The sequence below is a fragment of the Diadema setosum genome, chromosome 14, assembly GCF_964275005.1.
Source record: "Diadema setosum chromosome 14, eeDiaSeto1, whole genome shotgun sequence".
NCBI classification, from domain to species: Eukaryota; Metazoa; Echinodermata; class Echinoidea; order Diadematoida; family Diadematidae; genus Diadema; species Diadema setosum.
The window spans coordinates 17,831,794-17,975,972 of NC_092698.1; the positions used below are offsets into that span (position 1 = coordinate 17,831,794).

The following is a 144,179-nucleotide window of genomic DNA, read 5'->3' on the forward strand; positions in this document are numbered from 1 at the left end:
GTTTTCATATCAACGCAGTGTCAACGAGAGAAACAATCATGCACTGAGCAAGAAAGGGGTGCATGATTGTGTATACATTAATTGACTGTTCTGTGTGTGATGGTTACAATTTTTGCTTTTAATTGAACACCATCGTTATTTGCCTTATCGCTAACGTAATTCATCTCTTCATCCCATTTCTGTCTATATCCAGAAAATCCGTTTTTGATTCCCCCTTTTTTTATCCTTCTTCCTGTTACCAATCCTTCTCCTTTTATAATTATCGTCATAAATCGATTTCTCTTTGCATCAGCATCCTTCCAAATTTGAACAAAATTAAACCATATCTTTATTTATTTTTATTTCGTTTTCATTTCTCAATAGCTGCTCCTTTTCTTTTTCACCGACGTCATTTTCTTTGCCCATCTTTCTTCTCCTAATTCTCCTCTTTTTCTTCTTCTTCTTCTACTCCTCCTCCTCCTTCTATTCATTAGAACTATCTTTCCTTCTTTCATTATAAACCTCTCACAATTTCCAGGCCAAGTGTCACCTTTGATTTCATCAGTGCAACCCAATTTGCCAAGGCTAGTGTATTTCACACAAAAATGTAGATCAAAGAGATTTACATTCAAAGGAATTTAATTCGTAAACAGATCAATACGGGACGCTGCGTACTGTGTCAAATTGTTCGAGACGCCAAAACAATAGTTTACGACATTGCACAACGACACATTATTGGTGAGACCTCAATGATGTTAATCCGATTTGGGCAATGAACGTCAATGAAAACTCGCACAGATTATACACATAACACGTACATATTCACACGCACGAACACATGCACAGGTAAATGTTGCATCTATATGAATATTATGTACATAATGTGTATAAATTTGCGTGCGCTTGTGTACTTTAAATGCATAATCGAAAATAAACGTCATGTTCGTTTTCATTCCTCAAGCTAACACTATAAATCAGTCGAACAAATCTATAGGAGACAGTATTGAAGAAAAGGTTAATTGATCGCTATTAAGGTTTGAAAGGTCTTCCTACAGTAATTGGGGTAAACAAAGTCGGTCTGAATTGTTTCATCACCTTTACGGTGTGAGAGGTCAGTGGAGCCTTGAAATACCTTTCTGCGATTCGAGAGAATGGAGCAATGGGGGAATAGAAAAAATAGATAGAGTGAAAGATAGATTGATACACAGACAGACAGACAGACAGACAGACAGACAGACAGACAGACACACGACAGATTCAAAGATTGAAATCTATGCATCAGCACATAAATACATAACGATGCACAACTTTATATACGTAACTACTGTAAGTAGCCTATAGCGAGCTAAATAAACAGATAAATGAATCTAATTATAAATACACACATACGCACATGTATACATACACACATTATATATACATACTAACATGATTATGTGTACATGGTGTAAGTATACTGGGTAGTTACTGTAGGTAGATATATGAGCAGAGTGAAAACCTATGAGAAAAAGATTGACAAAACAAGTGGATAAATGAATGAATTCAATTCGGAAAAAGGTGATTCATCTTGCTGGAAAAATGGCCAGGAAGGTATAAAAAATAAAAGATTGAATAAAACCTGGAAGAAAAGAAAGAAAAAAGATATTATGGATGAATATCACTAAATTCATCATAGAATATCAAAACATGCGAACTTGATTATGTATATCACTTGACAATTCCATAATTGTGACCAGAATCATTTTACAGAGTACAATACTGATTATTTTAGCGTTTGGATGACATGAATATATAACTGCAATGGATAACCGGCACAGATCAGTACATATGCTTGGATTTTGCATTGCTTACATCTTTAAAAGTAGAAACTGTGAAGAGGATATACCGACAAAGAGAGTTAAGATGCAGCATTATGAAGCCACTGCATCACAAGCCACAGAGAATCATGAACTAGAGACAGGCATAACATGAAGATGCTTCTACGAGACAATCAAACCGAAAGAGAAGAAGAAGAAGAGGAAAAAAAAACTTTAAAAGATGAAGAGGAGGCAGATGAAGAGGTATTCTGAGAAATAAGATGGTGATGATGAGGATGAAGAAAAAGAAAGAAGAAAGACTAGGAGAAGAAACAGAAGGAAATAGATGGTTAAAAAGAGAGGTAAATAATCAAAAGATGGCGGCAAAATTGATACCGTCCGGTCGAGTATCGCATGCGTGTCAATCGTCATATCGACATATAAACTTATGCCACTTCATTAAACGGCATAAAAGCTGTCCAGCCTTAAATCCTGTCACCTCCGTGGTTTGTCAAACCACTTTCACTCGATGACATGCGCGCGATATTAGCTTTCTCTCTTTCCCTCGAAATAGGCGCCTAAATCTATCGATCCCCGATTCACTTAATACCGATGACCCCCTCAATATGGCCAGAAAATTTACAATTTATCGATGATGCGTGAAGCGATGATACTTGTTTGGCAACAGAGCGTATTATGCGGAGAGAGATGGACGATTTTACGACATCTGACTAGCAATCAGTGCAACAAGATTTAGTTACCTTGCTCGACACGACAGATAAAGGCAGTTTTGATGTAAATAGCTTCTCCTTTTTTTTACCCTCCTTCCATATTCGCGCAATTAGAATAGCAGATGACATAAAAATAGAATAAAACATTGCTGTTTTTTGTTTATTAAGAAGGATTTTCATATTCATAATCCTATCATTCTTACTCATTTGTCTTTAAGTTTGTGTTGCCGAATGAGAATTTGATCGATTTGACACTCATAATAACATTACTAGGATGATATCATTATTTCAGTTCAGTTCAGTTCAGTTTTATTTATGCATTCTAGTGTCGATCTGGTAAGTGTCTTCATTATTGTATACAGAATTAATATATATTACCATGTTGTGCATGTATGAGAAAGACATTGAAAGCAAAAACATAAATCAATTTTTTAGTATAATATGCAGTAAAGAAATGGGAACACTTAGAGTAAAGTTTAGGGAAAAATGGAGTGCAGTGGACCATGAAAAAAAGCAGTAGTAAAAAAAGAAATGAACATCGTTCATTTTCAGTCTTTTAAGATGACAAAATATGGAATTAAAAGGGCTTGCATAACGGGAGTGAGTGACTGACTTTTCTGGATAGAAGGAATCGAACTTATTTTGGTTGAGCTACAATTTCCCCAAACCATATTGCAGCATGTGTGATATGGCATTATTACAGGAATATGTAAAATAGTGAAAGCATTTTGAGATACAAAGTTTTTAAGTCGGTGTAAGATCCTCAATGTTTTTTGGACAGACTTGTGAATATTGGGAACATTATCGCACTATATCAAATTGTAATCAATTGTAATTCTAAGATTTATATATATATATATATATATATATATATATATATATATAAGCAAGAACGTTTTAATGCAAAGTTTGTTCACTATATATGATTTTGTTAAAAGTTTGTTAAATCATTTCATATAGATTGACGAGCTGATTTAATTATCTGAAATACTTTGTGTTACATAAATATATTGTGTTATGATATATATCTGTAGGTTTATAAAAATTTGCTTTAGACATATTAAGGGACAGTTATTTCATATAAACCACTGCGAAACTTTGTCTCTCTCTATATTTAAGCATTTAGGACTGTTCACAATTTTCATGAGAGTAAAAAAAAATATTAGTTCCATTGCAAACAGCATAGATTTAACGTTTCTGGAGGAATTAAGTACATCAGTGATATTATACGAGAAATCAATTCAATTCAATTTCAATTCAAATGAATTTATTATGAATTTTCTGCATTGAATATATATTACAATTGAAATACAGTCATTTCTTTTTATTTTCAAGACAATAAAACATAGTATGTACATCCGAACATAATTGAGATATACGTGTAAAGAAAGAATAAGAGAACACGTCAATTGGGAACCACCCGGGATATAGTGAATCAAATGATCTGACTGAATTATGGCGCATGTAGTATATCTGTTTTCCGTATAAATCGAGACATCTTGTACTCCAGTATCAAAAGCTTTAGATATCTCTATAAATATCCAAAATAAATGTTTGTTAAGTGCAAAGGTTTGAGTGCTTGTATGTGATAACTGAGTTATGGAATGGAATGTCATTTTCTATTAAATCCAAAGTGCTTCGATATAAGTAGGTAATTTTCATCATTCCACCATGAAGAAATTTATGCAGTGAATTATGAATATTATTCTCTAAATTCTTAGAAATACAGGCAAAATAGATTTAGGTCTGTAATTGCTAATAAAGAGAAGGATTAATCCCTTAAAAAAGGAACTACTTTTGCTATTTCAAATAGAAATAGCAAAAATCCCGGAGGAGAGAGGTTAAAAATTCAATGTGATAAAAATGTGATTATTTGATTTAGTTGATTATTACAATAGTGTAAAATATTTTCTTCAATATCCGGACACTTATTTCATTATAACCAACTGATCTCGATCTCCTTCCCCCCCCCCCTCTCTCTCTCTCTCTCTCTATATATATATATATATATATATATAATATGTGTATTTATTGTATATTGTATACATTCACCGAGATATATTATTTGCTTATTCATTTTTTTTTTCTTATTTTACGGGTTCACGAATTTACTAGAGTAAACGAGGTCTTCTATTCGGCCCTGTTAAGCAGTGCAAACACGTCATACTGTACATGCTTTTAGTGACGATGTACGAAACACAAACACGTGAACACACACACACACACACACACACACACATACTCAAACACTATACACTCATTATATTGTGTATCATTCTACACATTCACTCAGAAAGGGTTTCCCCTTTTTATTTTACGTGGTAACGAATTCACTGGAATTGATGTGGTCACCAACACATGATAATGTTTTAAGTGATGATGTAAGTTTTTAAATCATTTTGAAAAGTAGAAGAACAGAGCAATATATAATAAGGAGGGTAAAGTACAGTCGGTATATATGCACGAGCCTTGTACATACACTTGTCTGCTGCCATAGCACTGTTTAGTCGAGTCCAATATAGAATACAGAAGTGAGTTTTTACATGGATAGTCGTTCATGATATGACAGTTCCTTTATGTGAGATCTAACTTATTCCACGCACATTATGCACATTATAAGAGATACAAGGCGGCTATACCCATAACATTCAGTCTGAAATTATAATAGTATTCCATGAAAAAAAAAAGAAAAAAGAGAAATCTAAATGCGGTTTTGTTGGTTGTGCTGGTTAATATCATCTTTGTAATCTAACCTTTTGAAAGCTACTTAGGCGCAAAACCCTGTATGCTTTCATTCATCATTTTGTCCCGATTAAATTAAAGAGTCCTTGTAGTGGCACCACTATAATGTGCTCTTTATTTGTAGAGTAAACCTGTAAAAAAAAAAAAAAAAAAAAAAAAAAAAACAGCGTTAAAGGCATGATGGCAACAAAAGTAAATGTGTGAATTTTATACTAATACTATAACTATTTACGTTTTCTTTTTCTTTTTAATCACTCAGAAGCCGATCATCTTTTTTTTTTTCTTCTTTAGTAAAGTCCACAGGCACCTGACTAGGCAAATAATGTCGTGCACATATACCGTGGATATTCTGTGAACTAAGCCCGTTCAACTGTACATGTACATCAGAAGTAATGCTATATTATTATCCATTCTGTACTGGTGTTGAGGTTGTCCATGTAACATCTCAAAAGAATGGAGACCATTAAAAAATCAATCACTACAACTTTCAGCTCTGAAAAAGAAAAAAAAAGTACCTTTTGAATCCATTAAACCTGGCATTCTTTTAAACGCCGAATGTCTTATATAGTAGAAGCGCATCATCTAAAGGCCTTGGAGGGATTAAGATTGTCATGTGCCAGAAGGGAACAAGGGACCACTTAAAGCCCGTCCTGTGCCCCTGAGCGTCCCCTACACCTGGTTTCCTGCAAAGAGGAAAAAATGCCAGTATTGTGACCGCTTTAACGAGCGACAAGTGGCTGTATTCTTCGCGCATTACAGCAGGTCCCAAGTTCGTCGCCGCCGCCACCTCCACCGCTGCCGCCGCACCGGCCCCGAGCGATGGCAGCATGGCGGTACGCCCGCGGGATTCGACGAGCGCACCGGGCCAGAGAAATGCGAAAGAAACGCCGTCGAAGATGCATCAGTGGATTAAAAGCATTGCATCGATCTCTTTCATTTTGGAATTGACTTTGACCAAATGACGAAACCACTCGACGTGTCTCCCGCATTCTTCCCCCGTCTCGCCGTGCGTACAGACCTTGTCAACCCTTGAGTTTGGAGAGCTTTGTATGTGTCAGTGATACGTGCTTTGAGAGCAATTGACGATTGTCCTTTGGGATATACTTTTTTTTTCTTCTTCTTCATCCCCTTGTTTCCCGGGTACAGTATCTTTTAATCGTTGCGTGTCCGCGCGACTGATGTGCTGGCACGCACGTGTACGTGTGTCTACGTTGCGTGTGGCTAACAGATATTCCTCGCTGTGTGATTGCGTTTCCCAAAAAACACCGACCTGTTCAAATGGCACTGCAAATACAGGTGCCTACAGCGAGTCGATTTTGAATTAGCGCGGTTCCATCAAAGCTAGTCGCCTCTGCCCAGACATTTTTTTTTTTTTGGGGGGGGGGGGGTAGGAGAGGGATCCCCAACTCCCCTAATTCACGAGATGTCGAATTAACCGAGCTTCTGCAACGTAAAACAAAATGCCAGGGAAGTATCATCGTATATAATAATCATTTGTAAACTTAAATCAAGTTTGTCAAACAATTTTTCAGACATTTTACTTTGTCCCCTAACACAAGACACTTTAACATCCCAGAGACAAAACAGAGAAATTCAAATTGCAGTAGGACAACATAGAAATATCTTAAACTGAGTCAAAGAAAACATCTGGTCGCACGTAAAAAGTAGAACTTACCTGATATTGTTAGATAATTATATGTCAAACTTCTCGCAGGCTAAAACGAGAAACTCGCATGTTCCCAGTGATTTTGTACAAAAGTTAACAGATAAGAAAGCATAGCATTTAACCATCTTGAACAACGCGCCACACTGTATTAACGAAGCTTGATTAACAGCTACGGACATACTTGCAGCAAGATTTGTCACCCCCTCCCCTTCCCACGGATGACGTTCGTCTTCATCAATTTTGTCATACGTCACTCTGCTTCAGCTAGACAGATCCACCCATCTATTGATCTTCTAGGTTGCAACCAAAGATGAACTCTTTATCTATGCTCAATGTAACTTCAATTAAAAAGAAAAAGAAGAAGAAGAACAGCGTGAGGTTCGTTAAAATCGGACACATCCAAGTGTGATATCGGTAACATATTATAAATGCAAACAAAAATGGAAATCGTAGAAGCCATGACGTCATCGTGTCATTTCCATCTCGTTGGTTTGCCGATGAAAAAAAAAAAAAAAAACATTTTTCCAATAACTAAGTCACTCAACCCTGCAAAGGCAATATTAGCTCCATCATTACATGTCTAGAATAAGGTAAATCAAAGGGCTTTTTTTGTGTTTCATTTGAATTCATTAAAAGCAGAAGTAATATCTGTGTTTTACTTTTATATGTATATAATTATTTCAAAAGCCTGCGATCAGCATGAAAGCTGCTTTTTCTGCCAGATCTTGGTACAAGTTTACAAAATTCATATTAAACTGCATAAGTTATAAAAAATAAAGATAGAGTAATCCAAAATCATGGAAGTGAGATAATACATAGATTACAAAGTGAATCATGTTCATTGTGAGAAACATAAAAACAGAGGTACTTGTAAGGTTCAACATGAATATGAGAAAATCATTATTGGTGAAATTGTCAAAGGTGTAAAAGCAGAAAAAATGGTACTTTGAAATTTATAGAAAAGAACCTAATTCATGAGATAACAAATGTAAATGAGTTCAAACTTAACATGTAGATCATACTGTCCGTGTATGAAAAGATTATGCAAACTGAATTTAACATTATTTCAAAGCCTTAAGTTTTGTACTGCAAGTATAAAGTGTGAATAACAAAAATAATATTAGCTTAAAAATGTTGCAGTCAAGTCTGCTATATCGAAATGCTACCAAGATTTGTAAGCAAAGAAAATTGAAGACTCGTGAGCCATTGATAACAATTAGCTATATACTTGAAACGTCAATTCAATTTTCATTTTCATTTTCAATTCATTTATTAGGTTTAAACACAAATTATAAAGTGTTGTAGTTGCAACATCCATCCGTGACAATGTAAATTAACACATAAGTTATAAGTTCAGTGTAAAAAGACTATCATAACATTTACATGACACAAATGAAATAATTGAAATCAAATATTAATAATCATCTGACTTTTAGAAATGGAATTATTAGTTGTCACTTAATTTGATTGGCTTCTTGCTATTTTGTATTTTAATATATTAACATATACTGTATTTGCAACATCCATCCGTGACAATGTAAATTAACACATAAGTTATAAGTTCAGTATACAAAGGCTATGATAACATTTACATGACACAAAATCGAATAATTGAAATCAATCATTAATAATCATCTGACTTTTAAAAATGGAATTATTAATTGTCATTTAATTTGATTGGCTTCTTGTTAATTTGTATTTTGATATATTTATGTATTTATATGATTATATTATATTTGAAACATCCATCCGTGACAATGTAAATTTACACTTAAGTTATAAGTTAAGTATACAAAGACTATAATAACATTTACATGACACAAAATCAAATAATTGAAATCAATCATTAATGATCATCTGACTTTTAAAAATGGAATTATTAATCATCACTTAATTTGAGTGCCACTTTGCTATTTTGTGTTTAAATTTACTGTATCTCTTACAATATTTATGAATAAAAGATTTCACCTCTCTTTGTTCACAACCTGCATTACCAGAAACGATAGATTTGAAGCAATTTCCTTGCTAATGAGAACAATAATACGACTGCCACTACTAATACTACCACTACTACAGGTACTACTACTTCTACTATTGATCCTTGATTTTTTCATTGTCATTGTTATTATTATTATTATTATTATTATTATTATAATTGTCATCATCATTACCAATACAATAACTACTGCAGCTGCTAATATACTTCTGCTACAATTGCTACTTATTATTGTCATTGCCATTGTCATTATTACAATTATTATTATTATTATTGTTGTTATCATTATTATTATTATCATTATCATTATTATCACCATTATTATCATCATCATTTCTAATATTGTAACTACTTATACTGCTGTTGCTGATACTACTACTACTACTACTACTACTACTACTACTACTAATAGTAGTAGTACACTTAAAATTCTTACCATTGTTATATAGAACTTTCAAAGTGGTTTTGTTACCAGAGCGCTTCAGGAGTGGGATATGATCAAAAACCCGTGGTGAAATACCCTCGCCAGACCTCACAAACTAACAACCCCTGGTTCGATTAACCCTTTCTATGCCAAAGAATGTAGACTTTGCATAAGGCACTATATGGAAGTTCCTATGCCAATTGGCACTTGAGGCACACAGGGTTAATGGCAGTAACCATATACCTTCTTATGACGAGAGGAAGATTATTCCCTAACAATGCAGACAGTCTTTGTACCGACATCGCATTAATCAGCGATGCAGATTATTATACTGACAAAAGGCAATAAAGAATAAGATAGAAAAATAAAAAAAGAATGCAAACGCAACAAAGATATGATTAAAAATGCATGATATATAGGATGTTGGACAGGCCCTCTTCAAAATGGTATAAATTTGAAGAAAAAAAATTAAATGATATGTATTGGTATCGGTATCAATAATTGGCATATTTCTTGTGATCGGTAGCTAATTATACAAACTTATACAACAATATTGACTGTTCAATTGAATATAATCAAGGATGGATGGTGGAATCGAAATAAAATATCATTTGAAACAAAAACGAAAACGAGTCATCAGTTAGTACAAAATGAACTGAAATACTGACTTTATATGTCATTATTGTGCCCTTTAAATCATATATGATTCATTTTGACATTCCTCTGAGCTACTAGCAATAATGAGAAGAAGGAGAGATTATTAGCAATGGGATTACATTCTGATATGTTTCGATTTTTTAAGATTTCGATTCCATCATACATTATTAATTACAAATTGAATATTTGATTTAACATGAGGGGAGAGTTTTCTTTTAGATACGAAACTTCAATCAATCAATGGATATTGAAATTCAAGATTAAGTAGAATGAATAAGACTATAAAAGGTTTTGTTAATGACACAGTTTTAGTTGTATAATGATGAATGTGTATCCCCTATAAATGTGATTGAAATCAGTAAAAAACAAAAAGGTATATTGTTTGTGAAAATACTGAAACAAGTTCACACACATGTTTTGAAATAAATCATCAGAATGTAATAACTGTGAATTTAAAGTGCAATTATTGTATATTACTTTGTACAATTTGTTTTCTTTGCTGAAGAATAAAAAATATTCTTTTAAAGAAAGTCAGTAACTATCATTGTGTAAAGAATATGTGACATTCAAAGTGCTGTATAAAGTAGCATATTACAAAATAAATAATCGGCATTAACAAATGATGTACTATGTCAGTGTGTCAAATTTCTAATTTCTGATAGTATACAGTTCGACCTCGATTATCCGGCCATGTCGGGACCGGCGCTCATCAGGATAAGCGAATTGGCCGGATATGGGAGACATAATGTTAATATATATAATAGCTGCCGTCCAAGATGCCGTCCAAGTGCACTGGCAGCTATAGCAGGTAGCGTACCTCGCAACGGTGGTGTAATCTATGCTAGCCTCCGCAAAATTGTAGTCCCTTCTTCACAAAAATAAAGTATATCTTTATGTGAAAATCATACATGTTTTACCTCATTAGATATTGAGAAACCTATCATGCACATCTTATGAAATTAGTGAAATAGATCCATGAAAAGATGTTAAATTCACTTTTTTTCTCAATTTTTGGATGAAAAAAAAAAGTCCTTCACTGCGTGAACGCGTCCGGATAATTGAGATTTCCGGATAAAAGGAGGCCGGATAATCGAGGTCGAACTGTAGTTACAATCGACAGACAATGCTTCCGGACACGGAAGATTATAGATCTGCATTAAAGTAGCCATGAAGCAATTTTGATGATGGACATTTTCCTCTTTATAAATTTGTTTGTCTTCTTATTCATGCCATGAACATCTTTTGCAAACTTTTTTTCATTTCTTATCAAAGGAGGGAACTGAAAAAGCAACAACGTCGCCTCATTTGTATACATGGAGTTCGCATCAACGCCCGTTCTTGTATCCGACATCCTCCTCATCATTTCATTGAATACGATTGCTCCTGTTAATACTCGGTGTATGTGAATTTATAAAACCACCGAATTGTTATGAGCTGATGATGTATGCGTCATGGAAAACTGACTTTCTATTCTTCAAAATGGCAATGTGTTGTATATATACTAGAGGAGGGGGGGGGGGGTAGGATTGTGGATAGCCGAAGTAACGACGAAGCTAGTGTGTAGCATCCGAGCCCTCCCGCCGATGGGCGAGCGATAAAAAGACAGTTACAAAATTGGCGCTGATCGATCGCCTTGTTGGTTCAGCTTCCAGCCAAGGATTATTGGTAATTGAATAGCAATAACGCCGCGTTCGGTCCTTAGCGGCGACACGGGCCACTCCGCACCCGGGTTTTGCTGGCGTGCGCGGGCAAGGCGTGTGGGGGTAAAACCCGCTCGAACTGACCACTTACAATCACCCACTCATCAATTAGGGAAAAATTGTTCCAACTCCCCCTTTATCTCTCCCTTTTTCTTCTTCCTCACAGACTGTCGCGAATTCAGTTTACCTTCAAATTGAAATCTCTACCCCTTTTCTCACTCTCTTCTCTCTCTTTTTTTTTTTTGTCATTGTCTTTTGGTCGTCTTCGTTTTCTTCGGCTCCCCCCTCGTGTAATCCATCTTTAGAATACTTGATCAATTAACGGTGCAATCTTTATTCAGCAGGCTGCGTCGTTTATCCTCCCTGCTTGCCATGTCTTCCTAAACCCATTTCGCATCGATCGCGATCTTAATTCGAGTCATATTGGTAAACATTAACATCCAGCTTCATGAATACCAAGAAGATGAAGAAGAAGAAGAAAAGAACACCTACATCTTAAAAGACACACAAAAAAGAAGTGATGAGAGAAAGCAATAAAGCGATGATGAATCATATAGAGTTTTCATTCACACACACATACACACACACACACACACACACACTCACCCACTCCCTCTCCCCCCCCCCCCCCCCATGAAGACAGACTCATCCTCTTTAGATATGTTCGGGGTTGTGATTGATTGAAGTCGGAAGGGGCTGAAGGTCTCAGCTACCCGTCTTTATAAACGTGTCAAAATAACCCCACGAGGAATATATCACATCTTCGCCACCCCAACACCACACCCCCCCCCCTCCTGCAGAAATGCGAACCATTTTACATTCAAATGACTTACAGCGATGAATGGTAACAATCAATCAATCATTTATATTCCACACGTTCCTGTCCATCAAAAAACTCCTCCAGTATAATAATCCGAAGTCGTCCCGAACGATCGAGTCAGCGCGAACATGCAATTAGCAAGTCTCCCGACCAATTTATTTAACCACGTGTATATACAAATCTATTTCTGCCCGGTGACTCGTCACTAATTAATGCGTTAGGAAGTCATCGTATACGAGGACACTCAGTCAGTAAGACACTCAGCCCAGGAAATCATAAGCAACCATCATTCAAACACTAATCAACCAATCGAGTATATTCACTCAAATTGATAAATTAATCAATCGGACTGTCAATTCATTCAATTCTTGTAATGATCGTTCGATCAACTGTTGACTAGATCGAAAAACTCATTAAGTATTCAAAATTCAACAAACTCATGCAAAACTTGACGAAGTGCAAGTAAGAATTAATTTACAAGAAAATACTACAAGAAATATAGTACATTTATTCAATCTAATACATCACGAAAACATTTGTAAGAGTCGTTTACTGTTGTTACTGTGTTGTCAAGGAACTTTCGTCACATACGTTCGTGATCCTCTTCTTGAAAGAAGAAAAAAGAAGAATGAAAATAAATGAATTGAATTGAATTGAATTATATAGCCTCATTGGGGAGGCGGGTGGGGGGGGGGCTGAGAGGAAGGTCAGTGGTATCATTAACCATGTATTACCCTTTTTTTGCAGGTTTAATGACGCCCAATCAAGTCAAATCAGAATCTACTCCCTGTTATCATGTATCATTATAGATCTGAAACATCTTTGCACCTCCAGGAGGCATAGGACCTATAGCATTGATTGAAAGACATTTGATCCTCTTGGCAGAATTGGTTCCAAATTGGCAATGTTTCTTCAGATGATAATGTACTATTTACTGATTAGAACAACATTGTTTGTACTTTATTATTCGTCTTGTTTTTCTGCTTTTAAGAAATTATAAATCTATGTAACTTTAAACTTAAATCAAACTATCTGATAGCAATATGTTTTCCCCTGATATATATAATATATAATATATATATATATATATATATATATATATATATATATATATATATATATATATATATATATATAATATATATATATATTGTGTATATATTTCAATCATATAGCTCTGGTTGAAGCATATATTTTGATTATACAACGAATTAGATATGCAGGGCCGAAACAATGATTAAACAGTGGAAGTCAGTTTCAATGTATGATGCTAGAGCTACGAAAAATATTATGGAAGGCTCCGAAAGCGGTGTAAAAACGGTAAATAATATCATCCACGATGAATGAGTGAATGAGTAATACCTTTGGAAGATGTGTTTTGTCTGGTGAAAGAAGTGTAGAAATCTCATTCCCACCAAGATAAAAGACGACGGTAAGTATCGTGATGGATCGACTAGTGATCGATCTTTTAGCCTGCGCGCAATCGGCGCATCACGTGACTCGAACGAGGCCTACTCATCCCGCACATTAATTGAGCATAATTGGATAATGGAGGCGAGGATCGAGCGCGCCGGCCGAAGACACTCGGCAAAACAAGGAACGGAGGTGTTGATATACACTTCGACGCGTGCGGGGAAACTTCAGGAGTTAGCTGAGTAAACAGAGTTGTGTTTGCCCACGCGACTGATAGTACTATTAACATGGCTCTTAGCAGAGATGGATATGAATTGTTCTTCACCTACGCGCGCGTGCGCGCGTGCCGTACAAAGCAAGCAGAGTGTACATTCTCGTAACACCTCGAAGCCAAGTGATATTGCAACAAAAGTCGGCTTTTGTTGCGACCATGAATTTTCATGTTCTCAGTTCTGTTTACTTGGTTAGGCGGGCTCGCTTCTCCCCAACTTGTCTGGAACATCATCTGGAAAAGAATTGTATCGCTGCTAATATGAATATTCACTACTCCGTGTAGATGAAGGCGAGAAGTATTAGACGGAAAAAATAATGTGTATGAAATTGCAAAGTTTTGCCTGTTCCTTACAAAAAAACTGATAAACCAAAGAGACCAACCAAAGATAGGAATTATCCATCATATAGTTCTTATAATAATGTACCTCTCTTTACCGCTCTTCTTCTTCTGGTTAAGTCTGCCGAGTTCAGTTAGTTGAAGATTAGCTGACTCTCATTCTAAATTATCGCTACAGCACTGCTGTGTGATAGCAGGCAATACGTAAGTACATGTATGTGTACGCATGAGGGAAAAAAGTAAGAAGTTGAGGGTGTATGTACTCTTCTTTATGTTTTATTTAGTTTATTTAGTCCCCAACAACAACAATTAATATCTACATTTTGATAAGGTACGGGAGTATTCAATTAGAGTGGCCACTAGTGTGTTGTTTCACGGTAACCCCTTCCGTTCTCCCTTTAATAACACTTTTAATGACGTTCCGATGGACCCGTTTTGATCGATAGCAGTAGCACATCCAAGCTGCGAAAGAACGGGCTGAACGCCGCTAACTCGCCTGTACTCTCATAGGTTTCCCTTACACGCGGTGCGTAGCGCGCCCTATGGCGAAACACAAGTCAATGTCCAAATCGCATTAACACTCAAGTAAATGATATTAACCGAGTTTGCAGACGAGTCGATTGTGAACGTCTCGAATATCTTCTATGACTATTGATTTGATATTTCTAATAAATCTTGCTTTCTCTTCCCTCTGCGTGGAAACGCCTTGAGCAACTTTTTATGAGAATTTGTTGATGGGACGAATATGGGTAACTCGAATTTAATAATCCCCCGAACACGGCCAAAATCTTGTTCACTCAACAAAAGTCGATATTTCTGAAAACTAATATGAATTAGCGAGAGAAAGAAGAGGCTTACATGTTTGTTTTTCCCGACGCTCTGCTATCGTTCATTTCGTCGTAGAGGGACATTTTTATCATCACATGAGGACCGAAGACTGAGGCCATCGGGTTTAGAATAATTAACTACCAGGAGGTTATGGCTTATGAAATATTCAATCTTGCGTGATTGGCGAAACCGAAGAAAATAACATAAAAAATTACGTAAGTCAAACAAATGTGTTCTTAACAATTATTACACACACATAGCTATACACACACACACACACACACACACACACACACACACACACACGCACACACACACATATATATACATATATATGTATACATATATATATATATATATATATATATATATATATATATATATGTATGTATTCATATATATATAATCATATCCGCCAGGATAAAGCGTTTTAATGCCATTTTAGGTTTTAATCACATGTATGTATTTACTAATTACTGCTTTATGTGTATAATATGCATTCTATCTATAAATGAAGAAAATAACATAAAAAATTACGTAAGTCAAACAAATGTGTTCTTAACAATTATTACACACACATAGCTATACACACACACACACACACACGCACACACACACATATACATATATATATATATATACATATATATATATATATGTGTGTATGTATTTACTAATTACTGCTTTATGTGTATAATATGCATTCTATCTATAAATGAAGAAAATAACATAAAAGATTACGTAAGTCAAACAAATGTGTTCTTAACTATTATTACACACACATAGCTATACACACACACACACACACACGCACACACACACATACATACATATATATATATATATACATATATATATTATATATATATATATATATATATATATATATATATATATGTATGTATTCATATATATATATATCCGCCAGGATAAAGCGTTTTAATGCCCTTTTAGGTTTTAATCACATATATATGTATGTATTTACTAATTACTGGTTTATGTGTATATGCATTCTATCTATAAATGTATGTACATTTATTTGAAAACTATACGAAGACGCAACAAACGACTGCACAAGAACTTTTCATGTTGGACATCGGTAGTCCCTACGTCGGAAACTTTTTGGAGCCTTCAACAGGGAAACATTGAAGAAGATTCACATCGTTCAGAAAGTTTGTCAGTCCCCCCCCCCCCCCCCCCAAAAAAAAAAAAAAAAAATGCATTCTCCTTCCAAACTGTCTTAATCTAACTAGTCACTTGTCAAGGGGAAAAAAGAAGATATTCTAAACAAGAGAAAGCTGTCATGTGTCTTGGAGAAGGATGTTAATAAACCATTATGAGCTCAATTTCATGTTTGCATTGCTGTTAAAACAAAGGGGGGGGGAGTTTAGTTTGTCAGAAGTACTGTGGCAAACTGGACGCACGTACAGCATGGGGAAAACTCGTTGGCTCGGAGTCTGGCTGCGAACTGCCATACTCCTGTGCCAATACAGCCTAATGGCTTGTTTCAACATCAACTGTCCGCGTTTTGATTGACTAAAGCGGTTTTGAACGAGGCGGTTAGACGCTCGGTCCAACACGACAGCGAGTCGGGCCAGAATGAATGTCAACGCGCAAAAAAAAAAGAAAAAGAAAAAAGAAGTGAATACACAAGTTTACGCGCCGGACAGGCGATCAATACACCACCACTAAATCTGTGTATATCTCTTCCCTCATTCGCGCCAACGAGGGAAGAAAGCTTATAAAGAAGCAGAGGAAAAAGGGGGTAGGAGAAAGATGGAAAATATTGAAACAGGTGGCGGGAGTATGTAGACATAACCTTCGAAATTCTGCCTTGATAAGATTTCTCCGGATTCGTTTAGTCAATCTCGAGTCAGCCGAGCGTGGATTTAAGACAATTGAACTGTCCCCCTCCGATTGAAGAGTTCTTCCGTACATGCACCGTGGAACATACTTCTCGATAAATATGTATTATCTCTCTTTGCCGTAATTTAATGACGTGAGTGAGATCAATCAGGCGAGCTCTGCAAAGATTCTTCAGGCCTCGGATGGCTTCCCCACTCCTTCTTGGCGGGAAGCAGGCGATAGCGACTCGTCATCCCTCTCAGAAATTGACACAGCAGTTGGTTTAATGGTCCGGATGAACTTGCACTGACTCTCCTCTCTTCTTCTTCCCTCCGCCCCCCCCCCCACCTCTCTCTTCCCCCCCCCCCCTCCCCTCTCTCCCTTTCTACCAACTCTCTCTACTTTTTCTCTGCTCTCTCATTATTCTCTCTCTCTTCTCTCCTTCTCTCTTAATCTCCATCTCTTTCGCTGTTCTCTCCAAAAGAGAAGAAATAAAAGCAAGAAGGCTAATTTTGAAACAATCGCCATTAACCGTTGTTAACGTTACGATAGAGGCTCAATCCATTATTATCATCGTATAAACATGCATATATCTTCATGACCCACCAGCACGTTACCGTGATAGAGTCGCAAAATATTGAGTAAAAATGTCAAACAAATTAATGGAAGTTATGTTCATTTAGAAATCAAAAGTAGTACAACTACCTCTTTTAATATATTTCTATTCAATTTTGTAATCTCGAACTTAAGGAATTTAGTCATTATTATTTATTTTGTGAGTGTGCTTGCTATAACAACTCGCGGGTTTCAATGATATTGTCACCACGTCTAATTTGCGTGTGCAATTTTGGCGCATATTACTGCTTACATGAAAGTTAATGTTATATAAAGACTATCATCTCGGTTCGGATTGAACAAAACTTTGAAACAAAATGAGCCAAGCAGTATACCATACGCTCCTTTTCATGAAAACAATGAAGACATGCGATACTCTGAAAGTAAATTTGCATAGAAGTTGTCCTCTCTTTGAATGGCAAACCTGAGCTACATTCCCAATGAGGTCATCAGCCCGATCAAGCCATGCTTATGCTGACAGTCTCCTGCTTTCTTGCTGAATCAAAATGAACTGCCATTTTTTGTATTTATAAGCAACCATAAATGTTTTAAATGATTTTATCATGCATGCAGTGTAGATTGAACTTTTGTATTGTTCTTTGTCTTTTTTTTTGTATTAAATTTATCAATTAATTAATTGTAATTTACTTTGATTTGATTTGAGAAGCAGAATAGATACGAACAAACGAACATGTGCAAAGACACCACCTCTCAGGAGAAGGGGCTAAGTAATTAAAAGGCATCTTCCTTTCCACCTCTATAATTTTGTTCAATATTTGTGTGTTTGATATATGATGACTTTATCAGGCTAGTATAAAAAAACACAACATAACTGACACTTTAAAAAGGGAGAGAAAAATAAGACACCCTTGAGATTACAAGATGTAAACAACTTGAACGTTGCCATGCGAATTCTTCAGATAGTAAAAAAGAAAGAAAGAGAGAGCACGTTAAGGATATGCACTCCTTAGATCTGACACTGCGACCGCCTTTTCGAGCCTTTTCGGTGAAACTGGAAGAAGCCGACAGGTCATTAAACTTGCCCGTGTCCCCCTGCTCACCTGGTCTGAGAAAGGGGATCTCCCGTTTCAATTAGCACCTCCCACGTCACAGTTTATTATCGGCCAATTCGGCTGCCGCAAATGTCACTTCAAAGTAGGAGCGAATAAAAGTAAGGAATCCTAATCCCTTCCATCCCTCCTCCTTAACCCCTCCTCCTCCTACTTCTACTCCTCCTCCCCCTCCCCCTCCTCCTCCTAATCATCATCATCACTGTCATCATACTCCCTTTCAATCCTCATGATCAAAGTCAGAGTCGTTCCTGCACCTATCACCTTAATTTTTTTCATGGATAAATGAATACATAACATAAACATAACATAACGTAATGAATACATAAACATAAATATGCGAATACAAAACAACTTTAATGACTTGGTATAGAAATCCTGCTATATAATTAGTGTAGACACACACACACACACACACACACACACACACACACACACACACACACACACCCACACCTATCTACCCATACACACAAACACGCAAGTCATATATTTACATAATGATAATTAAATATCTTTATGAATAATGTATGCGTGAAGGTATATGTGTGTATGCGCGTAGGGATAAACCATACATCGTTTCCCACGATATCAACGCATATGAAAAGATAATCATTGAATGTTGATAAAATGATTATTATTGAACAACGTACAACAACTCCATTATTTCTGACAATTAAAAAACAACAGAAAACTGAATCGACGTACAGTAATGCAATACCATCAACGTTTGAAATTTGGATTTGGCTGTATATGAGATGACTCTTCTTAATTGATATACTTTCGATAACAATAACGTTTTCTATGAGTGACTTCAGCATTGTAGGGGTTCGCATATTCCCGATACGTATGTCATTTCGTTATGGAATGAACAAATTCGATTCGATGATAGTTTTATTTCAAACCTCTTTTTTATGTCCTTGCCAAACCCAGTCGCATGAATGAACATGAAAACTATTTATGAAATATATTACTGTCTCTCTCTCTCTCTCTCTGTCTATGTATATCATGATATTATATACACATATTATATGAAGAGAAATATAGTGAATATATTATATTTTTGTATATAATATACATCATATATATTCATTATACTACATATTCTGTTTTTGTATGTGTTTGTGCCTCCCTTTCTCTCTCTCCCTGTCTTTCTCTTTATCCTCTCTCCCGCCAACTCGCACATATCAATCAAGAAGTACCTCACACGGGTGAGTGGCCCGCTTCGCTCCAGGGAACCGTCCCCCTTGTATCTCTACCCGCGGTCTCGGGGTCGTGTTTCAGCCCGGTTCGCCCCGTCTCCCTTAGCGGACACTGTATCGGAATGGACGAACGTGTGAAGAGCATCCGGCTCTAGTCTAAATATATGTCGTCACTCGCCGGGGCATCTCTCTCCCTCTCTCCCCCCTCAGATCACCAAACCTTGTCTTGCCCTGGATGAAAGCAGAGGAGAGAATGAATGAACGGAGTAAGACAGAAATCTATAATGGGAAGCATGTTGTAAAAAGGGTTATGATTGCTAATTTAGATCCTTATCTAATGTTCAGTACATAGACAGCAAGGTCATGTCCTCCTTCATTGTTATTATTCTACTTTGATTAGTTTTATATTCATTACCATATATTATTATCACTATTATTATTATCATTATCATTATTATTATTATTATCATCATCATCATCATCATCATTGTTACAGTCATTGCCATTCTTATCATTATCATCGTTACTAATATATCATAATCATTACCATAATTATCATTATTTTGTAGATAGCGCAATTTTAGATTGAGGAATTGATTAAATCATTGTTGTTATTTACAAGGGATTTCCTTTCTTAATCAAACACTGCTTCTTTTTTTTTCTGTTGTTCATAATTATACAGATCGAGCATGCAATTTTATTCACAGAGAGTAACAAAAGAAAACAGAACAAAACAAAAACCTATGCAGAAAATATTTTTATTCACTTTCATTGACGTGAACAACAGCGGATGCGTTTATCAACTCTTTTTCTCGGCAGAAAAAGGTTTTCCAAACGGCTTTTACGGAATTTTACGAGATGATAAACGCAAAGATGTTTTGATTATGGGGTTAAGAAAGCCTTTTTGAAAACCGCAAGTTTGTGCTTTCCGAAACAGGTTTCCGAAACAGGTTTCCAGAAACCTGTTTCTAGAAGCCCATTGAAGCGAGATAAACGCAAAGCTGTTTTGAAACGGCTTTGTACTGCAGTTACAAACCATGCCTACTTCTCCTCGGGTCAAAATGCGCAATGCACCTGCGCAGTGACAAGGCCAGTTTTTGTGTTCGCGATGAGTTGACAAACGCAACTATTTTGGAAGCCGTTTCTAAAGGGCTTTGGAAACGGCATTTGAAAGCCGTTTCAAACAGGGGAAAGATGATAAACGCAGCCAGCGATGGATGTTTGCCTGAGCTCGAGCCTAACATAAAAATGCTGAAAAACAAAGCCATTTAAATGAAATACAATAGTATTGCTGACTAATCAATCCAACTCGTGGAATAGCTAATCATCCACCAAGATGAGAATGAACAAGAGTCATATTCACACTACAAAAAATATAAATAAATAAATAAATAGATGAAAAGATAAATAAATAAATAAACAAATGGATAAATAAATAAATAAATAAATAAATAAATAAGTAAATAAGTAAATAAATAAATAAATAAATAAAACATCTGTCGCTATTACTCGGTACTTTGACAACAAAAAAAAAAAAAAAAGAAAGAAAGAAAAGGTGGATGGTACTGTCTCTCTTGTTCTGTGTAATCATAGCAATGACGCCCTCTCCCGGCGAGCTTCGCTACAAAGATTGTTATTTTGATATGATATTCCTGATACCAACGATCGTTGCTTAAAATGTTGTAATTTCCATTGATTATCAGAATGATAATAACATAATCAAACGACATCGCGGATGTTGATCATGGTGACTAAGAGAAATGATACTTCAATAAGTCTTCATGGTCCTATTGATAATTGTGATATTGGGTTAATATCACCACAGTCACCATCCTCCATTATCACCATAGTCATCATCATCATCATCATCCTCATCATCATCATCATCATCATCGTCATCATCATCATCGTCATCATCGTCATCATCATCATCATCATCATCATCATCATCGTACTCATCACAGTCATCATATCAATCAGGTATTATTTCTACGTGTCTTCAAGAGGTAAAGAAAAAAAAAGTAACTTTGAAGGTTCCGCAATTGGGTTACATTTTGTAAATATCTGATTTGGAATGCACCGTTATATTGTGATTGTCATTTTTGTTATTATCATCAATATTACAGAACGTGCATTTATTCTTTTTATCAGCATTATTATTATGATTATAAACATTACTCTATCACTCTTATTTCAAACATCATTATTATCCTCATAATTATTATCAATATCACTATTACTATCATTATTATTGGTATTACTATTAGAATCACTATGACAGGGCACGACATTTAAGTGCTTGGCCGGTGGCCCGGGGCCACTAAAGATTGGTGTGATGCCACCAAATTTATCTTCTGGTGGCCCGATAGGGAAACTAAGATTCAAAATGGATTATTACTTTGGGTTTTGTTTCGGCCACTATATATCTTTTTCCGTGACACCAAAACGAAAAAAGTAAGTGTCTGTAACAACTATACTTAATACCACTTTTACCACTGTTATCAGCGGTATTAATATCACTTTGCCAAATGTTATGCATTCCGATTAATGGCAACTAATATTGTAATGGAAGGTTTTCTTCAGATTAAAACAGAATCCACCATTGATAATGCGAACGTTGGCTCTATTGCGGCTTGTATCATTGTACATTGTACTTCTACAGGCCTCTCACGGGCCACGCGTAACACTGCCCGAGAACCAGTGACTGTCCCCGACAGTTTCCACACGTTGGTGTTATGTTTTGATGAGTTTAAAAAAAAAATGTAGTACTTTAATTCACCACAAACCCAGGCATGAAATATGTGTAAGTTTGTTGTTGTTGTCGTTGTTTTTGTTGTTAGCCTACCACGTATTTTCATACTTTTTAAATCAATGTGATATACGCTGCATAGTAATTATGTGTTGTGGAATACAAGACACGAAAAGGTCCGCTCGAAAAAAAAAAAAAAGAAAAGACCTTTGCAAATGTCCCACTGTGACGCAAAATTTGGCGTCATTTGTGGTATAAAAGGTAAAGAGGGTGATTGGGTATAAGGTAGCCGCCTTGAGAGGGCGCTACAGTGCCTTTGAAGTCGGGTCAACGGAGGAGAGTGCCACACACGACCGTAGGAACTACCCTCTTTAGCAGTACAGCCCCTTGGTCGCCACACAGCCTTCAGATTCTGGAGCTAAAAATGCGTGACGTACTGCAAGACTGTGGTATGGACATTTTTTTTCATTTACTTAACCTTTCATTCCTCTGTTGTGGAGGGGAAGGGATGGAGCAAAGGGATTTACAGATCCAATGATTCAAGACGATGGTGCTGGACTGACAGTTGCAGGGATTTCTAGATGCGCGACATTATTAAAAAGATTGTGGGACGCGGTATGATTAAAAACAACACTGCAAAAACTGAGTTTGATTGGACTACAAAACTGCCCCAGTGTGAATGTGTGTACTACCACTAGGACCACTAGTGTTATACTACCACTAGGACCACTAGTGTTCTCCAGTTATTTAGGTTTAAAAAACACCCTTTTTATGTAAATAAAATGGAAAAAAAAGAAATGAAATGAATAAATGAAATTAATAACGAAGTCGGGAAAATACGAGCGTGAACATAATTAAGTCATTATAATTTTTTTCAACTTGAATTTCGTTCAATAATATGGATCTTTTTTAAAACTGTATTGATTGTTCTCCATTAATGGGTAGGATATTGCCCTTTCCAGCCATAGCTAGGACAGATTTTCAAAGAGGTCCTGATCAGCATTACAATAAAGCAATTTAAAAAAAATAATACAAAGAAAAACCGCTTCAACTATCGCACAATGCACACATTATACGTACAACAAACTACATCAAAGAATAAAGTGTTTTTCTATCCTGCACGTTTGTCTCACAGGGTTAAAACAGATAATATCCAGGTGAAGGCATTAGGTATATACTCGTCAGCATTTTACATGAACCACATTTCCACATTTTCCACATCCGTGATACGTGTGTGTCGATGGCACAACTCTACGCTTTTGTCATCATTTTTCTCGATTACTAGCTGCCACGTGCGAAAGGAGGAGAAAAGGAAGGGAATGGGTCGACTGAGCATGTGGGTCGTAACAACCACACAACATTTCCGCGTTCAATTCTGCCTCAAGAAATATGATGACTGATATATGTGTGCTAAAGTCAAATACATATTATGTGCTTTAATCATATACATATACATATACATAATGACCTATACAATATAATGTATATATATTTGCATGTGAATTATATTAAATGTGAAAAAAATAAACGCCATTTTCATCATCTTTAATAAATGTCATAATCTAGAAAAAGAAAAAATATTTGTTCCTTTATTTTGAAGATAACAGCAAAATCATCACATCTATTCCTATCATTTTCTTTGTTGTTCAGCTTACTTGAGCTTAAGTAAGTATATGTCTCAAATGGATGAATGGATATGTCAATTTTTGCATTTAGACTCTTCATATAATATAATATTATATATATATATATATATATATATATATATATATATATATATATATATATATATATATATAAGTATATATATATCCATGTGTAAACATAAAATCTTTGATCTGCGTGCATTATATTTCAATGCATACAGTTTATTTATACATTTCCCTGGAAAGCCGATGACCTTTCGTTTTTTGTAATTTGGAGTAAATGAAATAGTTCTCGTTTACCTGCATTTCGAGACGCTCCGAGATAAAGTTATCACCACGCTCGATCAACGGCGGGCGCTCTTGATTACAACCGCGCGAGCGGGAAATAGCTCCTCGTCCCGCGCACCGTCTTCATCTTACGATTTTTGTTTTATTCTATACTTCTTCTTCTTTTTTCGCCATGCGGGTTATTTCTGAGGTGGTCACGCCTGACTTGGCACTGAGTGAAGACTTGTGAATGACGATTGTTCACGGTTTATTTTCACTGCCCTTCGTAATCACCATTTTCCTGTCTGACCTTATTTATTTGTTCCCCCCTGAACGCCCCGAGAACAGGGACAACCAACCAATCCACTCTTTGATCTGCCCCCCAAAATTTTTGTGGCTCGCGGTGTTTCGTCACCTCACCTGAGCGATGCCTGTAATTCATTTTGCGGTTTACCTGCAAAACAAGGGTTCGAATCCCATATCAAAACAGGGATTACCTGACGTTGAGATCGTACATCTTACCTTATAGGATTTTATCTCGAGGCACAGGTATGGAGAAAGCAGAGTTTCTTTTAGGTTAATAAAATAGATGACATAATGAACACCGTTATTTTTACGGATTTAAAGTATAGCTTAATTGCAATGCTGTAATTCTCTGTCACTGTATTTCTGACAGTCTACCTGTGTGTCTTCATGTGCGTCTATATACATTATACACATCCATATACATGCATATATTATGTGTTTATATAGTAATGTATACATTTATTACATACACACGTATAGAATGAAATGAATACATACTAGTATAATAATACCAATGCAATGAATTCAAATTGAGGTAAATTGTTGCTGATCTAACAGAAAATTCTCACACCTTCTCTAATCAAACTAATTGAGCACCGATCCAACCACGATCTCTGACAGATTAAGACTGAAGTTTTCGTCACTTCATAACTATGCATATATTTCTCTTCACTAAGATATATATATATATTTATATATATATATATATACATATACATATTTATATATTTATATATAATATGCACCTGCTAGGATTGCGAGGGGGTACTTTTACATGCACAATGGGGCTAACTCTACACCGAGCTAATACGCGTTCACTTTCTTACCCTGTCACACGTGTACACACCTATCATTCTCAGATACACTCAGTGATACACCTCTTTCATGTCTAATCTACAACCGCATACGCTCACCGGCAGGAAATAATATAAATAAGAAGTTGTTACTTTCGCACAATTTGCCGCCTTTTTCTTTGACATACATGTAAGATGCAGTTATTCAAACTACATGCATTTCAATAAGCCAGTTCGTAATTAGCTCTTGTACACATTGGTACAAATGACCTTTCTTATTTCTCAGTTGGTTAAGCACTTCACTCGTTTTCAAAGCGGCATAATGCATAAGCTTGCCCGACGTAACAATTTATGGAATTCATGTTCAAACAAAGAATGAATTTGTGCTTAGATCAGGGGATCAGAATACTCCATCACTTGACAATTTCGCTGCAGGCATCCATTTCATTGTATCTCATATTGTATTCAGTGCAATAACAGCCTATTTCCTTTTATATTGCGAAATACCATTCTTGCTGTCAGGTGGATGTGCTGACAAGCACCATTTGGATAAGGATCACATGAATAATCATTACATCACAGATGCTTATCTCAGTGAATTAACAAACCAAAATGCCTGTTGGTACAAATGACCCTTTTCTACTCATGCGCAAAGTGGAATTACGAACTGGTCTATTTCTTTATATTTGGCGGAATCATCCAAGTCAAGCTCTGCCTCCTGGTGGCGCTCTCCACTGGTTTGCTTTCTCTCCTTATACATGATTATGTTATGTAAATGCTCTTCTTTGTGTCACATGATCAGTCACAATCATGGTCACCATAAATGTTATTGAATGACCATTCCTATATGTTTATTTTAATTTTTTGTTGTGATTGCTTGCTTTGCATTTTATTTATATACTCTAAATGAAAGAGACTCATCCAAATCAAACCAGGGCAAATAGATATTCATTGTTGATATAAATCACGTCGGCTCTTTCAATAGTTTTCCCGAACCGCACTCCGACACAAGCAAGGCTTTGAGAGGCTTTGCTTATAGATGAAAATGAAAATCGAAGAAGTGCTAGATACACGTGCAAATTACAGTACAAAAATGCATACAATGAATGTATGAATGGATAAACCCCATTGCATGATTTCAATAAGTGAATGTGTGTCTGTTTCAATTAATAATCCTGCATTCTGTATTATTCATTTGCTCATTACTCTATATTATGTGTCTCCATTAAATTTTCCAATCAGGTAAGACCGGCCTCATTTTAATTCCCGTTAAACCCTGAGGTCTGAATGTCATAGGAGTAACTTTCTTTTCTTATTCTATTGAATTCGATCGGAAAATCATCATTCATCATCTTTAGTGTCGATAATACATGAACATAGTAAGTAGGTCTAAGTAATAATATTTGAATAGATACACAATAGAATAAATGTACTGAAAAAAGAAAGGTGATCAAACCGTGACTTCTGTCAACCTATTGTACGTCGTCTGCTCTCCAGGCAGATTTATTCCATCACGTTACCTCCGCCACATTTCTCAACACTCGCCACCTTGGGAATATGTCTGTCGTCTGCTAAGGATGCTTCCTTCGGTCGCCGTGATCGAACTTAACCCCGAGTGAAAGGTAAGTGTCGTGGGTAAGAGGGGGAGGGGGGGGGGGGGGGGCTCGTCAGGTCGGGTTCGGCAGCTTTGTCTTATTATTATTCAGGATGGAGTAAAACGAACACCCAAGCAACATTATAAATGAAAGAGAGGTGTGTGCATGTGTGTGTGTGTGAGAGAGAGAGAGAATATAACTCTGTTCACGCTTGTTTGTTTGTTTTGTTTTGTTTTATTTTGTTTATTTGGGTTTTTTCTGGGGGTGAAGGAGTCATTTAAAGTTCTGTAAAAGTGTCCGCAATGCACTCGGGAAATTATTGAATTATCTAAATTATTGAAATCATTGATGCATGTTTGGTTAATAGCAGAAATATTTGTTCGGAAAAGAATACCTATATTACATAATGATATAAGGCTGTTCTTTCGAGAGAGGTGAAGAGTATAAAGCATACAAAAAGTAAGCAAGTGCCGAGCTGTTGAATTAAACCTCAAAGCCAAAATCACGCTGGAAAATTCTTATCTCCCTTCCATGAAAGAAACTGATAAATCTACAAATTGAACAATTTGGAATTTATATGTTTTTATTGATGTTATGGTCTCTGCCACAATTAAGACATTAAAAGTATGACAATGACTGAGGCAAAGACAAAGCAAAAAAAAAAAAGAAATAATTTATCATAATCTTATACAGAGGTGATATTTTACAAAATCTTGGCATTTCATAGCATTATGGAACAATAATCTATCCAGCACTTTTTATTTTCGTACATTGGCAAAACCACCTAAAAACAGTTAAAATTGATTTGCAAAGCACTTTCACTTCGCACTTCCGTTTATATGCGTACTAGCCCCCCCCCCCCCTTTTTTTTTTTTACATGGAAAGTTAAAATCCGGTAATGTCTTTTAAAAATAAAAATCACACCAGGGAATGTGAAATAGTGCGTTGTGGAAATGAAGGGGTTGAATTATCCCTTCAAACTTTTTCTTCAGACACTGTGAATTCCTCTTTTCCATTTAGAGTTACAAAGTACAATTGTATTGCTTACTTGTTTATTCATCTAAAAACAAAGTTGATATCATTATTATTGTATCCATGTTTTGTTGAAACTTATGTGATTCAAAGTTCTTTAAGATATTATGTGCTCAAGTAAGCGTTATGTATATTGCTTTCTATTACTTTACATGGAAACAAAATCATTTGAATTTGAATTTGAATGTTGTTTGTAAAACAATTCAGTGTTGTTGATATATAAAATGTAGCCTACGTCTTTCAAAATAACAATTCAACCATAACTTCAGTTGCAAAAGCCCAAAAGCACACAAACGTACACTAGTACACACACATACGCACGCACACACGCATAATCATATACGCACATACACACATACATACACACACAGGCCTACATACATACATACATACACACACACACACACACACATTGATATAAATATACATAGTTGATAGATTGATACCTGATAGAAATTGATTCGTATGATAGATGGTTGGATATATGATTTCATGCGTGTATTATAAATTGCACGTATTTATATTATGTAGACGAAAAAAAAATGATAAAAAAGATCATTTTGATAAACCTGTCGGGTAGAGTAGATTTGAATTTAGGTCAATTTTTATTTGAGGCAATTTAAAAGATTAGATAGTAAAATACATGAACGGTATGAATCAATGAACCTCAAGATCAATTACAAACTCAGTTTTTGCTCTATTTTGAAATCCGTTTGAATCCAAAGGGGAATGTAATTGAAAATTTCTTCTTTCAAAATCAAAGAAAAAAGTTAATTTTCTTTTTGTTTCTTTCTTTTCCAGAATGTAGGCTCCCTTTTGGACAAAGGTTGTATATTTTTGTTGACAGGAGAAAAACAAAAAAGAAGAAAACAGGATCGGGGTGCCAGTTCCCAAAAGACGTTTTTTTTTTGTTTGTTTGTTTGTTTGTTTTATTTTTGTTCTTATCCAGAGAGTTAAGCGCCCTCGATTTTATTTCAAAACTTAAGATCTGAAGATAAACACCTGGAATATATCTTAATGCGTCAAGCTACTGTTCTTTTGAAAATTCACGGCTATCACACCCTTCTACGTCAGGTGTGTCTTTTAATGCTTCTAGGATGACCAGTGCTAGTGTGGTATGGGACATGATATCCGAGTCTCTAACGTAAAGAATAAAATATGACGTGTAAAAAGAACAACGTCCTTTTTAAATTTTCTCATCTGCAACCTTTCCCCGAACACTAAAAAAGGAAGCAATTTCCGGAAGTTAATCGACACCTTGGAGATTCAAGACATCTTATTTGAGTTAGAGATAATACCCTGGTCAGAAAAAAAAAAAGTTCATTGCTGCCAAAACAGAGAAAGATAGAGAGAGAAGACGAAGAAAGAGATATATAGAGAGAGAGGTATAGAGGACTTGAGGAGTAGTAGGAACTTAATGTAAGTAAGCTTTGGAGATGAAAGTACAGAGCATCCGTAACAAAACTCACCCTAATTGGCACCATAGAAAGCATATCCCAGGACAGTCCCTATCTTTCACATCTTCTCTTCATCTAAACACCTCCAAACACAGCTTCATCTCCTGATTAAAGCCACACCACCGAGCCGTCTCCGCGGCGTTCCTGCATTTTGTTGTATTTTGGTACCTGATTCAAGAAGGAGTGGTAGGAAGGGACGACGGAGAGAAAGAGTGGGGGGGGGGGGGAAGCGGGGGAGGATGGGGGGGGGAGGGAAGTTGGAATGGGTAAGGATAGAGAAAATGAACACGTGATATCAAGCTTTCATTGTTCTTAAGTTCTGTATAGACATGCAACATGGCGTTCGTCATAAACATTTGACAAATTGGAGGAGAGATGAAGGTTTCGTATTCATAGCAATACGACTATCACCGACTACTAGTATTTTTATATAGAGCAAGTGTTAAAATGCCTGTTCGCGTGACTGTTTCCAAGTATGGTGGTGGTGGTGGTGGTTTGGGTTGGGGGGGCGCTTACATGAGGATGAGACCATTGCTTTGATTTTTGAGAGCAAGAAAGACGTTGGAAGCCATAAGTATGGAAACTTGTCAACCATGCCGAGGATGAATCAAGACCTTTTTAGGGGGTAATCCTGGTCTAGTTTGTTGAAATCCGGGAACACATGTGTGGCACGGTGTACAGGGGTGAGGGAGGAGTCACCCCACGAGCTCGCTAGAAAGCAGATAGCTAGCTAGCAAGCTTGGAGGGCTCCATAAAGCTGGGATTAAAGGTTTTGTTGTATAGGGGGCGCAATCCACATCACAGGATATCAAGCCCAAATGGACTTTGACAAAACTCTCGGAACGGGGAAATCAGTCGAAATTGGCAGGGCAGATCCCCCAGCGATGAAAAGTGGTTATCCGTTTGCGAGCGAGCGCGCTCGTACTTTGGATACACACTGTAGGCCTACGTGCGCGATCGATCGAGTCGCGGCTCAGTATCGCCAGACGAAAGCCCGGTGGACATACCCTGAGACACGTCTCCCAATACAGTACCTGTCTCGACCACATGTTGCGCGCTGTCAAAAGTAAGAGACGTGGATGAGGGGATTAGAAGTGATAAAAATTCACTGCAGCATGATTTCAGCTTGCATCTATTCTTTTTTTTTTGTTTGTTTCATTCCTCTCTTGTTTTTCAATCTTTGTTTATCTCTTTTTAAACATTTTTTTTGTCCGCTCTCCCTGCATTGCCCTGTTTCATAACCACCGATTATTAGGAACTTACCTTTACACAAACTTGATATTATGTATACCCGCCATACATCTATTCATCTATACATCTCTTTGATACAAACCATTTACGAATAATGACTGTACATATTATATTATATGTATACATAATTTGTCTGTTAACAATCAACAAGGTACAATAATTTGTGTTCATATCATTCAAATTGTAACGATTTGTGAGAAATATGAAAAATAAATTGAATTTAATTTTGAAAGAAAATCTAGCATTAAAGGGATGGTACAGTATTGGTGGAGATGAGAATTGGGCTTTTAACTTTTTGTGAGATACCAAGAAAACACTTATGAAATAGTACAGAGCATACCATTTTAAGAGGAATTCAAAGTTTATTTGATGAAAATCAGGTTTGGAATGACTGAAACATCCAAAAACAAAGTAAAACAAAGCGATTGTAATAAATTGTGGGTCCCACACTTTATTACAATTGCTCTGTTTTGGATATCTCAGCCATTTTAAAACCAATTTTCATCAAATAAACGTTGAATTCCTCATGGAATTACGTGCTCTTTCATATTTCATTAGAGGTTTCTCATTATCTCACCCAAAAATGTTAGAAACCTGAAATAAGGTATCAACCAAAACTATTATACGATCCCTTTAATCTATAATTACATCTTACTAGTACTGGCGCTCTTTGGATATTCGATTGTTTTCATATCATTATGTATATGAGATTGGAATAAGGTTGTGAGAATACAAAGCGGACCACTTTTTGATAGTTATTTTTCGAGAAATCATGCAGTGAAGGAATGTATAAAGCAGACCCACACAATAATATTATGTAGAGATGGTGGTAGTTAGAATGAGGGTGAGCAATGACAAAATAAATAAAACCAGAAAAAAAAAAAAGAAGAAATGATGATAAAAGCATTCAGACCAAGTTGACAAAACTATGCAACTTAAATTAAGCAAAATAGAGCCCGGGAACGAATAAGATTTCAAACATCAATTTAGGATTCCGACATACATAAGATTCGTTTCAATTTCTTTGGAATAACGATAAATTATTAAACGATAAGAACATTTTCCGCATAAATTTACAAATATACATCTTGATCGGACATGACAAGGCGACTTATACTCATGCAATAATCTACCTTCAAACATGATTAAAAAAAAATCATTTCATCTGGATTCACATTTCTCTTTGTAATCATGACGATGCAAAAAAAAGTGACAATAATATCGAAATTTATGTGAAAATCTTGGAACCGTATATCAGCATTTTTTTTTTTTTCTTCTGGCTGCGTGCATTCGTCATGCCATTGGTGTTATAATCCCGCCGTTGATCTAATTGAGACGCCGTGTAATGGCCGATGAAAGGAGCGACAAGCCGAATAGGAAGTACCTGATATATATTTAGGTGAACTTATTCGGGGCAAAGCGTGATGGCGTGTATCTTCGCGCGTTCGGAGTGGATGTTTCCGTAACGTGTGTAATAATGAAAGCAATATGAGAGAGATTTACTTGGGTCTTAACTGGCTCCTTGTCGATCGTCGAGTGCAACTTGTGATTGTCGTCCAAAGCCCGGGGTTTTGTTTGTTTGATAGATACTTTATTTTCTGCAAATCAATATACATAAGTTACATAATCATGAACATGTGGGAAATATACAAAGTAATTTTAAGACAGAGTCGTTTGACTTGCATAAACAACGACATAATAGGAAATTAATGATATAATATACAGTATGCATGTCTATGCAGCAGGGATTACAATAACAAAATTGTAGTTAAGAAGCGATTATGCAGAGGGCCGCCATTGTGAGCATTGCTTGAAAAGATGGCCGGCCCGAGGAAAAGGTAGGCACGTACTAAATTCGTAACAATACAAATTCTGCTGCGAAGATAGCAGGGGAAAATAAACTCTGACGTGTGATAGTGGTGAATGTGCGTGCAAGTGCTTGAAAGTGCACAAGGGCAGATAGGCTGGAATTTAGAATAATAGAATCGGTTTGAATTTAGAATAATAGAATTGGTTTGCTGGAAGAGGTCATGTGTAATCCCACGTCATATCATATAGGACAAGTTGACTGAAATGAATATAAGAGCAAAATGCTAGAAGCTTCATATTGAGACATGAAAAAAAAAAATCATGTAATTTTCAACGTTTCACACATTTTCAGAGAAATGCGAAGAAATCACAGGTAAACATGCACGACATATAGGTAAGACGTACAATACCACCTTTCCTTACTGTACCTGACAAAGCTCAGGAGTGGCGAGTGAAACGTCGTACACCTCACCTACGATTTCTTAGAGAGACAACTTAACGATTATCTTTACCTTAGCCTCATGCATTTTCCAGTCTGTTGCAATGGTGTTCATGTTCCTTCGAGGTCATTGATTACCTGTAAAATTCTAGAAAAATCTTCATTCATTTTAATAGACAACTTCACTTTGATTGACTTAAAGTCACATGCACAATATAAATTCGCAGTAGTTCGTGTTTATTTTGCTGTTATTGTTGTATCACATTTTATGAAAGGATATAAGACCTTTAATCTAATTAAATGAAACTACATACATTCTTTGGTTCTTCTTAAACTTTGTATGTGTGTGTATGTGTGAGTATGTATGTGTGCAAGTGCGTGCGAAGATGTGTATGAGAGAGAAACTTGGAGAAATACGTTGTCTCGGACGACTTTTTTTTTAAAGGAAAAACAATGATTTGATATTCTAAAAGTGGCGATTGTTAAAGTTACATTTAGCCTTTACTTTTCATATGTAATATGGCATAAACTGAATATAGTATTCAAATTTGGAACATATCAGGAATGTAGATGTTCCCCGTGTGATACCAAACTCGCAATACCAAAAGCGTATATAGTTTTAGCTGAATACAATCTGATTTCAAATTGTTTTTAGAAAAAGAGTTGAAAATATGAACGTGTTGTTTAACAAGAAAGTCATACCATCAAATCTTCAATAAGGAGATATGTGTTTTTTATCAAAAAATAAAATCATTCTTGCACTTTCAATAACTTGCAATTACCATGTCGAAGGATGATGTAGGCCCCTACTTTTGAATAGCTTGAATATAGCTTGTTGTTATGGCTACAAAGTTTACTCTTCTTAAATCGCAATTTCTTTTTGATGTGATGAAAGCGAATGAGTTCAAACGAAATCGCTTTACCCTTAGTAAGCTGCTTTATACTTTACATTTTCCATGCACAAATTAAATATGTGCCCTTGACGTAACGACGGTATCACCTCATCTTATTCTGGATTGGGATTGATTTTGATTTGATTTGATTTGTTTTTACGTGACCGCTGAGGAAGCATTGAGTGAGCAACGTTCCAACCACTTCACGTCCTCTCTCTCAGAAGGACTATATGCAGTGATGATGAAGTGCCGTGCCTCCTCGGGGCACAACCGCTGCGATACACCCGGGGAACTTGAACCAAGAGATAATGCACTTGATAGTCCATGAACTTATCCATTGAATTACACCTGTTCCTGACCGTAACCACTGTTTTCATGAAGATGTGCGGAACTATATAAAGTTGATTCACTTTTGAAGCATGACTGATCTGAAAACGTATTTTTGATTTTCTTCTCCTTCTTTTTACTTGATGAACATTCATTTTTGTAAAAGTCAACATTAACGTGCAGTTCTGCCTGTAATATCTAGACATCACCATGCCACTTCTTTAGTAATCATTATATATGTATATGTATATGTATGTGTATATATATATATATATATATATATGTATACGTACGTATATGTATATGTATATGTATATGTATATGTATATGTATATGTATATGTATATGTATATGTACATGTATATGTATATGTATATGTATATGTATACATATATGTATATGTATATGTATATGTATATGTATATGTATATGTATATGTATATAGTGTATAGTGGCGGATCCAGGGGGCAGCGCACCGGGCGCGCGCCCATTTTTATTTTTTGTTAAAACAAAAGAAATAAAATGAGAAAATATTGGGGGAGGGGAGCGTGCGCCCCCTTTAAATTTGTAAAGGCGCCTCTCTTTACGGAATTCGAGGATGCGCCGATTATATATTCATGTCTTTTTTGACGACGTGAGCGGATCCCGAAGGTATTACTGCCATTATGATTGCATATCGAAATGGTGTTCGGCATTGAATTTAAGGGAATTGGGCACGTTTTGACATAAAATGCCTGGTTCGGTAGTGAGACACGAAAGTAAGCGTGTGTGAGTTTTGTTGTCGTTGTTGTTGTTGTTGGTTGTTTTTTTTTAATGGGGATGCTATATTGGTTAAAGGTTAAAAATCTTCCGGTCACCGTCAGGATGGACACGAATGTATTTCTGCATACTCCATTCTGAGAAGTGTAGAGCAGAATATTGATCTTTAGGAAAAAGTTTGAATTATATGCCAGACGTTTGCAATCATTTACAAATTCAGCTAGCAGACAGATTTTCTTTTACTCGGGTCAAACAAATCATAACAGATGTTATTTGATACCACAATCATCCAATGTACTTTGGACTTACTTTTCCGTTTCCGTCGACTGTGCTACCTACGGTATGATGATAATCATTCCATGAAATTCTGTGAATAGCGCCATCTCTGATTTGTTTTGTCTATGCATACTCCGCGAGTCCAAAAAAGCAGAATAAGATAAATATAACAGCAACAAAATGTGACAACAATATTTTACAGGGTATGATGGTAATAACAATGGGTAGAATAGGCACTTCAGTGCTGCTACTGTTCTACCAGAGGGCCCTGCCACCAAATTATCAGAATTCAAGCGTCGAACACAGATTTTTAACCTTTTCACATCTGAAGCTATTAAGCTTAAACATTTTAGCAAAGTACAAAAAGAGTGAAGGTTAGTTGACATGTGGTTGGCATTGCGAGAATGACACGTGTGTAAAGAGACACAAATATATTACTCGAGCTGATATTTAATACACTGTATGTTGCCGTTGCCATACTCTTTATACCACAACTCTATCCTCTCTTTACCACCTCCAGATTACCCCCCACCCCCATCTCCCAATCACACTGACTCCTCCCCTCCTCTAAAACACACACCAGATAATAAACGGACTACTACTTCTGCTTCACGCCGCCCGCCTGACAGGGAAGGAGGCGGAAGGTGGGATGATTAAAGCATTGTGGGCCAATACTGCTGACACGGAGGGGACTCCCGGAATACAATCATAAATTTCTTTCATCTTTATTCCCTCTTGTGCGATCCCTCTCATTGTTTTGTCTTGTGTTGTTTTGTTTTGTTAGAAGGGAAGTTTGCCCTCTTTCTGTTTTCGGATGAACTGTTGCAATGTTGAAAGAAAAGAAGGAAATGGTGTCATAACGAAATTGCTCCCTCTGTCGTCGTTGCAGTGTGAATGTACCTGAATGAGGCACCCGAGCCCTAGCGGAGATGCGGTCAATTGACTGATCTAGTTCGACCGATTTATTGCCTCTCAGCATCCTTTGTTTCTTGGCCCAGAGACAAATAATCCTCATTAAGTTCTCTTCCGATCTTATTTTCCTCGAGAGTGTTGTCCATTCATCTTATCGAAGTGTGCGTGGAATACGCCTAAATTGTCTTTTCTGTTGTCTTTTTTACTTTCTGTGGAGTTGCCGAAGGATACAGTTAAGCAATGGGCGCCTGTACTTGGAATGAGAGTAGGAAAAATTGTTTTACCTTCATGGATAGCATGAAATGAAACGCTGATCGAAAATGAAATTATTAGTTGCTTTTGCATGCGTCATTACTTGTTGAAGTCTTTGGCTTTCTTTTCGTTGTTTTTTGAAAAAAAAAATCTTTATGAAGGGCAATGATCTTTATAAACTCACTACTGTTATCTCGCAGTACGTCATGGAACAGGTATAAATCATTCAAGAGATTTGATAATACATAACCTACAACACGCAATGTTAAAAAAGATATAATTGTTTTAATAAGTTACCGGTCACTTTTTTTTTCACGAGATAGATGTAGATTCTCATCATCATCATCATCATTATCATCATCATCACTCATCATCATCATCATCAATCATCAACATCAGCATCATCATCATCAATCATCATCATCATCATCATCATCAATCATCATCATCGTCATCGTCATCATCATCATCATCAATCATCATCATCATCATCATCATCATCATCATCATCATCATCATCATTATCATTATCATCATCATCATCATCATCATCATCATCGTCATCGTCATTATCATCATCATCATCATCATCGTTATAATCATCATCATCATCATTATTATAATCATCATCATTATAATAATAATAATCATCATCATCATCATCATCGTCATCGTCATCATCATCATTTTAGGTCTGCTTTGTCATCCTCGACATCATTATCAACACAGATGAACTCTTCATGTAAGCCGCAACAATGGCATTTATGTTGTTGACTGTAATATGACTCTTAGAATAAGAATGAGCCGGTATCCTTAGTTTTATCACCATGGATTCTATTAGGTTGGATTATTACAATTGATGTGAGATGGCATGACTGTATTTTAAGTCAAATGTCTTGTGTGTCTTTTGTTTTAGCCTTTGGCACAATCATTCTTTCGATTATTCTTTTGAAAAGAAAGAGAAGGGCTGAAAGAAATTTCTTTAAATACTCAATAGCTTAACCTTATTCTAATTATATTTGACAGTTGAACAAGAGCCAAAATGAGGGAGAGAGAAAGAGAAGGAAAGACAAGGAAAGGGATGGAGATAGAGAGGGAGAGAGAGAGAGGGGGGGGGGAGGAAGGGTGAGAGGGAGAGAAAAGATTATTAGGCAATATATACACCAATAAAAGCAGGTGAACTAGAAACAGATTTTGGCGGTTTTGCTGGCCCGGGCTAGCCCGAAGGGGCGGACGGACGTACCCCCCGAAGAGAGCGGCTCACATTCGGTTCGCATTAATTCTCACACACCTTGTGAGAGTGGCTGACGCCGAGGCGTGTCGAAAGTAGCGTTCCTCTTGTCAACTAGTCAACGGAACATGTCAGACATGCACATCACTTGGAAAAATCTTCCTCCACCCCCCTCTCTTTCTATATTTCACAATCTCTCTCTCCCCCTCTCTATCTGGTGGTTGATCTATATATCCATCTATCGATCTCCATCTCCATATATCTATATATATATATATCTATATCTATCTATCTATATATATATATATATATATATATATATATATATATATATATATATATATATACATATATATATATATACACGAATATATCATATGTAAGGAGAGAGAGAGAGAGAGAGAAGAGAAAGGAGACAAAGAGAAATGACACACACGCCATCTTAGGTAATTTCGGAAAAGAAAAATGATAATCACGCCCTTTACTCACACTGACAAATTATTCACGGCTATATGTGGGGCCATTCCAAATAATTCTCAACATTTAGGGGAATACACTTAATTATTGTAGTCCGACTTTGAAAACTATACCGTTATTAGTGTTGAGAGGAAGACAAAAATAAATTATTACTGATTGTTACAAATACAGAGGGGAGTTTTCTGAATTAAAAAAAGAAGATCGCAACAAGTAATAGATGAGATGATCTGAACGATAAAAAAAAAGTTGTCATAAATATAAGCTGGCACATGATCGTTTCACCTCTGTTTACCAGGAAATATCACTCACGAGGGCCTAAGAACGCAGCACATGACGCTTGTGCCGGTATAATGCTTAAATCCTCAATTTCAAGGAAGAGCCAAAAAAAAAAAAATCAAACGAAAGTACAACAAAACAGAACCGCACGAGGATATAGCGATGTAGGGTGATCTCGCGTTTTTCGTCACTCGTTTATTGTACCCGTCCATCTCCCAAAATGACCGCTTTCGGAAGATGGCATTTATGCATCATGGATTATCAAATGTTTTGTTCAGAGGTAGATCTTGATCAAAATATCCGGTCTGGTGATGCGACATTTTGATGGATTCTTTTCAGTGTTGGCACATGTCAACAAGGATACACTTTTTTTTCTTTTTTTTTTAATCCATCAATTTTAACCACCAGAAATATTTGACCGGGTCAGCTCATTATGAAACAGGAAATGGGCGGTATGATTCAAATAGGAACCACTTTCATTCATTTCATTTTTCAGAGAACTTTTTTAATCACCTGTAATGTTAGATACTTTCCAATTAGCGACTATTAACACATCTATTTTTGCAATGTATGCTTGTTTAATTAGCTACTCCATTGTCCTCAATTTCGTTATGCCGTAAGTTTATTCTTTAGGCACTGTTAGGGGTCATAAGTTTAGAAGCAATACTTTCAGTAAGTTTCTTTATCTTCCCAGTGCACTGTAAGTTCATCATTAAATATATAATATATATTCTCAAAGTGATTTATGTCATCCATGTTGTTCTGACCGCATAATCAAGTACGATGTGCGTATTGTCAGTTGTTTGGCAAGAAACTACAGCGTGAAAATTGAATTGAATAGAGCGTAATCATAAATTCCAAGCAACAAGTATAGTATGTATATGTATGTGTATGTATAGTAATGTGTTTGTCCGGACACAATACTATACGCAGACGTAGGCCCTACAGGTGTTTACGTTATTCCACAACTATAGTGTGAAAGGAAAGATGCTTCAAATGAAGCACCTAGTGGGACCATTGTAAACTTTGCATTGCCATCTCTATCAATTTATGGAATCAATGGCATCAATGGCATCAATCGTGTCAATGGCAATGGCATGATTGTTCAATATCCTGTACAACGCTTCGTCATTCAGTGTTATGGGGGGGGGGGGGGGGCTATACCAGCTCTTTTTCCTCCAAAAACGAGAGTTAATCAAACAACAGATAACTAGAAGGAAGAGCCTATACGCCACCCCTGCCCGCAGCATTTACGACGTACCATCATATACATTTTTAATATCATCAGTTTCCATGGCAGCAAGCCATTATCTTCCAGGACATCTTCCTAGTGGCTATATAAATGGTACTTGTTATCATTGAAAGTTACTGGTATATATATATCATTTACCCCTACTTTATGTAATGGGGCCAACTTGGAGAATGATGATTCATCTCATCTCAAATATTCATGTTGTTGATTTTTCCTTCCCATGTGTATGCTTGCTATAAGGCAATCAGTTCGGCAATGGAGAGAGAAACTCGGAGGAACTGTTGAACAATGTTCCCCGTTGTGTAAGTATTTTGCAGACATGAAGCTATGAAAATTTAAGATCGGACACGGAGGCTGGATACTTTCAAAAAGTGATAAATTAAAAATGAATGGATTTACCATATTCATTTTTTCTAAAAGAGAATACCATTAGAATCTGTTTCTTCATTAAGCATTAGCCAGTATAATTAAATAAAAATATGCTCATAGATTTCTAGATACTGACAGCATGATTCTCAAAACTTTGTATAGCTGTAGTGGGCTTTTTTCTTGCATTTAAATACACGTGTATTATCGCACAATTTAGTCAACGTATTCTCGATAACTGCTGGAATTGAATCATCACAATGTTTAAAGGCATAGCACAGTTTCAGTTGACATGGGGCTTCAGGTTTCCAATTTTTTTAATGATGATTTGTTTGAGATAATGAGAAAAAAAATCTTATGAAATATGTAAGAGCATATAATTCTAAGAGGAATTCAAATTTCATTTGGTGAAATTTGGTTTTGTAATGGCTGAGGTATGAGGTATGAGTGTGACTGGGACCCAGCTTTTATTAGGATCGCTTTTTGTTACTTTGATTTTGGATATATCAGCCATTTCAAAACCGATTTTCATCAAATAAACTTTGAATTCCTCTAGAATTATATGCTTTTTAACATTTTTTGTAGGCCCTAGTACTTTCTAAGTATCACATGAAGTTAAAAGCTGAATCTTCACCTTAACCAATACTATATACCCTCCCTTTAAAGGTAGGGGATACCATTTACAGACCTCCCAAAATGCAGCAAAACATTAAATATGAACCTCAGGGGACTTGTTTAGGCCACTGCTGAGAAATTTGAAAGTCAACAGTTATCTACAATTTGAATAATGCACAAAACTCAACTACTCAGTAGTTCTGTGTGTCAGCCACACTTAAGCCTTTTTGTTGCAGTCTTCTGTATTTTTTATCTATAAACACAAATCTAAAAGTATAAGAGCTGATGTAATAACATATAGAGTGTGTGGCAAGAATGTATATAGAAATGTTTGTAAGTTTTGATGAACTTTATTCACAAAATATACATGATGGACATACATGCAGTGCATGGGTCTGCAAAGGTAGCCTAGTAATGTACTGGAATTTACGGTGAGCCCCGAAAAAAATTCAATTCAAAATCTAACGGTCAATCAAAATGTACTAAATGTTACCTTCCACTTTCAATACTTGATGGGAGTTTCTAAAATGATACTCTCTTCAACATACCACTGTGTTTATACAACTCTTCATTTAAGGCATGCAAATGGGATTCCCTACCTTTAACATTATTCAAAAGACAAAGCACAGAGAGAGAGAGAGAGAGAGAGATTCAAGTACAAATGTATGATGCTTGTGCTTTAGATGCGTCATCCCGATATCACAGGGACGAATTATTGCAAACTTTTGTCTATCACTTTCACAATTCGCCTTCTCCCGAGTTGTACAAATTTGCCAACTGTCTTGACGTTGCTTCCTCTCTTTAACTCCACCCCCGCAAATACGTTCCTATATATAATGATGTGATACAAAACTCAAAACAAAACAAAAAACTATGATGCGTAGTATTAGAGTCGAAAGTATCAGGAGCGATCGGAGATAAGAAAAACTTGTGGCGTTTTGGTGACAGCCCCGCACCAAAGATTCGCTACGTTTAAGTTCGGTTTCTTGGCGGAATCGGGAGTCACACTGTGTTCCTGCCAGCCGCCCCGGGCCGAGCCCCTCGACATGTGAAAAGGATATGAATAGGATTGCAAACAAATCGGCCTTTTTCCATTGAATGCATAAGATATGATAACAATTTTGACATCTTGAAATGAATCTCCTCTTTCTCTCTCTCTCTCTCTTAATCTCTCTCTATCTTTCTCTGAACAGTTTGTTTTTTTCGTCTGACGCGCATGTGCGTGCGTGTCAGTGGACTAGAACAAACTACACTGAAAACTGAAAGGCTATATTAGAGGATTAAACTAAACTTAGGTTCGTGACGAATTTGTCAAGAGGACGAGGTTACCACGACGAGGTTATCACGAAATCATGAGTACCATGAAAGTTGTGACAAAATCCATTCAACTTCGATTGCATTGACATTTAGCAATGACAACATGTCATTACAATAGACGCATCGATGAAGATGATACCGACTAAGAGCGATGCTGTTGATAGTGATGAAAGTGAGCGCATAGGGACATTATCACTTTGTGTTATGCGCTATATAAGAACTGTCAATTATTATCATTATCATTATTAAGTGTTATGATATGTTCCCTGCTGGAAAGAACACAGTGTCCCACAGTGTGTTCACAGTGTGTTCACATAGTCGACTATGTGAAAACACTCGAATTTAACAGCGTGAAGAGGATTTCACACTGTGGTGTGGTTTTCACAGAGTGTTCACATAATTATAGTAATGCTTTGTTTCACACTGTGAATTGATGACTCAAGTTGTGTTCACACTGTTAAAACGCTCGAATTTAACAATATGAAGAGTTCACATTGTGTTCACACTGTGTTCACAGCGCGGACACTGTGTTCTTTCCAGCATGATGGTAATAATGAAAAAATATGATTTTCATATGCATCCTACATTCTTTCCTTCATTTAACTTATTAGCTTGCAGTGTTTGTTTTCAAAAGAATGTCAGTTTTCATTTAAGGTGAGTGAAAAACAATGACTAATAAAGGAATTACTGAAACTTTGATATTAAAAATCACAGTTATATAAGATATATCTTTTAAATCCCAATTTGTATCGAAAGGAAGTGTATAAATAAAATGCTGGGATTATGTAACCATGAAAATACGACGAGCTACAAGAGATTATCTTAATAAGAAATTTGATAAAGTTAAAGGTAATATGAAATGTATTGGAAAATAAATCAATAGTATTTTGCATAGGAAAATGACAATACAGTTCTTTATTTCAGAAATGAAAATGTAACTGACAATGAAGATGATGTAATTTCATTTAATGATTATTTTGTTAATAATTGGTACTAAATTGCAAGACTTTAGTAATGGTGTAGATGAAAATAAATCTTTTCAAGATTATCCGAAAATGCCAAATATTGATATTCTGTTTTTAAAGCCAATAACGTTGATGAAATAATAACCATAGTTGAAAATATGAAACAGCTCCAGTATTGGTGATATTGATATCAAGGTGGTAGAATATGTTATTTGTTGATTTGTGTTCCGTTACGTACTGTTTTCAACGAATGCTTACATACTGGTACTTTCCCTGAAAAAAAGGAAGCTGCACGATATACAAATATACGTAAAGAAGGAAGATTATCTGATATGAATAATTATCCTCCAATATCAGTATTGCCTACATTTTCGAAAATATTAGAAAATGTATTTATAACAGGCTAATCGATTTTTTTTTTTTTAATACAAACATACTTATCAAAGACCAACCTGGTTGACAGCAGAGATATTCAACAGAAACCGCGATATTACAACTTATTAATAAGCTAAATCGGGCAACAGATGATAAAGAATATGCGTTATTGTTTTTATTAATTTAACCAAAGCATCTGACGTTTACTTTATTTTTATGTTTTTTTGTTTATATTATGTTTTATTTCATTTTGTTAAAAAAATAATATCATTATGAGGTAAGGGTGTAAGAGGCACCCCATTAAAATTACCGACATGTTATCTCTCAAATCGTAAATAATTAAAATGTATAAATGGTGTCCCATTTTAACTTGAAGAAATAAAGTGTGGAGTACCACTTGAGGGTCTATTCTTGGGCCTCTTCTTTTTTAATGAATATTAATGATTTAACGTATTCAACACATGATTTTGATTATTGGCTTACTTAGTATTTGCAGATGACACAAGTATATTTTTATAAGGGCAGAGATCCTAAGACATTTTTGATGATATGAATGTTCTGTTCAGCTTGGCTTTGTAAGCAATTGGATGTCAGTAAACAAATTGAATTTGAATGTTGATAAACCAATTATACATTATTTGGAACAAACACTAAAATTTATAGTAATTTGAATTTGATTTATAGAGACAATGAAATTAAACGAGTTTATGACATTAAATTTTGGATGTTTTCATAGATAATGAATTTTCTTGGAATCCCCACGTTAATCATTATGTTCAACGATGTCTAAATGTATCGGTGTTCTTTAAAAATTACAATTTCTTCCACAAAATAAAAGATGTTATATTATTCTCACATAAAATTTTGTAGTATTGACAATAAAGACAAGGTGTTAATGTATAGTGATAATCATTGCAACTCAGTTATGTTGTTTCTCTTTCTGTGAATACTAAGTAAAAATAAATTCAATTCAAATCAAATCAATCAAATATATTATGTACATGCAAATTAAAAGGAAAAAAGAAGTGCGTGGTCACCAAATCCAATACATATTGCTTAATCAATTGAAGAAAAAAAAAACCAAACACATAATTATATTCTTAAATTTTGTATTGTTTTAGGGGGCTGATAAAACTAAATAGGTGTATAAATCTTGCAGGGATGAGACTAAGAGACAAACAAGACACAAGACAGGCGCTTTGACACACCGAAGTACGAACAAAAACTTTTCAAACGCAACAATGCAAAACGAAAATAGGGACGGGCGTCGAGAAAAGAGAAAAGGAAGAAGAATGGGAGGGAGGGAGGACGTGTGGTATAGAATCATCCAAATGCACGGAACAGGCAATGGTTGAATGATATGAGAACATACTAAATATCTGCTTATACTTATTCATGAAATTACTCATCTTTGTTTTTATTTATGCAATATTGCAAAAATATGCAGTTCAGCTTTCTTTCAAATATATCTATTGACGGGCATTCTTGATAATTATCTTGGCCTGACATATGTAAACGTAGTATTTTGTGTCAACATAGACCTCAACAAAGGTAAATAATATTCTCCGGATCGTCTGGTGGGGTATTTATTAATGGATAGGTTTTCATGAAACATATTAGTAAATAAGGCAGGTAAAGTCCCGTTTTGAAGTTGAAATCAGGAAGGAATAAAGCATATAAAGTAACGGAGTAATTCAGAGGTGAAACTTAATTCTCTTTATAGCACCAATATTTCTACATTCAATTTTACAGATATTATTAACATAACATTTTCAAGAAGAGTTTATCAACAATATAATATCCCTAGAATTTTGTATCAAGAACATTTTCAACGTGAATCTTATCGATTTTTTTTTTTTTTGTAAAGGAAGATAAAATTTCCCTAAACAACGTTAGACTCCTGAAAAATTAATTGAACATTATTTGTTGGCTCTTATCCATTGCTCAATACCCAAACAAATTTCATATTCTATTATTCCCGCAAGCATGTGAGGATTATGGTGAGAAAAGCATAAAGCTAGTATCATCAGCAAAATGTATAATAGAGGGCATCATGTCCGAAGATTACTAATGAATTACTGGAATCGTTTATGCATGATATGAATAAAATCGGGCCTAACATGCCCACTTTGATAGGAACGATTTCAATTCAATTTCAACTTTATTTTCATTTCCATTGAATAAACAGGGAAGCTTACATACAATGCATAAACAAAACAGAAAATATTTGTAATAATTTCAAAAACGTACATTAACAAAATACATGTGATCATGAGTAACAACATAATTGCATTTTAAGGTACATATACATATAATGATTTTTAAGGTATATATACATATATGTATATATATATACATATATAACGATGACAATTGGGCGCACAGGGAAAGATGGAAAAGAACGTGTTTGCTATGGGTTAACACTTTCTGTGCCAGGGAATTTGGAAAGTGTGCACACTGTTTTGCATTTGTGTTTTTTTTTTTCCTGCCGATTGGTACCCAAAGGGTTAGCTGATGGTCACGCGTTGATTCGAATTCAGGTTTTCCTAGTCCAGCGTTTGGAGTTTTGCCCTCTATAGCGCATGCAGTACTAACCTCGCACGAACAAACCATGGAGCTGTCCGATCAGCCAGTCATGATCAGCTTTTGGTATGTTTGCTGCTTATTTCTTCTTTATTCTATTTCCTTGTTATTGTTATTATTTCCTTCACAGTTTAATTGTACTCTAAATCAATCTTATCTAATACTTAAATTATTTGTAAATGTTTTATGATTATGGATGGTCCAATAGAACAAACATATGAATAAATATGTAAATAAATAAATAAATAAACAAATGAATAAATAAATAAATAAATACATAAAACCATAGAGCTACGTACGATACAAACTGATCGCTTTTTTCCCCTGTCTTTTTTTTTTCTTTGATCTGGTTAGGTTTAGATTGGTTGTTGGTTGGGATACTTGTTATATTTTGTTCGTTTGTCTGTTGTTGTCGAAGATGGGATAGGGGTCGGGTGTCTAGCTCATCACGTTCATGGAACTAAAAAGAACAGTAATATTATTGGAAAATATAATGCAATATACATGTATAATAGCTACATGCTAAATAATATACATACACACACACACACACACACACATATATATAATATATATATATATATATATATATATATATATATATATATATATATACATAATATTTCCTATTCCGTATCTGTTTACATTTTTTTTTAATGTCAGACATCGTATTTGAAATTCAAAATCTTCTTTTTCTTCTTCTTTTAAAATAATCCTTACATCCGTACAGAACAACTCAGATAGAACAACCTTGGCCTCTTTAAAATAGGTTTATCGTATCATCATAACATATAATTGGATAAGTTTGTTATTGTGTGAATAAACAATCGACGAGTGTAGTTTAATTTGTTAATCTGCTATTACCTAGTCTGCGTGGAAACTATTACAAAAGCACATTAGACAATGGTGTGTGTGTGTGTGTGTGTGTGTGTGTGTGTGTGTGTCCGTATGTGCGTATGTGTGCATGTTCATATGTAATTTTTTTTTGAGGGGATTGATATCTAGTTATTTCTGTGACATCACTTTCCTCATCCAAAAATACATAGCAGCAACATCGATACATGCGCCGAAATAATATGTCCTTGGCAGCCTAGTTTTAAGTATGACTTCTTCGTCAATGGAACTCTTGAACTCTAGGTGTTAAACTACAAATCGAAAGCGATGATAGTTCAACATCGTTATGAAATTATCGTTGCAAATTTTGACGATGACACCGCAGCTTCGTTTATGATGATATCATTACCCTGTAAGCGATTTTCTTTTTCATTTCGTCAAACAGTTTCATCGTGAAGTATGATCAAACATTGGTTTGGTTGGTTCTGCATGACAGTTACTTTTTGTCCTCGATTTGAAAGAAAAAAAAAAGGTCAACCGAAGTTCTCTGACAAGAAAGAATACGAACAAATTTCTACGATGTGAAAATATGGATAATTCCTCATATCAAACTGAGGTAAAAATATCCCATTCTAAAGAGAGAAATAATAACATTGAAGTCGCCTTGCAATCAGCTGGGCAGACTTTGAAATCTTGACTGTAAATTTAGCCATTCTAGACACTTCATTTCCGCGAAAGATTACAGAGATGATATCGGTAATTGGCCGCATCACAGATAGATGCTGACTTTGCACTTTCCGCGAGTCGAAATCCACCACGTGTCATGGTTTGAGCGACTTTGTAGTGAAGAAAGTGTTTTTTCCTACACCTCCGATTCATGTCTGACGTTTCCCCTTTGTATGTATCGTATACGATCTGGACGGCAAGCTGTGTGATGCATGCACGGCACAGGTGCATGAAATACGCAGCAAGGTATACAAGGTTATACTCTGAATGAAACTCTGGTATACTAGTACCCCTGAAGACGGACCACGTATACAGAGCCTTCTTTCAAATTCAAGTTATATAAAAAACAATGAATTGCAAGTATGACATCAGCATTTGTGTGGAATGTTGAAAGAAGAGAATCTTAATGGAAGAAGAGGAAGACAAAGAGGAAGAAAGGACAGACACGGGAAAAAAAAAGAGTAAGGTAGAATGGGGAAATCACTCCACGTCAACAAGCAAGAATTTAAGAAACACACAAACACATACTCACACACAGCCTTATATAGATACGTTTATGTGCGTGTGCGTGTATATATATATATATATACACACACACACAAACACATATTTATGTATATAAAGGTATATACATATGTATATATATATATATATATATATATATATATAGTTATATCATATATAGTTATATAATATAATATATATTATATATAGAATGTATATATAATATATGTATATGTAGTATTTATGATATATATGTATTTATATATATATATATATATATATATATATATATATATATATATATATAAGCGTTAAAATTCTAAGATGTTTGTCGCTCAGAAATGAAGAAAGTCATTGACGCCATCTTCTTTTTCTTGCGATATATATTCATGTAAACGATTTATTACACCACCAATGCCATAATCATACACACACGCACACACGGACAAGCACATACACACACAAAGTCACTAAAAGTGTCATTTTTTTCTAAGGACAAGTCATAACACGGTCTCCCAAAATGTTGGTGGCAGGGTTTGTATAGCATATTATATTCTTTTTCTGACCAAACAGAAACCAAGAGATTTCTCTTCAACTATTCAATTGCACAATTTGTAAATCGGGGAAACGGTACTCTGAAGTCCCCTTGGTTAAAAGTATATCTGTACACACAATCCTAGTCATATTTCAGCACTAAAAAATTACACTTGACAAACATTCAAACTGGTGCGGGGGATGCAATAGCTGGCAGTGCATTTTCTTCCTGAAACTTGTGTGACATTTTGTTTACCGTGAACACAGAGACAACAATACAGTACTTTAATACATAATGTTTGTCCTCCATTTAACGCGATGCTGTCGAATGAAAACAATAGTAAGGAAAATGATAATCACAATAATGATAATAACAACTGCAAACAAAGTGATTTGGAAGGATTAAATTTGTATAGTCATTTAGTCATTAATATAAGAGTTAGATCTGAGGTGTACATCATGTATAAGAGTATCTTAGTCAATAGTCGTATCTTGTCTTTTGTTGGGGTTCTGTCAAGTATTACACAAATTCATAGCGAGAATGAGTCACATGTGACTAATTTATACTTTCTGTATTATATTTGACTTGTTTTATGAGTTTGACCAATGAATATTTCCTGGTGAATACTTTTTAGCATTGTTTTCATTTATTTTTAACTTTTAGTATTGGTGATAGACCAAATTCATGTGTCCTTCATGTGTCTTTAAACTATGATCCCAATTTTTTCTTATATGATATATTAAATTGTAACTTTGATATCTATTGTCGCTTTAACATGATAATGCCCATAGCAATCTTCATGAGTTCACACTCATGTCCATTCATCCTGTCAAATTTATTCATGGTAGTACATGACTCTTATTAGGGAGAACAAGACGAAAAGAAAGTAAAACTGCGTTTAAATAGCCAAAGCGTCGAAACTCCTTTTGCAAGTCTAATGAAGAGAACATGTTGTACGATACGTTTCTTATGACTGATGTATTTCGGTTTGATATATCACCTATGTACATTTTATGAAAATATTTACACATTGTACAGAATAAACTATACCGCTGTCCCAAGTTCGCAAATCACTGAAATTACACTGTACAGAAGAGTACATCATATTGCCAAGATCGCACATCACATTCTGCACTAAAAAAAAAAAAAAAAAAAAAATGTATGTTTTTGTTCGTCGCTTTTACAAAAAGACCCGAACAAAAAAAAAATGAAAAAGAAAGGAAAAGAAACATAAATTGTGTCGTTTATACACACAATTGTGTCTGCAAAGTACCATAGTGGTTGTTCTGAGAAATACATTTTTCTATCTTACAAAGCTATATCTGTCAGGAGATTCATTGAATTACCATATGTGAATGAGAAATCCGGCGAACTTGAACTTTTTGGATATGAACTGATACAAGATTTACGAGAAATATAGGGACCCAATATAATCTATATTTGGGAGAATCAATGCATATGGAATATCGTAAGAACTTCATGAAAATTCAGGCAGCCGAATATCTGCATTTTTTTTTTTTCAATGTTCGATGTCTTCTCTACCTACTCTTATACACAGTATGCGATTTTAGCAGCTGATTTCTTGGGTGTATGATAGAGTTCTTCCAACAAACTGCTACAGTGGTTACAAGCTTATCACGCTCCATCTTGTTAACATTCTTATTGCCAAAAAACATAATATACTGAAATTGATATAAACTATGGCCTCAACGTAACGTTTAGAGCGTTCAACGTTCACTGGATTAAATGGTCTTGTCAACCCCATTGAATTAGTGATGACTATCGACCGATAATCGATCTTTATTGAGTGATGAGCAGTGTCTATCGTCTGATAAACCACCGTTTTATGACTGATAACCATTCTTTTTTTATACTAATAACCAATATCTTTTGACTACTGACCCCTGCGTTCTGAATACAACGAATATTTATTGAGTGATAACCAATATCTATTTACTGATGAACACTGTCTTTTGACTGATAGCCAATGTCTATTGACTGATGACAAACTCTTTGACTATGAACTGTGTTCCGACATATAACCAATGCTAATTGACTAATATGCAATGCCTATGTCTATTGACCAAATACCAATTTCTTGTTAACTTAAGACCAATGTCCACTGGCTTATAACGAAATATCTATTTACTAATAACCAATGTCTATTAACTGATGACCCAAGTCTACTGACTGATAACCATGATAATATGTCTGCTGACCGATAATCAATGTATATTGACTGAGGACCAATGCCATTATGGCTGCTAAATGAAATGATTATTGACTGATGGCCGATATTATATTGACTGATGACTATTGATACGATGTTAAACATGACAGCTACAAGGGAGGCTGGAGCCAAGACAAGCGACAGACGGCATTCCAAACCATCCGGGCAACTTTCATACAACACCATATCTTCGCCGCGTGCATTACAATTCAGTTTGAATATCATATGACTTTACGATCCGATCTATAGCATTGATAAAGAGGAAGGAGAAGTTGCACTTCCGGGTCTCTTGAACCATGTTGACAGTTTTAAGCACCTAGAGACCTTAGGATTACCTCTAACACGTATCCTGATGAAAGGTATGGAGGATGGCGATGAATTTCCAGTTATTCCATTTAATTTTGATTTACAAAGGTTGAGTATTATAGAAGGATAAAGTTACCACAAATCTTTGTTTCATGATGATGGTACATTACGACAATAGGCTACCCTATTTTCATTGTTATATCACGTAACCAAGTCTTTGTACATCTTATCACCAGTCATTTTTAGCACGTTTGTGAAAGTCTGCTCACTAGTGCAACAGGAAAAAAAAAAACATGCAAAAAAAAAAAAAACCAAAGAGAATGAAATCAATAGTTGTACCATCATTGGTATTTCGAAGTGTTTAAAAGTAGTATTTTCTTGACTCTGAACCAACGTGACATGTTTGTGTAGGCCTACTTTGAGTTGCAAACAAGTTCCATGACACAGAAATGGTTAAATCGTGTACCGTAGGTGTCCAAAATGTATTCGATTTACATGATTCAGTACTTAATGACATTAACAATTGGTTCTTATCCACAATCTATTAAAAAGTGTGAGATCATTAAACTATATCGTAGGGCAGATACATATCATGAGAAAAATTGGGGAATGGATAGAAAGAGAAATACTGTTGATAGACAAGTGAAAGACATCCAGATAGAGAGAGGGAGAAAGAGAGAGAGAGAGCTCGGTGAAGAAAATAGACCTTGCGCCTGCTGAAAGAGTTGCAATTGATCTTACGCTCGATTTTATTGAACGTAACTCAGCGAATCGAGCGTAACATCAATCTTGAGGTACTTTCCCTGGATTAAAAGCACAGATTTGATAGCAGATCGAGCTGAAGTTTTTTTTTTTTTTTTTGATTGTAAGATCAATATTGCGATCAATCTCTATGAAGCAGGCCCCTATAGATAGATTATGACTGTGTCTAGATGATAGTTAGATGAATAGATAGATATCAAGAAAGATAGATGGATTAACAGACAGACATAATTATGGATAAGGGGTTGGGATGAGGTGGGAGAGAGAGGGAGAGAGCAATCCAGTATTATCAACGCATCTCTGCACTAAGAGAGAGGGGGAGAGAGGGGGTGTGTATCTAGGGAAACGCGCGCCATGTTTACATCTGGTCCATATACAGTGCTATTCCTCCAGGCTTTGGATCAATTAAAGCGCCGGAATAATAAATTTGTAACGGAAAGGCATTCACATTTCCTGCTAATTACATCGCCTGAGATGGCAGAGATCGGGCAGCCACACGTGGGAATAATATACCATAGAGCCCTGATTACCCTCGGCTCACCTTGGATGTTGCAAAAAAAAAAGGGGGGGAAAAAAAGAAATATGAATGTGTCGGCAGTTATTAAGTGCGTTTACATCAAAACTAAATTAAAGGACTGAAAGAAAAGAAACTAGAATTGAGAGAATGGGAAGCAACATTTCTTCTCTCTCTTTCTTTTTTTTTTTCTTTTTTTTTTTTGTCAGAACCGCCCTGACCTAGATGAAGGTTTCACTGGAAATCATAACTATTTTGAGCAGCGTGAAGGAATCGTTGAAGGAAGGCATGAAAAAAGTTCATACTCCGGCTACTTGTAAGTTCAATCCAACCTGAGTTATGTTTGCGTCAGTCTTATACCATGATGGCTAGTATGAACGCTTACAATATGTGCGAAAGGTACAGACATACACATATATCATGATACATTGTATATATATATAAGACAAGATTAACCTGAACCTTGAAATAAAAGCCATTTAATGATACTCATTTGTCGACGTCGGAGAGGGGGAAAAAAGAGGGCGTGGGGGAATGTGTGTCTCTTTTTCCATCGTGATTAGCTGATCTTGGGCGCGCATACTTTCTGTCAGTGCCTCTGTATGTATCGTAAGTGTTTTTTGTAGCAAGCAACGGGAGATATATCAAAAGATCCAAAATCCTCTCGTCAATGCGTTAGCGACTCTCCGTCCGAGTCGCTCGTGTAGTCCGACCTACTGCAATCGCCGTTAGCGAGCTGATCCTTCGAAAGCTTATTGCACCCTTCGAGTGCCACCGTGGAGTGGTTGTAGAGTCCCTGCGCCATGAGCTTGAGCGCCAGCTCGTTTTTCACTCCGCTCGCCTTCTTGATCTTCGCGCGCTTGTTCTGAAACCAGATCTTGATCTGGGACTCGCTCAGGCTTAGTTCTTTGGCCAGATGGCGGCGGCGCTGCTCCGTCAGGTAGTTGCTCTGCTGAAATTCCTGCTTGAGCCTCTGCAGCTGCGAGGCGCTGAACGCCGTGCGAGGGCGCTTCTCGTCTTTCTTCTCCTGCCGCTTGACCTTCCTCGTCCGAGGACCTGCAACGAGGGGAGACAAGATTTAAAGAGATGGATGAAAGAGATGACGAAAGATCAAAGTTCAAAGTTCAAATTGATTTTCATTTAAATCAAATAAACAGAGAAATTACATACAATGTATAAGCAGAACATATTTGTAATAATTGCCAAAATGTAAATTAACAAGATACATGTGAAAATGAGTAACAAAACGAAGAAAACATAATTTTTTTTTGTCAAAATATATACATATGCATATAGTACAAGTTAATTAAGGATGGGAATGGAAATGGAGGGTCTCACTAAAAAGCAAAGCTTGTACGATATGGGGCCCTCAGAAAATACATAAGAATACGAATAATGAATATTATATTATATTCTTGTTGTTGTTCTCTCTGCGTCAAAATATGGAAAGGATATATATATATATATATATATACAGCTGAGAGAGGGGTCAGAAAAAAAAAAACACAAGAGAAGACCACTGTGAACATTGATTGCGTAGAAATAATGTCAGGATTCTGAAATGTAAAATGCAAACAAGCAAACAAGCAAACAAAACCAGCAATAACAAGCCACAAGACAACGCATTTTGCTTTTTTGGTGTATTTGGGTTTTTAAACACAGTAACCCGAAACTAAAGGTTCAGAACGAATACGACTCAGGTTAAGTATAAAAAAGAGTAACGTGTTTTCATTCATAAATGAATAATTGATGTAAATGTTATGCATGTATCAGTAATCAGATGATATATGCTGATCATAAATCGCATTTAGATCTCATCTCGTTCTATTTTGGAAGATGTGCAGAGTCATATCGGCCCGTAAACTTCTCATCTTCCCGCCAAAACATTGAGTTTGGAGTGACCCTAATAATTGCGCTGGGTGTTTTTTTTTTTCTTTTTTAAAGTGACGTCTCTGAACGATGATTATACAAAATTCCCACATTTAAACTGACGAAAAAGAAGATTAAGAAGATGAAGAAGATGATGATGATGATGAAGACGAAGACGAAGACGAAGAAGAAGAAGAAGAAGAAGAAGAAGAAGAAGAAGAAGAAGAAGACAAAGGAAAAGAAGAAAGGCAAGACAAAAGACTTCTTTGGACGGTTCCATACAACTGCATGCTTTCACCGTCCCTTCTAAGTCACTTGTGAAGCAGCTAGTCTCAAATGCCTCTCATTTATGTCATTTTAAGAGCATATATAAAAAAAAAATGCAACAACTTTTCTGTTACAAGTAAGAAACACGATGACTAGGCATTTGCATTGTGTATTAATATAATACGTACATATATAATATATATATATATATATATATATATATATATATATATATATATATACTCCTAGATGGGTAATTGGGAAGACATTTCCATTTGTTTCATATGCAAATTTATTATTACATGTTCAATGGCAGTTTACGCAATGGAGACACGAAAATTGTCTCCTTAATGACCAGTTGTCTCCCTAATGAAGACACTTCCCCCCAATATGTCTCCTTAAGGTGCCAACTAGGGATATATATATATATATATATATATATATATATATATATATATATATATATATATATATATATATATATATATATATATATATAATATGTACAGGTGTATGAATGTATGTATATTATTATATAGAGAGGCCTACACAATTGTGTGCGTGTGTGTGTATGTGTGTGAGTGTGTCTGTCTGTCTGCCTGTCTGTCTGTCTGTTGACATTTAGGATTTCCATCCTCCTACAGACTGGTCTGGCGTTAGTTAATCTCAGTGTATTCTCATTTATGAACACGACAAAGCAATCAGACCGATATTCTCTCCAAAGACACCCCACCCAAATCAAAAGAGAAACAATGAATAAAGGCTTAGATTAGAATATTCCCACTACCCACAAGTACTTGATTGGACATATATCGTGACGGTATCAGAATCTGGTAGCCGACGGGCTAAATCTCTGGTAATACATAGGCCATTAGTGGGGGTTTCATGTTTTCCCCATGCTGTGTTTTTAACACGATTCACCCATCCATCTTATTTAACCCCTTCATCCCCCCCCCCCCCTCCGTCGGCAATACAAATTATATTACCATAATATTGTTATGCGTACATGTCGGATCAATATCTTTTATTTAGCCAAATTTCTTGTCAGTGCCCCCACACAACAAACATTAGCAAGGATACACTCCGTGTCACTTCTGTTTTGATATACTGCTTGATCGCATTCTTTCTTTCTCTTCTTCGTTGTTTTTTTTTTATTATTATCATTCAGTCGTGTCAGGTTTGAATTGATACCAATTGATGTTTGGAGCAGTTCTTGTGCCACATTTCTTTTGAGAGGAGGCACATGATCCCGTATTCAAGCCACACGATGATGATGCAACGCTCTGTCAGAGATTCGCAAATGCATTCGCATTTCCAATCACGATCCCGGCTTGTCTCGTTTACTTGATGACTTCTATTTCACTAAGTCGGCCCCAGTAATGTAATAATCAACCCTTTGAGGTTATTTGCGAATTATGACAAATGGACCTTGAGTTACCAGTCTCTTGAGAGCTAGGACTGTCGTTGTTGTTTTTTCTGCTCCTGACGTGCAACAAACACCCCCATACTCACTCGCGCTCTCGAAAGGGTTCATTATGCTAAACATCCTGAACATTAATCCTTCTCGCTTGATGCGCGCAGTGTTTAAACTTTTCATTATTCATGTGGCACGCGTGTGTGACGAGAAAGGGTAAACCGGAATATAAGATGTCGTCAAGCCCGACTGACCAAGTCGCGGATGGCGAGGATAATGACGAGGGTGAGAAATGCATGTTCCCCAAGCTCGAGAGAGGCTGCGGTGATTTTCTCCAAGTCCCATGGCGTCGGAAGCGAGAAGGCGGCGCTGGGAAGGCCATCCTTCCGCTATTCTTAGTGCGGCCGCGCATCCGAAATGGAGCTCGGGGATGGTTTAATGAGGCGAAGCGGCGCGCGCGCTCCCCAACTTCACACCTCCGCACGACTACAGATTGGCCACTTTACTGTCGTCGTTAGGGCCCGCCTAGGCTCGCCCGGCCAGGCACGTGCTGCAGATCATCGGATCCCGGCCCGGTGCTTTAGCACGGCAGCTCTCGGTCACGATCCAAGTCCAATGACGGGGGAGTGAGTCTATAATTACGCCGAGCGCCAATCTCGACACGTAAATGATATCTTTGTGATTGCGATATTGAGACGTCGTTGCCAATACGAAAATCATTTGAAAGTCATTACAAGAGCTTATCCGTGTGTCTGAGCGGCAATCACCTTTCGCTGCAGCCCGATTCCCCCGGGGGAGTTATTCATCTGATAGATAATGACCGAGAGGAGACATCATCCTCAGAAATGAATTCAATTCTCAGCCTTTGCCTAGTTAACCCCCCCCCCCCCCCATCACCACCACTGGAGACAGTTAATGCATTAGCCAAACTTTCCTCTCTCTCTCCTTCATGTTGTTGTTGTTTTTTTTTTCTTTCCATGCTTGATTGTGTGACCCGCCTGTGTTCTTTCTCTTTCTTGCCCTCCTCTCTCTTCTCTTTCTTTCGCTCTCACTGTTCAGTACATGCACCTACATCAATGCACACACAGGTAGATATTACACATTTACAGGCACAGAAAGGCATAGGCCCTATTCTAAACACACACGCGCGCGCACACACACACACACACACACATCAGTATGCTATTATAATAGATGATTGTTTACTACATTAAAAAAAAAGTATCACAAAAATACATATGCATTTTTTCATCAGAACTGTCCTTTCCACCCTTTTTCACTTTGCTGCTATCGGTAATTAGTGTCTGAATATGAACGAAAAAAAAAATAATCAGAATAAATATGCAAGTACGAATTATCAACTACAGCAGTAGAAGAATGATTATGGAAACATAAATATAGCAAATATAGCAAAAGTCATTTATTGAAAAAGAAATATGTAGCAAATGTTTCTCCAAAGAAAGATAATTTATGCTAAATAGGGCTGAAATGCATTACCAGCTATCCTGCCACAGTTTATTTTGAGAGATCACTACCAGTGATCTAACTCTTTGGGGGGTCATTAAGTAGCCCGCGTCTGGAAAGATATGCAGCAACGAAAGGGTAATTACAATTTTCAATCCACTGGGTGGCTCAGACGTACTTGCTAGCAAAGTCATTATCATAAAGAATGCCTTTTTTAATGTCCAGCTGTAAGTGCCATTTCCTTTCATAAAAACAAAACAAAACAAGAATCACAAAATTTTTGATAGAGATCGGTAAACCCCTCGCATTTCAACGTCTTTTTCTTTTAGTCACTTTAGAATTGTAGAATCCACCTTGATTTCTTTTTTTTCTGCACGTTCCACTCTGATCGGTTAGTGTCCCATTTCGATTTTTAAATTTGTCAACGATGTGACATTATTCTATTATTTAGATCATTGATAGAGAAGATTGTCTCACTTTCACACACCTTTGACAAAAAAAAAAAGAAAAAGAAAATGAATGTTTCCAATGACAGCGCTTAAACAGCAGGAGGGGGTGGGGTGAGAACCTTCCTACCCCCTCGTACAAATATACACGCAAACCGCGGAATATGATGGGACACTTTGCGTAATCACAGCTCGGCCATTAGAAATAAATCATACCCACCACATCGAGCTAGCGAAAAATCTAATAATTCATTATCTCTACTCCCTTATTGGAACCCCTCTCCTTTCCGCATCATATCGCCCCGAGGGGCATTCCATAATTTTTCGATCATTTACAGCTATATTCTGGATTGCAGATGTCACGATATTGGAAAAAACAAACAAACACACAAACAGACAAACAAGCGGAGTAAGACGGTAAGTTCGTATCATTTTGAGTGTACCTCACATTGATTTGAAGTATTTTCCATTTCTTTGTCCTTATTCTTTTAGCGTCAGGAATCAGGAAAATGTTTTCACTATAAGGAAATATTTCCGCAAGTCGTTAGATAATTTTCCCCCTCCCTTGCCCTCTTATATGCATTATGTATACGTTCGCACTGTGTAAATAGACAGCATAGGATAATTATGGCCAGAACTCTTTGTTCCGTTCAAACAGAGCTGAGCAAGCATGATAACCCTACTGTGCTGGCATATAATGATATGGAAGGTGTCATAATTAAGAGTTGAGAAATGAGACGTCTTCTTAAGACACTTATCATCGACTGAAACGGTGGAAAGGCAGAACAATACGGTAGTTTCGTATCAATGTCTGACTTTCTTTTGCCGTGAACTATAATTATCTCCCATGGGTTCAATCCCCCCCCCCCCCTTAAAAAAAAAATCGTCTTGGCTCACTGTTCTGAGAGGAGAATGTATATGGAAATGACCATTGAGGAGTGTCATTTGTTTACTTGTCGCTATATTTCAAGTAAACACGGCTATCATCGTCACCTAAGCATGATGCGTCCCATCTCGACGGGGGAAAAATACCCACAAATAAATCAGAGAGCCACCGCATTAACGCATTTCTGGGGAACGGGATCGTCGACAGGGAAGAGCGGCGATGCGTATCCGTTGCGCATCTAGTTTCATCCGCGCGCGTGCGTGCAGGCCACACGCTATCTCGTCGGACGTTGTCGTCGCGCGCCCAGACACGAGGCACCGCCGGCTATTACCAAACGGACCGAGAGTTCGCGCGAACAAAGACCGTCGGTTCGTTGTTTACCAGGCTGCCACGACAAAGAAAATGCCAAAAATTAAGGGAGCAGACGTTTGTGGTATTTTTACATGCATTAACGATTGGAGAGCCAATGAGTTAAGCAGATTAAAGCTCCTCTTTCCAGTTTCCAGCGTGTCAGATGACAGGCATAAACACCAATAATAATTTGAATGTTGCTTCCTTATCTATATACCGCTCGTTAGCCAATATGATTGCGGGCCCACTGAGTACAATCATTCCTTGTTTCATTTTTATTATTTTGTGTTCATTTATTTCCTTCGTATATGCGTTCATCTATTTCTGTCTTTTTTTTTTTTTTTTTAAATTGCAATGATTAATACACATAGCTGGAAGGTCCTATCCGGCTTTGCCCGTCACTTATATGGGGCAAAACCAGATCATTCGCGGGGTTCGGAATGCTTATCATCATCATTATATTTACCTTCACAATATTGGCTCTTGAGAGTAAGGGAAGGAAGGAAATACATTAGGGGGGGGGGGCAGGCAAACAGACAGAAAGATTTGAAAAAAAGATATGAATGAAATTGGATGAAACTTTGAAATAGAAGAACAAAACTTTTGGAAAATGAAATTGTTTCCAAGATGGTGTCATTCATTGAAATAAAGTATATATAACAAATAATATATATATATGTGTGAAGAGCTTGCTTCCAAAAGGCTCTAAATCCATCATTTTCAATGGATTTAGCGCCTTTTGGAAGCAAGCTCTTATATATATATATATATATATATATATATATATATATATATTTACATACATACATACATATATATATATATATATATATATATATATATATATATATATATATATATATATATATATATATATATATATATATATATTATGTCAGAGAGTCGGGTAAATTTGTTTGTACAAAGGTTGAAAACAGAATAGTGAAAATTTTCTTTTCACTCAAAATTAAAAATGATTCGAAAGCTTCATTGACGATGTGAGTAATAGATAGAGACTCGGAACTAGCGACTCGATTATGTCAAGAAACCTACAACTCTCCACATTGCCAGGTCAATGTGATATCAAAGGAGAGTTAAATAATAAATAAGGAAATAGAGGATTGAAAAAATGCAAAGTATCACTCATCGTCACCATCATTAATATGTACTTATTCAATAGTGATTCAAGGTAACAAAAAAGAGAAATCGTGCTCCCTTTCTATGAGAAATATAGTCATTTGATATCAAAACAACAAGAACAAAACGTAACCCTTTCGTAAACGAGATATCAATACGAAATTCGTTTTGTTCGTACCACATGGAAGGCAAAATTTGTGGGATCGGTTTTCGTAATGTTAAACTCCCTTATAATTCTCGACTTAAGTGCTGCTACGGTCCTAAATCAGAAACTCTGCTTGCGGCGGTGAATCAGTGAGAGATTTTGATTTGTTTCGACACGTTTTCGTCTCATTTTTCTCCCCCTGTCTGCTTGAGGACATGTATTCATTTTTCTCTGTGTGTGTGTTTGTGTGTGTGTGTGTGTTTGTTTGTATGTGTGCTTGTCCGTGGTCCGTGCAACAAGGCAGATAGATCAAGAGCGAGAGAGCGAACGGGCCGTCGACGCGCGCTCAGCGGAGTGTATCGGGGAGGACAGGCGAAGATAGCACGCCCGCACTCAGCGTTCGGCGCGTTTTTAGACATTTCGCAAGAATAAACGTCCATCTGTCTGCAAGGTTGTTTCCATCCATAGTAATGCTCATTTTTTTGCCCATGGATACGATACGCAACAACGCTGGCGTAGGATAAAAAGAAAAACAAAACAACTTGAAAGCGTACCTTTAATTTGGCAGTTTTCTTTTTCCCCAGAGAAACCACCATGGAGAGAAACTCAGTAGGAATTAGTTGACGACTCCCCTGTCAGAAAGAAAATTATGTGATAATGCGAAAATCTAGACTCCAAGAGAATTCTGAATTAAAAAAGTGTCAATTCTATTTCTGTCGCTTGAATTATTTCTACAGTGATTCTGTGTAAGAAGATAATGCCTATATGAATTTCAAGAACAAACTGCCCCCTTGTTAGTGGTGCTCGTCTTAACATCCTCCCATTTGTGAATACAGTGCATCATCGTGCATTTGGTCTGAATAAACGTGATACAACATGAGTGTTGAGGACTTGGTACAAGCGGGCTCTCTTGATTTGAATATTCAAAGGGGTTCTGCGTACACTGTTGTCGAATTGAACATATATATTTTGTGATCGCTTGTAACGGTCAAGCAAGTGTGAGTACTTGATAAATGATTCTCATATAACTAGATGTGGGATGGTTTTGGTCATCTCACGATTTATATAGATATTATGTAGGCCTATGTGTGTTTATGTTTACAAGCGTGTGTGTGCGTGTGTGTGTGTGTGTGTGCGTGTGTGTGTGTGTGTGTGTGCGTGTGTGTGTGTGTGTGTGTGTGTGTGTGTGTGTGTGTGTGTGTGTGTGTTGTGTGTGTGTGTATGATTTGTGTGTGCGTTTCGTTAAACAGAAGTTGCCGAGAGCTACGACATCTTATTTCTGCTCTTGGTTTCACCATTTTGTCATTTCGGTCGGTCGATTTTAAACGTTCATTACCAGTAGCTTAAAAAAAAAAAAAAATCTTAATGAAACCTCGAGGATTAGCTTATCCCCATCTCCCGTTTTTATTCGGTTTCTCGCTTTTCATGCTGTCATTTTTTGTTTGTTATTTTGCCTTTATTTAGTCATTTCTTTGTCATCAAAGTCATTAGATCCAAATTTAAAAGCAAGCAAGCAAAGTCAGAAATAACCTGGTACTTTAGAGAAGTCCTATTGCAAACCTGGTATCAATATAGTATGTTGTAAACGTGTTTAACCGTCTTGATTGTTGACGTGTGAATTTTTCTTCAATTTGTCTCCCTCTACAGATGGAATTTGTAAGATCGTGTAACTGCCGGCAACCAGGGATAGCCTGGTGGTAGTGTCGCTGCCCGGAAAGCAGTAGATGAAAGGTTTGAATGCCGTGGTTCCTTTTTCCCGACATGTTTGTTAAATTACAGAGCAGCAGTGGCGATCCTACAAATTTCATTTGTAAGAGGGAGACAAATTGAAGAAAATTCACTCCTCAACCTTCACCCCTCTGATTAGTATTCTCTTGCTTTCGGCTTGATATTTTTCTTCAAAACAGCAAAACGCTCATTTCACTTGAAGCTTACGGCGTTATACGTGCATCTGATAGGTGAATAACTTACTTCTGCTATTTCTAAATATTATGCAGAGAAAATCACGAAATCACCTTTTTTCTGTAGGTGATATTTCACAGATGTTGGAGGGAATATAAACCTAAGTTCTCGCTTCTTTATTTTGCTCTCCAAATTCGCTTTTTAGTACATCAGACACATTATTTACGTACATCTGTACATAAACGCGTACATACACACATACATACATACTGTACATACACGCACACATACATACACACATACATACATCCTAGCTTTGACAAAATTGTCTTGTTAATCCGATTGCGCATATCTAATAAGACATTCACACCTCAGTCATGTCTACAAAGCGTTATCCAGTTTCCCCTTATATGTATATAATACGCGTTTTCTCTCCGCGCGGAAGCGAAATAATGACTGTATACTAGTACTGGGAAACTTCGTAATAGCGGAGTGCAGAAAACAGTGTACGGCTCGCTTTGCTTTCCACCACCATCACCACCACCAACACCGTGGTAACGGGATGCCCTCCGACGAAAAAATATAAGGCCTAAATCCAATGGAGACTGGATCTTTTTTGATTGGGAATATTAAGAGAAAATAAACAGCGAGAACGATGACTGTTTGGATACGGATCGTGGCGATGGTGGAGCGTTGGAAAACAGCGTAGTCCGAAGCGGACGTAAGAGCGTCTGGATCGCTCGGGGTTACGAAGAGGAAGAGAGAGGGAGAGAGGTGGAGGGGGAAAGAAAAAGAAAAACAGAAGAAGAAGAGGATAAAATAAATGGCCGGCTGGCAGAATGTAGAGTGTGAACAGACAAACCTATTTTCTCCGACTTTCATCCGATCGTTTCCACCTCGCACCTCCGAGGAGGAGGAAAAGAAAGGACGGAGAACAGGGAGGGTGTGATGATGCCAAGCAAACAAACCCGAGGACTGCATGAGAAGAGCAGACATCCAGGCCGACTTCAGACCATCACAGGAATAATGGTGTCAATGGTAGTTACGATATGGCACGCGATAGCGACAGCGATGCCCATGATGATTATCGTTGCTGGCATCGTCACCCACGGTCGGAGAAGTTTGATTTGATTCGATCTGACTTTATGTGATTTGTGCTTATATCGACATAAAAAAGATACAAATACATAATTAACATACCTTAATCAATCATAAACAATCACTGAAACATGATCAAACAAAGTGTATGATTTATGAGCCGCCAACGAGTAACAATCACAAATTATTATGATGATAACATCTCTTTTATTTCAAACAATAACGTACTCTTTTGTGGCCAATTTGTAACCAATCGATGGACTACAATATGCGATTGATATCCTGTCAATCCTATATACATTTCTATTCAGGCATCCCCTTCTATGATACGCCACTTCATACAGTATTCGTCTCTTTCTAATCTTATTCCCTTTTGTGTTCTCCTCCTCTGCTTACTATGCAATTGAACGAATTTGTGGTTCAAGTTACTTAATTATTTATTTGAGTGTGTTTTCTTCCTTCAGTAAAATAAAAAAAGAATTACAAGATATCATATTATCTCCCAGAAGGTATTATCCAAGTCAAGCAAACTGCTTTTTGGTAACAGTATCTTCCACCTGTTCGTTAACATGGTTAAGATACGATGAATTAATGATGTATGTTCCTGTATTTATTATATCTATTTCCTCTAAGTACTCTTTAAGCACTCTTATCTATATTTTGATAAGAACGTGGTTGATCTGTCTTAATGATTCATTTGTGCAAGTGGAGAAACAAAACACAAAAAAAACCCCTGAAACTGACTCTCAAACTGATATGGATATGAAATTCAAAAATGTTATTAACTTCTCTATGATGATAAAGAAGCTGATTCCATGGTAATTTGGAAACGATTTTTTTTTCCTTGATGAATTGTATCGCAATATCATTGATTGATTATGTGAAAAACAAAAAGATATAGAATGTCCTATTCATTTCATTTTACATTCTATATTCTTCCTTAACTCAAGCATGATAAGTACTATCCATACCACCATTTGATTGTTTTAACAATTATCATAATTAATTGAAATGCACAATAAAAACGTACGCAAATGATTGCATCCCTGCGGTGTTATTGAGAGCAAAGGTGAGGGCTTGTCTACTGTTTCAAACCCTTATCAAACTGATATTATTTTGTTGCTTATGTAGTTCAAATTTCAAGTACATCTTATTTTATGTTTCTCCATCTCAACAAAATAAATATATCACATATCCGCACAATGCACATGAAAGTAAAGAAATATCAACATAATCAATCAATAAAAAGGAGGGCAGGTCTACATTATACTTTTGATGAGGATTGCAGTAATAGGCATTTTGGTGATAAATAAATGGGAGGATGGAGATTGGGATCAACTTAAAAAGCAAAGCTCTGTAGATTGTGGGTCCTACCAGCATTTTATCTATTATGTTAATTGTTTTTCTTGAGATTTCTTGAGATCTTGACATTGCTATCGTATCATGACTTTGATATATGTACGGTGCTATATACACACAATTTTGAAAATGGTATAGCATAATGATAGTATAATATAATTAATAGATTACATAAAAATAGTCACGTGACCACCTGCGTCCTTGCCCCCTTATTCGATACGGGTGTAATGAAATTATACTGAGCTATCGACAATTTATGTATCCCCTTTATGTCTCTAGTAAACATCTTATGAAGTTATGTTTTTGCATTTTGGGGCGACGTTATGGTGCGATCGTTTTTCACTGGGGTCCTTGTGAGGACTATAAACCCGCTTTTAAACTATTCCAAGACGTCTTTTGTCAGGTTTACGATCTTATCTCCTCTTATGCACTATACCATGGAAAGTTTAATAGACTAGACATGCTAGAAGGATTATCAATCGAAATTGGAAATGGTAAGAATGCCTACAAGATGTAACTTTACTTTCATCTAGTTTTGATAATTCGATCTTTGTACTTGTGCGCATACGACCGTCTCATAAAGGGTAATCTCAATTTAAAGGCATTGTTTACCATTTGCAAAAGAAACAAAAACCTAGATTTAATGCTTCATAGTGCTTAATAGTTCTAGATGTGAGTTAGGGATAGAAACAACCAATGTAAAAATGTGAATCAGTATAATTAATGTTAAGTATTTTTAAATATACAAAATGTAAACAATAAATATAATAAAAATGTTTCTAGACTAAACCGTCCACAGTTATGGTTTAGTGAGAAAAATAGTGATATCTCCTTATATTTGAGGCTTTATTGCAAAATGTTTACATGGTAGGATGTTGTGACACAACTCACTATACACATATGCATCAAATGTGATATCTTGAATATTTTTAAATCACTATTTCCAATGGTAAATAGTACCTTTATATACGATCTCGTCGCTTTTTGATAACTGTTGGTTCTTGCTAAAGAAAAAAGAAAACACACACACAAAAAAAAACCCTGTTAATTTCACTTCTATCACCGATTTCAACCCAAAATGGATTTTCATGTCGGCATGGACTATACATGCTATAATAGGTAAGTGGTTCAATACGTCAGATGTGCATTTCGTGAAGGGGTTTGCAATGACTCATTGTTGCTATAATCGCAGTTAATATGGCTCAAATACTCACATCTTATTGGTGCTGCAATTACATGGCCTTTGCCACAGAAACCGCAATAATTGCAACACACAATGCAGTTGTAATAAGATTTATGAAATGGTGCCATCGTCAAAAAAGGGTGGTATTGCAGAAAGTCTTCCACGACAAAATAGAGTCGTGCAAATGTAATATAGAAATAGCCGCACGTTGTGTATACCACGCTCACACAGCAACCACTTTCGACGCCTCGTGACCTCTAAGTGTCTTTCAACACACAGTGGAAAAATCATTTGCGCAAAATTCATTTTTTTTTTTTCTTCCCGTGAATCTTTCACTTTTAGTATTTAGCTTAAAGGAATATTTTTTTTCTCACTCTCGTTCTCATGCCAAACTTACACACCTCGTTGGCTCGCTGACGGGCGCGCAGCCAGACTCCACAACCATATCAGATCAGCGCCTCTCTCGACAACCAGCAAAACGCTGTCCGTGAAATAAAGAATAAAGAACAAAAAACACAGAAGGAAGCCCGTCGAGCTCCATCTAGCAAGAAGAGTTGAGGAGGAGGATTTGCCACAGACGAAAAAACAAAAAACAAACGAATCAATTCTCTCCAACATTCGAATACACATACATACAAAGCAAGAGAATATTTCATATGCACAATGACAAATACGCACGCGTGATACAAACACAGGCTTGTTGACGTGAATAAGAGGAAGGTTTCTATTGTCTGTTGTGTGTGAATGTCAGTGTGTGTAAGTGTTGAACTTTTTTTTTATCTGTCTTTCATTTTATAGATGTAATTTTTATTACTTCAATTGCGAAATGAAGGATTTTCGATACTTTGTCTCCAATCAATGACAGAATATCATATATAAAAGCAAAATGCGGCGTAGAATGTCGTTTAAGATGTTTCACCCATCAATGGGTAGAAAAGCTTGCAGAGAAGTATAAGTGTATCAAGGTAGAGTTCAAGTTGGAGCAGAATTTTACTACAGCAAAGGAAATATCAATAGCGAACACTGAATTACGTATTTCACAAGCGCCTTTATTAAGGTGACAGTAAAAGAAAAAAAAAACTAGAATGAAATGTCTTTTAATCCTTTCGAGAGCACATTATCAATCTGGCCTTCACGATTATTTGGCAAATAATGATACTTTTATCCCCGTTCTGACGAAACCCCGCGACATTTTCGAATATGACTGGTCGATTACATTTGATTTAGCAGGTGTTTCACGGACCCAGACAGTTGATGCATGAAAGTGAGATTCGCGTTCACCCGATACCATAGGTGCGCTAAAACGGATGTGTCCCCCGTCCCTCCGTCGTTCTCGCGGGATTGGCAACCCCCTCTGGGACGCAGTCGATCATTCCGAATTGATTTGATCATGTATAGGCGTTGATGTAGATTGACAACACACGTGTTGAATTATGATTTGTTTTGATTCATAGTTTTCCCCTTTCTCTCTCAATTTTCCTTCCGCGGTTTGCAGAGATTGATGTTTTGGCGAACTGGGATTTCAGTTCCATACACACATCTCATAACAGAAAATAAATGAAGAGAAAATGAAAAGCAATTTGGCAGCGGGGTAGCAACCTCTGAATTTTTGAACCTTGGTAATTTTCAACAGGTTAGTCAACTTTTACTTTCACATCCCTAAATAACCTCGGCGGCGGAATATGTGAGCTACAATCGATTTCACCCCATTTGTCCATAACATCACTAACATATTATCAAATTCGCCGCTTTGTAGGAGTTATATTTGGCAAGACTTAATGCTTCTCGTGAGGTTTTCATGCATTTTCTTGTACGATTCTTCAGTCGGGATCCACGATGATGGAGTGCGTTTCAATGGCAAACATGGCCACATATAAACACACTCACACGATGCGAATACAAGAATGCACAAACAAGAATGCACACAAACACACAAATGCATAACATGTACTCACATACACACTCACACATTACGTTTGATGGCGAACTTTCGTTTAAAAATTGCACCAAGGTATGACAGTATGTTACGAAGGCTGCCTCGCTTCTCTCATGTGGTATTTACGGATTCGCGCTCTGAATAAAAAGACGGGCCTTGAACTTAAAGTGGGTGGATAGGATTTTTTACACAAAGGGAGGGCGTGATAAGTAGCGTACCCCGGACCCTCAAAGGCAACGAACCAAACGAAGCTAGTACCCGCGAGAATTCTGTTTGGCCCAAAATTTAAGCGCGCCCGGTGTAATGGAACCCAAAGTCGGATATACTGAAATAAGATGATGACATAATTTCTTTCCGTCCATCGCTCGAGATTATCTCTGTGAGTCCCAAGTTTCTATCCAAACTCGCTGCTCCGGAGAATGTTTTTCCACAACGTCCCGGGGGGACTCGCGGGCGAGTTTAGCCGGCACAGAGGTAGAAAATTTAGGCCGAGGATTCGTAATAGTTTGCGAGGTGACGACGTGCGGGCGTAATGAAAATGTCATCTCTTAAAGAACGCCATGGAAGCGTTTCTGCCAAGTCTCTCTATTTCTTCTCGTCGCCTCTTTTCCTTTTTACTGAAGAGAATAAGTGGCGAGGGGTGGGGGAAAGAGGAACTGAATCTGTGACAAGAATGGTGTCATGTTTTCGGTTTTTGTAATAATATCGAGAAAAAGGAGAGTGTCGGCGAGATAGAGAGGACCGATTCCTCGAGGGGACGAGCCCCGTTGACGGATGTCCAAATGGACCGTACGAGAGGCGAATGACCAGTATCGGCCCTAGCGGATGCGGCCAGATCCTGCTTTTCCGATTCGCCGTCGGAGGTCGGTCTTTGTCGTCCATCTTTCATATCATCATTTGTATGATTGTCTCTATTCTAGTTGTGTTCTTTTCGTTCTTTTTTTTTTTCTCCTGGCGCGAGAGGAAAGATCAAGTGTGTTGAGGTAGATGATTGCCCTCGGACGTGTCGTCTGCGTTATAGGAAGTGTGAGGTCAGTATGTCCTCGTTTGAGGTCAACGAATCCGGTGCAGGAATGGTCAGGAAGATCAACATCATGTAATGCACTGTTTAATACCTAATCAGTGTACTTTCTCTCACTTTTCCATTCGATTTTTTTTTCCATTCATGTAGATTGCCCAATATTCTAACATAACTTTAACACTCCCCCATTTAAATGGTTTTATTTTCCAGTTTAAGTGTTCTAATCAATCTTAAAATCAACATTTTGGGGCCTTTGTTCTCTTCCCTACTGTATGCGTTTTCCTTCAATCTAAACAAGTGTGCTCAAATATTCTTTCACGACTCTACAAGATAGTGATTCATGGGACCACAGTGATTCATCTACTATTCAATTCAAGTCGAATAATTTTTATTTACCTATACTAAAGGACTAACACTTTCAAGGTTAATTCACTAATTGCATCCAAAGGCGACATCTCCATAAATGTCACGACGTCTGGTCATTAGAGTTTGCAAGAGTGCAATGGAGGTGCAGAATTCCTCATGCACCTTCGGTAGCAAAGATCCTTATAATAGTGGTGAAAAATCATCTTCATTAAAAAATGAAACAAAAGGAATTCTATCTACCCATGAAAGTAGTTTGAGCATGGATAAGCCATTGACTATTAAGTGAAATTCGGCTCAATGTTCAAATCTAAATCAATGAATAAAGTAAAATCAAACAAACAGGAAGGTAAGAGAGTGCATTAAAAAGAAACAAAAATAGAAGAGTTCGGGATTTTAAAGATTCCCATGTCTTACTAATTAGGGATGCACATAATCAAATTGGCAAAACGGTGATGAGCACGAATTTCCTTTGAACTTTGCAGAAAATCTTTAAGAGTTCTCCCTTGTGTACGTGAAGTAAATGAAATAAGGTGTGTCTTTTGAATCAAAGTACTGATTTCTTCTAATAACAAAGCGACAACTAAATTTAGGGACTATGTGGTATATTATCTATTAATTTTTGTGCATAATATCAAGATGCGATTGTCATGTACCAGGGATTTTTGCCAGTCCTTGAAAGTGGTATACTCTGTCTGACATATTGTCATGGTCTTTTCAGCAGCATTTCTTTTTCGTCTTGATTTGCAGTCGCACATTTAGTCGTGGTCGTGGGAAATTGTGTCATAGTTCAAGACAGCTCCTCAGACATACATCCGTATTCATGAGGTAGGAAAGAAGAAAGGAAAACAAAAAATAAAACCAAAAAGAAATGGAAGATGGAAATGGAAATGGAAATGGAAGATGGAAGTGGAAGAAGGAAATCAGTAACTGATGTAGACACTTATCTAAGCTAACAGATATGAACAAAATCGAAGATAGCCTTATTACTGTATGAGCACTATAGTTTGGGGTCATACGCGGTGATTTTGTCCTTTCCAGCGCAAAACAATGAATAAGAGAGCGGCTCGACACTGCCTAACCTACACGTTACAGGCATTTCGATGGCCCGCCGCCAGTAGTCACAAGTTGATACGCCCATAATTCTGTTTCGATCCCGCTCGGTCTATAACCAAGCCTCCCTTAAACTCTCCGTCTTTCACTCTTCCCCCGACGTAATTTCGACACTGCTAGGTGTCGGTGTGTAATGGGAACCCGTAGGCCACAAATCACCCAATTTCACAGCCAAATGATGACTTCATTGATTGACCGACTTATTTCATATTTTCCCCCCGCTTGCCGCGCGCTAAGTGAAAGATTAATGTTGGGCGATGGCGGTCAAAATTTTCGGCACCCCGCAGTAAACAAAATCTTTCTCTTTCTTCCTTTCTCTTCCTCTCTTTATCTTTTCTCTCTCTCTCTTTCTTTCTCTCTATGCCAAAGTCGCGATGCTGATTGGAAGAAAGAAAAACGTATCTCTCTCTATGTCCCTGTTTCTCTCCCCCCCCCCCCTTTCATTCTGTCTTTAGAAATGTTAAAAGAGCGGGCGAAGAAATTGATCAAAAATATGCATTCCTTGGGATTAAAGTAAATTGAGATTTGTTGAACCTTATCGACACTTTTCCCTCAGCCTCTAGTTTCCCCCGCTTTTTTTGGTCTTCATTGTTTTTTATCATGTATGAGAGATTGTGACCACGCGGCTCAAAGTGCAAGAGCCGAAGCACAAGTTCACGACGGGTCATTGAGACGGGACACTGGCCCAGATGGATGAGAAGTCACTCCTGTTGCCTGGCAACCAGCTTGTCTCCACCAGGTCTTCTCAATCCTTTTTGACATTGAGTTGACAAAAAAGAATACCCAAAATAAAATGATACAAGACAAAAGCAAAACTAAAAGTAGACGGTATATTGTTGTTATTTCTGTTTCACTATTATGGGACTCTGATGAAGAATGTCCTCAAAAGTAGAATTGACCCTGCTCGCGTCTCGTCACCAATGATGGTATGCACTTTCGGGAGAGAGAGACGTTAAACCGAAGATGATTGTAAAGATAGTGCGAGACCGCCAAATCGAGATGTTGTCCCCCTTATGCCCTAATTACAACTGATAGGAGTGTCGCGATTTTTCTCACTTCGTGGCCGGGGGAACTTCTGGTAGGGGTTTGATTCTCGGGACCGCCAGCCGACAAACGGGTCAATTTGTAAGCCGAAGTGTAATGTCAATTTGGTGCGAGCGATCCCGACACCCGTACGTGTCGCCGATACTATGTAACAAGAACAAATAGAAGGGCCACTATAAGCGCGCGGGGGGAGCCCCCCAGTGGGCCGTCCCCATGACGTGCCCGAGGTTAACTGGGCTCATTGCGAAGCCGTACCTCAGGGCGCTGACCCCATGGCTGAATTCTTCCCGTGGAGGTAAGAACCCGAATCGGCGAGGCTTTGTGCAAGATTCGACAACACTTCGCTTCAGGAGGAGAATAATTGCCTAGAACTTAAAAAGGAGAAAAGAATGGGAAAGAGAAAAGCAGAGAGGGAGGGGGAGAGAGGAGGATGTCTTTTTTGTTTTTCTGTCGGGGCTTGTTGATCCTCAATTGTCAGTACCGATAAGGGGACGGAAACGATTACGAGCCCGAACAGAGCCGAGTTCTCTGCCTTGCCCGCCCCGAGAGCCGGCCGGGTAGTTAGCCGATCCGGAAATCATTTACGGCGATGATAGCAATAGTCGGAAGTCATGTCGGGAGGTGAGAGGAGATCCCATCGTTGGGACTCGACCATTCTCATAACGCCACGATCGAGTGCACCGGTAGACACAGAAGAATGTGCATTTATGTTATAAACATGTGTACGATGTAAATGTGTGTACATGTGTATGTATGTGGGTGCCGTGTGCGCCTGTACGTGTGTGTTCTTATGTTAAAAAACAGGAATATGTTACGGGAGAAAAAACATGCAGAATCTCTCTTTTGACAAAAAGAAAACACTCGTGTTCCAGCATGCACCGTTCTTCGGTCATAACAAATCTAGCAAGCACCTCTTCCCTGTATGTCCCATTCAATATTTTGTATACATTAGTAAAGAAATTATTCAGTGTGCCATGAACATGACACATGAATAAAACTGAGTAAGAAAAAATATACTTCTTTAATTCTAAAATGCTACTAAACGCACAGAAATGAGCATCAGCCTTTTTTTTCATTTTAATCCGAAAGATTCAACATTCAAGAGCTCAACCTGGAGAAAAAAATCATGCACAAAATAAATGTGGGAAAGATCGTTAAACTTTTTTTTTAACTTTTACGAGATACTGATATTATATTTCTCTTCAGTCCTGGGACATTAATAACAACGGTATTTTGAAGAAAACTTACAATATTATCACCAAAATTCCATAATTCAATTCCATTCCGCGACACCTTTCTGATAAGAGTTTGCGTATTGTACTTTAAAGGTGAAATTAGGGCAAACACGTTCATGCTGGCTTAAAAAAAAGTTAAAATCAACACATATTTCATATCCCAAGAGAACTATATAGAATTTCAAAGAGCCGCTAAATTTTGACTGCATGTCGCAACAATATAATGTAAATAGGAGAGGTCATTGGACAAATAATGTTGGAGTCATCACCACATACTTCTGCCATTGATCTGTATAGACTAGATAGATAATTCTTCGACAAACTCTGTTTCGCTTTTTTCACATGAAATCAATAATGAATAACCAATGGCAATCGTGGCAAACTTTTGTAGTCGTTTGACAATCTGGCAATGATGCCTTTTGGGGGAATGGAGTTGTAGTTACTGAAATAATTGACCAAAATACTATTTTCATGGCATATTTGTGAACAAAAGGAAGACGTGCGGGGATGAAACATCAGAGGAAAGTTCTGTTATAATTCATTACGAATGTATCATCTCCATATTAGAAGCAGCAATGTCATTACGAAGTCTTAATGTAGTGAACTTCCGTCATCAGCCATTTAAAACAAGTGTTTGTATGTTTGTTATTATTTTTTGACGCAAGCCAAATCGGGACGAAGATGACATATTTACAGTTGGCCTATTTTCTCGTGAAAATATCTCTGTTCTCCACTTTTTTTTTTTTTTTTTTTACTTTCCAAGCGCAACAAGTTTCGTTCTTCCCCTCTGACGTCACACGCGATGGCCTGGATTCGAGTACTTGTATTGGTCAGATGATAACTTTTCTAATGAGTGAATGGAAATTAAGCGCCTGTGTCAAATTATGGAGCTACAATTAGCTTCATAGTGAAATCATGTCGACAGATTCACCCGTGTACAAACATATCAATGCCGGAGATAAGGTCTTATCTAACTTTAAAAAATGAATAAAAAACAACAAATTTCGCTGCTCAAGGACAGACTGTTATCACATATTACTGTCACAACGAACATTGACTGAGTGCGCAATTATCAGAACACTTGTTAGAAAAGACATGGAAATATTAGCCACCCATCCCGCCCTCCCCCCCCCCCCCAAAAAAAAGAAGAGGTTTAGGGCGTCGCTTGAATAGTGTTGACAGCCCAGTGCAATCAAGTGTTCCGTCGCATTGTTCTCCATTTCTTGTAATCGCCATTATCGTTTTAGCTTGAATCCCCTTGCCTTTGTCTATCTTAGGGTCATTGAACTTTGCATGGCGGCTACATATTCGGCAAGTTCTTCAAAATTCGCTTTAATTGTCTGGAACATAATCACATATAATTGTCTATGTGTATGTGTAAGTATGTGTGTGTGTAGGGATTATTTGATTTTTGTGGATGCGTGTGTGTTTTGCTTTGGATATTCTATCATCGGCAGCTTACGTACTGTTGCTATTCATACACATTTTGTTGACCCCAAAGCAAGAGCTGTAAGTTGGGGGCAGCATGTACAAGTGTAATGGTTCTGACACGCTTGGTCAATTCGCAAACAAAAATTCAAAACAAAGCAATACAGATAGAAAACAAAAACATTAAATAAGAGAGAAAGAGCATTACTAAACAAAGTAATGCCAAATAGAAATATACACCGCCCTGTCACTCAAAATCAATCGAAACTTTGCATCCCCTCCTTCTACTCATAACCCCCCCCCCCCCAAAAAAAAAAAAAAAAAAAAAAAAATCAACGCAACAGAACAATTAGTTTCTAGTCTCGAAGAAAACGTGGGAGGGGGAAAACGCGTATCTTCCTGCAATTTAATGGGCAGATAATCGTTAGGCTCCCACGAAATTTTCTGAAGACAAAATAGAAGAAAGAAAACCTACACCAATTTTTTGTCAATGACTCCGTTAATGAGGGTAATTCAATGCTTCCAAAACGAATCAGCAATGGGCAATCGTCACGGATATGAAATACATGTGAAATGTTTTCATTTATGGCTGCTAATGGAGCAATAATTACCTTTGAGTCAAGACATTGTCCACACTGCTGATTTACTTCCACGGGAAACGGTCGTTATTATTACCGTGATGAAGTAATCTTTTAAAAGGGGGGGGGGTGCTGATAATTTGACAAGTGTCCATCAAAACGTCAACCAAACTATTGGACCTTGCCACTTCTTGCGTTCTCAAATACGCTCTTTTGGCACATTCCGCAAGTTCTCTTTAATTTTTGTCCTACGCAGCCTCCCTTTCAGTGTTTAGCGAGAGGGTAGGGTACACAAGATGAAAGTTATTTTGCAATCACTTTGCTGTATGCGTGTTAGATATTTGGGTATTTAAAGTATGATTACTGCCTTACGATGCTTTGAATGCTATGACCTTGTGTACATGCTACTTTAGACATTGTATCGGCTTTCATTCTGTTTTGTTTTTGTTTTTGTGTTTTGTTTTCTTGCTGTTAGTGTTGTTGTTATTGCTGCTTTAATTGCTTAAAAAAAGAGGGGGAAATCTGATGATCAGCCACTAGGACGTAAAGTATGATGTTTTTTGCTCCCCGGCAAGCTGTTGTTTGGAAATGTGATTGTATGCCCACTGGCATGATTCTCGTCACCTTTATAACCTGTAAAGCATAACTCACCAACCCAAATCCGAAGTCGTCTTTACAAATCGTCGTAATAATAAGAACGGCGCCCGAAGTGCATTTACGCCCGTTGTCCGTACATAAATATTGTACCTAGCTCAGATCGTCGGGGTAGCCATATTTCAGACGTTTTATTCTTGCGCGTATTTCACTCGTGCCCCGTGCGAATCGAATAGCACCAAGCACCTGTCTTTCACGACCTTTGACCTGACATCAAAGTTTAGGCTCGTCCGGAGTGAGACATTAAGTTCAAGTGTATTGCCTGACATGAGAAAATATGTTACTGAGCAATGAAGTGCGACTCCATGAGATCTTCTTCTGCGAGGTACCGCAGACGACCAGCGCTCGCCTGGGGAATCCGGGATTCTGATTGGGCGAGATACTATTTCGGCGCCGAGGGATGCATTATGGGAATTTCAGTTTTATGATGGCACTGCGCTCGCCAAGAAAATAAAAAGACTTAACCTTGATTCTTGCTTTCCATAGAGAGGGACAATTCATTGCATTTCACATATCAATTATGACCCTATGCGAGGATAATCGAGTTGATATTGTTCAGGTTCTTTATGAAAGAAAGAAAGCAATAGAAATTATTCCCAATCACCTGGCGAGCCTCGACTAGTTTACAATTTTCGAGAATTTGGGCCAAATTTATGACTTTTTCTGCAAGTGAATTATTTTCGCCCCTCTTTTATCTGTATTTGGTCAAAACAATCAAAGCGCATCGCGGCCACCGAGTTTGTCGAAGAATTAAAGCATCATATTGCGTAGTTGTCGATTTAAATAACATAAATTTCAACTTGTCGTATGTTGTAAGACAGCTGCATCTTTTAAGGGGTAACGTTATCAGATAAGAATTACTCCTTAGAAAGAGCACAATGTTTAACTGGAAAACTAAGATCAGAACGCGCCCTTGTTTAAATGCAATATCACCATGTTTCCGAAGAGTCAGATTAAACGAACTTCAAGTGCTATTGTACATCATTTCAAGTGAGGTTAATAAATAAAGTACAGTCAGACGAACAGCATAGCAAAAGTTTCATCAAAACCGGACCGAGAGTAAGAAGATTAGGAAGTTGCTAAAGTTCCCCGTGTTTTTACGAATCCGTGACACAATCCCATTTAAATTAGCAGAGGTGATAATAAGGGGCACAAATCCTCCCCTTTCTTCGAAAGGAAATCACTCCAAAATAAAAATATATCCTTCGTTATATTAAGTTATGTAGTCTATAATAATAACCTATATAGCAACGATGACTTTTAGAACAAAAGGAGAGGCAGTTGCTAAATCATCGACCAAACGCATGACTTAATTATGATAATTGTGTTTGCCATCCAGTGGGAGAATGATGTATACATGACATCATCATGATCGTCGCTTCTTCCAATTAACGTACTTTCGGTGAAAACCTGTGAAACTTTAATGATTCCATCGCTTTCCTAATTCTCGTCCGTTTTCCATGAAACTGTTCAACATTATTGCACTTTGGATTGTCCTTTTGTCGTCACATGGCAAAACTACATCTTTCATATTATATGTTTCTTTTTTTTTATCCAACAGCAACATAAAAATATGCACTGACATGCGTTCATAACTTTAAATCTTGACATTGACATTCACAGTATTTATAAGAAACAATCGCAAATACCCACATATCTATATATTATACTATGTTATAGATGGTTATATGCATACATACAAACACACCTAAACACACACACATACACACATACATGTACACACACACTTACATACATACATATGCATACATCTGTACATCCGCAGTGCCAATATAGGGTGTGCGTATAATTTGTCTCACATAACCAGCTGAAATATCATATCGGACTTTGATTCATAACAAACTACAGAAGAGGAAAATGCATGGAATGGAGATCAGCCATGCCACCAAATTGTATCACCAGCAGAATAAAACTTGAACGCCCACGGTACAAACTGGGGAAGAACCGGCGTGCCCGTATATTTTTGCTATCGCTAAAACGGCCTGCCTCAGGACTCAATGAACAATATCGTAAATTGCACGAGATCGTAGTTAATTTCCCTAGAATCGTATCATGTTATCCCCGATACTGCACATGTAACGTCTGATTTAAACAGCATAATTAAAAAGAAAGACAAGGTCAGCGAATATCTGATGATCAAGGCAAAAGTATATGGATCGAAGGGTAGACGCAAACCAATTCATTTTAGGTCGCATAAAACTGTGAAACGTAATTCCTCTGATATGTCTCTTTTCGTATTCCCTTTCTCTCCCTTTCTCTCTTCTTCTCACTCATCCATAGACCCCCCCCCCCCAATAGGAGAAGAAGTGAAGCACGCTGGCTATTAACCTTCACTTCATTTCCTCACATACGCCCCATGTCCAGTAGCCTTTTGTCAAGGCCCTCTCACTGTAATGGGCGAGCGAAGCGAGCCCAGCCGAGCGCGCAACCCCACTCAGCTGGGCTCTCTTCACCATACAGCGAGAGGGCCTTGACAAAAGGCTACACGTCCAGTAGCCCCCATCTTGATTAAAGACCACGGAAAAACCAAATTAAAGGTAGGGAATCCCATTTGCATGCCTTAAATGAAGAGTTGTATAAACACAGTGGTATGTTGAAGAGAGTATCATTTTAGAAACTCCCATAAAGTATTGAAAGTGGAAGGTAACATTTAGTATATTTTTATTGACCGTTAGATTTTGAATTGAATTCTTTTCGGGGCTCACCGTAAATTCCAGTACATTACTAGGCTACCTTTGCAGACCCATGCACTGCATGTGTGTCCATCATGTATATTTGTGAATAAAGTTCATCAAAACTTACAAACATTTCTATATACATTCTTGCCACACACTCTATATGTGATTACATCAGCTCTTATACTTTTAGATTTGTGTTTATAGATAAAAAATACAGAAGACTGCAACAAAAAGGCTTAAGTGTGGCTGACACACAGAACTACTGAGTAGTTGAGTTTTGTGCATTATTCAAATTGTAGATAACTGTTGACTTCCAAATTTCTAAGCAGTGGCCTAAACAAGTCCCCTGAGGTTCATATTTAATGTTTTGCTGCATTTTGGGAGTTCTGTAAAAGGTATCCCCTACCTTTAAGACTCTCCTTGCCTTTATTGTTGTCTTGGAGTGGGAATAATGATATCAAGTATTAGTCGCCTGTGAAGTGTTGCGCTTAAATACTACCAAACAGCAGTGGAGAAGGCGTGACTTTTAATTGTACCTGGTGACCTGGGTGCAAGTCTAACAGTGTGTTTGAGATAATATCATGAGTAAGATATTACCTAGTGAATAAGTACAGGTATATGTGTAATGACCTCCCCCCCCCCCCCACACACACACACACAAACTTTTATTAAAGCACTATACAGAGCGGACCGGTGTACATCGGGCAACCTACCCTGAGGTGATTTACAAAGAATAACCCTGATATCATTCAAAAAAATAAACAAACAAACAAACAAACAAAAAACATGCGATTGTTTGATATGCAAAACAATATACGTTCTCTTTGGTTATTATACAGCAGTTAATAGTATTTATTTTTACTCCCAAAGAAAATCATTTGAAACGAAAGTGATTCCTCCCTCCCTTCCTTACTCCTATAGCATTACCCCCCCCCCCACCCCCTCCGTTTCTCTCTCCCTCTCTCGCTGTGGAGAATCTCCCTGTAATGCGATTAGCAACCAAAACGGAACTATTCGGGGCATAAAAGTTGATGCCGAGGAAATTCGATGAATAATATTTCACCGCCTCCATATCCCGCCGAGAGGGTCGAAGAAAGAACAGTCAAGTTCATTACATTAAAAAAAAATGTTCGATTTCACTAATGTAAGCCAGCTTGGTAAATGCCATTAACTCATTTCAAGCACATAATTACTGACAGTTTAGTAGGCCTACAGAGGTTTTTTTTTTCCAAGTCCTCTCCATCTCTTCGAAGCGAAGAGATTTGTACAATAAAAGAGTGTTCATTTGTGCAGCAATTTCGACCTATTTTACTGGTGTGGTAAACTAGCATTATTTCTTGTACTAAAAAATCCCCCACAAATTAAAAGCTATTTATCAAATTAACTCGCGTACGCACATACATTCACAAGGTCTTTTGTAAAGCTGCACATATATCTATATAATAATAGAGAATATCATTCTTCGTTCATTAAACTGTTTCGTAGATTTCATGAAGTCAATACTATAACTATGATATGAAGTGGTATAGTATGATATGATCATATTATCATTTTATATCACATCATACAATGATATACCATATTGTAACATAATATAATATGATATAATATAATGTAATATACGAATATAATATAATATGATATAATATAATATGATATAATATAATATACTATGATATAATATAATATAATAATATATCATATCATATCATACATTATAATATGATATAGTATGATACAATATAACATGATACGGTGATATAACATAGTATAATCCGACATAATAGACTATAATATCCTATAAACAATTGCGTCCATGTAAAACCGTGAATTACCCATGTTGCTTACGTCACGTCCAGGGCAATGCTATACTCCTCCCACAGATACCATTACACTTGACTAGCAAGAAAAAAAAAATGCACCTGCTCAATTTCTGCCAGAAGAAAAGCATAGTCGTCAAACAAAGACGAATTAAAACCTCGAGTTATAAGTCGGTTTCCACATGATATCATTTCGATGCAGTGTCAGATACCATGATGGGAGCTTCTTTTTTTTTTTTTAGTCTCATGAAATTAAAAAGGGAGAAGCAATTTAAAACGATATGCGAGACGTAAGCAGTCGGTACACGAAGATATCGGATAACATCCGAAGAAAGCGATGCGGGCTATCATAAAACGCGATACCCATTTTGAAAATACTCTCCACAGTGGAAAGCGGCGTCAAAGCCAGTACACTAAGTCACGAAATGTGAAATGATACAGATCACCGTTACTATCTTTTTATATATTTTTTCTTTAAAAAAACCACACACATGAGTTCAAAGTACAAATAAGAAAATAATTTAATAATATGGAATGCTCGTAAAAGTTTCCATTCCTGGCCCGTACCAGACGAGCTGGTAGTTGGAAATTCAAAAAAGGCGTCCAAAAAACATTTTTACAGCTGTAAACTGTCTCCGGTAACATATATATTTTTGTGTGAATGGGCCATAAGTTGTCCCCTCTCTTGAGGCTTGATGCGTTTTCCAGGATGTAGTCTGATCATGTTAATGTCTGACACCATCTAAAGATCTCAAATCAATTGTTGAATAACACCGAATTTTTAGAGTATGCTTCTCTTCTGTCGAAATTTGATATGAATTGAATAGCATGACGGGACCGCCGATCATTTTACATTATGTATACACAAGCACTCTCATTTTTTTTTTTTTAATTTTGTATGTTTACATGTTGTTATGTATATATGCATGTATGTATGTATGTATGTATGTATGTATGTATGTATGTATGTATGCATGTATGTATGCTTGTATGTATGTATAGATAGATAGATAGATAGATAGATAGATAGATAGATAGATAGATAAATAGATAGATAGATAGATAGATAGATAGATAGATAGATAGATAGATAGATAGATAGATAGTCAAGAGAAAAACGGGTAATGCGTTTTAGTCAGTGAGTTATTTTTTTTCGGGGCCTCCCCCTTCTTCAAGGCTTTGGTTGACTATCCATGTGTAATTGCCAATACGTGGAGAAATTAACATATGTAGATACTTCCAAAGCCATAGAGACAAATAACCTCAAAAGACACTGCCCCTTACTACAATATGTAACACTTCGACTACATTTTGAATGCGTGTGTGTAGTGTGTGAGTGTGGGAATGTGTGTGAGTGTGTGCAAGTGTGTCTGTGTGTGTGTCTGTGTGTGTGTGTGTGCGTGTGTATGTGTCGTGTAAGAGATGAAGTGAATCTATTGATAGAGAGAGAGAGAGAGAGAAGAGAAAGGGATAAAGTGATGGGAAGGAGTACTTGAATACTCGAGTTATGTCCTTAACAAGAATTTCTAATACTCCAAAAACTTCTACGCGTGCATTTTTCATTAGGATTGGTCTGAGTGGTTTTTCTAGCCTTAGTATTAGATCATCCAAATATATACAACAATATACATATATATATATATATATATATATATATATATATGTGTGTGTGTGTGTGTGTGTGTGTGTGTGTGTGTGTGTGTGTGTATTTTAGTCTGTCTGTGTGTGTATATTATACGCAAGTGCGCGTCATGATGTTCTGATTATTGGACGAGTTCCCCTCTCCAGTTCCCTCTTCTATCCGGACCGCAATTGACATATCCCACTTGATATTTTTACTCTGAATGTTGAAGTGAATATCCGGGCTCCTTTGCTTTATATTCTCATGTGATAGAACCTGTCTTTATAACTTACAGAGATCTTTAAATATCATACGCACCAACAAGACATGGTAAACAAGTTGATGTAACAAATTGAAAATAGTCTTTCTACATTGAAATTGAATAGACAATAACAGTCTTACCATGGAGCTACATTTTTGGTAGCTCCGTGGTCTTACTGTGCTATACAGTATGCACTGAGATAGTTACACTTTGTTTCAAGGTGAAATACGTTCGTCTTATCTATGTCGTAAAGGTGGGAAGCCAATGGCTGCTACACGTATTGACCTCGTCTGTCATAAAAGCTAATGAAAATGTACCAGTAAATAATCGTGGTACTATAAAACGGGAAAAGGAAATGATGATGACGAATGAAATGCGGTAGACGATTATAGACAGGCAAGGGACAAATGTATTCCGACGAGTTGCGCAATGGTTTTGTAATGAGCAAGATATGTCTCAATAACACTATTCTCTTTCGCCCATATCTGCTGAGTTTCCAATCTCTTTCTTATCTTTTTATATCCATGGTGTTTGACGTTTCTTTTAATCTCACGTGAAAGTAATCTATCAACTTCAACACAAACCCGAGAGAAGCAAGCCCCGTGCATGTCGTATATTGTCCTGCACTAGTACTTGAGACTACCCCTAATGGCCCTACAGAGGAGAGACTATGGAACGCCTAGAAATCCCATCACATAAGACATCCCTGCAGCCATATGCTATGCTAATAAGAAACTGAATCCGTTCTAAAAAACTAAATCCTAACTAGTTCTGTGAAACCAATATGAAAGTCACGAAGGCCAATATCCAGGATGCACTACTTCGAAAGTTATACGTATAAAATGTCAGATCAACATAAAACAAAATCGAAAAAAATGCAAGAACTGAAATATATTCGTACTCGTGGGTGTTTTAGAGTGCTGTGAATTTATTTTGTCATTCACAGAGTGAGCCCTCGATAGCACCGGACGACTCCCTTTTTCGAGGGTGACCCAGCCGTGTATTGATAAAGCTGATGGGCTTGTGTTACCGATATTTGCATCACAAACGCCCCTTTGCACTTCAGTCTGTCATGATATGTTTGCTTGGATTTCAATTTAGTTTCGATCGCTCTTTCCACACGATATTTGCCTCTTCAGAGAACATCGTCGCCAAAAAACGGGTTCGAGTTTCCTCGCTTTCGAGCGCTTTTTCCTGTTTCGCACCTACCATTAAGCACTTCTTCCCTCACCCCAATTCGGGCGGAGGAATAGAACGTTTGAAGCAGGGCAAACTTTGGTTTCCGTATGTGCATTTTAACTTTCCTCGGGGAAAATCAATATTTCGTGAGGGAACCAAACAAAAACAAACCTGTATCAATCTTTCTCTGCAAACCCGAAGTTTTTATAGGAATAACAAGAAATGGTAATAAAAAGAGATGATACAATCATTGCATCCTCGACTCCCAAGTACCTTCCACATACGTATCCTTTGCCGAAGTTACGGCTCCGTTGGGTGAAATTTTGACATAGTATTTCATTATCAAAATTGATACTAACTACTATTCTCTGAATGCGAATGTTTCTCGTCGTCATGATAGTAATGGTTTTGTTTTAATGGAACCAAGGCCAATTAATATAGCTTTGTGTCGACTACAAGTAAAACATTCATTTGTGTGTTTCAGCATTCCGTTGAATCATATTTTTTTTTTTACAAGCTTCATGTAACATTCAATATCGCAAACAGATGCAAAAACGGAAAAAAAAGACCGCCTTGTTGTATACCATTTTAACTCACAAGAGAATCTCAAGAATGCCATAATACTTAAAAACAAGCATTCCATTCCAAAAGACATGGTGCTGCCAAATTATATCATTTGTGTTCTAGTATTGTGTTGTAGAATGACAAACATTATTTATAACATGATGGATCTTCGTCAAGTGGTGGCTAGCCAAGTGCTGAATTTGAAATAAACTTTTAAAATTGTTTCTGCTTTCCCTTTATTGGATGTGTGTTATCGAAGTAATATAGTCGTTGTGTGGATTTGTTCGTATATTTTGTTCTGAATGTCAACCCACAGTTGCAGGCTATTATCTATTTGTATGAACCAGACTGAAAGTGAAGTAAGTGTTGATAGTTGACGTGTTCAGCTTCTTGTCTTCCCAAATATCCCAGTGCAATCTAAAAACTGTATGTCCCCACTATAGGTAATCAAAAAAAAAACACATTTGTACAGTTAAAAAAAACAGCAACAAACAAACAAACAAACAAAACAAAACATATGCACTTACTATCAGAATTACGTTGTTCATTTTATTCATCACGCTATAATACAGAAAGTCAAGAATCTATACAGTAATTATAGGAGAAGGCAGAGTTTATAGGTATGCCGCTCTAACCTCCACCTACCTGCGCGCGCTTATACCAGGGTTCAAATCACGACTAAGGTGTGCGAAGCTGGTTTCAAGAAATGTCAGCTTGTTTGACCCCCAAAGGAATCCGAATCGCGTCTACGACACCAACACCAGTGAAGACTAAACACCCATCACTGACGCAAGAAGCAACACTTGGATGCCTGCCCCATGATGAATGCAGAGTAGTTATTTTTTTTTCTTGTATACACTTGTCATCTGTATGTGTGTGTGCGTTTGTGTATGTGTGTGCATGTTTCAATAAACCATTGATTCCCTAGAAATGTAGTCGATAGTAAAAAGTTATAGTTTTGCATAGTTTTGTGAGTTCTTTTTTTTTCTGACATCCACATTGCCTGTTGAGCGTATAAGCTTATGCTTGCTAAGAATACAATAGCTCCATGATACGATAGTTCGTTTTGTACAGGCGGTCTGTTTGTGCTTGAACAAAAATGATGACATAATCACATCGAATACAACATACTCTGATTACTGGAACTAGAGTGACTTGTAACATTGATCTCCGGCATTATGCTGCGACGACAGATCGATGAATGCCCTCCCTTGTAAAAATCACACCCATGAATGTAAAAAGAAGATTGATGAATGCTTTCCCGTGTAAAAATCACACCCATGAATGTAAAAAGCAGATCGATGAATGCTTTCCCTTGTGAAAATCACACCCATGAATGTAAAAAGCAGATCGATGAATGCATTCCCTTGTAAAAAGCAGACCCATGAATGTAAAAGGCAGATCGATGAATGCATTCCCTTGTAAAAATCACACCCATGACTGTAAAAAGCAGATCAATGAATGCATTCCCTTGTAAAAATCACACCCATGGATGTAAAAAGCAGATTGATGAATGCATTCCCTTGTAAAAAGAAGATCTATTTTATTAGAAACAAAAGATGACGAAGAGAAAACATTCAAACTTGTTCGGTGGACGTCTTATTTCTATATAAATCAGGAACTTGCTACTTTCGCTGACATTTCTGCTTTTGCCAAATGGTAATTCTGTATTGATGAGAGGTATGCAAAAATGACTTTTTACGAAGTACCTGCAGATCGTCATACGTTGTCTACGGTCAATTCAATTCAATTCAATTCAATTCAATTCAATTCACTTCAGTTCAATTCAATTCAATTCAATACAATTCAATTCAATTGTCATTTATTTCCATGCACCAGAAGAGTGAAACAAAATACAAAGCATACATTTCACAAATCGCATATATTGTTTTATCTACCAATTTGTAAGAATTACATACAATAATTCAGGGTGGATTACTTTAATAGTGCAAGGGTAGAAATTTGTGACTGATAATGTAATTCTATAATCTCTCCATTTTTTCTCACACATGTCTATAAAGCAAGTAGAAGGGGGGGGAAGAAATATGAAAATGAGATAGATAGATAGATAGATAGATAGATAGATAGATAGATGGATAGATAGATAGACAGATACTCCAGTAGATAGATAGATAGACAGATAGATGGATAGATAGAGAGATACATACATACATACATACATACATACATACATACATGTATACATACATACATATACACATATGCGGTCGTGGAATGGTACATATGGATTGATAAATGGGGGATCCGAGACATAGATAAGTGTGGTGGGAAGGAAGGGAGGAAGAGAGAAGAATAAGATTACAAAGAGAACAAGAGATAGAGAAGAGGAAGAACAAAGAGAAATAGATAAATAGAGAAAGAGAGAGAGGGAGAGATAAAGTGAAACAGTAAGTAAGTGAGTGAGAATGAGAAGTGGCTGCATGGGAGTAAATGCAGACATCATTTTACAGAATTCGCGGCGCTCTCAGATAGGGGATCGGGTCTTGTAGCTTTAGCCCAGATAGTTAGCGGTCCGCATTTCTACGTGGCAGTATTAAAGTATCCGTTGCATTCTGTAAACACGGCCCCCGTTACGAATACATATCTCTTCGTGCCCTAGCTGTCCGTCCAGCCGCTTAAAAGAGTATCCAGTCCGTCCTTAGCAAAAGAAAGAGAGATGGGGATGTGGGGGGGGGGGGGGGGGAGGGGGAGAAGAGAAGACGAACACTCAAGATTGACATCTGTGAAGGCCTTGTTTAAGCTTCGCCTTTCAAAGGGAGTTCATCAGCAACCATCGATTGCCCGAACTGGACAGAATGAAATATTTGTATCGAATAAGATTCGGCAAGTCACGTTAAGGAGATGGTATCGTTTTGTTTGAGATGAGCTTTTAGGTTTCCAACTTTTGTGTGTGTGTGTGTGTGTGTGTGTGTGTGTGTGTGTGTGTGTTTGTGTGTGTGTGTGTGTGTGTGATAATGAGAAACGTATTATAAGATATGAAGAGCATACAATTCCATGAGGATATCTAAAGTTTATTTGATGAAAATTTGGTTTGAAAAGGCTGAGATATCCAGAAACAAAGAGGTCCTAATAAAAGGTGGGACCCACTTTCATTAGGACAACTTTGTTTTACTTTGGGTTTTTTTTTTTTTTTGTATCCTAGCCATTTCAAAATCGATTTTCATTAAATAAACTTTGAATTCCTCTTAGAAGTGTATGATCTTTAACATTTCATAAAGGGGTTTCTAAAGTACAAATGCTGTATCTCGCTAAAAGCTGAATCCTCACCTCAATCTACCATATACCATCCCTTAAAGTATTTGAGGGCAACAAAGTACACTATGATTCACGGATGCATAGTGAGAGAGAGAGAGAGAGAGAGAGAGAGAGAAGAAAGAAGAGGAAGAGGAAGAAGAGACCATTTGGATTTATCTCTTAATGATCTCTTGCTGTCAGAAACAACTTTTGGCAGTTCAGAACTCGCGCGGCTTAAACATTAGCGCAGTGTAGTCAGCGAAAGAAAGACAGCGCGTGCGTTAAAACACATTCTTAACTTTATTGGAGAATTCAATATCATAAGATGATAATTTCGCCATGTTCTATGCCAGCATTTTTCCACATTTATTCATCTTTATCATGACTCATAAATGAAATCATCACTTAAAGGTGGCTACAAATTCGATCGACGTAAGCTTCAGTTTGATTATTTCACTACTATTTGATGAAATGGAGTACAGAAAAGGTTTTTCTAAATAAAATCATAATTTTTCAATCTCTTTGGCACTTCCGCTATTTCCAACCATGCTGCACTAGCTGTCATGTTTTGTTTGTTGGTTTTTTCCATTTTTCTCAGAACGACTCTAATTAGTAAAATATCTTTCAACACGTACGGTCCTTGGTAAATGTAGGCCCCTACATATTTCTATAGGGGCATCAAGAGCCTTATCATCTTGATTTAATTAATGGCTAAAACATAGTTTCACCTCAACGTTACCCCTCTGTGTATGAATGTATGTATGCGTGGGCGTGTGTGCGTGTATGTGTGCATTCGAATACGTACGAATATGTGTATGTACATATGTATGTGTGTATGTATACGTCTGTATGTGTGTAGGCATATGTGTGTGTTCAAATACGTACGAATGTGTATGTGTATGTGTGAATGTATGCATGTATGTAATATGTATAAGACTACTTCTTCAAATCTTCTATTGACTACATTTGAAGTGAATACAATGTACTACTTGAGACAATAATGCAAGAGATTACTAGTTTTTTTACTCCTTGTTTGACTACTTTGTCCTATATTTTGTCGTCTTGTTGTTTCGACTTCTGAACTACTCACAGGGAGTAAATTGGATGTAAGGATTATAAATGTGATGTGAATGTTCACTGGACCTTCCATGACGAGGTGCATCGAAGCAGACTTGCTCCCTTTAAAGCTATCTGAACTTTGCTTCCATCCACTGTTGAGCTTGCAGGCCCGGAATTGACAACTTAACTATCCCGGAGTCGCGCTGTATTTTCCTTTCGGATACTGTTTCAAGACGTCTCAGCGAGAAAGCAAGCCAACACAGCGCTGTTGTTTTCATACAGGCCCGGCTCTATGGCATTTCCATCTGGGGTCGGAGGCTACGGCTCTGTTTACAGAGACCACGGTTCGCTTAGCTTGTCGATTACGCTTCCATCCTGACGTCGCGGAGCGGGAGGCGCAGCCGACCCCCATTTTACCTCAGCCTCGACGGTAATCTGCACGAGGCAAGAAAGAGAGCGCGCGTTGAGAAATAGGAGAGAAAAAGAAGAGACAACCTCCCGCCCGGGCTGTGCGCAGGGCGGGATCTCGGAAAGTCAATAAGTCAATTTTGCTAGCTTATTACTCAAAGCCAAGACTTAGGTAAATTGCTAGTGTTGGCTTACCCGCCCTAGAAAAATCGACATGTTGAGGGGAGACCGTTAAGGCATTAACATTCCTTCTATCTTGAGACGGTTATGGAGGGGGAAAAAGGGGAAGGCTTTTGATAAAAGACAGCATAAATGGACCATCTGGGACAGAAATTCCAGAAGAAGAAAATGTCCAACTGTCGTGCCACGGAATGAAAAACAACATAGAGAAAACGCGATCTCTTAATCTGCGTGCCTCAGTAAATTTGCATCGCATTTAAATCCTATCAGTTGCGTGTTTTTATTTTGCCAGGAGTAATTCCCGTTTAGCTATGGCTCCTTCTTGGACAGCAAGCGCACTTGTGCCAGAGTACGAAAACACCGCGACAACAAGAACGTTTGAGTTTCGCTGAGAAGTTTGAAATTTGATGTCAACCATCACATGGTTATGAATACCCCTTTTGTTGCTTTATTTCTTCCCTTCTGCGGAGGTTTAAAAAAGATACCATTTTTTTTTGGTGGAATTCACCATGACGTACTGTGACCTTCATCTACACAAAGTACCCACAAAGATTCATGATCCAAAATATGATATTCAATTCTTTATCCCAACTCATATTTTGTTGTGTGTTCATACAGGTTGACGTTTCGAATGGTTAGAAATAAATATAGCTCATTCAATCATTTTATATCTCTTTATATCTAAATACATATCTGCATGTATTTCCAACTTGTCGTTCTGACATAATTCACGGAGTCGGTACGCTTGTTGATTTAACATTGTCTCCTTGTTATGAAAAAGAATGGGTGTTTATTACGTAATTTACAGTAGCAACTGGCAAATGGCGTCAGGGCTTGATTGAACAAGAGGCGAACCTTGCATAGAAGCCTAATCAATAAAAGGGAAAGGAACAGAAATATGACTTGTAAAGCAGATTCATACAATTTTCCAGTATAAAGGATGTTGTCTGAAACAATTACATAACAGGCGTGACAATCAGACATCGTATGCATTCCAACCTGTACCATTGCCTTTGTACCATTTGCCATTGCATTGAAAATTGATCGATGTGAGAGCTATTCGGGAAACATCTTCACAAGGTAATAAAATGGAGTCGCGGGTACTCTCAGTCATGAAGAAAAGTTGACCTTGAACGAGCGATTGTTGACGAATTCAAAATTACATCATTTCTTGAAACCAATCACTCACGATGTATGATGCGTCGGCCTACTTTAATTTCCGTGACAAGGTAATGTTGTGCAGTCCTTCTCACAAACTTGACCCGCATCAATAGGAACAAGCACCTTGAAAATTCCACTGTGCAAACTAATTTCAGCAGAACGATGTCACTATCAAGGGAAATTCAGCGTACAACGAATGTATTAATGAAAAGATATTATACCAGCGTTTTCAAAAACAAACCTTAACCGGTAAGCCGGTGTGCCTTCATTATTCTCGAGCAATTTCTAGCCCAGCACTGCTCCTAAATGGAGTTTTCTGCATGGTAGAACTTCAAGTGCACGCCTAATGGCAAAAGGTAAACTGCTTCCATAAGATATGCACGCGCGCACACACACACACACACACACATAATAGACAAAAGCCCATCGCTTCTTACAGCACCATGATAACACGAGACGTAATTTGTAGATAGAACGCACTTCTATAGTTAATGGAAAGAGTGTGACAGCCGCGTTATTACAGAATATGTATGGTCCTCCATTATCACTTAGGCCCTGAGAATTGGAATAGGGCTATGAACCTCGACATTTTGAGGTTTTGAACAGGAGGGTACCCCCACTACGCCCCACTCGACCCCCACACACGCGCACAACTTGCAAACCACCATTATGTATGTCCAACGTTTTCCATCGCTCCCGGAAAAGAAAATCAACAAAAGAGAGTTAACAAACTGAAACGGACAGCACAGATGATCACGGTTACATCAATAATTAATCCTCGAATAAACAAACAGTCCCCTGATTAGTATCACTTTCGAAACGCGGCGACAGTGTGGTTTACGCATCATCCCTCCCGCGCAGACAACGGCTTGAGACCCGGATGACTACGCGCGAACAAAGCGCGTCTCATTTCTACGCCGTTCGAGCTCGCCATCTTCACACGAGAAGGGAGAGAGAAAGAAGAGAGGGACTGAGGCGGACAGATAGAGAGAAAGGAGATGAAAGAGAGAGAGAGAGAGAGAGAGAGAACAAATCAATGTGAAACAAAGAAACACAAACACATCCAAATAGTACATTATGCGGCCGTACATGAAAACCTGCAATATTGTCCGTCTGTCGTGAACGGCTGCCCATTAAGCCCCTTTTACACTTTCACGGATCGCATCACGGATGACCACGGATCGTCAATCCGGGATCATCCGTACTGTTTCCGGCATGACCGTGTTGACACCTTGAAGTCATTCGGCATTATCCTTGATCATCCGGCATGTCCGCGGAAAAAATTAAGTTTGCTTAATTTTTCATCCCGGACATCACGGATGAAAATCAATACGAACTCTTCCTTGTTGGCGCCGTCTACTCCGTGTTGCCTCCGTATTCCTTCCTTGTAGGCACCGGCTATTCCGTGTTGCCTCCGTACACAGTCCGGGACAATTCGTGAAGACACCGGGATGTCCGTATTAGCATTGGCTCCATCTGGGATGAGAAATTCGTGTGTTTTGCCAATACAAGCTCATAAAGTCCACGAAATTTGCTCACATCTTCCCCCATCAGTACAGCCAGCAACCCCTCATACTCTTCGAACAATTGTAGCCTGAGAAGCTTCAGTGACCCACACACATTTCCTTGATGGTTTTGTGTGAGTGTGTGTGTGTGTGTGTGCGTGTGTGTTTTGATTTGTTTTGTTTTGTTTTGTTTTGCTTTGTTTATGTCATGATGTTCCCGCAAAATCAGAGTTTGCAAGTACAGATTTGCCTGATGTCTACAAGCCCAGGCGTATGTAGGCTGCTGTAGATTTTCTCACGGTGTGCTTGTTATTAGCTCTGGAGGCATGTTGCCCGAGAATGATAAAGTATCAAAAGCAAAAGTAAATGTAATCTGTCAACATTATAGAGAATTTCGTGTAAAGACCGCGAATTGACCCAGTTGCATCCGTGTTCTTCCTTGATATCCGTGTTAGCTCCGCATCGTTTCCGCTTTGGTCCACGTTCGTTCCTTGCCTGTCCGTTGTAGGCACCGTACTTGTCCGTGTAGCCTCCGTACTTGTCCGTGTAGACACCTAGTTGGGATCGTATTCACACCGGCATTGAGAGGAAAATTGATATTTTGCATGCCGGAACACCACGGATGACGATCCGTGGTCATCCGTGAAGCAATCCGTGAAAGTGTAAAAGGGGCTTTAGTACGCATGACCGTACTGCACCCCCTTTGGCACACATAACGACAACAACGGACTACCGCACCTAAAATCCATTGTTCACGAGAGTAATGCATGTCACGACAAACAACATCATAATAATCATGGAATTGCAATTTGAGCCCCATGAATTCAACTCGCTACATAAATCCTCAACCCCTCCGAACCTTTATAAGCAATTACCTTCGTATAAATCTATGCATACGTCGTCTAATTACGAGGGGATTATTGTCATAATCGTTGTCTGTTTGGGAAAATACACCCATGCAGTCTTAATTGGCTGATCATGACTTTGGCGCTCTACAGTCATGAGCGGAAATGTGAAATCCGATGTCATTATTGTATGTCAAATGGCAGACTCGCGACACTTGTTATCATAAATTATACTGTTGTAACTTTCGGGTGAGATTATCATGTTCTAAGCTTTGGAAGATGCCTTTATAGTCCGATTGTGATTTAGTCCGCTTTCATATTTTACGGCCTTGTAACAGCTGTGGGCTGTTGGGTGTGCATAAAGAAGGGAACAATAATTCAATGCTTTTCCATAACTTCTGAACCTATATTTTCTTTCTTAATTCAAATTGAGCATTAAAGCCCAAAAATCTATACAGATTCGGGGATTTTTCATGGAATAGTTGAAATAGCAATACCAATAATACCAATACTAAAAGCGACTTTGCTCGTAACATGGGATTTTTTTGTTGTTATACATTGTACTAACGATAATGAAATAGGCCCTACTATCTAAATGAAAAGCATGATAATGTCATATGGCGTTTTTTATTGCCTAGAATCATTACCCAGAATCATATTTGGTTATGGGTAATGTCGCCAATATCTACTTAAAGAGCGGATTATGAAAATCGGAAGGATAGTAATACTGGCAGTGAAAAAAAAAACACCCATTAAAAAAATACGTTTTCGCCAACACAATGACGAAAAACAAAACAAAACCAAACATAATTATGCTTTCGCCCACCATAACAGCGTCGATATTAACTTTTCGTCATCGCCATCATTTTCATTAGCAATCTCAGAATTCATTTAACGTAATATGAAAGCCACATTTCACGTCTGACTGCATTTTCACAGATGGCTGCCACGAGAAGCGTCATGTTGAAATTATGTTTGATTAAAAAGTGGAGCAAAAAAAAAGAGAGGAAAAAAAAAACATTAATGTGACGTCAGGGAACCACATAATTACGTCATGTAATTGACAACGAGCCAAACTATAGTCGGCTATACTATGACGTAGGGTCACGCTGTCCGCATCTCCCGGAGATAGCGGGTGAATGGATTACGTAACACACCCCATGCGGCGCCTCTTAGGTCTGTCTCTATATAGCTATAGACACTCTCCTACATCCGTACTCCCACTATCTCAGCTTTGATAATACATGGACATTGTTGTTGGTTTTGTTTTGTGTTATGTGTTTTTGCTTTTTCTGTACTTTTTCAAAATCTAAAATGGTCTTGCTCGATGTCGTATAAAAGTACACTTTGTATTATAGAAACTACCGTGAGTATTCTAACAAAACTCTATATTATGTCCATTGTCGGATGTCGTAAACTAATGGTCATACCTGCCCAGTCAAGCCATGTTTATGCTGACGGTCTCCTGCTTCTTTATTGAATTTAATGTACTGCTTTTTTGTATTATATGCCACTGTAAATGTTTTACAAAGATTTTTGCTGTGTATGTAGTATAAACTGCATGTACTTTTGTATTGCTCCTTTGTCATATTTGGTTATATTTTTGTTTAAAATTGTCACATCCATGTAATTCATTTTGATTTGATTTGATTTTGAGAAGAAAAATAAAAACCGAACGAACGAACGAATGAACATTTCAACGTACCACATGGCAGCATGCAGTTATTCTTGCGAGTCAACCTGGTCAATAGTCGCCTCGTTCATAGCTCTTTACGGATAGATGAAAAATTGCATAAACTTTGGAGATGGTAGTGAGGGGAGTAAACAGACAGGATATGATGAAAGAAGTATCGTAATGGCGACATGATAGGATTATATATATATATATATATATTTTTTTTTTTTTTTTACTCATACTGACCCAGTAGACATACGATCTGAAATAAAATTTGATTACTTTAAGAGACCTGTAAGGGATAGCGGGCATTTTTTTTTTCACGAACAATGGAAACAAAGATCATAACCATCAAATAGTATGTCGTGAAAGATACATTCTGTAGGTACATCGTGTAGTAACGAGGATCGGAATCATATCTAAAATGGGTATTGAACGTGGTCTTAACAATGCATTTGCCAAGAGGACGAATAATTTTTCTCTGCTGACAAATTGTCACAAGTCCTATTTTTCAAATGATTATTCTGTCCTGATGACTCAAGTGAAAACTCGAAATATCTGTTTGATTGTGTATATAAAATGTTATATGTATATAATTATGTATATATATATATATATGAAATGTCTATCGTGTATGCGAAATACTGCGAGGTGTTAAATTTATACTCGCAGTGCAAAAGCTTATTCATAACCTCTCGCCGGTCGGGAGCTAATGTACCAGCGTTATTCGGTGTTTGTCTTCAAACAGGCATCATCATCCCAGTGCACTTGGTGCTCCTTGATAACGCAATCAAAGAACGAAGTACCTCCCATGGGTATGTGCTGCAAAGATCCATCTCTAATGAGTCAATTTAGATTTATGACGGGTGTGCATAGCGCAAACATATTAAGACAACTCCAATCACTCAAATAAACACACTAAAAAGAAAAAGAGAAGTGAGCGCTTTTGAAAACGCGAGAACTAGCTATACCGAAATGGCGAGAATATTAAAAAGAAAAACGAAGAAAAAGGACAGGAAAAGAAGGTTAACATGGTTAAGATGGGGCACCGCAGAAGTGGTCTAGCTCATTTCAGCTGATGAAAGGTTGTTTTATTTTGCTGTCAAGAGAGGGGAAACGGTATCGCCCTCTCCTTCCATCTTGGAATACGGGTCGTATATACAGCGCGGCACATGGAATTTGCATCATCTCTAAGCGGGGCGCTATCGGATTGCACGCCGTTGCTCGCGGGCCGAGGTAAGCACGGCAGGCCGGTCTGGCGACTCGCGCGCTCATGTGTGACCACTCCTCTGAGGGAAAAATCCACATCTCGCTTAAACAGGAAGCCGACAATTTAAGCGCTGCGTTCAGCGAACTAATCATCTTAAAGGGGGGTAGTACTCTTTTCATGTAGATATAGATATAATCATTACAGATATACACATACTGACAAACATACATTTAATGTGAAGACAATTTAGATAAAGCAGAACTTAACACCCGATATAAAAGATAAACGCTGCATCATTCATCTTAAGAGCTGGCAGCGATCGAATCACTGCATTAAACGTAGTTGATGTTCTGCCATGGATCCTCTCAAAACATAGACCCCTTTTGTTTGTTTGTTTGTTTGTTTGTTTGTTTGTTTGTTTGTTTGTTTGTATGTTTTCTCTTTTTATCTCTCTCTACTGACTCACTGCATGACTGCTCTATTATAAAGACAAATTGAACAAGCAAGAGGGTAAGAGTGTAAAATATAGGCATAACTATGAAAATGACAATTTTCTTGTTTGCCGTTTGTATTAAGCTTTAATTATTGATAGCATTGATAATGATAATTATCGATATTACCATTCATCATAATTTGATGCCTAAATGAAGGTTTCTACTGTTTTCTGTAGTTCAGAAAGGAAGACGGTTAATAGTAAGTAAAACGTGAATCAATTCAGCGTTGACTCTTCTTTTTCTGTCCAACAATATGTAATAAGTACCAGCACAGAGTAAAAAGATAGGAGATATTTATTTCATTATTGAAAGAAAGTAAAAAGACAGCATTATCATTTCTGGGAAATTTATCAAGAGAGAATAGGGCATTGTTTATCTGTGCTTTCATGTACGCACGATAGAATGTCGGCTTGTTTTTTATCGACATCTCACAAAATGTGCATGAAAATGGATTACCAAGTGGACTATCTAAAGAAGAGCATCGAAGCCAATTTTACTTGAATGTTAAATCAGAAGATGAGTTATAAAATAAGCGCAATCCTAAAAAAAAAAAAATAGATGAAGGTTAACGTATGTAAACAATCAATACTGTTAGCATGTTAGCCGTGGTTGTATGGAATTAAGTTTGTGAGGTTTGGCACCATTGTGGTTGGCATATCGCAGTCCCTATATTCATAATCATATACAATTCGTTAATATTTCTGAAGAAAAAAAATATATAACTCTGATAATTTGGCTCACACAAGCAGCGTATACCAACTGTTTACCGAAGAGCCCATACAGGGGAAAATAAGGTTTTTTGTTAATATTATATGGCGGTTTGTGGCTTGTAGTCAAGTCTTTCGGAATTTCAGAATGGCATGGAATAGGGAAATGATCTTTGGCGAACATGGTAATAAAATGACAAGTAAGGGATCAATAATCCAAGGAAAAGTTATAACACCATGCAGCCCAAACAATCAATCTTTTCCCATTAAACTCTATTTCTTTTTTTGCCTGTCAGTCACCTTTCCACTTATACGCGTAGCTAAATGTCAAGTAACTAAAAGAAAACAGACATGAGTCGATGCAGCACTCAATTTATCATCGTAATTTCAGCTGAAATGGATTTAGACGCCATTCTTCTGCCCTGTCTTCTTTACTTCTTCATTCTTCTCCCTTTCATCGTTTTTCTCTGAATTATTCATCTTCTTTCTCTTGATCTTCTTCAAATTTCCTATCGTGTTTTACCGCTACATCGAAGGTGTGTACCCGTCACAGTCTGACGTTGACCGTTTTGGGATGTTTTTTTTTTTTTTGCTGTCTTCGACTCTTCCATGTGGAAACGTTGGTTGGTTCCACTCGAGCTATCCACGCTTAACCAGGCGTCGCGCGGCGTCCAACGCATGGGTAGGCTGGGGCGCCGACAGACTCGGCCGGGGGACCAATAAGTCTTTCCCCCCTCCGCTTACCAATTTCAGCCGCCTCGCCTCTGCACACTAACAAAAGGTTTTTTTTCCCGTGTTTAATTTTCTTTCCGTAAAATTTACGGCGAAAGTTTCTCGACATACACAATGTATTTCACGCGTTTTGGACATCCTGTCTTCTTTATTTACGGTCGGTAATGCACTATACTTTTATGAATGTATCAATTCGCTTATCTTTTGCTGCATTCATTAGCTATTGTCCATCATTAGCTCTCCTGATCTTGCTCAAGTCATGTAAATGATCCGTCCTTTTGAGTGGCTATGCTAGTCGTAGAATAGTTGTTCTTAAACAAACTCTTCATTCATGAAATCATGAATCCTGAATCACTCAGTATTGTTTATCACTTCATTTCCTCCTGTTTAAAGGAGATCACATCGCACATTGTCTTTACCGCTCCATACCTACGAGGACTATAATTAAGTATTCTTTTGTGTTCCCGTATAAACGATTTTACAAGTAAAATGTGAATATGCGTATCCTCTTCACATTTTGTATGTTTATATTTCACCTTTCACCTTTATACCTACATTTTCTCTATTTCAACATCCCAATAACTTTTGTGTACACTATGGATCTACAGTCTGTTGCTTTGTTTTGCTTTGTACCCTGTCTCCTTCCCCGCAAGCATCATTTCTTTAAAGGGGAAAACTAGTCCAAATATAAGTTGGTCTGATAAGAAAGGGTAAAATATTACGAGTTCAACGGTAGATTTATCGAAATCGGATGAAAAAATCAAGGAAGTTATGACATTCTGAAGTTTCGCTATTTTTTTTTTCGGAAAACAAGTTTTTGAACGGTCAATATGAATTTGCAAATGGTAAAGTGAGCATGCCATCCCCTCACAACTTGCCATATAGTTTGTAGATTTAAAGTTTGAAATTTCCAGTCTTTCATTCAAACGCAATTATGGCCGAGGCTTAAATCCTCGTATATCTAACTGATCACTATTCTGAAGTTATTCAACCCTCCAGGAATAAGATAATGTATCAGACTTCAAGGGAAGAAACATTGATTTTTTCCATTTTTTTTTTTGTACACGATCATTGAAACATTGTGAAGTTATGACGTGGTTAGCTCACTCATTTGCATATTTTTATTCACTGTACAAGAACTGTTTTGCAGAAATTAGCAAAACTTCAATGTGTCATAACTTATTTATTTTTTCATCCGATTTCAGTCAAATTTTTACCTTGGAACTCGTAAGATTTTACTTCTCTCTTTAAAAAAAAAAAAGAATAACTTATATTTGGACTGGATTCTCCCCTTTAAACCTTTCCTTCCATATGAGGCATTTCCGTCTTTTTCTTCTTTTTATTTTGTTCTGTTACTGGGGGGAGGGGGAGGTCATGATCCCACAAGTGTCTAAAGTTTGATCTCTAATAAGTTTACACAACCACATCGACCATATAAGGAATCATAGATCAACCCATCTCATTTTTTTTTGTAGGGGGGTAAATTACTGAAGTGTTGAGATGAATTGGAAGGGAATGGAGTTATGAATATGCCGTTATTATGAAGCTTATTTTGTGCATGAATGTGTGAAATCAAGGAGTTGAGCTCGAGATACAGCCACAACACAGTCTGCAGTAAGGGATACTGACACTGTATGTGCAATATTAGGGAAAAAAACGGCGTGATGGCGAAGACGTTAATTAAGTCGTTGCATCTAGGAACAACCTTTCGTTTTTCGTTTCTCTCTTTTTTTTTTGTTCACCTTGTTTCACGCGCCGATTCAGAAGGAACTGATCCAAACGGTTGTGTTTATGATTATCCTCGATCATGCTTCATTTTCTGTCAAATGAAGACGTCTTACTAGCTGCCATGCCAAAATGCTCGAGAAAAAACACACACACATCGTTCCTGCTATGTACATGGCCACCCTGTCGTAAAATGACAGTAGCAGCCCTCTCTTCAGAGCCAATGATACGGAAACACACACATTCTCCCCTTCGTCCCACTCCCCCCCCCCCTCCCAATCATTTCACCTTCGTTGAAGATATCTTGTAAGATATATGCATCGTATTATAACACAGAGTAAAACTGCGTGTTAGTTTTAGTACTGATCGGATTTTAAACTTTTAAGGACTCGTTAAGCCAAAGGATGTACCTTATTGGACAAAATGAGCAGCGAGTGAGTAAAATGTTTAATGTCCCTCTCGACCAAGTTTTACCGAGAGATGATGAAGCAAGGGCAATGCTTTGATTATGATAATACCCACGCCCTCTTTGATGACAACGCTGGCAATAAAGGATCTTTCTTGGACAAAGATCTTTCTTGGATAAATAATACATTATTATCATCAGTATTATCATGATTATTATGATTATCATATTATTATTGTTATTATTATTATTATTATTATTATTATTATTATTATTATTATTATTATTATTATTATCACCATCATCATCATTATTATCATCATCATCATCGTTACAATTAATATTATCTTCATCATCGTCATTATCATCACTATCATTATCAATGTCATTGGAGTTGAATCTAAAATCCCCTTCAGGTAGAGACATAATTCCTTTTCGTCCTCTCATTTCCCTTCAAGTAACATTTCAATTCCCTTCAGATAGAACGTCTTTCCCCGTTGGAGGTAAACTGAAACTACCTTCAAAACGAACTTCGACAACCTCAAAGCGTATACAAACCCGTTCTGTTCCCTTTGGATAGCAGTGCATTTTGTATGTGAAGGGTTTGTTTGCAAAAACCGATAAGTCCATTTTTGAAGATTTTGAAGTACGAACTCTGTCATAAAGTACAAAATAATACCTTTTAAATGATACATTGGTCACTACATAAAAAGGTATATTTTTTAAGTTATGGTCAAAAGAAGCAAAATTTTTTTTATTATTCTCTTTATTTTTCTTGACCTTTAATCGCAAATATCTCCATTTGGCAAATATGGACTTATCGGTTTTTGCAAACAAACTCTTCATGTATTTTTGAGAGATGCGCTGCATCAGCATGAAAGGTCCAGTTTACCTTTGGGAGCAGTGATTTTAAAAATGTTCAAGATATCACTTTAGATGCATATGTGTAGGTGTATTGTATCACAGAACATCCTACCATATAAAATTTTCGCAAAAAAAACCTAAAATATAAGAGAATATCAGTATTTTTCTCAATAAACCGTAACTGTAGACGGTTTAATCTGGAAGCATTCTTATTATAACTATTGTTCGCATTTTGAGTATTTAACGATACTTAACATCGATTATGCGGATTCATTTTTTCGCTGTGGTTGTTTCTATCCCTAACTCAAAATTTAGAACAATTTTAAAGCGCTAATGCTGGGTTGTTGTTTCATCTGCAAATGGTAAATTATGCCTTCAAAGTTGTTATAATATCGTTGCTTATAAGGAACTGACTGAATCGTATCGTATCATTAGTAAAGACGTAAATTATATAGTACACAAATGGCTGTGTGTGTTTCTGAGAACTGTTCTGCTGCAATATTCACCTTCGTAATATGCTGAGAAAGGAGACGCATCGAAGGAAACAAGTGCAAGGGCAAACTTTAAAGAAAAAAAACCTGAGAAGTAAAAACAGCCGCCATGCAAAAGCTGTTCATTCGATGTGTACGGGCATGCAAAGTAGAAATATAATCGTAAGTATATAGTGGTATGAAATTTTAACACATGACTTTAAAAAAATGGTGTCAAGTTGCACTGTGGCATGAGAACACACAACCGGCTATAAACACAAATATTTAAGAGCTTATGCTTTACTTTTGCTTTTCATTTCTCCGTCTCGTCCCTCCTCTCTCCTTAGACAAGAAATTGAGACTACAATGGGCAACAGAATGGCACCACGGGGTTGGTCGCACTTTTCTGCTGGCATCTTGATTCCCGTTTCAACGTGCCATTTCCTCTCCCGGCCCTGCCGACTCGGGGAGAGTGTCAACGAACAAAAAATGTAAAGCGACAAATTGGATAATCGTTCGCGCAGACGGCCGTACAAACGCGACGAATTAACGCGCGAGTTGTAACATTTTATTCAAGTCGACGGGCGAAAAACGGCACGCTCGGATTCGATTAAGCGGTAGTGTACGGGAGACAAAAGTTAGCAGCCAGTATAGTGGTTAAGTTGCCTACATCGCCTGGCACTGATGATTTAGGGAAAAATAAAGAACGCTTGTGATTATATCGGGCGGGTAGGTTATGGGATAGGGTAGGGGGGGGGGGTAAGGGGAGAAGGATAGTTACCGACATGAGCGTTGTTAACTTGTCGTGTCATTCCCCAATTTTGGTGGTTGTAAATGTATTTCGTCGCGAAGAGAACGTCCAGTAATTACCCAATCAGTAGGAATCATTGTCGAGAATTGAGTCCTAGCATCGTTAAGCGCTCCCCATCCAGGCCGTTGGTCGTCTCTCATGTCAATCACCAAGTTCACAGTCAACGAAATGCGAGTCATGTTTGTTCACATGCACCACCCTGTGTATACCCAGACTAACGCTTGGTTCCGGTTAGGTATTTCGTACGATAATAATGAAGACCAACTCAAAACAAACGATATATTGCCGTCGTGTTTCCTCCTTTCGCGGTCGTTAAATCTTAAGTTCTTTCAGTCTCCATCAAATGCGTTAATTGCATTGAATAAGAGTTGAACAAGACTCGTTAATATTTGAAGTGGCTAGCACTGGGTCGTGCTCTGGTTACGATGGCAAGTAATATATTGTGACGTATGTAACATTTATGCTTGTGATGACTTTAACATTCTGCATACACACGTTAATTCTCATGTTGCTGTAGCTTCGCTCATTCATTCATTCATTCATTCATTCATTCATTCATTCATTCATTCATTCATTCATTCAACAGAAGTCCATCGGTCGTAAAATCCATTTGCAGCTAATTGATCAGTTGTTACTGCCCCTGTTACTAGATTTGCTACTCAATCATCGCTTAAAAGAAAAGGAATGACCTTATTTCTCATTCATTCACTTTTTCACTCTCTCTCTCTCTCTCTCCCTCTCTCTTTTCTCTCTTAATGAGGCAGAGTGATGGCTAAATGTGTGATAACTGCTACATCCAAGCCGCATTCTCAGCATTGCGCTTGACCTAGCTCCCGGGAGCGGAGCCCGTCCAACTATGTCTTCATATGGACAGCGAGCCGAGGAGAACTTGGTATGCACCGGTCTCGAACAATCAGCGCTAATCATCGTGTACAGGTCTACCAGAGGCAAACTGCTTACCTCATTACGGATCTCCAGAAAAGCACCTTTCTCTGTCTCTCTTTCTTTCTCGTAACCCCCCCCCCCCTCCTCCTCACCCCGTCTCTCTCTCTCTCTTCAAGCAAATTACTCCAATCTCTCGATACGACAATTCTCTCTGCTCCAAAATGTCATTTAGTCAGTATGAACGTTAGTTACGATAGTTTTTTCCGTCATTGCCAATTCCAGCTGTGGCCCTGTCGAAGTTGACAGTGTGCCGACAACCCGATTTACCGGAAGACATTATTGCCTGACCGTGCCAGGTCCAAGAACACATAATATCTATTCCACGTCCGTGTTTTGTTTTGTTTTGTTTTGTTTTGTTTTGGGGATTTGTTTGTGAGCTTTATACTTTTTTTTCTTTTGGTCCGACCACACCCTTCCCCCCTGACATCATCACTTCCACACCGCTTCACGAACTTTTTCCCATTATCTATACCCCCACTGTGACAGAAATCACCTAGTTATCGTCGTCCGGAATGGCGTTGTGTCCCAAATCGCCCAACTGCGATACAAGACTCAATATGCTTACAGAGAGAGAGAGAGAGAGAGAGAGAGAGAGAGAGAGAGAGAGAGAGCACATTTGAATGAAAACAATAAAGGGGGAAAAAACGGCTCTATACATTTTACAGCAAGTGGAGCGAACCGAAGCGAACAGTAACAACTTCGAATACAAAATACATCAATATTGGAAATCATGCAAGCAACACAACATAAAAAGGCGCCACCACCGTTACGAGTTCGTCGAGTATATAAGCAACTCAAATGCTTAAATCTCAAGGACGTAGTCTTCGACTCCCTTCCGATGAATTATTTTCCCCACGTTTCTACTCAAGACACATCCGTTCAATCTGTCCTAATGTATGTTTAGGGACGGAGAATGTCACTGACTTAATGCAGACATTAAGTCAATAGAGATTATTTTGTAGTCTACTTCATTCCCTTCTGTTCCCTTTTTTTTTTTACACAAACAAACACCGAATACTACAGAGGAGACGCCGTAATCACGTGACCAAACCGACCCTAACACACTGATGTTATGACATTAAAACTTCTCGGTTGTTACCCTTCTGTCTAATCTTGCATCTCTCTTGTAATTGCCCAAATCTGTTGTTTGTCTGTACATACATCATAATTATATCATGCACTTTGGTGTCTTTTATGCATGTACTCATTATAATGTAGCTGTAGCAGCACTTTCTGCAGTCACTACATTAGTGACGACAGAAAGATTTTGTACATAATGTTTTCCAAAATTATAATGTTAACGATCAGCAATACCAACATTTTCAAGTTCCTCCCCTTTTACCTTCTTCTTCTCTTTTTTTTTTTCTCGCTTCTTCGTCTTCTTCATTGTCAAGCTGTTCAAGCTTAAATCACCACGCACATGATTATTAACATCTTGTATGCAACATAATAAGAATTATAACAAAATATTTGGAACAAATCCAATTTTCCTGAAGACTAAAATGCTATGTGGAGTAGACAATTCAATGAATAATGGCAATAATATTACTAATAACGCTACTAGCAATACTGATGACAACGAAGATAATCATGAAAATAATGTTTGTATCAGTGATAATGATACTAACAATGACAAGGTTGATAGTAATAACGATAACATTTACTATGCTACGGTAACACTTTTCCCCTTAGTACTATACCCGAACAATAATATTTACTATGTTATGGTGACGTATTTCCCGTTAGTATATACTATACTCCATCAGAGGGACCTGTCCTCACTATTACCCCCAACAGCGCCATATACACATTCATAAACCTGGGTCGAATATACAATGTTGATAATACAAACAAGAGCCTCCTCCACATCGCCATAATGGTCGCATGTTGACCAATATTCTGCCAAGGTTACGTTGAAGATTTTGCTATTGTTTCTTGCCTGTTTGAGAAGAATGTTTAAGATTGCGATATAAAGAATCGATTACTTTCAAACTGCAGCGACACCTATACACATTTATACAACTGGGTCGAGACTTACTGTTTATAAAAAATCTACGATAAAAAGCTCTTCAACATTGTAATAGTTTTTCCATAGTTTACCGACATTTGTTCCTAGAAATCTGCTTGATCCATTGTTTTGCTATCGTTCTAAAATTATGCTGTCACTTTTCATATTTAGTCGTGTCCTTAAAATATGCTATAGACAATTTTCCACTTTGGGACCTATAAACTACAAGTTTATTTTTTTTTTTAATTAGAATCCTTCCTTCACATTATTTTTCACTTAGTTTAATATGTCGTCAATATAAAGAACAAAAAAGAACAAACGTGATTTATGCTTGTTATCCATTACGTTTAATTACATCAGTTTGATTAATGTGCATGCAAATAGATGCACTGTGTACTACTTTAGTTGTTTATCACGGTATTATCAACTTAGATCATATTTTTGCGTCACTGATTGACTGGTTGACTTGTTGAAATTTTCATTGTTATTCATTGCTTTTATATTGTGTACTTTGTATTGTTTTATGTTCTTTATGTGAACACATGGAAACAAACTGAAATTGAATTGAAATTGAAATATTCCCCTTCTGTTTGTGTGTGTATGTGTGTGTGTGTGTGTGTGTGTGTGTGTGTGTGTGTGTGCTGGAGGAAAACATTTGTCATGTTTGTGATTGCTAAGAAAATGATATAACTTAAATACAGCTTAGTTGGCGACGAGAGTTTCACCGTAACAGATCAAACTTCAATCATCTCTTGTACTTTATGGAAATTCTTCCAAATACAACGAAAATTAGAAGGGGGAAAATTCGTTTTCAACCTTCTTCAGAGAGATAATAACACATGACGTGATGATTAGCAATCAGACACGAAAGAAGCTTGTCCCGTTGGGAATGTCGAACTCAAATCAGAAAAAGAAATATGAAAAATACTCTATTAACTATGCCATTTTTCAAGTGTGTGATTCATGTTGCCATACACGCAAATTTCCGTGGGAATAAAAGCGCGCGGGAGGGATGGGGGTGGGGGGAGAAAGAGATTAATAATTCTCGCCCCATTTACCGCGTCTTCTAGACGGATGTGGAAACATAGCTACAGGCCATATCTTGCGAATACAAGTGTACGAGGCTACAATGGTGTATCAAGTAAGGCGGACTCGCGCAGCGGCGCGCTCGTCGCCATAATGGTGTCCTCAGGGTTTGTCGTGCCTTTCGCTTCGTTAGAAAGTCGTCAAATTTCAATAAATGCTATAACGATCATTTTGCTCACGTTTCCTCATATCCCCCCCCCCCTCCTTCCCCCATTCCACTTCCCTAACATGGTATGATGTGACTAATTGTATAGGTTAATGCGTCGATAATTAGCCTCAAAATGAAATCAAATAGTTTTTGGACAGAGGGTGAGAACACGGAATAAGTAATGCTGTCGCTGCCACGGCCCGCCAGAAGAATTACGTGGACTGCATGATGAATATTATACACTATGCGCCTAAGGCCAACAATTCTTGTATCCGCCATTTCATATACAACTGAAGTTTTCTCTCCTTTTTTATTTTTATTTCTTTATGGGGGGGGGGGATTGGGGGATTTCTGTTCCTACCATATGTTGTACTGTTTTTTCGGCTGTCTTAACGCCCCGTGCATTTCTTCCACACTGCAATTTTACTGTGATATCATTGATCGGCGTTCGGAAGAATAATAAAAAAAGCAAACATGAAATAGCATCATAGCCCAGTAATGGTGGCTTTGACGCACACACGTACACACGCACACACGTGTACACTTGAATTAAATATTCGAAGACTAAGGAAAAGAAAAGATAGAAGAAATTAGGGCTACATCCTGGTTTATCAATCGAAAGATTACATCACAAATATCATGTATGAGTCTACGCATCAAATCATGACATTACGTAAATCAACAAAACACTGCATCAAACTGAATTCCAATCTTTCTGAGACTTGTGATCCCCTCCCCCAAAAATGTTAAAAACCTATAGTCCTATATTTTATAGTACTCTGCTAACGCATGGAACTTTTTGCCTATAGGAGTTTGTTTGGTTGCATTTTTGTTAGGTTGGGTGTGTGTTTGTGTGTGTGTGTGTGTGTATGTGTGTGTATGTGTGTGTGTGTGAGTGTGTGTGCGTCTGTGTGTGCGTGTTATTTTTATTTTTGAATGAGACATTTCGATCAAAAGTGACATTTTCCGCAGAAAGAAAAACACCTGTACACGGGAACTTCTTGATCCAAGCTTCTTCGAGGTCTTCTCCGTGGCATGGACGTCTCGCAGTGAAAAGAAAAAGACAGAAAGAAAGAGAGAAAAAAAAAACCTGAAGCAGGGGGGTCTTGCGTTTTAGCTTTCTGTCAGAACGAGTGACAACCCAAAGCGATACTACACGAAAAGGGAAACGGGAGAAGAGGAAAGTGAAAGGGAAAAGCGCGCGCTATGAGGTCCAGTAAGACCCTTAAATCCAACCAGATTTGCCCGCAGATACACTCGCGATGAAAAGAATATAACAATTGTGGCAAGATACCATCACGGCGGTGGCGGATGGCTCTTAACCCTTCTCAGACTACTGCGTAAACACACTACCGGTACTGTGTGTACTTCAGCTATCTGTGGTAGTCAATGGTCTGTTTGTCAATGGTCAGAATGTTTCTCATTTTTTTCTTTCTTTCATGCCTAGAACATCAAAATGAAAGAGGACACGTAACAGCGAGAAATAGAGCATAAAATGTCTGCTAGTTGGTACGATAGACGTAAGCGTACGTGTAAGAGAATGAATTGAGAGGAAGAATAGACACGCATAAGGACAAAGCAAGGCAAACAAGAAGATTCCTGTCAATAAAAAACAAAACCTTCTTTAATGTTTTATTCTCATTGAAATGTCTACTCGACGGGCTCAGTTCTGAGACATAATGGTTTTGTTATAGTGTCTGTTTATTTGTTCGTGTGTCTGTGTGAGTGTGTGGATGTGGGTGGATGTGCGTTTGCGTGTGTGTGTATTTGTTTCTAGTTGTTGAAATTGTTTATTGATAAGGCCAAATTGTGACATTTCACATCAAATGAATAAACACAATATACATAAAAATAGCCCCAAAACAATAAAGAACACCCCCCCCCCAAAGTAGCCCCCCCCCCCCTCCTGCACATAAATATTCATAATGAAACATAGTAAAATGTATGGATTGCTCTGTGAAATGTGAAATATCATACTGAGAGAGGTAATCCCGGCAGGAATATTGCACGTGATATATATTGTACATAAAAAACAAAGTAAGCTACCAGCTTAAAATTATAGGGCCTGCTACCATGATAAGTTGGCATCACTATCCATATCAAGTTAAAATTACCCCAAATAATAATCACTCTAATGCTTGCATATCCATCACAAAAAAGCATATTTTCTGTATATATATATATATATATATATATATATATATATATATATTATCATAGATATCACATTCTTTAAAATACAAATAACATCAAATTTTAAAACGCTATATCTACAAAAACCCGTGATGATAACACGAAAATATGTAACTTCAGAACCCCATAATACCATATGACAAAATGAGATCGTAACCCGTTTATCAAAATTCATCCGTTATGCAAAGAGATTGTAATAACCATGCACAAAAACAAAATGATGTGGGCATTATCTCCTTTAAAATAAGATGCTATCTTGAGCACAGAAAAGGTATAAGGTCAAATTTGGATTAAACTGAAATTCATGTAGAATTCAACATTCTTTGAAATATGATAAGAAAAAGAGATTGAACACTGAATGAACCTGATAGGCCTACTAAGAAAAATGATGAATAAAATTCGTTACAACCTTGCATAGAAACTACATATAGTAATCAGATAAAAGAAAAGAAAGAGAAGCGACTGATTAAATAACGTTATGGTATGATATACTATCAATTACGTTAAAATCATTACAAGACCATAAAAACAAATGTTGTTGGCACGGGTAACCCTATTTTGCTGCGAAACCCATAGAATAACATATGATAATTATGATCTTATATGTTGTTTCTTATGTTTGTGAGTGTAGAATAAACAATAATGTTTGTTGATATATATTTTTTATATATCCACTCTCTAATCACGATAAAGATTAAGTCCAAAATACGTCCACATACACACACATACATGCGTGTTTATATATATAATATATATATATATATATATATATATATATATATATAAAGGGTTACAATGAACAGTATCTTATAATTGATTATATATACGTCATCATCTAATACAATAATTTAGTATGAAACTTATGCAAATATTTTTAGCTATTTCTTATCGAAATAAGCTGATTTGAAGTTTAAAAGATATTTGTATATTTGTTCTATTCATTCTTTTAACACTTTCCATGCGATTGTGCAAATTTTTGAATGTGTATATTACATGGAATCAGAACGAAACATAAAAAAAAATGTGGATGACCTAACAAAATAATTTTTCAAGGACATTCCCATGTAGGGACATAATCATCGACAAAAAAAAAAAATTATTTATGTTAGTCATTTACGTCTATACGTCTAAAAATTATATTTCAACAGTAGTCTTAGTACACAGCATGTCCCTGTAAACAATGAAACTTGGGATACTTGGGATATTCGGGAACTTTCTCAATCTTGGGTTTTGGGATTTGATTCCAAACTTTTTGTGCTATCAAGAAATTCACTTAAAAGATTCCATTCATTCATTCAACAGATTTACGAAGCAACACTAATGTTTCAGCAACACTGCCTGCATATGTTTTTTTTTTTTAACAAATGTATCTGCAAATATATTATATTACTATTGTTACTGCTAAGTTTGTTTGCATTTTCCCTCATTCTTTCTGTTAAGTGCAAGGTAAAATCTTAAACGAGTTTACTAAATGACTAGGTTGAGTTTCTAATATAAGAGGTGTATGCTATATAATTCCGCATGTGTTACTGTCAAGACCCTGATATGTGTCCAAAAAAGTGGAGACATTGGAGTAATCCAGGGCTTAGAGATTCTGGACCACAGAAGAGACTTGGTGTAAGAAAACTGATCTTAAGTCAGATGGAACTCATTTCCAATAATATTGAATTCGAGGGATTTATCGAGGCGAGATTTTCTCGTTTTGTAGAAATAAATAAGAAGAACATGTTACCGCTACATTGTTTTTGCCACCAACTCTCCATGGTGTGCGCGTATTTTCTTGTGTGGGCCCCCGTGGCACGTACCCTGCCAGGGAGTTAATAGTCCAATTTAGCAAAATAAACAGGTGTTGAGCTCGCCGGGATCAGCTGGTTTAGACAACGGGAAGAACCGGGGGAATTCGGCCTCGTTCCAGAACGAGTAGAGCGGAGAGGGTCGGGTCTTCGGCGATTCGCCGCTCCGACTCGCCGACTGGCTGGCGGCTCGTAGCCACCGGGGAACTATAACCATGGGAGCGCGGGTGAAAATGGGGGTGGCGTACGTATGAAATATAGTAATTGCTTCCTTTTCCCGATGATAATTGGCGGCAATCTTATCGATCTCCACATGGAACGTGAGTGTTTATCTGCAGGCTACAACGGAGACAAAGACACGCCCTTTCATTCAAGTATAATGGCTACAAAGTTGAAGGTGAAGGTGCCTCCCAATGTTTGGTTCTTCAGAATGTTTGCCCTCCATATTTTGTGTAAACTTCACAAATCTTTGTTTCTAAAAATCCCTATAAATTCGTCAAGGATGTAAGGTACAGAATGATGAAGGGTTAGGAAATGTTTATGGTGTCCTTTACGCTTTATTCATTTCCAGGTTGAAGCATACATTCTGAAAATCTTAAAAACTGTAGACATTTAACATATTTGCGAAGTTTCATGTGTTTTGAGAAGATTTAAAACACGGACTACGATTAAATTCATTGCACATCTCAGTTCTAACGCAGGCAACATTTTGTTTGCTGTTGTTGGGTGCTGGGCCAATTAGCAATCAACATCATATTGATATTTCGCAGGTCTTCAGATTAACTTGTGGAAATCAGTTTGTTATAGGTTAGTGTACAGTACTAGTACTTTACTTAGCATTGATTATGCCCACAATATGATTACTTGTTAAACTTGCTCCGCTAAAGCCACTTTTTACCATTTGCAGATGAAAAAAAAAACACCTTTATTGCATCGAAATAGTTCTAAAATGTGATTTGCAGAAAGAAACAACTAATGTAAAATAGTTAATCAGTTTAATGAATGTTAAGTATTGTTAAATATACAAAATGTCAACAATTTTTTTATAAAAATCGTTTCTATAGAATAAACAGTTATGGTTTATTGAGAAAATTAGTAATATCTTCTTATATTGTGGCTTTATTGCGAATTTTTTATATGGTAGAATGTTTTGTCATACCTCGATAACTCTAACATTTTTTTTTAAATCACTGCTCCCAATGGTAAACGATGGCTTCAATAATAAGACCATCACAGGTACCATTCATGTTCACTATTTCTTCCGTTAAACAGGAAAACACGCGAACTTTTTGTGGAGAAAATGAGCACTTTCATCGTGTTTTTAATCCTGATATCTACCATCCGTCATGTTCGATGGATCGTGACATATTTTATCTATGACGACAAGGCAGGATCACATGATTAAGGCTATCAAATGATTAGGGGCGCAGTTGTCTCTGATAAATGTTATGTATTATCAGATTAAAAAAAAACAAACACCAATACCAATACTTTGTGATCTGTGTGATTGTTTTGATACTTTCATTTAAACGTCAACCAGGTGTTGAAAGAGAATATAGTCAGACAAAAAGTCTAATTATCATAATCACAAGCAAATTATGACACATTTTTATATCCTTTTGGAAAAAGCAATGTTAACGGGGGGGGGATAAACAAAATAAATGATGGTTAGTGAATGAATGCATGAGTAGTTAAATGATTGCACCATAGCATGTCACTATTTCACTTAACATGTTCAGTTTCCGCCTAAATGTTTATAACAACGGGCGTATTACATTTATATATTTTTATTTATGTTATATAATTATATTTTTTCATATCATATGTATGTGGGTGTGTGCGTGTGAGTATGTGAGTTTGCTTGTAACAAACATACTTTTATCAATAAACTGCAGATGTTTTTGTTAATGTTTGGTGTTTTAGTGGCTAATTTGCTTTCTCCGTATTTCTTGAATCTTTTAATTCTGCCTCGCTCTCTTATTACATTGTATGGGCTATAGAAGGATACCTAACAATGGAAAGAAAATGAAAAGGAGTAAGAAGTGGCCTTAGACAAAATAACAATAATAATAATAATAATAATAATAATAATAATAATAATAATAATAATAATAATAATAATAATAATAATAATAATAATAATTTCTGCTAATGTTGTAACTAATACCATGAAAAGGACTGGCAATGACTGGAAGCATTCTTGAACATGAATCCATTACAATTGCTGCCTATAGTTCTGTCATTAACAGTATCCCAACTGTCAATACTACTAACATCACAACCTCTAATTATCTTAACTGCCACTACAACAACAATAACAACAACATCTACTACTACTACTACTACTACTACTACTACTACTACTACTACTACTACTACTACTACTACTACTAACATCACAACCTCTAATTATCATATCTTAACTGCCACTACAACAACAATAACAACAACATCTACTACTACTACTACTACTACTACTACTACTACTACTACTACTACTACTGCTACTACTGCTATATTACTATTACTACTGCCACTACTACTATCGCTTTTCTGTTACAGTTGCTGCTAAGTCTTTCATCGGTGATTGCACCAATACGACTTATATCTATCACTACATGCTACTACTTCTGCTACTATAAACACTACTACTAGTACTTCTACTACTTCTACTGCTACTACTAAACTACTAATGGTAGTACGACCCTTTCTGTTACAACTGCTTTTACTGCGATACATAATCTACTGCCTTTAATGTTTTACTCATAAAGTTCACCTGATTTAAGCCATAATGTGCTTCTATGAAAAGATGTAACACTTTCGACAGAATCTGTCTATCCACTGGAACATACAAAGAGTTATGGTAAAACGAAGAGTGTATCGTAGTGTTAGATAATCATAACAAACGCTATTTATTAATTTCATGAAGATTTCCTACAGTCGAAGAACGATTTCACATGTGATACTTGACATTTGATCCTATATCAGCTGTAATGATCAGAATAATTGACATGTTTTGTTTGCCTCGTCAATGAACAAATATTTTTTCAAAGTTCTACCCACAAAAGGAACACAAATAACATGGGGTCATGGGGCGAAGACATGATAATATGAATATCCAACCAGCAAATTTTGACGAAACTGTGAGAAAGACTCAACCGACACAAGATGCTATGTTTAACATTGTCTAGAAATGAATCGTCCTCATTTTGCTACGTGTAACAAAACTTGTGTTGTGCATTCATAACGCGACATACCAGCAGTTAGTTGACATTTAGTTGCCACAAATTTCTAGTTGGCTCTTTTTGTCTGTTATTGACATACGAAATGGTTTTCGGTCTTATTCTGTGCTATACATGGAAATCGACAATGTTCTGTTGGACATTTAAGTATTTTCCTGTTAATCTATTCAGTTATTTTTCAGTGTGTTTAGTGCACACTGTACGACTTTACTACCACAGCACATGGTGATACGTTGACATTATTCGTGTGTGTGTGTGTGTGTGTGAGTGTGTGCGTGTGTGTGTTTGTTTGAGTGTGTGTGCATTCTGCTGGGAAAATAATATATCACCAGAAAAAATTGATCAGGTAAAACTGAGTTGTTCAAATCTTAAAAGTGGTCCAAAAATACTATAGGATGACGTACGCAGATTCAGATGTGTGTGTGTTGTTGTTTTGTTTTGTTTTGTTTTGTTTTTCTTTTATATTGAGTGAACGTGCAATAGAAAGAAATGACAAGAATTACTTTCCTACGAAGAATGATAATGAAGTTGATAAGGACGAACATATAACTGTTCGATCGAATTTCTACACAACTGTTGTCAAGTTACTTTTCTTATTTCTTGCAATAATAGTAATTCGGCAATAGACATTTGATATGCAAAATAATGGGTTTTGGATGAATGCGAATTATGTTGGGCACGAAAGAAAACAATAATTGGACATATAAAGATCGAAGATTCGATTGATTTCTTCTGCTATCGAATTGAGGTTTCGCGTCTAACTGGGGGATATCGTACCGTTACTATGACGATTAGATATGTGATATGATATTAACGACCTTCTAGATATTGATATTGCTTCATAATCACGCGAAGAAACTGCATATCACACACATCAGAGTAAATTTGGTGACTATTTGCGAGTAAGAGGTTGGTATTTGAGGTCTTTAATTTCGTCGTTATGAATGCGTTGATAATGTTTTGCCTTCGGGGCATTTTATACACATGAAAGTGACAATATGTATGTATCATATTAATCATAATTATTATATGTTTTCCGAATAATCTGGAAATTAACTGCATCTTGTGAATCAAAAGGTTTTTAGGAGGAAAGTTTGAGTGTGAAATGGCTGGGTATAATTTTTCATCAGTTATGCATTCAAACAGAAAAAAGAACATCTAATATTCAGACATACACGTGTATACCTATATGCACAGAGTCATAGATAAAGGCCTACCCAGTTTTTTTCATAGGTAACAAAGCACGCCATAATCAAAACTGTATGTAGATGAACACAAATCACTTTGTTATTAACCTTGTCACTTACGGTTGCCACCACCATCCCCCCCCCTCCCCTCCACCTTCATAATGTGTATTATAATAGCTAAATTTTCTTTTCTCAGTCGAACAAAGAATATGAAGAATCCTCCCCCTCCCACCCCGACCCCCAGCAAGCGACGCATACGGCATATTGGTTACCAAAGATATCAAAATTTAATCAATGTTGCCATTTATAATTGTCTCATTCTTCATGGTCTTGCATGCGCTGTAACGAAGCATCTCGAAGACGAAACTCGTAATTTCGTTAGACATCTGTACGTGACAAAACTATTCCCACGAAGCCGCGGTGGTCTGTGCTACATAGTATTGTGTCGAGTGTCCACTCGCTAACAATTTTTTTTTGGGTAAAAAAAATCATAACTATCAAGTATTAGTTTTCTTGAAAGTTCTTTAAAGATGCACCCCCATAAAATGTTATAACCGTTCTCAATTGTTATAGCCCCCTTGACGAAGTTTTTGAATCATCCAATTATGACTTCATTACCCGCTCATTATCGCATCTTGATGTTGGGACCTATGTCTATGGTAGTGTTTGCACACCACCCCGCACAGCTCAGAGCATCGTATTAATGTGAGGTCATCGTAGATCAGCACGTCATCTATTCATAGAAGCAGAGAGCTAGATCAGGAGAAGTAGACTAAATAGTAAGAAAAAAAAAGTTCTTATATCAAATATCCTCTCATTATCACTGAAGAGTGCTTGATACAAGAGAGAGAGAGGTAGATTGAAAGAGAGAGAAGAGGGTAGAGAGAATGGGTAGGCAATAATTAAATTATGGGACAACTTTTTAGAATTTGAAACAAATTGAGCAATAACGCTCGCCGAACAATGGATACATTGCTGTGGATTTTGTTATTTCATTTTATTCATTTTTTTTTTTTTTTTTTTTTTTTTTACATAAGGTCAGCTGACGCGTTGTACAACGATGCCTGCATATGAGCATGGCTATCCCCCCGACGACATCCAATACGTTGACTAGAATCGACAGTTTGATTGCTTCGCGTCTGTTCTCCTTTATTGGCAGCACTTTGCGCTGTTAGCGCTTCGGCTTCCGATGAGTGAGTTTGTGAGTAACCCCTTCTGAGAGCTAAAGCTAACCGCGTGAGTCGGGGGCGTGTGAGTCTTGCCATGCATGCCCTGCCACTGTCCGGCCGAGCGCCACAATTAAAATTGGGACTTTTCATCACCCATTTTTTGAACCTATATACCTGCGACTTCGCGGACATTTTGTGAATTTGACCATCTCGGTGACGAATGATCAAACCACATACACACACGCACACACATAGTAAATGACGTAGGGCTTTGTCTGACAGGGGCAAACACAGAGGGTTTGTCATCGCTGGGAGCGAGAGAGGCTCAAGCTAAGTCCTCATCACCGGGATCTTCTACCGGGGTAGCCCGCTGACAAGGGGACGAAATCCCGCCTGATACAGACCACTTAAAGCCCTCTACTCTACACGATTGGTACGCGTACATCAAACCTCAGAGTCTGCTCGCTCGCTATCCTGCATCTCAAAACAGAGAGAAATTGACACAAATCTACACACCTTCGTGCTCTGTCATTCTGTGAAAAAATAACAAAGTCAAGGGCTGAGGAGGGGAAAGCGGGGTGGGGGTGGGGGAGTGGGGATGTAGAAAGGAGAGAACGGGAAACGCGGAAAGGATTTCTTGGCGGGTATAATCCCACGTCTTTTGCCCTTCACGTAGCCGGCAGCAGATGCGTCAATAGTCATTTACACCGCGTGATTGTCGCAGCTAATCATGCTCAGCCGCTGGGCCAGGCCCCTTTCCTCGACGCTGAAGGCAGGAGACTCAAGCTTCCACCGCAAGCAGTCAGTCGAGAGAAAAAGACAGAGAAATTGAGGGAGTGAGAAATAAGAATCGAGAGGGAGAGAGAGAGCAAGGTGGAGAGGGGTGAGACGACCATGGGCCCCCCGTGACTGACAGGCAGGGAAGATCACGCGCTTGGCGATCTCCGCTTTGATTTCTCCACGTACCTGTTGTGGGATCTAGAACAAATACAATCTCATTTGCGAGATTTTCTATCATGCTACCATGCTACTGCTGATCGATCACACATGACAAACCCCCCCCCCTCCCTTCCATGTTCTTTTCCCCCCCGTATTTGGATCTATCTCTGTGTGTAAAAGTTCACGGTGGAGTGTCCAAAAGAAAAAAAAAGTAAAAAAGGAGAGGATGAGGAGATCGACACAGGTGACGGCGTGACGGTAAAGCGATGAAAGGGCCGCACGAACGACAGCGCACATTGCCTGGGATATCACAAGCAGAGGGTTGCCGAGCTTGTACGGGATGCAGTGAAATTTGATTATTTCGGCCATTGTCGCCTTGCCCTCCTCGGGCATCGCGAAATGTGTTAAAGTTCAAAAATATCCGTAATCAAGTTCACTACAAGAGGTGACTTACTGTATCATTCTAAATGCCGACAATATATGAATTGATGTAATTCATACTTCAAGAAACCGGCATAGCAAACAAATACAAACAAAACGGAAATACAATAAACAAACATATCTAAAACAAAGAAATAATAGAATGAGAAGAGAAACGTGTTGTTAGCACTGATATTGGATATAAACATAATCTGAGAGAATATCAGTGATAAGATACTACTAATAAAGGCATACACACACACACACACGCACATAAATATAAATAATATTAATGATATTATACATATATTATATATAGGACTAGGCCTAAATGCATATGTACACACACTCTCTCTACGTATGAGTGTATACACAATATTATGAATATATATATTTAATTATATATATATATATATATATACACACATATATATAAGTAACAAAGCTGCAACAATGTTCATGCTGTATTCACCAACGGTTTATTTCTTCACACAAATTTTCGAGCGTCTCGCCGCCCTTTCTCAAATACAGCATGAATATTGTTGCAGCTTTGTTACTTATCTTTTTATCTTGCCAACACGTGGACTACCTTATCAACATACATGTATATATATATATATATATATATATATATATATATATTCATATATTTATACGAAATATTTATACGACATACATATATTCATATGTATGTTAAATAATATGCTGCATAAGCTATTACACCTATCTAAACATCCTCCCATGCCGTCCCCTTTTGATATATTCTTCCTCCTTTGTTCGGGTTGCGGAAAACAGTCAAAGCACTTCCGGGTAAGGAATGTCAAAAATGCTTTCGGCTTACATCATATTTTGGCTCGATATTCAGTTGAATGGTTAAAAGCTCATTGACCTTTTCGTCAATATATTTGACCCTTTCAACCTGGGCAGAACTGGTTTCCGGTATGACAGTCTTCAATTAAGCATGCAGAGACGAGTGTATATCGGTTATCATTATTTTTGAGGCCAAACAGATTCATCATAAGGCAGTGCACCTGTTCCAGACATGAATACTTGTAGCATGTGTGTTCATATAGAGCGTTTCGGGTCAGGAATGTCCGGTCATTTCTGTTCGCATTTTCATATTTTGTTTGTGGCATACCTTAAGCATATAGGCCTATTAAAGACATGGGATATCATCAAAATCAAAATCAGGTTTTTCACACTTGGGTAAGGTTGACAGCATTATTATAAACACGAAAGAAATGCATAGATTGGGATAGCATTATTATTATGAACACCGTTACCATTTTCAAATTGATCGCATGTTACCATTGGTTACTTGCTCTTGTACGTATATCTATATTTGCTGGAAAAATATGTCATTGAACCTGAACCTGAGCCTATCTGCTGCTCATTTACCCATGTCTGCATTGTCGGAAGTTGTTGCAATTAAAGCTTTTTTTTTTTTAAAGATTTCCCCTGTCAACAATAAACAAGTGCGCACGCTTTCCATGATTCGTTTTTATGATCACAAAAGACTTCAAAGCTTGCAGCGAGCCAAATTGTTTAACCTTTGACCGCATTGTGTCCTTGGACGCTTTTGTTTTGAATCGCACGTACAGAAATTACCCTACAATCGACGATCATTTCTAAAGATTATACACAGACACAAGAGTGAAGAAGTGGAAATAAAACTTGCAGATAGAAAGACAAATGAAAAATGAAGCGTGAGAATAAATATATCAAATACGCCCACACAAAGTCATAGTTTTCAGCAGGTGAACTCGCTAGAAGGTCAGGAGTTCACCCCGAAACGTAAAATACTCCTTTATAGACAAATTAATAGAAAACAAACCAACCAATCACCAATGAAATGAAAGGATATACACGCTAAAAGTGGCAAAGGAAAATTCGAAAATGATGGCCACATTTTAAGGAAGTTATGCGGTGAGAATGGATTATTGAATTAGGTCTTCGGTCGCTGGGAGAAAGGGGGAAAAAAATCACCCGCCATTTTTCCCCTCCGCCATCGCGAAGAGCAAAAAGAAAAAAAAATACATATCGAAATGATAGACACAAACTACAGGAAGATCGTGTCTCGCTACTCTTCGCGGCTGATTCGACACGTGTTTCTCATCTGCCACTCACAATGCAAGTATATTCGGCCGTATAGCGGCATATCACACGGGAACTTTCGAGGGAAAAGACGGAAATATTGCCTCGGAACGTTTGCTGATTTGTGTCGCACAGAGTCAGGTAAAACAAATGCGATTGCGGCTATACACCTTGCCAACGTACTGTTGTTGCTATCATGTCATTATTACCACAAAAAGAGAATTTGAAGCTTCCATCGGTCCACTTCCGTTCAGGCAGATGTGTGCTCATAACACATGATACATTGTGCATGTTGCACAGGAAGGTAAAATAAACGATTTTAAATAAGGGGGGGGGGTTCAAATTTAGGCACACCAGTAATAATTTCTCACCTGTGCCTGATATCTACAGCTCATTCAGATAATCCTATAAGAAGTGCATGGGGCTGGAACATTCTTCACCTTACATCCATTGCCCAAAGTATTTCCCCACTCTCCTTTAAAGCATACGTAATTATACAGACAGTGAAGTAAAATCAACTGCGGTACTTCACGGCAAAACATTGCAACAAACTCTTTTTCTTTTCTTTTTTTTTTTTTTGGAGACGTTAATTTATATCTAGCAATGTTAATTAATATTTCATGTTAACAATGTTAACATAATGCATTCACGAATTAACAAGAAATCGGCCCACTCCCTTCACTAACCTCTAATTTAAACAATGAAAGTTTGACAAGTTCTTTTGACAATGATTATTTAACAAGATTGCTTCCAAAGACTGTAGAAACTAAGAAAAGGCTTACTAGATGGATAGTCTCGTAAGTTCAAATATTTTGGCAAAATTAAACACTCCGGTGATATATCAGCCTTTCACCATGTTCACTGACGAAAATAGCTTCGGCTTGTCATAAATTCCTTGATTTGAAAATAACCCATAATTCTGCAGTTCATTGCAACGTTTTATCAAAATTTTGTGTGGAAGCGCACATATATGTTTATGTATATATATATATATATATATATATATATATATATACATTTATATGTATATATATATATATATATATATATATATATATATATATATATATGTATATATTTTCCGCTGGTCAGATGGATGAGATATTTTGCTAAACAGAGATATGCTCTTTGGGCCAAAGGTTTAACAATTAGTATCGAAACAATCAGAGAAAAAGAAATTGAAGACGTCAACGGAATTCGAATCCATCATTTGCTTGGATGTTAAGACAATCAAAAGGAGATTTGGCAGTTGATTACTCCTTAAGAATTACACGCCTTAACAATTAATGATATATATGTAAATGCGTCTGACTGACAGTCATGTTCGCATCAATATTGACATACAACGATGGTGCGTGAACCACAGTTTCGCGGTTCAGGCACCATCACTTAACTTGTTCTGATGGAAAAGTACAATGTAACTACAGTTGACTTTTGTAAATGTTGGTTGAGTAACAGTATGTGCCATGATAAGTATTGAGAAAATAGTGAATTATCTCTGTAACGGAAAAAAAAAGGACAAGAAAAACTGTAAACACAACGTGCAAGAAATACAACTGCTTCTCCAGCATTGATGCAACGCGGTACTGGTTCTTGGAATGACACCCACTGTCAGACTTTATGCGTGGGTCCAACAGCCGAAACATGACTGTTACAGAACGATGTCTTGTTGAGCATTTCACAACACATGTGACACATTAGAGAAACACATAATTGTGATACAAAATTTGTTTACATTGATAAACTCACGTGATTAATCTGGTAATAAGTAGAAAAGACAGCATTCATTGTAAGATATGGAAAAGTGCCACCATACAAATGTATGTAGTTTACCTGAAGACGGTCTGTCCGAGTAGCGTGTGCAGTACACCCACGCGGGCCACTGGGTCGCTGCAATCTTGGGAGACGCGTTCTCCCCGCCGCCCAGCGGGTGTGCTTCGGCTGCGATCTTGGCGCCGTGCCCCCTGTCGGGTGGACCGACGTCTGAATCATCGTCCTGCCGATGGCTCTTGCTCGTCTTCTTCGAGCCTCCGAATTCCGGTCCGAGGATCGTCTCGATAAAGAAGTCCGTGAATCGCGTCTTGACGGCGAGCTCATTGCCGGGATGCGATCGTGGTACGTGGGGAATGCCCAGCGGGGTCGGTGATCGCTGCTCGCGGCCGCCGAGAGATAAGGCTGACATGATGGCAACCACCCGCCTGTTCCTCTGGACGAGATGGTTACCTTTCCAAAACTCCTCTAGTTGGAGTTTCTTCGTCGCCGATTCGAAGGAAACTTGCAGCGATGAAAATTGCAACTTCACGCCAAATTTTGATGTGATACTATAGTATAGAGATAATGTGGTGGTTGAGTTATCGATGTCGGCAAATCTTGATAGTTTGAAATATTCCGCACTGAATTAAAGACGACAGAGTCACGCCAGAAAGGGTGAGTAGGCGTTGAAGAAGACTAAGTGATAAGTTGTGTGACACCAGGACTACACACACATACACACACACCAATCACCGTCTTAAGAATAGAGTCCGCTCTGTGCGGTCCGTGCCAAAATACTCGAAATTAGACTTGAGCTGTATTTGTTTTAAATGTCGGTCCAACCTTACCTAAGGTGCATGGCGGAGGGGGAGAGAGAGGGATAGAGAAAGTGAGAAAAATGGACGGGGAGTGGGGTGACGGTAAGAGATAGAGACACAGGACAAAAAAGTAATAAACGCGAAAGTTTGTATGGATCGCAGCGCCGATGGAAATGGACAAATCACCTCCCTCGTTAGAAACCAAGATCCCAACACCCTACCCCTCCATCTGGCGTAGACAACGTTGGGCCGGAGTCGATGAACGCGCCGTCCAATGGGAACTAGAATAGACCGTGACGTCATGCGTATTTCCGCGGTATCTGAAAATCTGATTTTTGAAACACCTGACAGGAAAAGTCTCGGCAGAAGTCACAATCGTCCCGCGGGGGGAGAGTGGGAATCTCCGAGCCACATCACATCTATAAACTATTGGCATTCAACTGAATACATTTCCATCTTCATTTCGCACAAATAGGACAGTTCTGTTTCATTGCCATCTCCCTCTCACTCTTTCTCTCTCTCTCTCTCTCTCCCCCGATCTCTCTTTCACCGCCAGTCAGCGCCCGACATGAGGGAATTGCACGGTGAAAAACTAGTGGATGACAACCTCTTGAAGCGTGTCGAAACAACAATGGTACTTCTCTCCCAAACACATTTCTCGCTTTGCAGATACACGACATGGCTGTAAAATACCTGTCCTCATCTCTAGACATCCTTTGCAATTATCTTATTTTTCAAGATAGGTTATCCACTTTATTATTAATGATGGTTTCATATTTTGATAAGGAGTAACAGAATCTCTGATGAGGACAGACAGTTCACTAACATGTTGGCATTGAAAATAAGTAGGCCTACTACTTAAGAGTTTATCGCTTTCCTTTATGATAATCACACGACCTCCATGAACTGCTTTCGTTTTAGTAGAGACAAACAGTCTAATGTGAAACATGACACGAAAGCCATAATATTTTTCTGCAGCCAGAACAACCAAATTAGAAGAAACATCGCCGTTTCATTGCTGTCATCAAATAGTTGGTGATCTGGAATTCTATGGCAAAGAGGAATTTGCAACAGATCATGCTCTTTGTGAAGAAAAAAAAAAAGAAGTACGGTTTAAAGAGATGCTGCATGAAAACGGACTTCTGCTGCACAGAACATCGATACATTGGAGCTGAGCAAACAGTGTCAAATGGTAGGATAACCAACAGCAAGTTTTTTGCTATCTATTAGGCCAAGTTTCTTACTATCTGTTAGGCCAAGCAAGTTTCTTATTGTCTATTAGGCCAAGAAGGTTTCTTGTATCTATTAAGCCAAGTAAGTTTCGTTTAACGTTGTGAACTTTCGACATAAATTGGGAAGTAAAACCTACAGCTTGTACATAGAGACACGTTTCAGGAATTATCAAGCAGGTGTGTAAAAAGCTCACGCATTAACTTTCTCGAACACTTTCGGATACAATACGGAGAAACTTCGTTGTCTTGCATTTTATTCCACAAATCTATTCATTGCATTTCTGCTCTTCACATAAGATAACTGATCCATCGTTATACCTAATTAGTAATATGTAAATACAAAACATAGGAATACAATATATAATATGGCATGTAGAGAAAATGAATTTATGCCATGATGCAAATTATGGTAATAATTAAGTTACCAGTTGTGTGCATAAACAGATATTCCCGACAGGCCTTAAATGTAAAACTACATCGTGGAAGAAGATTCATCGTGTTCATAGTCAATCACGAGTTTTAAATTGCACCACGTTCCTCATCTACTAAAATTAAAAACGCTCTATAAAAAGTAAAAAGAAATACAGTCGAGCAGAAATAACTTTTGATAGCAGTAATATTTATAATGATATGATTGTTGTCAGCTGAAACTTAAAACAATAATGGTTTTGAATTGAATAAAGAAGAAAGGGGTTGATTATGGAATTATGGTGAAAGTCAGAATATTTAGCCTAGAGCTTGAAAATAGATATAAATAAGGAAACCAAGTAAAGTAAAGAAAAAAATGATTGCATTATTTTAAGGGTACTCGATGCAAAGAAGAATTGAAAAAAAAAAATCCTAAACTAAAAAATGACACCAAAAGTCATAAAAGAATATGTCCTTGATGACTTACAATAGTATGTTTACAATGGTATGTACTTTGTCCGAGTTCATCATCGATGTAAAGTCATGGGGGATCATGATGTAGAAAATAATTGTTAGCTCTTTAAAATACCTCTGAACCATAAATGAAATTCACTGGAGCATATTTGGCTTGGCAGCAGTTTGTAACAACTTGGAGTCAATCGTGTGATCAGCTATCCTACAAAATGCTTGAGAAAAGAGTCCCTAAGTATTTATTTTTTTTATGGAAGGTTAATATTGAATGCAATTTAAACATATAGCTTTTGACCAAAAAAAAAAAAAGAATCAATTCCTTGTTTGCACGTTAACCACTTTTCACTACATTTTCTCAGTTCACTGGTCCACGATATATTATATATTATATATATATATATATATATATATATATATATATATATATATACATATATAATTATACATATGTATATATTTCAGGAATTACAAAGTATTCACGTACTGTGCACTTGAATTCCCTAAAAAGTCAAACACGTTTATTGAATTTTAATCTGGCTCTTCATGTTGTCCACAAGAACGTAGGCTATTTACCTTACTTAAATTGAAAATAAATATCAACTAGGCAATTCAGTGACTTCTGGGCATAACGCGTTCTGTTAAAGAATTATATTGAAATACCTCTAACCTATCTTATGCCCTTAAAGCATTTGAAGGACCTACATGCAATGCAAATGCATGTTGACTTGTGTAGCTTTGTATAATCACCACTTATATTGCTAATATAATTAACAAAAGATATTGCATGGAAACATGCATGTTATGCACATTCTAAGAGAAGGTGTATTCCTGTGTTGTTGTTGTTGTTTTTTTTTTTTGTTAATCACATCAGTAGTTTAACGGTCAATGGCATATGATGTCATTAACAGTATCTTGGTTAGGACAATTTTCATCGGCGTTTCCAAAAAGAATGAAGAAAAATAACAGTAAAAATAACAAAATATATAACAAGTACTAAGATATTCAATTGGCCTTGTGAGTGGTGATTATGGTAATAAGAATAAATATACACAAGTCAACATGCATTTGTATATATATGGCATACAGGTTCGTTGCATCGTCTTTTGAAACTCGATTATTTCAATAATGATTAATTTCTTAATCAATCTTAATTCATGTTCTTTTGACAGTCATTGGATGACACTGAATCACCTTAGGTTTTTTTTTTTAGTATTAATTGTGTTTGAAAGTACTGAAACTGAAAGGAATTGAATATCATACGTATTAATCTGTGTTCAAAAATTCGGTCTTAGTCCTGTCTAATCCCTTCTTTCACACAAAAGTCATGTAATCCTTTTTTTTTCAGGTGATTGTGAAATAGTTACAAAGTTAGAAAAAAAACGACCCAAACAAACAAACACATACTAAAAAAACACTATGTATATGTAATAAAAGTATGCTGGTAAACACTACACGATCACACTGTCGACTGATTAAACCGCAAATTTAAAAAAAAAAAAAAACACCCTAAAACACTCAATTCTTACATGTCTTATGATGAAACCTTAAACCATTTGACACCGAGAAGGAATTATCCGTGGATGTACTTATTTCTTTGCAATCACGCAGTCAGATATGTATATGAATGAAAAGAAAAAAAAAACAACTCTAAGAATCAATTTAACCTACCTTTTCCAGGCATGTCGGCCAATCGCGCCCCCATATGGTGACTTTTGCTCAGTGGAAAAATATGATTGAATAGAACACGACCATACTCCTCGTAGCTAGTGCGTACATAAGCAAAAAGCTTGACTCCAGATATTCAAACGAGGACTTAAAGAAATGAACCAAATCAGACCACAGAATGAAAAATAAGCATCAACAGACAATTGATTATCTAATCCTGTAAGAGCTCTCAAACCTAAGTACTTGTATAGTGGTTATGCTGCGTTATACATACATGTATCTCCCCCATTATAGTATTACTGTCTCCCCATTATGGTAGTACTGTAAATGTTTACAGACCAATAGACCGAAGAGATTCCTAGTTTGTGTGTGTGTGTGTGTGTGTGTGTGTGTGTGTGTGTGTGTGTGTGATGGTGTCTGTGTGTGTGTATTAAAACTATGTGTGTCTGTGTCTTTAGACTGTAGTGTTGATTAAAGGCATTTATATCATTTGCAGATGAAACAAAAACCCAGCTTTAGTGCTTCAAAATGGTTCTAAAATTGAGTTAGGGATAGAAACAACCAATGTAAAAATGATAATCCGTATAATCAATGTCAAGTGTTGTTAAATATAGAAAATGTGAACAATAGTTCACATTTTGTATATTTAATACAACTGACCTACACATGTGTATCAAATGTGATAACTCGGACATTTTTAAAACCACTGCTCCCAAAAGTAAACATTACCTTTAAGACAACGTGTTTGGGTATTTTTCTTCAATTGACATTTAGATTTCAGACTTGGTTTTATAGGTCGCAGGCATTTCAAACGTAACTCGCGAGAACAATTTAAAGGACAAGTCCACCTTCATGAACATGTGGATTGAATGCAACAATATTAGTAGAACACATCAGTGAATGTTTGGGGAAAATCAGACAGTCCGTTCAAATGTTAAGAATTTTTAAAGTATCTGCGCAATCACTGCTGGATGAGAAGACTACTACAGTGTATGATGTAACATGCGTAGAATGTTATAAGGAAAATAAGAAGAGAATTTTACAAAACTTTACTTTTTGAATGAAGTGCACATTTCTTCAACTTGTTACAGACGTATGTTAAGGGTAATATTATTCCCCTTGCGTTCTGAAGAGAGAAGTCGAGTGTTCTTTTGGTATGCGAGAAAAGTGAAAATATGTTGAAATTTCTTTATACTTTCTTTATATCGTGGTACACATGTGACATCACAAGCTATAGTACTAGCAGTCTTCTCATCCAGTCGTGACAGGGCAGAAACTTCAAAAATTCATAACTTTTGTTCGATTTTCCTCAAACACTCTCTGATGTGTTCTACTAATATTGCTGCATTCACTCAACCCACATGTCTATGAAGGTGAATTTGCCCTGTAAGTCATGTAGGCCTACTAGTTTTCATGAGCGTTTAGGGTGAATAGTCACGATCAACCGGGGAAGAAAGTCCATCGAAATTAGCGAAAAGCAGTGGCTTTTAAAACTCTGTTTCTTTTATACACAACTTACATGAAAAAGTTGGAGAGGGTGGGGCATGGAGGCAGGTGAGAGAGAGAGAGGGGTGGGGAAGAAAATTTGTGGCAACATTACAAATATTTTCTTCAACTTCAACCCACACCCCTAAGCGGGTCTCGTACGGCACCCTTACCATTCGAAACAAAAAACTTTGCATTCCTAAATTTATTTCCCCTATATAAATGTGACTTTGCAGCAAAAAAAAAAAAAAAAGAAAAAAAGAAAAAAAAAAGAGTATCTAAATTTGAATGCAAATATCAAAGCGAAAGAAAGAAAAATAGTTATAACATATTCATATGATTGTTGTAACCAAAATAAAAAAAAAGCATGGGAGCAGAGACGCAGCTTAGTAGATAAGACATGGAACTCTAACAAGAGGGTTTCTGACCTTCAATCCCATCCTGTCTGAACGTCTTATGAACAGGTTGATGTTTTATCCAGAGTGATATGATATTGTAACTTCGATTATTAAAATGAATTGCACGTTGTTTGCCTCATTACTTACATCTCCGGCTTTAATATTGTCTGCGGCATTATCGGGGTAACATGGTCATAGGTTGCGTTAATTGTCCTGATAAAATATCAGCTGGTACACGTTTTAAACATACAACATATACGTTAAAACAAATGACAAGGACTTTTTTCGAAGGCAACCACAATGTATGTGAAAACTGGGTTAAAGACATGAATTATCATTCTACATCATAAACGCATACTTGCTAGATATTTTCAGTTAGTTTAGCAGATCATAGGCATGGACAATGACCTGTTATCCTCCAGAAGGTGCAGTTTTATTCGCACATTCAAGTTGGCTTTGAAAATTACAACATACCCAGACAAACAAGATGGTAGAATTCTAATAGAAACCATAAAAAAACTGAAACTGAAAGCTATTGATTAAACTTGTGTTCACATAACAGTGATCTCGCATGAATCTTCACAAAATTTGTCTTTCTGAATTTCAATCAGAAAGAATCCTTCTCATCAGCATTGTTATTGTTGTTGTTGTGGCTGTTGCGTTGCAGTAACCTGGCAACGGTGACTATATAGTGACGTCATAATCCCCATAATTTCCTCTCCTGTTCTTTTTGTACAAACAGTTGGAAGGTGATGGCGAGACTTCAGCTTAGAGTGATATGAATATTGGTTGCAACCAATAACACGTTTTGTGAAATCATATGGAACGTTAAAATCCATTAATATTCATCTGTTGAGTCCGATGTTGATAGAAATCTTTAAGACTGTGTATCGATTTTCCATCAATTTGAAATATTCCAGATTTAATCTCATAAAAATGGTAATTATGATAATATCATATGTGATAATTTTGATAAAGCTGCATCTTTAAAGATATTCATATAACGTGTGCTGTGTGGTAAGCTAAACTTCTTTTTTCTCTGAGATGACCTTATGTTAAGACTAAAATGAAAATGACGTTTATCTGTTTTTGCATTCAAACTCTTAACTTCTTCCATTTTATTCATTTTTCACTATATCACTTATATCAATTCAAAATGGCGTGGAATTACACTTTAAGCTTTCGTAACATCGAGTCGATTACTTCTCCTATCACCACCATCATTTCTTATCTTGATATCTAACATGAACAGTTTAATAACAGAGCCTGACACTACCCGCACTTTTCCACAGAGTACACGTTCGTAAAACTGTGCGGAATACAAAATTTTATTATGACATCACTGCAGACTCTCTCTCTCTCACTAACACAACAACAAAAAAGTACACCGCACACCGGAAGATAGGCAAGAAATTGGTTACAATTTTATTACTCTCTTTTTTTTTTATTTCATAAAGACCATCACTGCGTCGATTGCAGCAACAACAAGACTAACTATACATAAAATTGCTATCAAAGGTATTGAATCAGACAAAAGAATAACCAAGTGAGTTTTTATTTAAGATTTGTGTACGCATTCGAAAATGCGCCTACTCAAATTTACTCTAGTTTTTGGTAGCTTTATTATGCAGGTACATGTACACGCTTAAACCACGCAGATGTCTGGAAAACAGTATGATATTATAGTCAAAACATTCGCACGGTAGGTCGCGCGAATAGGTGTTATGAAATGGTCAATGAACTTTCGCAGGTTTCTAAAAACGATCGTTCCGTTTCCTCGCGCAACGCGCGTGAAGGAGGATTTGGTTTCCATCTCAACTTCACTTGGCATGCTAATTCAGCGTTCTGCCTTCTTTCTATCTTGCTCCACGCCAGAATTCTCAGCCAGCCCATGATCTACAGCGTGGTCTGTCGTCAACCCAAACGATCTGCGCTTCCCGCGATGACTTGTCCGCGAGTTCCACTTTGATTGCTGCGGAGTTCGGTTACAGTTTATCGACGCTTGCAGTTGTTGGTGTAGGGCGAGTTGGAACGGCAGTCCGTAAACACGCCGCGGACGCACTTGCTGCACGCGGCGGCTGAAAGTGACGCTGTTCTTTCAAACCGCACGAAGATCTCTGGGCGCGGTGGTTGCGCGCGTGCAATGCCAGAGGTCGTCTCTGATAGAGGGAAAGGCAAACGAAGAAGAGAGAAATATCAGAAGAAATCAACTCAGCGTCCTATCTACGGCAGTGAGGTAAGAATCCCAGCTCCCAGTGGATGTAGCGCTTGGCAACTTCTGTGAGACATTATTCTCGTCTTCTTTTCTTTTTAGGGAGAGGAAGCACGACTTAAGCGGTCTCGAGAAGGAAAATGCCGCCCCTGACGACTTTCGCTAGAGGCCAAAAGCGATCAGCCACGGTCGGTTGAGCTTCATTACGGCTAAGCAGGAGAGCGGTGAATTGGAAACGTCCCAGGGCTCGATGGTTTCCGCCGGGCCGTGCCATACGATACACCGCTTCGGTCCCTTCTCACTCACCGGGACGTGCGGGGTTGGAGTGCGGGCAACGCTACGCAAAGATGCGTACGCAAGACGTCGAGGTGCGGACGTTCCGCGCTTAAAGCCTTCTACATTCTCTGTAGCTGCAGCTTCTGCCTTAAGGTGCTTTGGCGCTTAGCGTCTGCTTCTCCAATCACTTCCCACTTCAACCCTTTACAGACACGGGATCGCTGGAAACCTGACTTCACAACAATGGGATATCTTTGAAAATGGTCGGTCAACTCGGCTTGGGGGTGGGGGGGGGGGGTTGATGTTACACACGGAGAGAAAGGATGAAACAATAACAAAAACGCATAGTCAGGATATTTTAAATTCTATCTCAGTACATGTCCTTCTTTGCACACACACACACACACACACACTATATATATATATATATATATATATATATATATATATATATATATATATATTATATGCACTAGGCCTATATGTAAACCTAGTAATAATAATGATAATAATAATAAAGGGTACTTATAATGCGCCAATTCCACATGACTAATGTGCTCAAGGCGCAGTAGGAAAAGTGAATTATGAAATATAAAAATCATTACACACTCATATACATGAAAATTAATGAAACAATAATGGTGGGGAAAAAAAAAACTGTAATGTACAATTCTACCGGAAAGCGGTTACGAACAAACGAGTCTTGAGGGCAACTTTAAAGGAGTCAACATTCGAAATGTAACGGATAGCATGAGGCAACTGATTCCACAGGTAAGGTCCAGCATGTGCAAAGGACCGATCCACCCATGATTTCTTCGTTTTTGGAACAACAAGCAATCTACAGTCGGTCTGGGAGGATTATAAAATGTCAGCAAATGAACATTGTACTCTGGGGCAGATTCGTGTATGCAATGAAAAACAAGCAATAATAATTTTAAAACAATGCGAGATTCAACGGGTAGCCAATGCTATGAGGATAAAACAGGGGTAATATTATGAGTATTTCTTCTGGTAAGGGTAAAAATACGGGCTGCCGAATTTTGCAATTTTTATAACCGTGAAGGTTGAGATTGTGGTAGCTGAACCAGAAGTGAATTACCAAAGTCATGTCGGGATGATATAGGGGCATGGACTATTTTTTTCTGTGGCTGAACAATTTAAATAGCGAATAATGCCTAAATTGCGTAACTGATACCTCACGAATTTACAAACAGCATAGATCTGAGCAGATATGGACATTGTAGATTCAAATAATACTCCAAGATTTCTACACGATTTAGATGAAATAATAACCACATCATTGTCAACCGTATAAGCATGGTAAGAGAAGGAAGACTGACCTTGTCAAGGAGAAGTCTAGAGCCAATACATTCTGACTTTTCTCGATTTAACTTCAATAAATGAGAGCTCATCCACTTTTTGACATCATGGATACAAGCCTCAAGTTTGTGAACACTGTCAGTGACATTGGTTTGGGTAGGTAGAAATGATGTATATGATATCTGGATCTATGAATTATCTCATATACTATTCTCTCAATTTCTCTCTTCTTGTTTAACTTCATGTTAGTTTTCTTTTTATAAATTTGTTGAGACTATCTATATACCCACTCATTTCATTTCCCAGTCCATTTTCTCTGGGGCCCTGCATCGTAAACTTTTTATTAACATGGTGGATTTTTTTTTTATTTCCTTTACAACATGCATTGGGTCAAGCGAACATGTAGGCTACTGAAATACAAGCCCTGTCTCTCAACATCAAATCATATGCGTTTGACATAAAAGCGGTAGAGAGAAAGGAGGAAAAACATCTACTGGGAAAAGTCTGTTTAAACGATAGGCCTAAACTGTGAGTACCAGCAAAAGCTGATTCGTTTATGATGCATGTATAACTTAATATGATAATATAAAGATAAAATGCCGAAGTATAGGAATGAACTTTATATGGTACTGGGCACAGCGAGTTTGAATATTAACTATCAGAACAGGCGTGAATTATTTAAAACCACAAGACAATGCACGAAAGTGGTAATTGGAAACTTGAGGAGTTTCCAATTAGTCAACGAGTGAGAGACACGGGTACATCTTTTTTTAAAGTACAGGAAGATACTAATGAATATTTCTTTCTATTTGGATTTGCTGACAACAATTATGATGATGATGATGATGATGATGATGGTGATGATTATAATAATGATCATAATGATGGTAAGATTCATTACACAATATTCATACAGAGATTTAATTTCGTATAACCAGGTAGTAGCAACTATCATGCCGTACTCAGACATTGTTGGAAGTGGAATAAATGAAATGAAAGGAAAGGAAAGGAAAGGAAAGCATTCATGGGGTGCAATTTGTAGAAAAATACAAATAAAGTAGCATACAATTATATAACAAGCACATTCAATTCAATTCAGGCTTTATTTTCACTTTATTATAATGTCTAATGAAATACATTTATTTATGAGCTATTACAAAAGTGTAGATATAAAACAGTGAAAACATTGAAAGATTGAAAGATTGATTGAGATAAAAAGCCGGTACATAAAAACAGGTACATGAAAACCATAAGCTCATTATCAAAGTTCTGTGTGCGTAAATGATAGGAGAGTGATGTGTGCGTAGAAATCCCACAAAGGCTTGTTATGTAGCACATACTCCTCCCCCCCCCCCCAAAAAAAAAAGTCATTATTAACAACTCATGAAACTGATTAGTACCACATTATTTCTGATGAATAGGAAAACAACAAGAACAAAAATTAGAGTGAAAAGCCTATGTATTTATATAACAGAGAAGAACCACTTATCAGTGCTTACTAATTAACATCCGTCTATATTGCCTTTTGGAAATATTATTAAGGTGGGCATTATATTTACTTGTGAAACTAAAATATTCCAAAAAGCAAGACCAGTGTGACGTAGTGAATATTCATTTACTTATCAGTTGAACAGGTCCATTTCTATTTCCATAGAAATACTGTGACGATCTAATATAAAGGCTATGCACATTAGAATTTACAGAATATGTTCAATAGATGTGTCAAAAGTGTCCAAGTTTTAGCATGAATATTGTTTCATGAACAAAAAACAATAAAAAAAGATCGCATATTTACAAGTCTTGTACTTTTAGGGCGCTTCATGATTTAAACGGTTTAGATGATGGTGCTCTACGGACTGATTTTGTACATACTAAATTTTGAATTGCTTTCTTCTGCAGTGAGAAGAGTTTTTGAAGTAATTTGGCAAGAATAGGTATGTCCCCTCATGGAATTACAGTAAGGTAATATAACAGATGAAATATGACCTTTATAAAGAGCAAACAAAATTCAGGATTTCAATTAAACGGGAGATTCTTCTACAAGCAGAATCAGTACGATCATCGCAACTCAATTTACTATTCAAAGCAACGCCTTGAAATTAACAGATTTATGAAATTTCAAATGTATCTTATCAATTTTCACGGTAATACCATATTGCACACCTTCCCTTTCTAAAAAATAAACATTTTGTTTTACTTATATTCAAAAAAGAGTTTATTTCACCTAAACCAATTATATGCTTCAGCAAAATTTCCATCTACAGATTGAAATATTGAAATATATATATATATATATATATACATATATATATATATACATATATATATATATATATATATATATATATATATATATATATAACATCATTACGAGAGGTAAGAAGCGAGGTATCATCTGCATATGAAATAAAATGAGATTCGTAATAAAAACATATATGACACAGTGAACAGCGAGAGATAAGAAGATGGAAGTGTTGATTGCTAATTGTTGCATCAAGTCGACAAACACACGTTTTTCAATCGTTTCTCTGCTAATAACCCGTCAGGTTCAAGCTTCCTCCTTTGTGTAGCTTAATAGTGTTTCTATATTTTGTCATTCATTATTTCAAGGTAAAATAAAATCCACTATCTAATTTAAACCCCATTTTGGTCATTTTAAAGTCATATTTGAGGTTGCAAAATATTATCAGAAGCCTCAAAAGCCTCAAAGTGATCCCTAGTTTGCTAACGAATTATAGAAGATTGAAATGAATGTTTACGTGAAAAATTGGTAAATATTTACATCTACCTTACTTTAAGATAATTCAATGAATTGAACCAGTTCCGTATACCTTTGTCTAACTGAGGATACACAATACAATTCACAGCTGGTAAGTTTAACAGGGAATTCCGGACCAGTTAAAAATTAGTCTTAAAAGAAAAAATTGTATTAGCACGACAATTATTTTTTTTTCCAAAATCGGTTAAAGATTAAGGAAGCTATGAAATTGATAAGTTTGGCTAATTTTCATGATACATTTCTTAAAATTGTAAACAGTAATATGAATACATGCAAATATTGAATTGATGATGTCATTCCCCTCACAATTTGCCATATACAGTTTGTACATAAAATTTTGAAATATCTTTTTTTTTTCAAACGCAATCATGCCCCATGCAGTCTCAAATCCTGGTAAATCTGACTGAACATTATCTTCCAGTTATTCAACCAGGAATGGCATTACTATTTTACACTTTCATAGCAAAAAAGCAACAAAAACAAAAACAAAAACAAATAAATTCTGCCATTTTTTTTTACTTGATTAATGTAAAAATTGTTAGGTTACGACATCATCACAGTCATTTGTCTATAATAGCGACTACTCAAGAACTGTTTTGCTAAAATTAGCAAATCTCAAAGATTCTATAGCTTCCTTACTTTTAACCCGGTTTTGACCAAATATTCACTATTGTGCTCGCAATATTTTACTCTTTTTTTTCCCCGACCACTTTTACTTTTTCTGAAACTGAATTCACCTTCAAAGGGATTGTATAGTTTTGGTTGAGGCCTAACTTCTGGTCTCTAACATTTTTGGATGAGATAACGAGAAATCTCTTATGAAATATTCCAAGAGGAATTCAACGTTTATTTGATGAAAACTGGGTTTGAGATGGCTGAAATAAAAAAAAAAAAACAACAACAACAACAGAGCGATCCTAACAAAAGGTTTGACACACCTTTTATAATATAGGTTTTCCCGGCTAATTTCGCATTTTTGTCAGTCCATTTAATAGAATAATCATTCAATTTAGCAAAAACCCCTCGTTATCGCACAGTCTGTCATTCAAAATTGCAACTTGTGCGTTCAATTTAGCATTTCAATCAATGAAATTTGCACATGTGGCTTTCAAATGCGTAAAAAGGGCATTCAAATTGGCTGGTACTCTACGCTCATTCAAATTCGCCACCACTCACCGAAAAGGGTACTTGAGTCATTCAATTTCGCGAATGGGCAGTCAAATTCCAAACATTTTCATTCAAATTAACGTCACGTTATTTCTTTTTTGAATAAGTGAGAACATTTAAATGTGTGCAATTCTATGTGACTTTTTGTTTCATCCAAACACTGTTAAGCAGTAAAAGTATGATTTTTTGACCCGATATAGCTCGAGTTTGTTGTTCCTTGACTTCCCTTTTACATATAGGCCTACATGTACCAATACTACAGATTAACCTCATCTTCTTACAGTCATGACAGCACAAGTTAGATACAGACGTATATTTCAATAAGACAGAGAAAGAAATATAGGAACATTTGATGATCATAACCTTGACTTCCTAGAGCTAGCCGACACACTCGGAATAAAGCGCTCAACGGCCAGATAAGTTGTGGCCACATGCACGACTATCTTCGGACTGGGAGACTCAATAAGCACATTGAGAGAGAGAGAGAAAAAAAAAAGGTGTTGCCAAAATCTCCAATTTAAATACGAAAATATGAAGTGTAATGATGCTTACAAAACAACAACTATGTTGTACAAAATAAAGAAAGAACCAAAGCATAAACATGTGTGCTAAATTGACTGCAAAAGATGTTAAATTGGATGCCCAAAAATGAATTCGAATGAACGAGCGCAGCATATTATACGTGATCACGTGACCGTGTCATTCTAAATTGAATGAACGAATAAGGAAATAGTGCTTGTTTTACGAATTTAAATGGAAAAAGTGTTAATTAGAATGAGATTGAAGGAAATTTGAATGCTCCAAAATGCTCCAAAATGAATGAAGAGATCATAAAATTGAAATACCGAACATGTCATCTACGCTGAATTTTAATAGATTGAATGCAGCAATGAGGAATTGGACTGACAAGAGCAAAATTGGCCGGGAAAACCTATATATATTACGATCGCTTTGTTTTACCTTGTTTTTGGATATCTCAGCCATTCCAAAACCGATTTTCATCAAATAAAACTTAGAAATGGTATGCTCTGCACTATTTCCTAAGTGATTTCTTGGTTTCTCTCAAAAAAAAAAGCCCAATCCTCATCTTCACCAATACTATACCATTCCTTTAATCAGGACAAGATGATTTCTGAAGTAAAATTACCCAAGGTCTTGATGGGTTGACAACTGCAAGCTATTGCACTGTAAACAGGTTGTATCATTTTAAGCTCCCTCATCTATATTCTGTTTTATGTTGAGGGGTGTTCGTTCACAATTTCAGCAAAAAAACAACCAAAAAAAAAAGTTTATTGAGTTTGACGAACGGAACTTTGATTGTGAGTTTCCCCTGGCAGCAAAGGTCTGTCTAACAAGATATAGACTTCAGAAATAATCTTAAGTGGTAGAAAATTACAATCGTTCTTTTCCCATGCACGAAATATAACTTTTTGCTCTCTCATGTTTAGTGTGGAACATAGCATGTATACCATTAAAACGTCATGATGTTCTGGATGAAGTGCCTAGATGAGAATTTAATCTTGTCTCCTAAACACCCCCCCCCCCCCCCCCGGAAAAGAAATGGGCAAGATTATTAAATTGATCCACATGTTTGTCTTAAATGTAGTGTGCCAAAGTTTCGAGAAACTCACCAGAAGCAGTGCATGTCCCTTATTGAGGGAATGATTATTGTGATTTATTTTCTTGGAAAAGAAAAACAAATAGAACGTCAGGGAGAGAGAGATTTTCTCAAAACGGATGAACACTGAGAGTGTCTCACGACGCTCAGCGATGCGTCACGATGCGTCACGCATGGTTTCCTAAACAACTTTCGACTCATCTTTTGTAAGCGTGTTGTAGCCAGGTGGAGGGAGACCTTCTCCAATATAGGGCAGGACAAGAGGGGCAAATACCCTCGTATACTGCATTGTATATTTGTGTCGTCTACGGCAGGATAATTCTTGAATCGTTCAGTCGGATTTGAATTTATGTAAATTATATATGTTAAAAGAATTATGGATTAGTATTTTTGGAGATTTCTTTTGTTTTTCTTTCTGTTTCAGTGCTTACTGTTGACATGCTTCGGTCTCGGGTGTTGGACAGGTTTAAACATTTTAAAGGCTAATAAAACATGTAATATAGGCCTACTTGAAGTTCAAGGTCCATCATGCTTTCATGCAAGAACTAACGATGCAGAGGGCAGGGCAGGCAAAATATATGCGCAAGATAGTATGCGATACTTTTAACCTTTTTTTCTTTTGGTGGTGTGGTGGTGGTGGTGGGGGGGGGGGGGTTACCGTCCATCCTGAGAAACAAGTTTCTGCTGCCTTGACCGTGCTGAGGAAGGGAAGAAAAGTTAGGGTCAAATGCGTCTCCCCCTCAAAGTTCTCGAGTAGGGTGACAAACTTCGGCCCTTGTGGAGCTTCTCCTCGCTGTGGCAGTCAGGGTCAAGTAAATATTTCCACGTGCTCATTAACACCAACTACAATGATTACGTTACACCTCAGCTAACGTACGTATATTTTTTTTTTCATTTCATTTCATTTATATCATTCTTTCTCTCTTTTTCGGCAAACATAACGCGAAATGAATCAGAAGATATAACATAGGCATGTATTCGACTTTATACAGTTACATGGTAGATAATAATTAACAAATACAAAAGTATACATGCATATCGGCAAAATACAAAGTCACGTCTGGAGAAAAAAAAAGAAAGAATTGAGAGGTCCACTGAAAAGTATGCTTGTAAATTGTGGACCACTCAAATGATTCTTCATGTGAACATATTTGTTTATAAAGACAGGATAGAACAAGACAGGAGAAACACACGACATTACATGACTTGACAGAATATACAAGAGTATACGCAGTCCTGCAATGATATTTCAAAATTTCAAAATGTCATATCTTCCTTATTTCTTATCCAATTTCTGTCATTTTCTATCCTTTTGTAGGTAATATTTTGCTCTTTCTTTTGAGGTTTATTTATTTTCGTGCTGGATATCCTCTTAAAGGGTATAAGCCGGTGACGGTGATGGACCTCTTCAAGAACATTATTAATCTTTAGGTTGAATCAAAAGTGTAGGAGGCAAATACTCCTCGGCGTTCAAGTTGAACCCAAGGTAAGAAAGTTATGAAATTTCGAACATGCTTGGGGGGGGGGGGGGGAACAGCACCACTGATATAGTTTACCACATGATATGTAAATGAGATGAGGCGCCGTACCTTCCATTTGGCCTCGCATGTCTCCCAGTGACCTGCCCTCAATTTTTACAAAATGTCCTCTTTTGAAATGTAATCAACGAGGATTAAATAATCACATCATTTGGGTCAAATTACTCTGGAATCGTAACGATCAAACAATTAATTACTTTTTTTTAGTTGATTAGATTTCATTATCGCCAGAAACATTGCTTTTATAATATCTATATTTTCCAAACCGTTGATACGTGTGGAGAGGGAAAGAAAGAAAAAGAAAAGGGAAGCAGGCTTTGGTTTTAAAGGTCCTGTTACCTTTGGGAGAAGTAATTTAAAAAAAAATGTTCAAGATATCACTTTTGATGTATATTGTGTAGGTCAGTTGTATCACAAAACATCCTACATATACAATTTTTGTAATAAAGCCTAAATATAAGGAGATATCACTATTTTTCTCATTAAACCGTAACTGTAGACGGTTTAGTCTGGAAACATTTTTATCATAACTATTGTTCACATTTTGTATATTTAACAATACTTAACATCGATTATACTGATTCAAATTTTTAGATTGGTTGTCGCTATCCCTAACTCACATTTTAAAACTATAGAAGCACTAATACTGTGTGTTTGTTTCATCTGCAAATGGTAAATTATGCCATTGAAACGTAATGAGGACATGCCTCATCTGTGTGCTATCTGGATAGACTTGGCAAGTCAATATTCCATCGATCGTACTAGTAGTTTTTTGTTCGTTTGTTTGTTTGTTTTTTCATCTAAGACAATATCTCTATTCGAAAATAATCTTTCATCTCCGAAGATGATGAACTCAGGTTTCGGTGTTGCGAGCGGCCAGAGCTCCTTACTCGGATGGAATATCCCGAACACCCCCTCTTGTGGCAAATGCAGTAAATTTTCTCTCTGTCTGTCTGTCTCTGTCTCTGTCTCTGTCGCTCTGTCTGTCTGTCTCTCTGTCTGTTTCTCTCTCTCTCTGACCTTCTCTAACATACACACACACAAACACGCACACACACAATGCAAAGACAGACGCACATAAATACAAACAGTCTCTCTCCCCACTCCCTCTCCGCCTCTATTTCTCATTCTTTTCTTTGTGCTCCTCTTCATCTTTCTCCTATCATACACTCACATTCACACTCACACACTCACACTCACACTCACATTCACATGTATACACACTCACACACTCGCACTCACATTCACATTCACACTCACACTCACATTCACACTCACACTTATACTCACTTTCACACTCAAAGATAAAGGACGTCGTGCTGTCCAAGACAAAAGGAAGGTAAACGTTTTGAATATCACAGAAATGAATGAGTAAATACATGCAGGGTCCTATCTTTGAGGTGTCTCTTTACTTCTTTCATGTGTTGTTCATTTGTTTTTGCCGTGCCCGTAGAGGACGCGTGGTATTAGTGATCCCCCTGATTTCAAACGGTCGTTTTCTTCTTACATTTGGTCGAATTTCTCCTCAAATAAAAAGTAATTGATATGTCGCTTTACGTATAACTTTATTGCTTCATCACAACCTCTTACAAATTGTTATTTTGTTTAACATTCTTTCAAGAAATTGTAAAAACATACAAATAATATTCATCACGATTCAAAAATCCATAAATTTCAATTTCAATTTCAATTTTATTTTCATATTTCTAAATGAAAAAAAAATACATCAAATATAACAAAATTAGATAATACATGATATCCAGCTATAGGAGGCATAATATTACAAAATGAAATAGGGCCTACATGATATCCAGCTAGGAGACATACACAGAATATTGCAAACATATAAAACATAGTGGTCGATCTATGAAAGTTGGAATCTGAGAATGAATGCTAAAGAAATATGAAGGAACCTACTTAGATAATTATCAATAAGATTATCAATAAAAAGATAATTATCAATAAAAATTGTTATTAGTCATATATTCCTTCCTAATTCTGTCGTCGATAATTTCATTAGCAAGTGTATTGCATTTTATTCGTTTGGTGATGTGCCATGAATTTTGCAATTTTAAGTGATACCGTCCCAATATAGTATCAAAAATAACCATTATGACAAATAGTACAATCCTTTGCAATACTATTAGTATCATTCCTAAGATCATTACTTAACAAAAGTTAAACTTTTGACTTTTGTTTTATTCGCCGATGACTCTACTGTCTTTTTTGTCATAACGATCCAAATACACTTCCCGAACATATCAATAATGGACTCTCGTCTGATATAACTAGATTCAAGCTATCTGTGAATTTACAACAACGACAACAACATCAAAATTTGTATATGCTATTCAGTAATTCATAAGATAACCTATCGTCAGGTTGTATTGAATCCAGTTCCCATAGATTGTGTACACTCAACGAAATTTGGAGGGGGAGGGCTTTTTATAGATGCTCTCTTATATTTGAACACTCACATTGTTTATTTGAATACATTCATACATACATTCCAGGAATAAGAAGGAATAAGAAAGATAACAAAGAAATAATTAGGAGTTGTTTACAAACATTCATTTCAAAATATACGTGAACTTGAACTTGAGGCTGTAGCCCTAATCAACGAGAATAGTTAATTAAATAAAACAATTCAAGTTAGGGAACACTTGCAAAGATAAAATATAAACATGTATAATATATAAAGATACAGATATAAAGTACAATATGTAACTCAGAAGAAGATTTTATGATGCAGAGGGTTTTTGTTTACGTACGCACAGTGATCCTTGCTTCTTCTTTTTTTATAAAGTAAGTATTATTCTTAAAATTGAAGACTTGTATTTAAGGAAGTTAAGAACTTTGGAGCACAAAATGAATATCTTAGGACTGCCTGAAGTTTTATAGTCTTTATTCATGAAAAAATAGAGAAATGCAGAGATGCCCAACTAGACAAAGTAGAATGTCTAATACCAAAAACTAAACTACTTATAGTGCAAAATGTTTTTCATCTAAAATGGCCCGAAAATTAGAAATTCTTTGATACTGAATTACGACAAACTTTCGAATTTTATACGTCTTAAAAACTTCATCAATAAGTATATTCACAGTACTCTGGCGACAGCATGAAAACATAAATGATTCAAAATTAGTAACATTGATTTGTACTGCTCGGCATAGCTTTTTTAACAGGTCTATTGGGCCTCTTCTCCAATTCCTTGTTTTTCATGTTCTTTTCAACCTCGCAGCTGCAGGTACCCATATTATTTTGTAGTTTTCATGCTGTGTTTATAAAGGCCTTGTCTGTGCTATATAAATTATTCTCTCTCTTTCATTTGTCTCTGTTTTTGTACCGGTGTGTGCACGAACGCTTCTCCAGCTGTATTTAAGCGCGTAGTGTGTGTGTGTGTGTGTGTGAGAGAGTGTGTGTGTGTGTGTGTGTGTGTGTGCTTGTGTGTGTGTGTGTGTGTGTGTGTGTGTGTGGACTTCTTTTCTGGAGACCTAACTCTACAAACATAATTAATGTTTTTCAGTAGATTCCCCCACTCATTATCTTACTTTCAAATATGAACTTGACATGCATTACAGTGATTTAAGTACATTCAGTAACTTTAATTATGCAAAGTTTATTCTGTACATATGGGATTTTCAATTTTTGTTGTTATTGTTTGACCTGTAGATGTATGTTGCGATTGTAACTTGTGGAAAAAGTGATAATTGCAAATCATTTCTTGTCATCTTATAATTAGCAGCACCTTTACATCGATACTATCATTATTTACTTAATATGCAGATTGTTCTTTCACGAACAAATAGAATTTTGTGTGTAATTTTCTTATGTTATGTTATTCCAATGCTGTCAAGCACACTGCTTATTGATGAAGGTCTCCTTCGTTTCTACCTCGAAGTCTATACATACTTACACTTATACGTTATTTATCTTATGAACCTTTAATGTTTATATAAGATTGTGTTATGCATAAGCTTTGTTGTCACTGATTTTGTCGTATTATATTCAAATTGTTGATCTATTACATTATTTATTTGTAAAGTGGATATATAAAACAAATAGCACTGAAAAAAAAATAAAGCATTATCACAAATGATAACCTTCGTCACGATCGGCAGCAAAAGCAGTCACAAATAACTTCTTTTATCTGCATTGATTAGACTTATGCTCACTCTCGAGTATGGTTGTCTTTTATTTATTCATTATTATTTGGCAACAACTTATAGTTACAAAACATTTGGAAAGTTTGAAATGACGAGTATTAACGTGGCAAATACCAAAGCGAGAGATAAATAGTTCATGGTCAACAGCCAACATTGAATGACAACTATTTGTCATATAAGAATTAAAAAAAAAAGTTTCCACACATTCCCACATTCCTTTATGACAGTAGTTTTCATGTTTTTGGATTTTTCGATTCAAACAAAGATAATTCTGGCATACCATATAGATTACATGTCATGCTATACGAAATCCTAACACTATCAACTATTTATAAAATGTGTAAATCTGTGCCGCAATATATCCAAATATGTCGACAACATATCTATTTCGACTGCATGGTTGAAGTCACATAATAAAGACAGAGGTGATTATGATAATGATAATTTACTTTCATAATGTGCTTCGTATTATGTTGCTAAGATCTGAATAGACACGGTAGAAACGGAAAAAAATACAGTGTAGGTATGTGAGTCCAGTCATGATTCGACACCATCAAGTGTAATCGGAAAATTATCAGAAAACAATCGATTTGTGAACTGGGTTGGCGGTGCGGGGGTGGGGAGGGGGATGGGGATGGGGGTGGGGTGGGGGAGGGTGGGTGGAGGCAAGCTACACAGCAATGTGATCTGTAGCATTTATCCTTTAAATCTGTACCTACATAATTTTGGTTCAATCTGATAGCTGTAACGCCCTCAATGGTTTAAAATGCTTTTAAAAATGCCTTCAAAACAGTGTTGGCATATCATTACTGACAGAAGTCGAAACTTAAACTTCATTGGCTTTCTTTCCTTAGGGCCTAACGACCTCTAATGAATTGACTGTTAACGACACCATATATCTTACACTAGGTGGCTTTTTTTTTCCTTTTTGGTGTATATCCCAAGTCTTTGTGTACAGTAATTGTTTTCTCCTGATTGCAATGGAATAAATCACGATTTCTAGGGTGCATGTAACACCTTTCGTTAAAAACAAAGGTTCCGCTTGGTTGCATAGCGCCACTCTCTTCGATAAACAAATTTCTATAGCCAAAATATCTTTCTGACCAAAATAAAACAGGCAAACCTCGTCCTAGATCGATTAAATAATTAGAACGTTTTAACCGAAGGACAATGCAGATGATAGTAAATTCCTCATAACTTATTAATTTGGTAGGTAAAAGTTATGACGTTATACGAAAACACAGAGAAGCAAAAACAAGGATGAAATGGAGACAAATGGGAGGAGAAAACTGGAGGGGGAAATTCCATAATTGCGATGGATTTACCCACTTGATAACTGGAGAGGTTTGGGAAATTAACTTGTCCTTCTCTTCCGTCACACCAATTCGGAGACCAATGGACCCTGCTTGCGCCGAGGAATCGGGTCAAACGCTAACTGGAAGGAACGGGGGGGGGGGGGGGAGAAGCGATGGAGTTCATGGGCAGAGCGGAGGAAATAAATTATATACATATACAGGGCTGGCGTGAAGAGCTATATAAATAATTGAATAGTTCAAAGCGCAGGAGAGAGATAAGTTAATAGAATGCGAGGAAAATATTTCCGAGGGCAATTGTTGGTCCGAATAAAAAACAAAACAAAAACAACACAGAGAGGACAAAAGTGAGGAATAAATCAAAGAAAGAAGAACAAGAAGAAGAAAAGAGAGAAAAAAAAATGTACTTCTGCAACAACCGCTTCGCTGTTGACGGAAATCGGGGAAAGAGTGTGTGCGTGTGTTGTTTTTTTTTTTCTCCTTTTCCTTTTTTTTTTAACTGAAGATGACGATTTTCCGGTTCTCAATGTTATTCGTCCGAAGGTAGAAATGGAAAAAAAAAAACAACCCAAAAGTTTGTCAAGGAGATGATGCTACTTTTTTAGTTTTTATAATTATTTCTATCATTTAAATCTATCTCTACCACAACAATCTGTGAAGTTATAACGTCATTGCGACACACATATTGTTAATGACAACATGGCGTCATGGAGCCCCCCTCAAAAAACAAAAACAATATATATATATATATATATATATATATATATATATATATATATTGCTTTTATAGAATTCACAGCAACCACCCCGATCCATCCGAAAAAAAAAAGAAGAAAAAAGATCATGGGCAACTTCAAAAAGTCACATTGATAACTTACTTCTACAAAAGAAAGCTATACGTATACTATGCACCAACTGTCAAAACAATGTTGCTCTCTGGATACCATTGCCATTGTTAGTGTGTTACACTTGAGATTCTTTCGTAAAAATATCGCCCTAATTATATACGTAAGTACCTTGCACGGTCCATGGAGAATCAAGCCTGTGTTTCCTCATAATAGAATA

The 144,179-nt window shown here is 37.0% G+C and overlaps 1 protein-coding gene across 1 annotated transcript; it reads right to left on the reverse strand.

The window, feature by feature from the left end:
* Positions 1-53,393: 53,393 nt before the first annotated feature.
* LOC140238181 (homeobox protein engrailed-like) lies at positions 53,394-120,677 on the reverse strand. The gene is made up of 2 exons (XM_072318119.1): positions 120,329-120,677; positions 53,394-53,782 (listed from the first exon to the last, which is right to left on the reverse strand). Exons 1-2 carry the CDS (start codon positions 120,675-120,677, stop codon positions 53,394-53,396), a joined length of 738 nt encoding a protein of 245 aa, XP_072174220.1.
* Between the last annotated feature and the right edge of the window lie 23,502 nt (positions 120,678-144,179).

Excerpts from the sequence above, each read along its gene's own strand:
- LOC140238181 (XM_072318119.1), bottom strand. The coding sequence starts at position 120,677 with ATGTCAGCCTTATCTCTCGGCGGCCGCGAGCAGCGATCACCGACCCCG. Across the intron at positions 53,783-120,328 it reads CTCGGACAGACCGTCTTCAG|GTCCTCGGACGAGGAAGGTC; the intron begins GTAAACTACATA and ends CCCTCGTTGCAG.